Genomic DNA, 124,146 nt, shown 5'->3' with positions numbered 1-124,146 from the left:
TGCAAAAAAACGTTTATTCTGGATTTCTGCTGAACTTATTGCTTTAATAAAAAATTGATCCATTACAAAGGCGCTAGATATTTAGAAGAAAAACAAACCATACTAAAAGCCAGAAAAACAAATCTTGTAAATGAGAAGTTATTTAGAATAACGATAGAATGCAAGTAAAAACCGGTTCTTACCTGCACAGGTGGCACAAGTAGAGTGGCATTTTTCACACACCCATCTGTGCCCATTGTAACAGGTGCCAATATTTTGATTGATTGATTATGTACAATTATTCAAGAAACCTTGAGATAATAAGTGACAAAATTAAACAACATTTTTTGTTCTGCATCTTTTGTGCATTTCCGAGCAACACACATCAGGTATTTTCCTATTGATTCGATAAAAAAAGCAATGAAACAAATTAAGTCACCGAATGTTTCGTTTTATTTCAACAACACAGACTTCAATTTATATTGAGTTTTTACCTTTTTTATGTTTAGTTATTACAATTTTGTGCAGGTAAAAATTCTAACATGTTAAAGTAGGTGGCTGATAAAACATGGAGCATAAAACATCCTCACCCAAGTTACTTCTATTATTATTTTATTATGACTTTTGAGTGTTTTGTGGATCTTTTGAATTCATTTTGGGAGTGCTGGTCTTGGTCTCGACTCGACCTGCCTTGGTCTTGACACCCTCTGGGTCTTGGTCTCAGTTTTTAATACCTGTTGCTCATTTGTATGCTTTTGGTATGAAACGTAATCCCCTGATGAGCACTTTTGATGTCAGGTGGGTCTCCCTGTTATTAATGCAATGATTCAAATCAGAGGTCACAACGATGCTCTCGAATGGCAAGATTATATGCAAGCATCTAAATACACTATACTGTACATTACGGTTATTTGGGTGCATCACAGGAAGGCTGTTGGCTTTGGCCGTATATTAGCATATGTGTTGACGGGAGTTTATCCATCATGCCACATTCTAGAGCACTTAGTTCACTTAAAAACACACCAGTGTGCTCATTTATGTTCAACCATGCCATGTGTTAATAAAAGAACTCACAACAATCTGCTTCTGAAACTGGAGTGAAGCTTTGTACATTGGTCTCAGACTTAGTGGTCTCTGGATTTTATTTCAAGACCCATCAAAACCACAACTGTGGGAATTACACTAAATTGCCGGTGTATTGTCTGATTTATGTGCTATTATCATTCATGCGTTAGGATGTAAAACTTCTGGATTTAAAAGTATTCACCACTTGTTCTTTATTTGATTCTTCTGTAACTTTTGTTACTCTTACTAATAGTAAGAGAAGAATGGGGGATTCTCAAAAAAACCTGTCAACAAAATAAATACACACAAAGGCCCACAAAATCTGAAATGTGATTGCAAAAAAACTTTTATTCTGGATGCGATTAATCATTGAACATCCTTAAGTCAACTTAGCAAAAATGTTCATTTTCCGCTGAACTTATTGCTTTAATAAAAAATTGATCCATTACAAAGGCGCTAGATATTTAGAAGAAAAACAAACCATACTAAAAGCCAGAAAAACAAATCTTGTAAATGAGAAGTTATTTAGAATAACGATAGAATGCAAGTAAAAACCGGTTCTTACCTGTACAGGTGGCACAAGTAGAGTGGCATTTTTCACACATCCATCTGTGGCCATTGTAACAGGTGCCAATATTTTGATTGATTGATTATGTACAATTATTCAAGAAACCTTGAGATAATAAGTGACAAAATTAAACAACATTTTTTGTTCTGCATCTTTTGTGCATTTCCGAGCAACACACATTAGGAATTTTCCTATTGATTAGATAAAAAAAGCAATGAAACAAATTAAGTCACCGAATGTTTTGTTTTATTTCAACAACACAGACTTCAATTTATCTTGAGTATTTGCCTTTTTTATGTTTAGTTATTACAATTTTGTGCAGGTAAAAATTCTAACATGTTAAAGTAGGTGGCTGATAAAACATGGAGCATAAAACATCCTCACCCAAGTTACTTCTATTATTATTTTATTATGACTTTTGAGTGTTTTGTGGATCTTTTGAATTCATTTTGGGAGTGCTGGTCTTGGTCTCGACTCGACCTGCCTTGGTCTTGACACCCTCTGGGTCTTGGTCTCAGTTTTTAATACCTGTTGCTCATTTGTATGCTTTTGGTATGAAACGTAATCCCCTGATGAGCACTTTTGATGTCAGGTGGGTCTCCCTGTTATTAATGCAATGATTCAAATCAGAGGTCACAACGATGCTCTCGAATGGCAAGATTATATGCAAGCATCTAAATACACTATACTGTACATTACGGTTATTTGGGTGCATCACAGGAAGGCTGTTGGCTTTGGCCGTATATTAGCATATGTGTTGACAGGAGTTTATCCATCATGCCACATTCTAGAGCACTTAGTTCACTTAAAAACACACCAGTGTGCTCATTTATGTTCAACCATGCCATGTGTTAATAAAAGAACTCACAACAATCTGCTTCTGAAACTGGAGTGAAGCTTTGTACATTGGTCTCAGACTTAGTGGTCTCTGGATTTTATTTCAAGACCGGTCAAGACCACAACTGTGGGAATTACACTAAATTGCCGGTGTATTGTCTGATTTATGTGCTATTATCATTCATGCGTTAGGATGTAAAACTTCTGGATTTAAAAGTATTCACCACTTGTTCTTTATTTGATTCTTCTGTAACTTTTGTTACTCTTACTAATAGTAAGAGAAGAATGGGGGATTCTCAAAAAAACCTGTCAACAAAATAAATACACACAAAGGCCCACAAAATCTGAAATGTGATTGCAAAAAAACTTTTATTCTGGATGCGATTAATCATTGAACATCCTTAAGTCAACTTAGCAAAAATGTTCATTTTCCGCTGAACTTATTGCTTTAATAAAAAATTGATCCATTACAAAGGCGCTAGATATTTAGAAGAAAAACAAACCATACTAAAAGCCAGAAAAACAAATCTTGTAAATGAGAAGTTATTTAGAATAACGATAGAATGCAAGTAAAAACCGGTTCTTACCTGTACAGGTGGCACAAGTAGAGTGGCATTTTTCACACATCCATCTGTGCCCATTGTAACAGGTGCCAATATTTTGATTGATTGATTATGTACAATTATTCAAGAAACCTTGAGATAATAAGTGACAAAATTAAACAACATTTTTTGTTCTGCATCTTTTGTGCATTTCCGAGCAACACACATTAGGTATTTTCCTATTGATTAGATAAAAAAAGCAATGAAACAAATTAAGTCCCCGAATGTTTTGTTTTATTTCAACAACACAGACTTCAATTTATCTTGAGTATTTGCCTTTTTTATGTTTAGTTATTACAATTTTGTGCAGGTAAAAATTCTAACATGTTAAAGTAGGTGGCTGATAAAACATGGAGCATAAAACATCCTCACCCAAGTTACTTCTATTATTATTTTATTATGACTTTTGAGTGTTTTGTGGATCTTTTGAATTCATTTTGGGAGTGCTGGTCTTGGTCTCGACTCGACCTGCCTTGGTCTTGACACCCTCTGGGTCTTGGTCTCAGTTTTTAATACCTGTTGCTCATTTGTATGCTTTTGGTATGAAACGTAATCCCCTGATGAGCACTTTTGAGGTCAGGTGGGTCTCCCTGTTATTAATGCAATGATTCAAATCAGAGGTCACAACGATGCTCTCGAATGGCAAGATTATATGCAAGCATCTAAATACACTATACTGTACATTACGGTTATTTGGGTGCATCACAGGAAGGCTGTTGGCTTTGGCCGTATATTAGCATATGTGTTGACGGGAGTTTATCCATCATGCCACATTCTAGAGCACTTAGTTCACTTAAAAACACACCAGTGTGCTCATTTATGTTCAACCATGCCATGTGTTAATAAAAGAACTCACAACAATCTGCTTCTGAAACTGGAGTGAAGCTTTGTACATTGGTCTCAGACTTAGTGGTCTCTGGATTTTATTTCAAGACCGGTCAAGACCACAACTGTGGGAATTACACTAAATTGCCGGTGTATTGTCTGATTTATGTGCTATTATCATTCATGCGTTAGGATGTAAAACTTCTGGATTTAAAAGTATTCACCACTTGTTCTTTATTTGATTCTTCTGTAACTTTTGTTACTCTTACTAATAGTAAGAGAAGAATGGGGGATTCTCAAAAAAACCTGTCAACAAAATAAATACACACAAAGGCCCACAAAATCTGAAATGTGATTGCAAAAAAACGTTTATTCTGGATGCGATTAATCATTGAACATCCTTAAGTCAACTTAGCAAAAATGTTCATTTTCCGCTGAACTTATTGCTTTAATAAAAAATTGATCCATTACAAAGGCGCTAGATATTTAGAAGAAAAACAAACCATACTAAAAGCCAGAAAAACAAATCTTGTAAATGAGAAGTTATTTAGAATAACGATAGAATGCAAGTAAAAACCGGTTCTTACCTGCACAGGTGGCACAAGTAGAGTGGCATTTTTCACACATCCATCTGTGCCCATTGTAACAGGTGCCAATATTTTGATTGATTGATTATGTACAATTATTCAAGAAACCTTGAGATAATAAGTGACAAAATTAAACAACATTTTTTGTTCTGCATCTTTTGTGCATTTCTGAGCAACACACATTAGGTATTTTCCTATTGATTAGATAAAAAAAGCAATGAAACAAATTAAGTCACCGAATGTTTTGTTTTATTTCAACAACACAGACTTCAATTTATCTTGAGTATTTGCCTTTTTTATGTTTAGTTATTACAATTTTGTGCAGGTAAAAATTCTAACATGTTAAAGTAGGTGGCTGATAAAACATGGAGCATAAAACATCCTCACCCAAGTTACTTCTATTATTATTTTATTATGACTTTTGAGTGTTTTGTGGATCTTTTGAATTCATTTTGGGAGTGCTGGTCTTGGTCTCGACTCGACCTGCCTTGGTCTTGACACCCTCTGGGTCTTGGTCTCAGTTTTTAATACCTGTTGCTCATTTGTATGCTTTTGGTATGAAACGTAATCCCCTGATGAGCACTTTTGAGGTCAGGTGGGTCTCCCTGTTATTAATGCAATGATTCAAATCAGAGGTCACAACGATGCTCTCGAATGGCAAGATTATATGCAAGCATCTAAATACACTATACTGTACATTACGGTTATTTGGGTGCATCACAGGAAGGCTGTTGGCTTTGGCCGTATATTAGCATATGTGTTGACGGGAGTTTATCCATCATGCCACATTCTAGAGCACTTAGTTCACTTAAAAACACACCAGTGTGCTCATTTATGTTCAACCATGCCATGTGTTAATAAAAGAACTCACAACAATCTGCTTCTGAAACTGGAGTGAAGCTTTGTACATTGGTCTCAGACTTAGTGGTCTCTGGATTTTATTTCAAGACCGGTCAAGACCACAACTGTGGGAATTACACTAAATTGCCGGTGTATTGTCTGATTTATGTGCTATTATCATTCATGCGTTAGGATGTAAAACTTCTGGATTTAAAAGTATTCACCACTTGTTCTTTATTTGATTCTTCTGTAACTTTTGTTACTCTTACTAATAGTAAGAGAAGAATGGGGGATTCTCAAAAAAACCTGTCAACAAAATAAATACACACAAAGGCCCACAAAATCTGAAATGTGATTGCAAAAAAACGTTTATTCTGGATGCGATTAATCATTGAACATCCTTAAGTCAACTTAGCAAAAATGTTCATTTTCCGCTGAACTTATTGCTTTAATAAAAAATTTATCCATTACAAAGGCGCTAGATATTTAGAAGAAAAACAAACCATACTAAAAGCCAGAAAAACAAATCTTGTAAATGAGAAGTTATTTAGAATAACGATAGAATGCAAGTAAAGACCGGTTCTTACCTGTACAGGTGGCACAAGTAGAGTGGCATTTTTCACACATCCATCTGTGCCCATTGTAACAGGTGCCAATATTTTGATTGATTGATTGATTATGTACAATTATTCAAGAAACCTTGAGATAATAAGTAACAAAATTAAACAACATTTTTTGTTCTGCATCTTTTGTGCATTTCCGAGCAACACACATTAGGTATTTTCCAATTGATTAGATAAAAAAAGCAATGAAACAAATTAAGACACCGAATGTTTTGTTTTATTTCAACAACACAGACTTCAATTTATCTTGAGTATTTACCTTTTTTATGTTTAGTTATTACAATTTTGTGCAGGTAAAAATTCTAACATGTTAAAGTAGGTGGCTGCTAAAACATGGAGCATAAAACATCCTCACCCAAGTTACTTCTATTATTATTTTATTATGACTTTTGAGTGTTTTGTGGATCTTTTGAATTCATTTTGGGAGTGCTGGTCTTGGTCTCGACTCGACCTGCCTTGGTCTTGACACCCTCTGGGTCTTGGTCTCAGTTTTGGGGGTCTCAACTACAACACTAGTATATACTACAATATTCATACAATTCTCTTCATAAATTTCCATATACCTTGAAGGATATGCAAACTGTTATTTACAAATATATATATATATATATATATATATATCAATATACAAATTGCATATTATTTACAAAGTAGTTTTGCAATATGGATGTTTCCATATAGTCCACAGCACACAATAATAATACATTTCAAAACTAAATACCATTGATTCTAAATGCATATCCGAGCGTTTCCATGACTGATGTATGATGTTAAAATTCATCTTTTCACACCGACGGCACGTGAAGACCCGTGCAACTGAACTATTACAAACGAAAAAACCTCTGCGGATGCTTAAAGGCAGAAACAAGGCTATTATGTGTCAGGTAAACATTTGAACAGAATGGTCGTTGTGAATTATACCTGTTTTGTTTAAAGATGCGATGTACTCATTTTCACGAAGACAACATAACAATTGACACCCCCCACCCCTTATTGCTTCATAAATGTATTATAACATTTCCGTTTGCCCCATGTCTGTAAAACTTTATGTCTCCATGATTGAACATTTGCGTGCTCACACAAACATATTGCGGGAAGTAAAAGCATGCATAAAATGCAAGAGTACGTTTACATTTTTGTGTAGGAGTTTGGGTGTGTGTGTGTGTGTGTGTGTGCGTGCGTGCGTATCGATTGCTCAACCGACCGTCGGAAACTTTGACGCTTCATCTCTTTACAGTAGCTCGTGTACAGGGCGGAGCTTCTCGTGTCGTGCAGTATAACACTGACAGCGCAACTAGTTGAGTGCACAGTCTGACACTGCTGCAGCAACCCAAAGGCACAGATCTCGACGCCGGGTCAAGTCAGCTTACGACCAAGAGAGGAGACCCCCCTCTCCAGCACTGACCCCGAATGTGAATGTTTCCTCGGGAGACTGACGGAGATGCGAGCGGCGCGCATGTGCTTCATGTCTTCAGGAGGGGCTCGACTTTACTCTTCGTGTCTTTGAGACGTCTGTTATTCCTCCATTAAAGACCTGCGAGCGGGATTCCCCTTCAGAATAGACTTTTCTCGGACTAACCTTCTTGCCATGGAGACGCACACGAACGTCTTGCTGGTCACCGCGAACGTCGGCTCGCTGTTTGACCAGGTAAGTTTAAAGCCCTCGTATCCTGCGAGAAAGCGTTGTAAATGAGTAACGCGGCGCGTACACACCTTTCATCGTTTACAGCAACTGCGCGCGGTTGAAAAGTAACCTGTCGACCCGTGTTTAAGGTCATTTATGATGCACATAGGCAGGCCGAACCCCGCTTTTGAACGTATCAATGCCCTCAATGTTACAATGAATAACATAACGTGTAACTAACAACTAGACCGTCTGTGTTATTACAGAGGAAACTGTTGTTACACTGTAACGTGACGTTTCGTTTCATGCAGCGCCGCGTCAAACGCAACAGCGCGCGCGCGGTCCATTGCTGCAGGTTCTTGCCGGGGGGTTTCTTCTCTCCAGTGGGCCTTTCTCGCACCCACGTCCCCAGTCTAGAGTAACATCCTCTTCCATTTACAGCGAGCTGCGTGACAGCACCTCCCCACGGGTCGGGCGACCTATCATCACCGGCCTTTGCGCGTATTCAAATAAAACAGGAAACCGACAGACATTTAAACGGGCTGCCGCGAAACTGAGGCGCTGCAGGAGCTTCACACGGCGGCAAACACCTTCTGCGGTTATGAGTGGCAGGAGAAACACAACACAGGACGGAAGAGAAAGGCATTAATGCGGTGTTACAGCAGACGGTATATCGCGATACCGGGTTCACGATATTTTGAACAACGTTTTTAAGAATGAAACTGATATTCAATGAACTATTCTGAAATGTATCATTGCAGCATTGAAAGTTTAATTTGAAGCTTCTGTGTGTAAATGAATCAATTATTACATCGGTCTGTCGCTACAGCGAACTAAATTTTAACTGAAAAGTATGAAAGGAAACTAAAAGACCAAACCCTAAGAGAGAACTTGTTAACCCTCACATTGCTCGCTGCACGATATATATTTTGCACCCTTACTGTATGTTATTTTGACCGTGTGCTCATTCGACTGAAATGCTGACGAAACTGTAAAGTGCAACAGATTGTCCACAGATATTGTCACGTAGGTTTTTTGGTGAAAGCGGTACACAATCCATGCACCCGTTGACGTCTTGCTGTGAAACGGCGGTAGTGTGCAGACATTTTGAATCCAAAACAGATGCCAAAATCTGAAATAAATACTGTACCAAGTGGCTGTTTATAAGATGATTTTGTTTATAAGGTTTATTGTTTTTAGGTTACAAAGATTTTTCGTGCATTTGTTTTATTACACGTAAATCACGAGTTGGATAATAATAAACCTGCACTTTCCACAACATGCACCGGGTGGTATGGATACATTACACTGATGTTGTTTTTCTCATTCATTTCTCATGTTATAGTTATAGTCACTATTTGGGATGAAGTCGAGTGTTGACATCCTTGGGTGTTCCTTTAAATGTTTTAAACGTCTCTATTTGTTGGGATAATTTTAACGCGACAAGGCTTCGTCTTGCCTACATTGCAGATATAACACATAATGCACTGGAAAACATTAAGATATGCCAGCATGATGCAAAAAAGACGTTGAGAACTTAGTTCTGAGTAGCTTGTCTTTTATGATGCAAAAAACCCTAACAAATCAAGTTCAGTAAACAACAAATTGCATGCTATTTAGTTTTTCGTTTTCAACATATGTTCCTAAGCTGAAAAAAGCTAATAAAACCATAGTTCACTTTCGGAGCAACACTGAAGCAATCTACAAAACAAAGTCAATCTACTGTATGAAACGGAGCTCAAATATTGAATAATCTTCACCTAAGGGGGTCATTCAGTTTACCCAATTGACCATATTAAGCAACCAGAATGTCAAAGAGGGTAGTGTTGCTCTCTTTCTGGACCAAAACGTCCTAGGAACTGTGTAGCACATTTTAAAACCCATTTTATCTTCCTTTCTTCGTTTATATTCAGTCCAGATTGTCCTGGGTTTAAAGTGCATTTGTTAAAGCATTGGCTTCATTATGCATATGGCCACGCAAGTGGAAATTTGGCCTTGCACCCAGTTCCCCCAGGCCATGTTTGGCAGAGAAAAAACACATGTCACACTCCATTGTGACTGTAAACAGATGGATATTGTTTCCCAAAGGACTTTACCCTATCAGCGCCTCGTTTTTCAATAGGTCGATATGAATGTTTTTCCTCAAAGGGTTTTCCAGACCTCTGACGTTTCGCAAGATCCTGAAGTTTGGTGTATTCAACTGTAATCCATGATTTTCAATGCTGACGAAAATGATTGTTATTTATCGAATGTGTTTTTTGTATCCGCTTTTCATGTACGTTTTGACATTTTGCCTGCACGCGAGGAACAAATCATATGCAGTTATACTGTCTGAGCTCCGTGGCTCCAATATTTCATCATAGTTGGCTGTGAAATATAACACTCTTTTCTGAAACAGTGTTCGCTTTAGACAATTCATGCAAGTGCATTTACAGTAAACACTTTTAAAGTCACTGAACTTAGTTCTTCTATGCTATTTTAAGATAAATGATAGTACGGACTGTAGCCAGGCATCAGGAAATAATGCATTGCGAATTTGGGAAATCCTCTTGAGAGCGGAGATGAAGGAAGTCTGCATTGGTCTCCCCACCCAACAATTTCAGTGGATAGAACGAAACTAGAACGTCCACAAGAAGATCAAAGTAACATGGGGGCAGTACAGGCTGCTGGCCGTATGGATTATTATACAGTATGCTGTTTTGTATAAACATCAAATTAAGTGCAAATCAACCTGTCCCTTCTATCACATGTTCTGCAAAATGTCAAAATGTCATGACCTGTTTTCACTGCAGGCTTGACAGGTTATGACAGGGAGGGGTCTGGATACTGTATGAACAGGCAGGCATGGAATCCGATTTCCCCAGAAATGGAACAAAATATTCTAGACACGCCCCTCTGTGTTTTTGTAACATTTTCAAGTGCCAATGAGACTGTTGTACTGTCAGGAAAAATGTGATGTGCGGTAGAGTTGTCACGATTCCACATTTTTAACTTCAATAGAATACCCAAGAAAAGTATATCGATACCAATACTAAATCGATACTATGCAAGAAGGAAACACAGGAAGTTATTAAATAAAAAATGAAAATTCTGTCATGATTTACTGACCATCTTATCATTTTAAACCTGTATGACTTTCTTTCTTCTGCAGAACACAGTAGAAGATATGTTAAAGAAAGTTGGTAACTAAAGAGCACTGTCCCCAATTCACTTCTATGGTATGGACGCAAAACCAATGCAAGGGAATGGGGGCCAGTTAACAACATTCTTTAAAATATATTTTGTGTTCTGTGGAAGAGAGAAAGTCATATAGGTTTAAAATGACAAGAGGGTGAGTAAATGAAGACAGAATATTCAGTTTTGGGTGAACTATCACTAATGCAGTTTTTGTTCTTTATTGTCTTTAGGCACATTTGTGTATGTCTTTTTTACCATCTTTTAGCTCCTTATATAGTGTGGTTTGAAGTTTGAAACCGATATATATATATTATATTTTGACTTTTTATTGATATTATTGCATATAGCTGCTTTCCTTCGGAAACCTTGTATCTGCATATTTAGTGATTTTTGTTGTTGTTGCCATAAATTATTATTATTATTAATCACCTTTTATGTGTGTCACTGGGTTTTGCAAATATCTAACCAATAAAACGTACTAAAAAGGGCTTGTCAACTTTGACAACACATTATTTGATCATTTAAGAAAAGAACAATGTTTTTCCATTTCCTGAAAAGCGTTGAATTTGGACATCCAAGGTTTTGGAAGGACAGCAATGCTATGTCAAGTTATTGTTGGTTGTCTACTGAAAAAGACACACCTGCCCTGCCTAATAATCAAAAGCAACCATGTGAATGATATATAGCCAATATTCCAATCCAGAATCCAATTGTTAAATGCTTTGAAATAAAGGAAACCAAACGGCACACTGCAAGTCAAAACTCGTTGTTAACACTAAGCTGAGGTTAAAACTGACTGATCTTGAAAAGATCCCTTAACAGGGAAATCTGTTTTTTGCTTCAGGTGGGTGACATTGAAAAATACTGGCTGCAAGAGTTCTCGGTAAGTTACATGTCTTTTATATTCACAAGCATTTCCTTGTCAAAGCGCTCCATCTGGTCAAACTGCAAAAGATACCACAAACATACCTTTGGCATCATCTATAACTTTACCCTGTTAAACCTGAAAAAGTGTTTGTCACATTTATGTCACAGACTATTTGCTCCTGAAAAAAAAACAATATTTAAATGCAAATACCTTAAGACATGACATATTAAAACCACAAAATATTAATATCTGAGCAAAAACATGTTTTCATGGTGTTTCAATTTCAACCCCCACTGATAAATGAATGAATTCTGTGTTTTAAGACGGTGTACAAGTACAATCCTCGCTTCATTGCCCTGCACTTTCAAGAAGTCGGTGGAAAGAACTATAGGGAAAACATGAAACACGCCGAGTTATTTTTCCGGTATGATCTGTCACATTTGGAATTTGAATAATATATATTTTTAAAAGAAATTGTATATTTACACAACCATGGTATTTACACAGTGTATAAAAAACATGCCGCTTCAATGTTACACCTTTTAAAAATTAAATAAAAGGTTTGTTTGTTTTATATCTACTCATAATTTATTATCTTTTCATTCTTGGTTTCATGTTTATTTATGTCTTTTGATAATAGGACCATAGAGAACCTCCCTGAGATGGCAGATTTTAACAGAGCATGTGTCTATATAGACAGTGATTATATCTCAGACAATTTCACGGTGAGTAATAAGACCATTGCAATATATCTCAAGATTTAATTTGTAATGTCACGCAATCATGCATATTTTTACAGCACCTTCAGTACTGTAGTTGCTTTGTATATCCACTAGATGGCGCTCTGAAACCATTTTGAGATTGCTCAATTTGTGGTGGTTATTCCAGTCCTTTTGTCACTGCAGGACTTCAGTGTTAGATGCGAAACATCAAGATCGTTTTAACGTATAATGAAAAAGACTAAATCTAAAATGCATTATCCTTGAATAGATATTCGTACAAAAAACATAAATCAACAAAAAAACAAATAGTACGTAGTATTGTCATACAAACTTGTTTGCAAGTAATGTTTTGAATTTGATGAACAAGTCATATTGGACCTTAATCTGTGCATATGTTTTATTGTCTATTGACCCACATTGATTTTATCATGCGTATGTGACTATTTAGACACAACACTGTTCTGTTCAATGTCTTTCATTGCCAATTCGTGCACATCTTTTATATGTTTGAAATACTGATGCTAGCTGTCATGAAGCTCAGTGGTTAGAGCCTCATGGGTTCGATCCCAGGGATTGCACATACTTGGAAACAAATTTATAGTAATGCAATGCAAGTCGCTTTGGATAAAAGCTTTTGACAAATGCATACATGTTAATGTCCATCTAAAGATTCCCAGTATAGATTTGGCAAATACCAGCAGATGATATCTGGTCCCTGCTAACCAGCCATACCTTAATGTGAACCTCTTGCCAGTGCCTGTCCAACAACAGTAGGCGTCCCTTTCATTTGTCAAGTAACCCAGTGTAAATGCGTGAAAATCCAGTTAGACGAGAAGTTGCTGGTGTTTGTGAAAGTGGCAGGATTATTAACCCCTTAGCCCACCCAGGTGAGGGGTGCTGCGTGTGTGGTTATACATTTTAGGTGTTTGGTGTGTACTTTGATGGACTGGGTTAATGTGCAGGAGTGGCCAGCCAGCGGACCGAGTCAATACGTTTAACTCCAGATTAAAACTATTGATTAAGCCCTTCACATCTGAACATGATAAATAAACTGCAGGTTTATGTGTCTAAGAGTGATGGTGAGCGAGGGTGTATTTGTGGTGTTGTTGTTGGAGGGTCATGGAGTGTTTCTGATCGCGGACCCATTGCCATCCCCACACCATTTCATTTGACTTTTTATGAACAGGTTCGGCTTGAAATATAAAAATACATATTTTTATCAAACATATTTTTCATTTGCCTCACCACAGGAGCCGGTTTCACGTACACACACTTAAACCGAGATCAACACACACTCAGCCTCACACCTATCTTCATCAATCAGGCTAGTGCAGCGTTTAATAAAAAATTATTGACTTAAAAGTGATTTTTTTATCAAAACACCATTTGTACAGCGAGTGTGCCAGACGATCTCTGCTTCACGCGCACACACTCTCGCCAGCAAAAGCGATGATTCGCAGCCCTCGGAAAACTAATTACAAATCAATACAGATGATGTGAGAGAAATGAGAATGAAGATGGGTGTTAACACAGCCGATGTGTGTGTGGTAGAGAGAAAGAGAGAGAGCGAGCATGTGCATTTAAGGACCTTCACCCTGAAAAGATGCAAAATTGTCTGAAGATTGTAAGAAGAAATACATTAAATTCTTATACAATGTGTTTAATGATCAACTACTGCAATATTAATTTTAATACGATATTAATACGAAGGTGTTTAAATATATGAAATTACTTTTTGTAGACAAAAATACAATATTTTTGAAACGAATGACTTTGATCAAATAACGAGAAAGAAAAACCAGCCAATTTTCTCCAATATTGTTTAAAATGCATCTGTCATCACAGGGTGAGAACTCAAGAAGCTGGCTGATAAAATGTCAAAAGCACAATTGTCCCGCATGCTGAAATATCCAGATTTATATTGAACCCTTTTCTAAATGTTTTGTCATAACATCATTTTTGTAGTTACAATTATTATAAATTATTATAGAATACAGTTATTCTTTAGTCTTGATAAGTTTACTGTTATTCTTAAATATGAAAAATAAATGATTAAGCGCTTCAGATGGGTTGTGAACATGTAGAGGAGAATTGCAAAATAAAGGCCTTCCTAATGTTAAGCTCCAGGTGCTTGAAATGCGTTGAGGGTTGGTGCTCACGCTTTGGATGCGGGTTCGATGTTCATGTTCTGAATCTCAGTAATTTCTTCACGTCCCTGTGCTCATTTCCAGTCTCTAAAGACTGATAAGATAGAATCCTCTGTCTTCTCAAACAAGCATAATTTTCCTTAAAAGATTTATATCCTTCTCCTGGGATATTTTCAATTCTAAGGATAAGTGTGTGTAAAAGCATGAGTGTGATGTTTACTTCTTGTCAAACCTCCCAGAACGGCAGGTGATTTTTCTCTGACCTGCGATGGGACTGGTGGTGGGCCAACAGCGGGCTCTTGTGTTTAATCTCTGTGTGATTGTTTTAATTTTCTGTCTGTATTGATCTCCGTGGGGCTGGATTGATGAGCGCTCAGCGGAGCAAACAGCCAGTACATTAAATCCATTCACAGTGCTGCCAGAAAACACACGGGCAATGTGGTCCTTTATAGAATAGGATTCATTCTCCAAATGCTTTTCTTGTGTTTAGCTGTGTCTGTATGTTGGGTTTACGTTTGGGATCCAAAACTGTGGCTACGTCTGTGATCGGACGATTTTGTCTCACAGGCAAAAGGATATTGACTGTGGCAGATTGTTAAAGGTGGAGGTTTAATGATTATGATGTGAGTACATCATCATTGAAAATGATAGCGGATATCTTCATTAACCTCTGCATGTGTGTGACTTTTAAGATGGCGGGTCATTATGATCAGGGCTTCCATCAAAACCTTGAACTTATGCTTGTTTAAGAAGATCCTCACTTGTTTGTTTGTTGTTTGACTGATTGATTTATTTGATTTTAGGCTCTGGGAAGCATGTACTACATCCACAATTCACTGAAAAATATCCAACAATATGACTTCAATGGTAAGAAATTAAAGTGTATTTATAGTACATTATAAACGGTTTCAACGGCAACAACATATACATTATGTGGCCAAATCAATTACTGTCGAGTAGTTTTAATACAATTTAAAACAATTATTATACAAAAAAATATTCATTTAAATTATATATAAAATGAATTGGTATAACCAAACATTGATCGGAAATGAACTTCAGGCCAGGCGCGTACATCCGATGAAACCGTCTATAATTATTTTTATGAAATTCATGAAGATCTGGGTCACATTTGAGAATTAAAAGAAAGGCAGAAAAATTGTTTGCTTAAAGACCATTAAATGTGTTTACTAAAGTAACAGTTTACCCCAAAATACAAATTCTGTCAATTACTCAACCCCGAAGTTTTCTTGTTCTGATGACAAATATATTTGTACGCATGCTTGTAACCAAACCCCATTGACTACCATAGTATGAAAAATGACAATGGATGTCAAAAGTGTCCCAGAACTGTTTCCTTCTTCAAAATATCTTCCTTTGTGTTCAACAAAGAAATGTACCAAGCCATTTTATGGTAGTCAATGGTGGCCAAGAACTGTCTGGTTAAGCATTCTTCCAAATTTCTTTCTCTGTGTTCATCAGAACAAATATATTTATACAGATTTGAGACAACTTGAGTGTGAGTAATTGATGACAGAATTTTTAGGTGAACTGTCCCTTTAAATTCTGAACTGCTCATCATGGTCGTGTTTTTGTACAGTAACTCTCTGATATGTTGTAATATTTATAGAATATAAATACTCTCATATAGTGCTGAGAATTTAATAAACACCTAATAAATAGAATTAAATTAATCAAAAAACTCAAAATACAATTTCTTTTTCTATTTTAGTTTTTGGTGTACATTAAGATTTACAAATATAAAAAAGGCCATATATATATATATTCTGCCATGACAATATTCACAATGCCTCATTTCTTTTAAGTTTAATTCTACAAAAATATGAATATGATTAAAACATTAATATGAACTTTTTTAAACAAATGAAGTGCCATCCATTAGCTGCAGTCTCTGACATATAAAGTAAACAGTAACATACGGTGTTCTCATTTACAGAAACACAATATCTAGATGAGCAGGTGTTTCACAGCAAAGATGTTATTTTTGGTCTGGAACATTGCATTGATTAATCCACATCCAGATTAGAACAGAAACTGTGTATTTTATAAAAAAATGTCACGTACAGCTACATATGAAGAGTTGGTTTCCAAAATGAAATGACTCCGTTTTTCAAAGTTTTTTAACATGTTTTTTATGATGTTATCTTGTTAGTTAGCGGTATTTTTTGAGTTATTATGTCTTAAATCAAAACAAACCAATTGAAGTTTGATTGATATTACTTGGAAGGCACAAAAATCTTTTTTGTAAAACTGAGTTGGAAATAAACTCCTCATATACATGCGATGTTGTTGTATGCAATATCTGAACGTTCACCTTGACCCCCGAGATAAAGCGCTATGACAGCTACTATATATCCCCACCTTAGTAAAGCAAACAGCTGTAAATATGAATGATATTTTCTTTATACCTTTATCATTGAGCCAACATGAACCAGCACAATGTATTGTAGGGTGTAGGAGCTGTTAATACAGATGTTTATCGTGTTATTACATTGTTTTGTGTTTTAATCATCACGCTTAATGAAAGGGATGACTGTAATCATTGAATTCCTATTTGGCCATTATAATTATTTCCATTATCTGCCAAATTGACATAAAGGTCAAAGGATATTTTAAAACTATATCACAGCGAGCGATTTTTATTTAAAGAAGCCGTGAATTTCATTAAAATACAATCTCACGGTTCAAGAAAACGTCACATTAGCCAAGAGATAGATTTCCAACGCAACACAAACAAATGTTCTCCTTTGGCATGACACAAGCGACTCATGTGGTTAGTGTCTCTGATAGAACAGGATTTAACCCGATGAGCGTTTTTCACTAGTCTTTATCTATTCTAGTCACAGCACCTCATGAATAAGCTCTCTAGAAGAGCACTAATAGAAGAGCCATTAAGATCAGTGGACCAATGCATTTGGTGCCCCATCAAATCAGTGTTCCATAGATCCTCCTCTCAGAGCTTACAGCGACGGGACAAGCCCAACATTAGTATATTGATTTTGCATTTGCATGTTTTTCTTTCAATGTGTCTTAGTTGTTTATTCCTCCTCCTGTAGTGAAGGAGTTTAAAGCCATCACGGGCTACAACAAACACGTGGGCTCACTCGAAGCATTGACAACGTTGGAAAAAGAGAAATTCTCAAAGAACTTCTGGCCTGATGTGAGTGTGTGTGATGCATCTCTACTGTTTAAAACGTTTCTAGTGAATTTCCCGGACTTTATATGACACGTCTGTTTTACCAATATACTGTATGAGATGCTTTAAAAGGTTCCTGCACAACAATCATTGCATTTTTACGGCATATGTAGGTTGGTTTTGAAGTTAAATTAGACTTTTTTACTTTCGTGCTTTTTCCTAAAACCCCAAATACATGTAATTTACTATTTGGCTGGTATTCACACGTACTTATTTGAGTATGTTTAGAACAACTTTACTCAATATTGCCGTCATTACCTTAACACCAAGAATTTAGATAAATAATCATTATTTTTACAAAGAGTTTTATTTATTCCCATTATTTTCCCAAAGTTTTTGTAATTTATACAATTCTAATTTTTTATTTATGTTACATTTAAAAACAGGAAGATGTTTACTTTCTGTGTTCTCACATACACACGCCCCCAATACACAGTTGTTAAATAAACAAACAGCTAAAATGCATGAAAATATTTTTGTACAGACGGGTGATTCTCACGAATTTTACTGTTACAACATAGTGTACAGTATAATGCACTCGGGGAGCATTCCGGTAATGAGATTTTCAGCAGAAAAAGCTATAAAATACATAAATAATTCACTCCTATGTTTTGTGCAAGGTAGAGAACACAAATATGTTTATTATGATCATGTTTGTGTTAGCGAATGATATGTTTAATTATTAAAACATTAAATTTTAGACGCAAACATGCTCTTATCTGAGAGTTCTACAACTTTATTGCTGTAATGTTTTAACAAACAATTCATATATTGTAAGTTTAATAGTACTTGACGGCTAGCTAACACTAGAAGTGTCATTTCCATCACACATCATTACCAACACAATAAAAACGGCACAATGTTTCACGTTATTATACCAAAATCCACACAAAGTTTAACCAGGGTATTTATTCATCACGGACATACAGTAATTGCTTTTCATTCATTTTTCATTTCATTTTCTAAAAATTTTGGATTAAACACAACCATAGGAATTATCTATAGAGCGTAAATGACCTCAATGTAATGTGCAATGTGTGTTTGTGTGTTTTGATTACAGTTCAAGTGGTCTAGAAAAGGCTACATGAGGACACGGTGGCTCATTGACGACCAGTATGTTCACACACACACACACACACACACACACACACACACACACACACACACACACACACACACACACACACACACACACTTCAATAAGCACAAGTCTTGTCAGGTGTTTCTTACAATTTCCTTTACAGTCTGGCATGTGTCTATGTGTATGTATGTTTTGGCCTCAGCTCAAGGCAAACGTTGTGTTAGCCGTGTTGGTGGAACAGTGTGTGAGCGACTCATCAGAAGCACATTAATAGCTGGCGTGTGGCAGCTGTACAATAGAGCAGTACTGGAACCTGATGGCTGAGTGATAAATGAATGGAGCCTGTGAAAGAGTTCAGGTTTAGCGGAGCTGCACTTGCTCCTATCAGCTAATGTCCCACATCAGTCAGAGAGACTGACAGCACTGATAGACCTACACACACACACACACACACACACACACACACACAAATGGAAGATATCGCAAAGTAAATAAAATCAATACGCACTCTCGCAGAAACGCATATTCACGGTGCACCAAGTGATGCAGGCTTACAGATTTTATATAAAAATGCGTGGTCTATAACACCAGGAGACTTTTCAAAAATAAAAATAATTCAATTATTTACTCACTAACCTATGCCTGTTTTCATGGCTTGTATGGAAATATTGTATAGAAATTGTATGCGAACAATTTAAGTGAACACCAAAACTACTTTTCTGAAGAACACAAAGAGATTTTGAAGAATGTCTGTAACACAACAGCGGCGGTACCCATGGACATGCATTGGTTTTGTATCCATACAATAGAAGTGAATGGCTACCGGCATTGTTTGGTTACAAAGATTCTTTGAAATATCTTTTGTGTTCAACAGAACACAGGAAGTCACACAGGTTCGAATTGACAAAAGGGGGAGTAAATAAAGACAGAGTCTCCAATTTTTGCAGTTTTTTTGCGAGGTGAACTGCCACTTCAAGGCAAAGTGTCAAATGTGAGCTTTTTTGGCATACAACAAACATTCGTAACTCTGTGACAGATTTTTATAGCACATGCATGTTGCATGCTTATTGTCAATACAGGAGAATTGCGACACCCCTAATTCAGGTCAATTTTATTAATAGGGTATATGCACAGGGGACGATGCCGTACTTCCGTTAAAATCTCAGCCAGCTAGGTCACTTCCGCTCTTATAGCACTAAGGGGATTTTCACCAAGTGATAATGACGTGTTTAGTAAGAAAACGTTCCAATTTCGTCCAACCGACAGCACTACAGGTGAGCATTGTTAGGTGCCTCTGTGATCATGCAGAAGTTCACAGATTTATTGATGTACCTTGAAACGGACAGCCTGAAGTGCTTCTCCTTTTTGGTTGTCAACGTTTAGCGAAGCGTTTGAATAATTAGATCGTAATTCCTATGTGTATCCTGACCGAAACGGCCTTGTTCCCTATGGCGCCTGGCTGAGTTTTTGCAAAATCACGTCACGCATATACACCATTGAATGACTGAATCTGACTGTAAAAGCGTTATACCTGTTCATTGTCATTCAGTAACCATCATTTCATATGTTGTATTACAGGTGAATAAGAAAGTCATACAAGTATACAGATACGAAATCGGCTGCAAACACACATTAATATCGAAATTGAAAATATTACGAAAGGATAAGGATACGAAAATAACTTTTCCCACGAGTAATAAAGAGTGTGGAAGGCGGTTGTTCGCGTTTGGTGTTAACCCAGCACAAGACAGACTGACTAGCCAGTAGTTATGTGGTTTAGTTCAACATTATTATAGCTCATAATTAATAAAAGCAAACTGTGTTTACATTAAGAAGAATGAATGCAGCAGGCAAGTAAGTACCATAACACAAGTGTGTACTCTGTGTGTGTTTGTGTGCAGGGCTTTGGATCTTGTGAACATTCACCTGTTTCACGACGCTTCCAACATCATAGCCTACAATTCCAGTCCGTCTGTGTATTCGTTGAACCGCAAGAGAGCTCTCAAATACGTCATGAGCAGGTATGTCTCTGTTGTTTTTTGAATATTTCACGTCGTATATTCTTTACATTTAAATGATGAATAAGTGGTCAATCAAACTTTGTGCATGTCTTGCAGAATATCGGATAGCAGAGACAGTCATGTCCCCTTCTTTCTGTTTGGTGACTTCAATTTCCGTCTTGACACGCTCAGTTTAGTACAGGTACATTTGACTGCTGCAGACAGTACATTGCGGTCCAATGTACACACATAAGTCATATCGATACATGAATGTCTGTTCTTGTTTGTGTACAGAATCTCTGTCTCCCTGATATGCATATGGTAAATAAGGTAAAAAAAAAAAACAGTAGCAGCGAGGTGGAACTAATCACTTTCAAGGAGATAGACCACGACCACCAGGTGATTATTTATTGTTGGAGCTGTCTTATTCCTATTCTGCTTGATCCATGTAAATATGATGAGATTTATGTCTTCAGCCATCTCCTGATACCTGTGTTCTTCTCAGTTCCTTCAATTACAAGATCTATAATCTGGCTTTATAGTCTTATAATGTCCATGGACACCTGCAGAATTACAGAGCAAATCTACCGTAACCATTTCTGCACTTAGATGTTAAAGGTTCTGACTCTTGCACCAGTAGATGATGAATTTTTTCTTTTTGTGTGCACTCAGACATATCCAGTACACTGTCCAGCCAGATTTATGGTTCTTGGAGGGTTGATATTGACTTTTTGCCAGCCCTGAAAATGCGAGCTTGCATTTAGATCGTTCCTGCCGACGTGCGATTCATTTTTTTTTGCCGGCCAAGTTGGAGTTTCCCCTTTGTTGTTTGTTAGTTTTTATTCGCCCCGCATTAACCTCTGTCTCTCCCCACCTGTCGTCTTTTTACTCTTTGTCTTTCCTGTGTTTCTTTCCTCTTTGTTTCCCCTTCAATACTTGATTTTTTCTTTTTGTCCTTCTGGTTATCATTAGATCCTCCAGATAGAGACCAAGGTATTCGATTACTTGGACAAGGCCTTGTTCAGTAAAAACAACGTAAAAGAGGTCTGAACTTCATTTCATAAATAGTGTTACATTTTTAGGACAGTGTCTTATTGACATCTGAATCGGAATGTACATGTCTATTCATAACATGCTGATTTCATGTCTCAATGTGTTTTCTGAATAAAAGCTTAGCCAGAGAAACTCTAATTCAGTAAGCTTCAAAAATATCAATATCAAAAGTTTAACTGTGTTTTTGTGCTGTAGCTCCTGAAGTTTGATAAGGAGATCTCTGCATTTAGTGAAACCATCACAGAGGAGGATATACAGTTTCCTCCTAGGTAAGCAACTTCATAAACACTGAAAGTCAACTACAAACAAAACATTATTCTACATTTAAGGGGCAATTCACATTTCGCATCTTGAACCTGCGAACTCCAGCAGTGCTGCTTTCTCTAGTCAAATGACCTCTCAGAGTGCGTGTGCGGCACTCTGAGAGGTTGAACTATTTACTATTTACATGTGCCAGGTCGCTCCCTTTTTGCATGCGCCTGCCGCGTGTCTACATTTAAAATAATGAACTTGCGCACGCAAAAGACGCGCAATGTGAATCGCCCCTAATGCGTGATGAATCACTGTGTATTTTCTAATGGAAAAATCGAAGTAAAGACCTTTTCGCAAGATGTACACTCTGTTCCAGAAGCACATCCGGTTTCTAATTGTATTTTTCTAATATAACATACACTAAAGAAATCCCATAAACTGTACATGAACTAAAAATAATTGTTTTCCCAGTTTTTCTTGTACATTCTGTCTTTTTCTGTAATTTTATGTTTTTATTTAAAAGAATACATGAAAATCTGTATTAAAACAGTAAAATTGCTTACAAATGTGGATAACATGTAAATAAAAGAAAACCATTGTGTGAAATATATATTTTTTGATAATTGAATCTTAAAAATATTCGTTGAACATTTTGATTTGGTTATAAATTAAGCAGGAAATTCTTCTGGACCAGTTTTGTTTGCATATAATAAAATAATACAAATTCTATTAAATCTTGAGTAAGTCCCACCCTTCATTGATTCCACTAAATATTCAATTTAACTCCCATGACATTTAAGGACTTAAATGCATTGTAAACTGCAATTGTCCATCTGCCTTAGTTAGCTTTAAACAAATATTGTTTTTCAGCTACCCGTACAGTGAAGAAAACACTAAACCTGAAGAATACATGAAGACACGGTGCCCGGCATGGTGCGACCGCATCCTGATGTCCCAGGATATGAGAGACATCATCCATCGGGTGGGTTTATACACAGAAATATGAACAAATGTGCTTTCATTTAATACATGCTCATACAAGAATAACTTGTGTTTAAGAATGAGTTTGTTTTGTCTCCAGCAAGAAAATAATGAGAGTAATGTTGTTTATAACACACTGGGTCCCAAAGTCTGCATGGGGGACCACAAGGTGATTAGATCGCTCTCAAATATCACATCTCCTGTCCTTTCATTTAATACACTTCCGTAAATAATAAAACCTGAAGGACATATAATTGGTTGTCTTTTTCTATATTTTTCCAGCCTGTTTTTCTCTGTTTTACACTGAAGACGATTGCATATTAACAAAGGACTGTCGGAAGGTGAGACATTTTATTTATTTATTTATTTTAATGCTCGCTTTGGCTTAGAAACTACTTTGGTTTACAGATCTTTCAAAATAGAGATGAGCAGTTTGCTTTTATTGAAACAATAAATGAAACCGGCTAATACTATTTCATCCAAATAGCAATATTGATAGATAATTATAACATATTATCATTATCCGATTTAGGTCTGTATTTACAAATGATTAGTCATGAATTTACAAATACAATAAATTATTATTATTATTTATACTACTACTTCTAAAAATCACAAATAAATAGGTAATGAAATGTAATAAATATTTTCCACATTCATTTCACTATGTACCAAGTACCTAGTCCATTTTTACAATATATGATAAGTCACTTGAAAATGGTTTCATCAGGAAGACAGCAGTAAATAAAGAGAGCATTTATTTATAACATATCTATTGGTCAAGGCTTTACTTTATCCGCGTATGACATGCTATACCACATCTGATCAAAAGTTAATAGCAAAAAAATCTAAAACTGGTTGGCTTAAAAAATGTCACCCTAAAAAGTCTATTGTACTTGTGTACCGGAGCACAAATCTCCCCCTCTGTACGCATACGGAGTTTGTCACTAAATGCTGTTCAGTTGCATTTCCCTAAAGGGTCATTAGCAGCTTCTCTGCCTTCATTAACTGTGTGATAAAGAACAGATCCCTCGCCTGATCTATGTCTGCTGGATCCTCTGTCTCCTTCAGCCGGTGCCAGCGATACGATCGGCATCACGCCGTTAAAGCACCGGTGTTCATTAATTACAGACACACAGAACACAAATCCTACATTGTTGTCTCTTATTGACATTTTTAGGGCCGTAATTTTGCTTTGCTGCCAGTTTTATGTATGTTCTATGGGTAATGCTTGTCTAGGGGTTGATGGGTTTACGACTGCTGTCGGTATGTCATTGTGTTTTTAGTCACTGTGCAATTAGGCTTCAATTGCAGACAAGAGGTTTGGCTAAAGAAAAATTAGGTAATAATTTCATTGCATTTCATTTGACTTTTAAGTTTTACCGCGTGTCATTAAATGCCACGCGGTGTAGGATTTCATATATTTGATATCATATAAAATCTTGTCAGGAATTACAGGCGTAGTTCACCTAAAATCATTTACTCATTTGTGCGACTTTCTTTCTTCTGCAAAACACAAAAGAAGATATTTTGAAGAACGTCTGTAATTCACATCTATTGTACAGATACAAAACCTATGCAGGTCAATGGGGACCAGCGGTTTTCAGATTTCACATTTCTTTCGTGTTCCGTAGAAGAAAGAAAGTCATACTGCTTTGAAAGAGGGCGTGTAAATAATGACATAACTTTCATTTTTAACTTCGCTGGTATTATTAACAAGGTGATAATCTTTATTCCTCCAAGCAGTTGACATGTGCATGATGTACTGTACGTTTTTATAAACGTTTTATCGTCATCTTTCTCTGTTTTTAGGTTTTGCTGTTAGCATGGACCCAGAGATTATTCCATGGACAGATATACCCCTCACAAACAGTCACGAAAAGATGCAACCTATTCAGATGCAACAGAGCATCCACACGGGACCACTGTAAAACACAAGAACCTCTTAGATCCTCTTAGAACCTCTTAACCTCTTTTCTGAACGCTGTTTTCTGATTATAATTTCAATAGGACTTCAGAAATAGTAAGAAATGAACAGAACCAAGAAAACCGGACAGAAGGTTTTCATGGCACCTCTCAAAGCTTGGACTTTTAATACGGAAATAAGCTTCGGACTGCGTAGCGCATGTTAACTGTGATTTGCTTTTCCTCGCTGTTTTTGTAATAATGTGTGTACAGGTATGCAGAGAATATTGCAACATATCCAAATGCAGGCTGCGGTGACGCACAAGCTTTTGATTGTAGATGTTTTTATTGGGTGGGTGGGTGGGTGGGTGGTTGCGGTGGGTTGATGCTCTTGTCCTGAACAGGGAACGTTCTTGAAGAACACTCTTCAGCAGCTTTTTGGTTCTTAAACTTTGTTTTTGCATTTACACTCACCTCAGCAGTTATGGCTGTCAACCTCCCTTGAGCTTCAGTCATTGTGTCTGCGGGGTTGTTAGTCAGACTCGGATCGATAGAATATGTACAGGACAGCAAGGGACGAGTTAAAAAGCCATTAGCGCTTGTGAATTATGGAAATCCCGCACAGACTGCTCTGGCCTGGAAGCCCCTCAGACTTTTAATTAGAGAAGATGTGCGATGGAGAATGTTAATGCCCTCTCACGTGTTTTTGTTTTTAGTAGCGATGAATCTGTGTTCTATTCGTTTAGTTCGATTTTTTGTTTTGGAATTGAGTTGGGTTGGGTTGCTCAGAGACGATACGATGTGAAGCGGTACAATTCTTTCTAAGGACCCCATGAAATCAATTCAGGAGCTCCATCTCTGGAAGGTTAGAGACCATCTATATGCTAGTGTACTCCAACAGGTTGATTAAATGACCTTTTAGTTGATAGATACAGTCTTTAGTTTCTGGGAAAATCACCAATATTATTGACTCATTGGGAATATAAAGAACTGTTCACCCCAAAATGAAAATTCTCTTATAATTCTCAATTGGGTTCTTCTTGAGACAGCAAGATTTGAGGCATTCGTGTGTTGTTTTGAATTTCATTAAAAAACTCAAAATATTGTTTTCAATACAAAAATAAAACTGTGGTTTTGTTTCGGAAGACATTTTGTCACCTTGGAATTAGAAACATTTTGTCAAAAGTTTGGTATTCACATTTTCTGTGAAAGCTCATTTACATTATGGTTTAAACAAAAACATAATTTTATGGTTTTACCTAAAGTCAAAAACTAAAAAGAAGCTTGTTATCTCAAATCTGCTCAGAACATTATAATTCCAAGGCGATGATTTGTAAACCCACTTACTTTATTTGGGAACCTATTGGGACACATCTGAATGATTCTTCTGACATCCTAGTTTCTACAGAGGTTTTTTAAATACTTGCCTCAACAAATTAAATACTTGCCTCAACAAATACTTGCCTAAACAAACTTTCTTTCAACCAATACCTGAAAGAAAGTCCTTTACGGATGCCATCAGTACATTTTGAGAGAATTATCATTTTTGGGTGAACAAGATACAGTGTATAGATTTGTGTCTAAAAAATTTTTTTGGATTTACTAATTCCATCTTTTTTGACTACCAATAGAAAGTAACAAACCTTGGTTCATACGTTTTTGTTTCTGATAGACGATTCACTGAAATCAAATCACACTAGCGATCAGGTATGACAATTCTGTCATTTCTCACCTCAACAAGAATTTATTGATGAAATCCATACATTCAGAACCCCCGTGCATAATTTACGGGTAAGGGTTAAATCGTACAGCCCAGCTGTCAATAATAGACTTGTTGTAGTTGATTCATGGTATGGTCGACATCATTTACTGTGCTCTAGGGCATCACCTCAAGTTGCACTTCAGTAGAAGGCTGTGGAGCTGGTACAGAAACAGCATTGATGTCGTTTAGCTTTGGCTTTTTACGAACAGAAACACTACAATTTTTTGACATGTCATTTTTTGTGTTATTTTGTGTACTTTAGCATGCTGGGGAAAATTTGTTTGTATCCATATATGTTTGCACTGGTGGGGAATTATTTTACTTTTTTATGATATGTAGAACATAAAACAAAGTTTTGTTCAATAGAATTTGTGAGAAAGCAGTCTCAGTGCTTATTTTAATGTTATCATTTTCGGATGTTTCTCTTTGGGTTCTTTTATTCCAAATCATATAAACAAAGCATTGTCGCAAGATAAGACCAGAACCAATAGAAGAGGGAGTAGTAATAGTGTCTATTCATGTGAGATTATGCAGTGGTGTGGAGTGAAATTTGAAGATTACTGCTTAATATTGGACTAAGGGGAATGTTGTGTGTGGAATTTTGCATTAGGAAATTGTCTTGTTGTAAAATAATGAAATTTTGACCAGTAATATCCATAACTCAGAATTGGAACAGGATCCATACATAGCTTGAAAAAATGTGGGGTAACTATAGTTCTTGCCCCACCCTTGGTTCTGATTTACAATATGTAACAATGTTCTGTTTCTGTACTATTTCATGTAGCCCAGCAGGAAAAAAATCCTAAATTGTGGACATAAGATACTGTGCCAACCCCCCCCCCTCAATTTTCTTATTTTATGGTTTTGGGATGCAGTAAGAACTACTGCATTTTTCATTCTAAAAAAACTCCCTTACTGTACTTTCTTCAACATTAATGAATGTTTTTTTTTGTTTCTTAAATATGATGCTGTGTTTTGTTTCCTAAAAACTTTTATAAAATACATATATTCATTAACAAACATGCACTTGATATATTTCACCTCATTTTGATACACGATATGGACAAAAGTATTGTGACGCTCCCTTTTTAATACACATATTTATCTATTTCAGTAAATCCATTCAAAACAAACCCTACTGTATATCATGAAAAGTCATTGATGGGTTTGGGTGATGAGCATTTGACTCAGCTGGTGTTCAGCTGGGTTCAGCGCTTTATACAGAGCAGTCAAGTTCTTCCACTAGACTGAATCTTGCTGTATGCAAAGGGACACTGTCATATCCTGTCACCCAAACTGTTGCCATAAAAGTACAAGCATACCATTCTAGAAAATTTTATTATATGCTGTAGCATTAATATTTGTGCTCACAGAAATGACTCGAGAAGTCAAAACTGCTCCAATTCTTTTGTCCATAGTGTATTTGGCATATGGACCAAAATGATAATACAACAGTATTTGTGAAATGAAACTTTACATGAAACTTATTATAATAAAATGTACTCATACACTGAAAAATCAAACATGGATTTACATAATTTTATTTTTATAATTAAGAGATTTTTCACATATTTTTGATACACGATCAGAAATCATCAAAGTACAAAACAAGACTGGAAATTTTCAAGAAAAACATGGGCAAAAATATGTGATTTATGTAAATGTATATTTATGGCGCCCCAACTGCCGAAAGGTTTCTGTAATTTCTTGCTGGATTTTTTAAAAATGTCTATTTTTGTAATACGGTCAAAAACCGTCAAATTACAGAAAAAGATCTCAAATGTTCTACTTCAGATAATATAGATATTCTAAGACAGAGAAGCCTGAAATGTTTCTAACAGCTATAGAGGTTTACAATGGACAGGGATTGATTCACAATGAACCATATATGGTTATAACTATGGTTAGTTTTATGTTAAAATGATATAGTTGGTTTTAGGTCCTATGATCTGAACTTTATCTGAACCAATGTTGCTCATGAGCTTGAAACCAAAATATTTAACATTCAAACATTTTGTCTCACACATATGCACCTGGACCGAAATTCACTGGTAATATTATTTATTATGACTGAAACTACTTGGCTATCAAGATCCTTAAAGTAACAGGTTAACATTTCACAGACAAGGCTTAAGGCAAGTCCCAGGAATGTTGGAGCTGTCTCAACTGAAAACGACTTGTCCTAAAGCATTTTTATAAAAGTGACTCAAATATTTTAATCCAACAAAGGCCCGGTTTAAGATAAGCATTGTCTGTGAAACCGGGCCTTGGCCTTATCGCAATAATTCTGCCTTGTTATTCAACACGGCTTTCTGTTTGCAGTGAATAAGGCTTTGCAGTGATGAATGTGTGTTTACATACTGTTTATTATAATAGCTTCTAGCCAAACACATCCTTAGGCTACTCGGATAGCTTTATGCTAGCTTATCACCAAGTGCGTTTGTAAGACTTGTTCAAAATATTGAAAGCACTGATCCCATGCAAATGTTAAAATTAGCATTACTAAGTATTTGTTGTAATAAAGTCATTATCGAATATGTGTTTGGTCTCTTTTATTGATTTGTGCTGTTATGACTTCCATAACAAACACAGCTGTTAAACAAACCATTGCATCACACGTACCCCTCCCACCACCTGGTCTCTCATTTAGATTAAAAGCGCTTGAGATCAGACGAATGTGTCCCTGTAGACCAGTGGTCTCAACGGAGCCATTAGTTAAATCAGATTCATCAAACTGACATTGGCCACTTCATATTGAGCGCATGCTGATTTGCTTTCGAATGATAAGAGTGGGTTTTACATTCGTTTGCAGTTTGACAGGCTTTCCCGTAATGGTTCCTTCAACAGGTTAGACTCGGGGGGACCAGCTTAAAATGTGTCTTAAAACGGAATCAAAGCATGCAGAAAAGTGCACCCGTTGTGATGATGTTGGAAAGAGAGCATATTTTTCAACATAACAGGACACACTCGACATTCAATAGGGTCCTTTATTATGCACTTCCATCATGATATTTCACAGGTCATACGCATCGGATGATATGCATTTTAGATGTTAACATTTCAGTGTAATTTTGTTCTTTAATGATTTGTTTTGGGAGGATATGAATGTCAAAATAAACCCACAAATTAACTTTAAACTTCAGTGCTTTGAAGGTCTTTCTAAATATCTCTTTACGTGACATAACGCAACACGTTGCTATTGTGAATTACTTAAATAATAAAGAATATAAAACTACATTGACTTGAACCGTATTTTCTTTAGTGGAGGGTTGCGGTTGCTTGTTTGTTGTCTCTTATCTCAACCCGTTATCAATTGAAACCGTTTTTATGAGCATTTACATCTAAATAGGTGTCTGAGCAACATTTCATATTTAAAGAGCCTTTATAGCTATGCAACAATGTTTTAAATGCAATATCATCTATTTACAGTGCCTCGCAGGATGTGTAACCTACATTATATTCATTTATTTGTGGGAACACAACTCATACACCTTTCAAATAAATGTAGGATTATATTGTAAAAAATCCATACACCTCAAAGTGATACAGAGAACTTTCTGTGCGCATGTTGTGCATATATTTTCGGAATATTCCGTATTTGTTTCGTAAAATGAGTTTTTTTCATGAGTGGTGGTGATTTGGTGAGTTTTAAAGGATCGTCAGACTTGATGGGGTCCCAGTCGTAGCACCGAAAAAGCTCTGCGGTGTTTGCGCAGCAGCTGGCGGATCTTCTCGTCGTCCGTGTCGGGGTCCAGTGGTTTGTTGTATTCCTCGTCCTCCACCTCGTTTTCCGACACGTCTCCTGCGCTCTCGCCCCGCGAGGTCTGCGTGGAGCTGGGCTCTGACGCGCTCTTCTTGCGCCACTTCGTGCGCCTGTTCTGGAACCACACCTAGAATAAACCGTAATGTTTGAAATGAAAGAGTGTACGATAAATGGATCACACCAAAATTGTGTGTACATTTAAATACAGTTTAAAGTTTAATTTAATGGAGATGGTTTTGTGTGCTAAGATGTACACGTTTTCAAACATTATGTACCCTGTTGAAAAAATACAACTATGGTTTCCACTATAACTATTATGAATCATCAGCTGTATACCATTAAAACCTTCACAAAATCCCTTGTTTTTCTAGTTATTAATTTAAATCAATTGGTTTTTTATATCCATAATATGAAACAAACAAGACATTAGAGAACCACACAGCGGTCAATTTAATCCAATGCAGTTCCCATCAAAACCATTAAATCCGATTAGGTTTTATTAGGTTAGGTTTTCTTTCAGCAGGGTAATGTCCAATATTCCTAAAGCAAGCAAGTTCTTCACTTTGAAAACGAATATAACTATTAAAGAACTGTAGACATTTACTTTGACTTGCGACTCGGTCATCCCAAGCGAGTATGCCAGTCTTGCCCTCTCTGGTCCCGCCAGGTACTTGGTCTGCTCGAACGTTTTCTCCAAGGCGAAGATCTGGTGCCCACTGAAGGTGGGTCTCGTGTGCTTCTTTTTCCCTGTAGCTTCTGTGTTATGGAAGTCTGAAGGGCAAGGTAATATTGTCAAATTGAACATCTGCTGGCACGCTTATGCAATATCATTTAAAATGAATGGAACTAAATAAGTCAAAGCATTAAACGAATGAAATGGTAAGTTAAAATAAAATAAGTGATTATAATAAGCAGTGAGCATTACTGTGGTCCAAAGCATGATCATATAACTATATTCAAATTCAGGTGTAGTATTTATAAAATAACAATTTTAGAAGTTCTATAAATATTTTTTATAAATCCTCTAAACGTTTTTTTAAGGTTTTAGTTATGCAACTTTCATAGTAAACAAGTACAAATATTCGTGTATTATTAATACTTACATTGTATTTAGTATATCTAATATAATATTGAAAACGTATAGAAATATGCTGAAAATATGTTTTTGCTTCTGTTAACACTGTCCATTTTGCTCTATATATTTTCATTTTCAAAAGTTCACATAGGTTTACCAAATAGTATTTTTAAAGCTAAATAAGTCACACATACTACTTACAAACATTATGACTTGAAATCATTAACGATAAACAAATACAGAATAAACTTACTGTTGCCACACTGCTGTCTTGTTCCTCTCCACTCGTACCCTCCTTCCACCCAGCAGCTGCCTCCTTTACTTTTTATACTTGGACATTCTACACTTGGTTTAGGGAAACTGCCGAGTCCTGAAGGGCCATAATCCCGGTTATAATACATCCCTGGACTAGGCACAGTTGCCCCAAAGCCGTTCATGGCGGGGTACCCTGATAACAACGCTGGGGTTCCCGGGCCACCGACCATGGTTCGACTCAGGATGTCGCTGATGCCATGCGGTGTGCCAGCCTGCAGTTGAGCGTTGATGCTGGCGGGGCTGAGCTTGTAGAAGGAGTTGGGTATGGAGTACTGGCACATAGGGGCCTTGATGTCTGAGGGGAACTGGTTCAAGCTGTTGTTGTATAGAAAGGACCCTGAAATATTGGACTCCATGGACACCGATGAGCACGCCTCTTCTGTTTCCAAAGATGATGAATTAAGAGTGATTTATTAGCAAGATTCTGACATCAAGTACTCCAAATGGTTTAGTCCTGTACTTATCCGAGTTCAAAACTCTGGTATTTTTAAGCTTTTGTGAATGTTAAGGTTTCCTAAAGGGCGTCAGTTCCTGCTTTGGTCCTCACATCACCCCAAGTTAGAAAGAAATGTCTCAAACGACAGTTAAAAGTCTATTCTTTGTACTTCCTCTTAACTATTCCATAATGGGCGCTGGAGCTCCAAAGTCAACACCAGCTATCAAGTCAACGTTATCCCAGTGCCACTCTCAGTCTTACAAATAAATGTCCCACGTCTGCTTCTCTGTTTGTCGGTCATAAATATGAGCTACCTTACACTGGTGTGGCACTTTCGTGATAATTCTGATGGGTAGAATTTGAATGCTTTGCCTTGACTGGCTGAGCATTCAACGTGCCTGACCTCCTCATTGGTCTGTTTTCTCGGGAGGACAGTCTGGGATTGGTTGACAACAGATTAATAGTTTTTTAAAAAGTCTTGGGTGAGGAGTTGATTTTTGATGGGGTGTCGGGCTTGGCTGCAGAGGAGCAGCTAGAGAGCATAACACAACAGAGAAGGATTTTGTCATCTTTCTTGGCCATTTGGAATGTCTTGCATCGCTTTTCTTTATGTTGATTGTAGAATTGTGAAAGAGCTTAAGATTTCCAATGCTGGAAATGGCAGATTCACTGGGGAACCATTCTTATATTTTCTAATATGAAATGTCACTTTATGAAATGTGCACATTGTTTGGTAGCTATTCATGGAGAAAACATGGAAATCAATTTTAGAAATTTTTGAAATTCACTCCCTGGCCTCTGCATCCCACATCCCTTCCATTTCCAGCCCTAAGGATTTCATATCTAAAAATATATGCATACTCCTCAAAATGTGCAAGGAATAAGCTTTCAGGACTGGATTGATATTGTATCTGATATTTGAAGGATGGAAAATATCCAATTGCTAAATATTTGTTGGCATTAAGGAAAGCTCTTTGAGCTGTAATTTTTAAGTTGTTTGACTTATGTGAAACACCATCTTTGGTTCTGCTTTTTGTCAAAATAAATAAAAGGTAACAGACAATACTAAAGGAATGATTTCTAAATCTTTTTGGATAAAAATAAATAAAACAATTTGATTAGAATAAAACATTTCCATTTGACAACATGTAACTCTAAACTCTTAAAAACGAAGTTGCTTAAAAGGTTATTCACATAGAAGAACCATTTTTGGTTCCATAAAAAAACATTTAGTCAAAGGTTCAGGAAGCACCTTTATTTTATATAATATAACGTCATTATAATAACTAGAACTGTAACTAGAACTAATATATCAGGGAGAACTGAAGTACAGAATTAGTCATTGATATACATAGTTAAAACCTGCAAGCTACAGGTGTGTCTGATATTTTGTCCACCTGTGAGCATTCAACCTGCCTGTTTGTTTGGCAAGGTATATTAAAATCACATATATTCAATTCACAGCAGAACAGTCTGATGTCTCTAAAGAAAAACAAGTGTGGGAGCAAATGCTTTTGTTCTGTAACTGCTGACCTGAGAAAACGGTTTGATATTCTGTCCAGTGACTGTTACTGGTGCTCAATTCCCTACCTGTGTTTTTCGGACTGCATTGCGTGATTTTCTCTGTAGAGGGCGACATATGATAGTATCAGAGATCTACATCCTTCAGAATGAAGAGACAAGAGCATCGTATGTGTGCTAAAACACAAACAACAACAACAAACCTGCAACTGAGCAAGCCCTTTAAATGCTTAAAGGGCTTAAATATGTCTACTTTAATTTCATGTTATGCTTAAGTGTTTATTCTTTGGCTATATACGAGCGCCCAATACTGTATATGGGCTACACATGACTCGGAGTCACATAGGAGTCTTGTTTGCATGTGACAGCACATTGTATCTGATGCTACTGTAAAACTATATCCCATGCAGGACTTCCTCTTTCTCTGGTCAATATGCACAGTCAATATGCTATTTTTGTGTATTGCACTGATTATACACTATTACAAACTATTTGATGGCTGAAAACCAAAAGTGGTCACACATATCATGGTTTCATTTCATTTATTGCCATTTTGTATTGTTTTTTCCAACCCGAGCTCATCTGCGAGACTCATCCTTCCATTGTGTGCCTTTGTTTACTTGTGCAGTTGCTTCAAATTTTATCACTGCTTTATCAGACCACAATCTTTTCTAGATTTTTAAATGGTTTTAGTTTTTTTAGTTGTATCTTTCAATACTTTATTGTTTTTATTACTACGTTATAACATGACAGGGGAGTGTATTAAATGCTTAATAGGTCAATAAAATCAGAGAAGATGTCTTTGAATCATTTATTCCACGGAGACCTTTGAGATCATCAGAGTTCGGGTTTTGGTTTCCTTATGACAGTAGCTTTATACACACATGTCTGGACAGAAATGTACCCTGCAATAATATGCCCCAAAATTAGTGATTTCGTAACGTGTAAAACATCCCTGGTTTTTCCAAATACCATTCTCAACAACAGAATGATCGTTCTCATTGGAAACGTTAACAATCTTAGAAACTGAGCATAAATAACTTCTTATAATCTGTAAAAATTCTTCATGTCAGATAAGAGGGTATTGTGTTTGTTTTCGTCAAAACTGGAAATGGAACGTTTCACAGCATGCCTCGTTTTACCAGTATTCAATGAACCAATGTTACCTTTCACCGCCTTTATAGCCTAGATTTAGATTTAGAACGTGACATTACATTGTTTCTTATGAGCACATGACAGCACTTGTTGTGCACAAGCAGCCATTTACAATATATCAACAGAGAAATGTTCTCACTGAAACATTTTGATCACATTTGCTATGTGAAAGATCATAAATACATTATACTTATTTTATAATATAATATATCATATATATAATATATCAATGAAATGACAAATTTCACAGTTCTGTTTTAATATATCCAATTCATATTTACAATTCCAATAAATAAAGAAAATGTGGAAATGCACTATTCGAAAATTGTGATATATTGAATGTGTCCGATTACATTTCAATGTACACACATTCATGATATACACTGTGATTTTAAGTTTCATTATGCTTCCAGGTACTTTCCAGCCATATAGACAAAAGCAGCCAGGTTTTCTTTTAAAGGGTGGATGTTTTGACAGAGCAGAACTAGAGATTAAGAGATGTTTTGAAGTACAATGTGGAACAAACAATAGAAATTGTTTCAGAACCTTCTTCAAAGTTTACAAATCACCCATTCGCGACTTTGATGTGTCTGCACTGTTTGTGACGTGATCTTTTATGGTTTAATGTATCTTTATATTGCACATATTTATTTATTTGTTATTCATCTTATTATAATTGACAAAAGTTAAAACTAGGCTAACTACTAAATAGATAACTACTGTAAATCTGTCTAATCTGAAACATCCTCTAGGGTATGTCTAATTTTGTCGAGAAATTCTTCCTGAAGAGACTCAATGACATATGGAAAGGTGCGTGCTTTCCACTTTAAATGCATCGGCTGTATACTGTAATTCCCTTTCCAGAGTGCACAAAGCCATTAGGAATTTCCATCGTTGGACTCCACCTGCATTAGCCCATCCCATTGGTTGCTTTCTCAAGCAGCAAGTGAAACTAGTGAAACTAGTGAAACAGGCTTTTGTGTTTTATGAGAATCAGAAACTCTTAAAAACACAGTAAACGCAGGAGTCACGGGTAGTTTTCAGTACTCTATATTACAAGGATTTTCACAACCATATGCACGAGGCAAAGGATACGCAACAATGAGTGAGTACAAGTAGTCTAAACCTTTTAGTCAACAGGCTTATTAGTGTTGCTTCATTTAACATAGTTTTTTTTCTTCTATGAATTGTAGCAGAACACGATCGCATATGTGGCAGCCGATGTCTGGGTCCAATGACCTTCCATACGGAAATGACGGGCGAATATGTGACCATCAGCCAAGGAGGTCGACTTGCATCCAGAGATGCCTCGTCCTTCATGAACGGTTTGGCTTTTCTAAGCCGCGCCATCAAGGTCGACGAAAAGATGTGTATACAAATCAAGAGTTGCTCCTCTAGGTGGGACGGGGCTCTCCGTGTAGGATTCACCAACATCAGGCCAAACAAAAACAGAATTCCCCCTTCCTCTATCCCAGAGCTGAGGGATACACCCGGCTATTGTGTCCTGCCGGTGCCTGTGGACTTGTGCGTGAACAATGCGGAGATTCACTTCTGGATGAACTATGCTGGCATGGTTCTCATTGAGGGGATAACAAGAGAGAGATATTACATCAAATCAAAGGGACTTAACCTGAACAAATCACTTTGGGTTTTCATTGATCTGTACGGGAGCACAAGCACCGTTCGCCTTTTGGGTAAGTGTGCAACCTTTGGATCGTTTAAAATTAAGAACTGAATTAGTCTTAAAGAATGTTTGTGTAATGTGCACAGGCTCGAGAAGAGGCAGTAGGACATCGTGCCCAGACATTGCATCTGGCATCAACTTGCTAGTTGGTGAGAATCAAGTTTCAGATGAAAAGCCTGACAATACTGTTCATGATTTCTCTAGAATTACACACAAAGCAAGTAAGAATGGAGGTTTTTGTCATAGTTGTTTAAAAGAATCTTTCATCAAAATCCTTCTTAATTATTTTCTTTCATTCATAGAAACCAGAAGCGCACAGAAGACATTATGGTCACCGAGTCTCTTCCTCCTACGGCACGCCGATCAAAAGACTGTTCCCAGCTCCACCGAATGTTCTGAACTCACACAAGCGGGCTTGGGTACATTTCACAGTTACTTCCAGCTATAAAATACAATACAGCAATTGAAGACAGATGTGGGATCTGACAATATGTGCTACTTTTTAGGAATACCTGATCATGAATCGGAGAGAGTGGTAGATGTAAACTGGACCTGGAGAGAGTTGCATCACTTCATTTGCTCCAGGTATCCATCGGTCAGGCTAGATTGGATCGGTTTCAATGCTTTCAAGGCTGACAAAAAAGGAAGGCTTTGCCGAATCAATGCCAAAACGATGAAGAATCTGAAAAAAGAGCTGGGCGACAGCATACTTTATTTAATTCCTAATGAAGACATCGTTTTAAATGAGGTATGGTCGTAATTCAGTTTTTCATATGTAAACCTTCAAGGAATTACGTCTCCCGTCCTATCAAATCAAGAGCAAACCCTATAAATAGATAAATCGCATTTCCTCCTTCACTCTACATTTTTGTAGCATCCCCCCTCCACCCCGATTCCTCACTTTCTAACCCTCCTTCTAACTGGAGGGGGGGAGAGCGCTCCGGCAAAACACCGAGATCGGAGCCCCCGCACCGGACAAGGGAGAGTGCTCTGGGTTCGGGAAAGTATAAACGACCCCAGAGACCTCTCCCTGGACATCACGCCAAATACGCATATACATTATCTGCTTAACTAAACTACCGCCTATTTAATTATTTGCTAAGGCGAACCCGTGAAGTAAGCATTGCTGTTATTTGGTTTGGTTGGTTGATGCTTTAAATAGTTCATCCAAAATTAAAATAGTTTCATCACAACCTCTTGTCATTTCAAACGCATCCATTTCTTTTTTTCCTCCAGAACAGAACATACATATTTTGGTGCCCCATCAACATTGGGTCCCCTCTGACTTTCATTTTATGAACACAAAACACTGACAGATTTCCCAAAATATCTTCTTTCGTGTTTCACAGAAAAAAGTCACAAACAGGTCTTGAGAAAAGGGGGAATGAATTATGACAAAATGATAATTTTTGGATGAACTAAGGTATATTAAATTACACGAGCAACATATGACACTGGCTGGCTTTTTCTCCTCAGATGACCACACACACATTATCATCAGTCAATAATAGAAATGCTTCATCACCGTCGGGCTCTGCTCCATCTGTTCCTGCTCAACGCATACAGCGGCTGACTAGTTGTATGTCTTATTCAAGCCCAAACTCTTCAATGGTAATACTCTTTCAACTTCTTTGCATGGTAATTTTAAAAAGTCGACTGTGAGGGTTTTTTTGTACTTGAGGCAATGTTTGCTTCTTTCTAACAGGAGGTCATCGATGTCGAATCTTTGCTCAGAGAGTTTCAGCAAAACCATATTTCCACCAGTCAGCAGGTGTCAATATTAGTCAATCGAAAGACGTTGTTGCAGAGTGCTAAAGATACCGTCTCCAACTGCAATTTCTCCTGGACCAAAATCCCTCTTGTGAAATTTGTGGGTGAGGAGGCTATTGACTGCGGAGGTCCGAGGAGAGAGTTTCTCAGGTACACCACTAATTGTTTTAATATATGAACGGTTAAAGCAAACTTCGAAACAGTATCAAAAAGGTGAATTGCTCTTTAAAAAAAGAAAATTAACCCAAAAGTGAATATTCTGTCATAATTTACCCTCTTGTCAATTCAAACCTGTATGACTTTCTTTGAGAAGAAGTTGGTGACCGAACAGCACTGGAGCCCATTCACTTCTATTGTATGGACACAAAACCAATGCAAGTGAATGGGTGCCATATCTTCTTTTGTGTTCTGCGGAAGAAAGACAGTCAAACAGTTTTAAAATGACAGAATATACATTTTGGGCTGAACTATCACTGACCTGTGGTTCTTTCACAGCATCCACATCTTTAGATTTAGGATTTGTACGTAATATTTTTCTATGAATGGCTTGTCTCTTTGATGCCATTCAAAATGATACTGTACATTCCAACCAACAGATTCATGCGCTGTACATTGAACGTATTGTGACATAAACATGAAACCTTTGTTTGACATGTATTTGAACTTCTCCAGACTTCTAATGATGGAGGTGCAAAGCTCTCTGGGTATCTTTGAGGGGACACCTGGACATTTGTTCTTCACCTATGACCAGATAGCCTTAGAGCAGCACAAGTATGAGTTAGCTGGGAAGCTGATCGCGTGGTCTGTGGCTCACGGTGGACCCGGGTTCAAAGCTCTCGACCCCTGTCTCTACCAGTTGATGTGCATTCAGGAATGTCCACTGGCCGACTTCAACTGGCGCCTAATACCAGATGCTGACATTCAGAAAAAACTGCAAAAGGCATCTATGCACTTCTCCATTTGTTCAATAATCTTTCTTCTGTGATCTAATAAGATTTTGATTATTATTCCTTTTAAAAGTCATTTTTAAACTATTTCTTTTAGATTTTGTCATGTAAAAGAACAACAGATCTCCATAGGCTGCAGAGAGAGGAGGGAGACTGGATTTGTGAGTGTGGTGTTCCAGCGATTTACAAGCCTAACATTTCCATTCAAGATATACCACAGATTTACTCCTACGCCATTCAGCACTACATATATCTCAGGTATGTAGATGTTCTTGTTCTTACTTTGGATGCACTGACAAACAAATGTAACATAGTGTTACTGGATAAAAACAACTGAAGACACACCTATTCCATGTTAAATGTTCTTTAACACTGTTAACTATATTATTAAAAAATGTAATAATAGAAAAACGGCTGTTGACCTCAATTTGGACTTTTTATTTTGTTTTAGTTTATAACTGTTTTCACAAAATATTACTTTGACATGATCACCTATAACTTTTATTTGTAATGTAGAAACATGCATTATCTGTAAAGCTGCTTTGATGATAAATATGGAGAAAAGTATTGCGAAAACCACTATACAAAATGTGAACTATCCATGAACAAAAATCATCTGGATAAAATCATATGTTAAATAAATAATGTAAAAAAAAATTAATTCTTCTTACGGTATGCCATTCATTCATTTATATTTTAATATTATTATCTATATTATTATACATTTATTATTATTAACGCAGTAGTTTTTCATACGACAAGCCTTTGCCCCTTTTTAAAAAATACAGGAGTATTATCCTACAAACTAAATAAATTGTACCGTAACAATTTTTGAAATGCGGAAAAGATATCAAATTACAGAAATAAACTGTATATTTAACAGTTGTGTGTAAAATAACATGAAAAACAAAACAATATTTACATTTATTTGGTGCCCCATCTGCTGACAAATATTACAGTTTATGGGTATTTTACACCTTTGTTTTCAACAGAAAATGAACACTGTCATAAATTGACAAACTATCAATGTGTTGAATTCTTTAAAGGAATTGTTTAACTAAATGAAAATAATGAAAGTATCAGATTTACATGTATTTGTCTATTATAGTTCAGTTGTCAACACTTTAGCAGTTTAATTCATATACCAAGAGTTTTTCTCATATTTTACCCGAAGAAGTTAAGATTATACTTATCATAAGACATACAGTACATGCTTTCCTATGTCTAACAAACTGTGTTGACTTTCGCAGAACCTCTAAAATGATCCATCAGTTCACAGAGGGACTGAACGCTTATGGACAGTTCTGGGATATGGTTAAATCTAACTGGGCTGAGTTCCTGCCCATTTTTACCAACACGCACAAGCCCATATCAAGAAGGTCCTTCAGAACCCTGTTCCAAATCCACTGGACTACAGCAAAGGAGAGGGAGGCCGAGGATGAGACTATACGTTACTGGAACTTGGTACTTAAGATGATTGAAGGTTAGTTTACTGTTGTTATCATAACATCATTTGACTGCATTTGAACATTATACATTCATAAATGCACAATAAGAATGCCATCATTTAAAAGAAAGACAGAATGAGAGAAAGTCAGCTAGAGCACATTGCTATTATATTTTGGGAATTTACCGTATCATATTTTTTCCTAGACAAAAAAACTGAGTTAAGCTTTGAGGAGCTTTTGGTTTTCATAACTGGAGCAGATCAAGTGCCGCCACTGGGGTTTCTCCAAAAGCCCAGCATTCACTTCTACCAGCCAGAGAAGCGTGGATGTCGTTTACCGTATGCGAACACATGCATGATGAAACTGTTTCTTCCCAGAGGTGTAGAAAGTGAAACGGAGCTTCACCGAATCCTCTTGAGAGCAATAAGAGACTCTGCTGATTTCGGGAGAACATAAAAGTATATGCAAGAAACATCTTCATTCAAAATATCATTATTTTCAGCATTTTTAAGCTTCATAAGCTTGTTTATTGATTCTCTACTTAACCATACAGTGAGTTGTTTGTGTTTAATGTATTTTATTGTAAAAAAGTAATAGTATACAGGTGTAGCAGAGGAATAATGTGGTGACGAAATCATAAACAACCATCTTAACCTTGCATTGCAATTGAAAACGGTTCAGTTCTTGCTGTGCTTTCTTTTTGTCAGTCAGAAATAATATTATTTATAAGGTTAAATAAAGTTTATATATTAAAACACTAAAGTAGACGGATGACATTTGTATATGTATAATCCGTATAACAGTTTTTATAAGCTATTGTTTCATTGTTTACTTCCAATAATGTACTGTCAGTAACTTGTATATGCTATATATATATATTATGAGAGATTCGTTTTTTTATCTGCCATCATTTTGGAGTAATAAATCTGTATTTTTGAAAATACTTTCTGTTCAAAATGCCTGTTGGAATTTTCTTACAAATATCCCAATGAACTGAAAATGAAACTACTGGGCAATTCCAGTTATGGATGTGACGTATCAACTCTCAGAGAATTTGTTACCAATATATTGAAGCATCTGTTTATATTTTATATTTCATATAACTGCTGAGGGTAGATACAGGAAAAATATCAGATCACATTTTTATGTGCCCATTTATGAGGAATATGTGGAATGGAACGATGCTGAAAATTGGGCTTTACAAAAATGCTTTAAAAACTTTAAGCGAAACCTTACATTTAACATAATGTTGACATTGGTGCTAGTCTTTGGTAAAAACTTTCATAAGGTTAATATTCGTATGGAATTGTCCTAGCCTACTCCACATTCTTACTGCTTTCAAGTGTGCTATCAGTGTTTTATGTCTTTATTGCATCATTGTGTGATTTCCTGCAATAGAAGCACAGAAACATTCTGGTTCATTTACTGGTTCAGTGCAATCTGATGACACACTTAAAAAAGGATGTTATTGACTCACTAGCACGTGACTTGAATCGTAGATGTTATTTTCCACTTAAAGGACCGGTCAGTGAAATCTAGCGGCAGGGTTTCGAATTGCAACCAACCGCGCCCTCCACCCCTCCCCTCCCTTTCGAAACACTTTGATATCAGACAATGATTTATTATCATACCTGTTTATTTCTCAACGCAATGATAACAAAGGCTACGACAAATAATAGAAAGCCTAATCTTGACTCAAACCGAAAGTAAAAGCATGTTTGGAGTGTTTAGTCTGCCGAAAAAACCCGTGATAACAAAATCACAACACCGTCCATCATGACCTTGCACGTGTAAGAACCCCATTCAAATAAGTTTGACTCATTTCGCAGGTGCATAAATGTATATATTTACATGTGAACATAAAATGCATTTATCGCATACAAACGTTTCCATCAGTAAAAAACACTTAAGTTAAGATAACTTTCCCGAGGTAATTTCCCACAGCTCCGCCTCCGTCCTCCTCGTCCAATGAGGAGTAGGCCTACTGTTTAGCTATAAACCCAACACGTTTATTTATTATAAAGCAGCAAGTTGTCTTCAACCTTAATACAGAATCTTAAGATACTACTGCATGGCTGGACAAATAGGATGACAGAGAAAAGGAAAGAGACGAAGATGCAAATCACAAGAAATGGTAACTTTTTTTAAACGGAAAATGTTAATAGGCTACTTTTGTTTATAAAGCAGCAACTGTAATACTTTAGGAGAAGAGTTTAAAGAACCTAGTTAAGTTTTCACCTTGAATGTAGTTAGCAGGTGTGAGATAGAAAAACCTCTATAGAGGTATTTGATTTAGCCTACTTTATGAACTGCTCAATTCATGGATAGATCACATGGTAGAGCACTAGATCATTTTAACAAAACCTATTAATGTTGTTATAAATAGTCAAACGATTTACAACATGTTATACCATTTAATATTCTGTTTGAAATATTATAGAATATATTATGTTACTAATGTGTAATTAAAGAGAGAAAAGCTAGAAAATCTGAGATTTGTGGGACTCGGTGTCCGATGCCCTTACAATCGGACACAATGGCGTCATCTGCTGGCTAAGAAGCGCTTAAACTAATGAAAATTGCGAACGTACATTAAAGATTATATATATATATATATATATATATATATATATATATATAACATAACATAACAGAAACTCATTATTCTCATCATCTCTGCATTCTTCTCTATCTTCCAGAGTCACCGCACCAATGCGTGTGCCACAAGCGCAGAAGTCTGGGTGCGCTTTCCTTCCATTCACACGTTAAAGGCCATCTGATAACTCTGGGTGAAGGTGGTCGACGGGCGACCAGAGACGAGTCGTCGTTTCGTCACGGTCTGGTGTTTAGCGAGAGACCGGTACAGACACGGGAGAAGGTGCGCCTGCGAATCGAGCGCTCCTCGTCGAGTTGGCACGGCTCCCTGCGGGTCGGGTTTGCCAATGTTTCACCCGAGAAAACATCTGTGCCCCCTCTGGCGATACCGGACTTGACTGACTGCGAACTGTATGCGGCGACGACACTTCCCGATAGCGCCTGCGAGCCCGGATCAGAGATTGAGTTCTGGATCGACAGGCTCGGCTGTCTGTGCACGCGAAGTTCGGACGGGACGACGTCGCGTCAGTCGACCACTCTGAATATTCACTGGCCCACCTGGGCGATGATTGACGTCTACGGACAGACGACTGCAGTGGTGTTGCTCGGTGAGGGCTTTTCATGAGAGTACACAAAAATGCACCACCATAGACTTTGCTGTTTTTACCATGTTATCCATTATGGCACCTTTAATATATCCATCGTATCCAATGCATGCAGTTTAAGAAATAATGAATGAATGCATTTACAGTATGGCATACATTCTGTCTATAATGTTTGTGGTTTATATTTGTGTTGCAGGTTCCAAAAAGAAGGGTCTGATACGCACCTACACGTCCTGTCCTGCGCTCACACACAACACACACGAAAATGATGACGGTGGCTTTAGGCACATGAGCAAAGAAATTCTGAATAGTATGAGTCTGCAGGAACAGAGAAACCATCCTCCCAAAAACACAGGTAATAATCGCACACGTCTGATGTGAATCTACATAAGAATATATCCCATTCAATGTTTTACAGGCGTGGAGTGTTAAATGCAAATATTAAATGATGTCATTATCGAATTTGTGACCATTCTTACTGATGAGCATCCAACATTTTGTTTTGTTTTCCCCAGGTCTTGAAACTTTCAACTGTGAAGACTGTGTAGTGTGTTGCAGTAACGTCTCAGACACTCTTCTGAGTTGTGGTCATAGATGTGTTTGTGGCCCGTGTGCCATAAGAGTTTATGATAAGTTCGGAACCTGTCCCCTGTGTCGTCAGTGCATACGCCTCGTCCAGTTTAACTAGTGGTCGAGATAGTTTGTTGTTGGTCTTCGTACATTTCAGAAGTGCTGTGGCTATATGAATTTACTCTCCAGCTGTAAATATAACAATTATGAATACGTGATACACACAAATTGTGTAAATATGTAAAGTGTTTCTCTCTTTGTTTGGATCTGTGTTTATGTAAAGTTCATTAATATGTATTGTGATAATGTAAATATGTTTTGTACATACACTTTTTTGGAAGTATGCGTGAGTTTATTCTCATCGATTTCTTAAGCTGTTCTGGCAGTACACAAAGTGTCCTCATGGGTGCTTCATGAATAGTATTTTTAAGGTTTTACTTGGTATTTATCTTTAAAAAGTTTATGTAATCAAACAATTTCTATGTCACCAATATTTAGACTTTCTCGATTTCTCTTAAACATTTACAAATTAAATATAACTCTTAGAACACAAATTTGATTTGTGTATACATAACGTACTCCACAAGATAGAGCAGAGGAGGTTTCCACTAAAATTGCACTCGCTCTGTCCACATTCAGAATGCATATGCATGCACAAAACATGATTCTGCTGTACAGACTTAATTTGTTTAAAGCAGTAAAAAGGTAATACAGGTTTTAAGCAATACCGTATGGCACAAAAAACAATATTGATTAATAGACAATGCAAATAATAAATAGCAATAAATAGAAAGAAATGTAAGGTACTGAATACTAATGTACACAGCAGGGGCGATTCTAGGATTTTCATTTTAGGGGGGCTCAGCCCCCAATAAGGGTATGATTAAAAAAATATTATTTGACTATTAGGGTATATAGGTTTGTATACTACTAACCTTATTGCTATCCACTATTTCATTGTATTGAGAAGTGTATGTATAAGAATATAGACAAAACATGTATTAATGTAATTGTCTATTGGAAATATGTTTAATCTGTTCTATATTTACTTCTATTTATTAAAAATAACAACATGAATTATCAATTCCACTTCTATAAATCAATTACTTAAAATAAAACACAAATCCCTTTACTCTACTCTTACTCAAATGTATCATGATACACTAATGATTCATTATTACTTAATACAAAAAAATATATAATATTACAAAACAAAATAACTCCACATGATGTTTCTCTCTCTGTGCCATTTGTTGCTTTCAGACAATGATGTGTGTATTTAACCATTTCTGGGCATGGCTGCACAATGTAATGCCGAGATACACAATAATATGTTTTAAATTTTAAAAAGTAAATTAAAATAAATCATGATCGTTTTCTAAAGTATGTTTTCATAGGTGTTAATCGCTTCATTTTTGTTGGAAGAAAAAACAACTACCACACTGTAGCGAAGACGTACTGGTATTGGATGAGAAACCGAACCAGTATTGGTCCAGTAACATTATGTAAACTGCAATTACAAGAACTGCACCGATGCAGATGTCATATCATAGCAATCTATCAATAAATACACACACACATACACACGCATACGGGTATATGTGTATTACAAGGACACTTCAGCCCAAACCAGTTTTTTGCTGTAATAGAGGGACACACCTTTCCACTTGCACTAGAGAGTTGATATGTACATCAAAAATTTTTATTTGAGTCACACATCACAGATCTCACTTTAGAATTTATTTAAACACAACACAAGTGATAATATGACAATCTGACAAAATACACAATTATGAGGACATATTATAATTACATGCAATCCCCGCCTATGACAAAAACGTTTTTATAAGGACAGTAGCTATAAAACACACACACATGTCGTTAAAGTGTATTAATGGGACACACATGAATTAATAGGACATAGCTTCACATACACAAAATGATGGCATTGTGTATTAAAAGGACATTGCTGAACCATGAGGAAAACTGAGTAAAGCATTAAATTGCTTATCACTCTTATCAGACTTCTGTCTGTCAATCCTTGTGGTCACAAATTTCTGGTCTGTTAATAATCCTATGAATATCAAATATCAAAATCCTCTAAAGGTAGTAGATAGTTTTCTTACTAAGCTCATACTTAGAAACAGCCTCCCCAGCCCTGTTTAGGATTCAGACAGACTCCATCCGTTTAAGTCTACAAACTCATCTCATTAACCAAGCATACACCTAATTCAATGCCCAAACTATTTTATGCTGCAATAATAAGCTTAATCAGAATCAAACACACAGATTAATGTATATAGAAGTGTGAATGGCCTCTACCCTAATACCTGCTTTTTGTCTCTAAATGTCTCATCTCTGGACTAACATGGATATATGGGGCCCACAGAGCAGTTCCAACCATGCCATATATTTTTCAATGAACACCTATAAAACACCTGATGCCAACAGACTTCGCTAAAGTGAATGTTAATGAAAACTTAAAAACACAAACACAGAAGTGTAAAAGTAGTGTATTATAAGGACATAAGTGATCTATGAGGACAAACACTTTAACACAAACACAGAAGTGTAAAAGTAGTGTATTATAAGGACATAAGTGATCTATGAGGACAAACACTTTAACACAAACACAGAAGTGTAAAAGTAGTGTATTATAAGGACATAAGTGATCTATGAGGACAAACGGTTTAACACAAACACAGAAGTGTAAAAGTAGTGTATTATAAGGACATAAGTGATCTATGAGGACAAACACTTTAACACAAACACAGAAGTGTAAAAGTAGTGTATTATAAGGACATAAGTGATCTATGAGGACAAACACTTTAACACAAACACAGAAGTGTAAAAGTAGTGTATTATAAGGACATAAGTGATCTATGAGGACAAACACTTTAACACAAACACAGAAGTGTAAAAGTAGTGTATTATAAGGACATAAGTGATCTATGAGGACAAACACTTTAACACAAACACAGAAGTGTAAAAGTAGTGTATTATAAGGACATAAGTGATCTATGAGGACAAACACTTTAACACAAACACAGAAGTGTAAAAGTAGTGTATTATAAGGACATAAGTGATCTATGAGGACAAACACTTTAACACAAACACAGAAGTGTAAAAGTAGTGTATTATAAGGACATAAGTGATCTATGAGGACAAACACTTTAACACAAACACAGAAGTGTAAAAGTAGTGTATTATAAGGACATAAGTGATCTATGAGGACAAACACTTTAACACAAACACAGAAGTGTAAAAGTAGTGTATTATAAGGACATAAGTGATCTATGAGGACAAACACTTTAACACAAACACAGAAGTGTAAAAGTAGTGTATTATAAGGACATAAGTGATCTATGAGGACAAACGGTTTAACACAAACACAGAAGTGTAAAAGTAGTGTATTATAAGGACATAAGTGATCTATGAGGACAAACACTTTAACACAAACACAGAAGTGTAAAAGTAGTGTATTATAAGGACATAAGTGATCTATGAGGACAAACGGTTTAACACAAACACAGAAGTGTAAAAGTAGTGTATTATAAGGACATAAGTGATCTATGAGGACAAACACTTTAACACAAACACAGAAGTGTAAAAGTAGTGTATTATAAGGACATAAGTGATCTATGAGGACAAACACTTTAACACAAACACAGAAGTGTAAAAGTAGTGTATTATAAGGACATAAGTGATCTATGAGGACAAACGGTTTAACACAAACACAGAAGTGTAAAAGTAGTGTATTATAAGGACATAAGTGATCTATGAGGACAAACACTTTAACACAAACACAGAAGTGTAAAAGTAGTGTATTATAAGGACATAAGTGATCTATGAGGACAAACACTTTAACACAAACACAGAAGTGTAAAAGTAGTGTATTATAAGGACATAAGTGATCTATGAGGACAAACGGTTTAACACAAACACAGAAGTGTAAAAGTAGTGTATTATAAGGACATAAGTGATCTATGAGGACAAACACTTTAACACAAACACAGAAGTGTAAAAGTAGTGTATTATAAGGACATAAGTGATCTATGAGGACAAACACTTTAACACAAACACAGAAGTGTAAAAGTAGTGTATTATAAGGACATAAGTGATCTATGAGGACAAACGGTTTAACACAAACACAGAAGTGTAAAAGTAGTGTATTATAAGGACATAAGTGATCTATGAGGACAAACACTTTAACACAAACACAGAAGTGTAAAAGTAGTGTATTATAAGGACATAAGTGATCTATGAGGACAAACGGTTTAACACAAACACAGAAGTGTAAAAGTAGTGTATTATAAGGACATAAGTGATCTATGAGGACAAACGGTTTAACACAAACACAGAAGTGTAAAAGTAGTGTATTATAAGGACATAAGTGATCTATGAGGACAAACACTTTAACACAAACACAGAAGTGTAAAAGTAGTGTATTATAAGGACATAAGTGATCTATGAGGACAAACACTTTAACACAAACACAGAAGTGTAAAAGTAGTGTATTATAAGGACATAAGTGATCTATGAGGACAAACGGTTTAACACAAACACAGAAGTGTAAAAGTAGTGTATTATAAGGACATAAGTGATCTATGAGGACAAACACTTTAACACAAACACAGAAGTGTAAAAGTAGTGTATTATAAGGACATAAGTGATCTATGAGGACAAACACTTTAACACAAACACAGAAGTGTAAAAGTAGTGTATTATAAGGACATAAGTGATCTATGAGGACAAACACTTTAACACAAACACAGAAGTGTAAAAGTAGTGTATTATAAGGACATAAGTGATCTATGAGGACAAACACTTTAACACAAACACAGAAGTGTAAAAGTAGTGTATTATAAGGACATAAGTGATCTATGAGGACAAACACTTTAACACAAACACAGAAGTGTAAAAGTAGTGTATTATAAGGACATAAGTGATCTATGAGGACAAACACTTTAACACAAACACAGAAGTGTAAAAGTAGTGTATTATAAGGACATAAGTGATCTATGAGGACAAACACTTTAACACAAACACAGAAGTGTAAAAGTAGTGTATTATAAGGACATAAGTGATCTATGAGGACAAACACTTTAACACAAACACAGAAGTGTAAAAGTAGTGTATTATAAGGACATAAGTGATCTATGAGGACAAACACTTTAACACAAACACAGAAGTGTAAAAGTAGTGTATTATAAGGACATAAGTGATCTATGAGGACAAACGGTTTAACACAAACACAGAAGTGTAAAAGTAGTGTATTATAAGGACATAAGTGATCTATGAGGACAAACACTTTAACACAAACACAGAAGTGTAAAAGTAGTGTATTATAAGGACATAAGTGATCTATGAGGACAAACACTTTAACACAAACACAGAAGTGTAAAAGTAGTGTATTATAAGGACATAAGTGATCTATGAGGACAAACACTTTAACACAAACACAGAAGTGTAAAAGTAGTGTATTATAAGGACATAAGTGATCTATGAGGACAAACACTTTAACACAAACACAGAAGTGTAAAAGTAGTGTATTATAAGGACATAAGTGATCTATGAGGACAAACACTTTAACACAAACACAGAAGTGTAAAAGTAGTGTATTATAAGGACATAAGTGATCTATGAGGACAAACACTTTAACACAAACACAGAAGTGTAAAAGTAGTGTATTATAAGGACATAAGTGATCTATGAGGACAAACGGTTTAACACAAACACAGAAGTGTAAAAGTAGTGTATTATAAGGACATAAGTGATCTATGAGGACAAACACTTTAACACAAACACAGAAGTGTAAAAGTAGTGTATTATAAGGACATAAGTGATCTATGAGGACAAACACTTTAACACAAACACAGAAGTGTAAAAGTAGTGTATTATAAGGACATAAGTGATCTATGAGGACAAACACTTTAACACAAACACAGAAGTGTAAAAGTAGTGTATTATAAGGACATAAGTGATCTATGAGGACAAACACTTTAACACAAACACAGAAGTGTAAAAGTAGTGTATTATAAGGACATAAGTGATCTATGAGGACAAACGGTTTAACACAAACACAGAAGTGTAAAAGTAGTGTATTATAAGGACATAAGTGATCTATGAGGACAAACACTTTAACACAAACACAGAAGTGTAAAAGTAGTGTATTATAAGGACATAAGTGATCTATGAGGACAAACACTTTAACACAAACACAGAAGTGTAAAAGTAGTGTATTATAAGGACATAAGTGATCTATGAGGACAAACACTTTAACACAAACACAGAAGTGTAAAAGTAGTGTATTATAAGGACATAAGTGATCTATGAGGACAAACACTTTAACACAAACACAGAAGTGTAAAAGTAGTGTATTATAAGGACATAAGTGATCTATGAGGACAAACACTTTAACACAAACACAGAAGTGTAAAAGTAGTGTATTATAAGGACATAAGTGATCTATGAGGACAAACGGTTTAACACAAACACAGAAGTGTAAAAGTAGTGTATTATAAGGACATAAGTGATCTATGAGGACAAACGGTTTAACACAAACACAGAAGTGTAAAAGTAGTGTATTATAAGGACATAAGTGATCTATGAGGACAAACACTTTAACACAAACACAGAAGTGTAAAAGTAGTGTATTATAAGGACATAAGTGATCTATGAGGACAAACACTTTAACACAAACACAGAAGTGTAAAAGTAGTGTATTATAAGGACATAAGTGATCTATGAGGACAAACGGTTTAACACAAACACAGAAGTGTAAAAGTAGTGTATTATAAGGACATAAGTGATCTATGAGGACAAACACTTTAACACAAACACAGAAGTGTAAAAGTAGTGTATTATAAGGACATAAGTGATCTATGAGGACAAACACTTTAACACAAACACAGAAGTGTAAAAGTAGTGTATTATAAGGACATAAGTGATCTATGAGGACAAACACTTTAACACAAACACAGAAGTGTAAAAGTAGTGTATTATAAGGACATAAGTGATCTATGAGGACAAACACTTTAACACAAACACAGAAGTGTAAAAGTAGTGTATTATAAGGACATAAGTGATCTATGAGGACAAACACTTTAACACAAACACAGAAGTGTAAAAGTAGTGTATTATAAGGACATAAGTGATCTATGAGGACAAACACTTTAACACAAACACAGAAGTGTAAAAGTAGTGTATTATAAGGACATAAGTGATCTATGAGGACAAACACTTTAACACAAACACAGAAGTGTAAAAGTAGTGTATTATAAGGACATAAGTGATCTATGAGGACAAACACTTTAACACAAACACAGAAGTGTAAAAGTAGTGTATTATAAGGACATAAGTGATCTATGAGGACAAACACTTTAACACAAACACAGAAGTGTAAAAGTAGTGTATTATAAGGACATAAGTGATCTATGAGGACAAACACTTTAACACAAACACAGAAGTGTAAAAGTAGTGTATTATAAGGACATAAGTGATCTATGAGGACAAACACTTTAACACAAACACAGAAGTGTAAAAGTAGTGTATTATAAGGACATAAGTGATCTATGAGGACAAACACTTTAACACAAACACAGAAGTGTAAAAGTAGTGTATTATAAGGACATAAGTGATCTATGAGGACAAACACTTTAACACAAACACAGAAGTGTAAAAGTAGTGTATTATAAGGACATAAGTGATCTATGAGGACAAACACTTTAACACAAACACAGAAGTGTAAAAGTAGTGTATTATAAGGACATAAGTGATCTATGAGGACAAACACTTTAACACAAACACAGAAGTGTAAAAGTAGTGTATTATAAGGACATAAGTGATCTATGAGGACAAACGGTTTAACACAAACACAGAAGTGTAAAAGTAGTGTATTATAAGGACATAAGTGATCTATGAGGACAAACACTTTAACACAAACACAGAAGTGTAAAAGTAGTGTATTATAAGGACATAAGTGATCTATGAGGACAAACACTTTAACACAAACACAGAAGTGTAAAAGTAGTGTATTATAAGGACATAAGTGATCTATGAGGACAAACACTTTAACACAAACACAGAAGTGTAAAAGTAGTGTATTATAAGGACATAAGTGATCTATGAGGACAAACACTTTAACACAAACACAGAAGTGTAAAAGTAGTGTATTATAAGGACATAAGTGATCTATGAGGACAAACGGTTTAACACAAACACAGAAGTGTAAAAGTAGTGTATTATAAGGACATAAGTGATCTATGAGGACAAACACTTTAACACAAACACAGAAGTGTAAAAGTAGTGTATTATAAGGACATAAGTGATCTATGAGGACAAATGGTTAACATAAAGACATGTAAGGTTCAACAAACTGAAGGCAACATCCTTAGGTCTGCTGAAACTGTTAACACAAGGCTTATCCCGGTAAAGTGAGACACTTTGACTGGTGCAATTTATTATAATATTACTTTAATATATGTTATCAAAATAATGACGTTTATGAAATTACTTTTACATGTTAGTAACTTCCAAACTTATTTTTCTTCTTGGAGTTTAAATCTATACTAAGCAGGATAATGGTACATCCAGCCAGTTGAAATCACAAAATACACTTCTCCAGGATGAAACAAGAGTCCTCTTGTTCTGTTTGCATCCTGATCACACTGACAAAATTGATTTTGTAATAACAACCAGCTGTCTGTACATTTGACCTCATATAGCAATGCAATAAAGCATACAACCTTTCATAGAGTGTAAACAAGGACTTGGTTTTTCTATGATATGACTTTATCAACATGCCATTTGTTACATAAAGATATGAAAACATAAAACAGTACACCAAGTTTGGGAATGAGAAGCAAAGTTTAATGTGTGCTTTTTCAAAAATAAAATACAACACTCAAATGAATTGAGTTAAAGTAATATAAAATGTACCTTTGATAAACTAAATAATATATTAAAGAACAAAGCATAATATATTAGTAAACAGAAGTTTATAACCTTCGCACATATAAAACAAAACAAAATGACCAAAACACATTAAGTATTTTGTGCCTGCCTCTTTCTTATTGTCAAACCCCTATTCCTGACAAAATCTCTTATGTTTTGTAAAGAGCGATTAGACAAAGCTGGGTGCTCAGAACTTTTGCACTGCTGGCAATCAATTTTAGTGGCAAGTTTTCCCTGTGTAATGTGGCTTTTAAAATGTCTCATCACTGCTGCGATTTCAGTCGGAGACCATGGCTGTTTTTGTTTCCTTCTGGCATCCTTTTCAGCAGGATTTTCAAGAACGACTACAAAAAAGAAAAACAGATTCCTATAGTAAACACCATGATGTCTCGATCTCATCTCCTTAATCTCCCAACTAGGCTAATAGTTATCTTTATTCTAGCCTTGTTGAATCATTGCTAGTCTCGACTGAAGTGTTGAGCGGCTGTTTTGGCCTATTTATAATTATTAGGAAAGCAGATAAGAAGGTAGTTTATACAATTCTTGTAAGAATTAGCTTTCCCATCTTGATGTTACATTTCATTGCATAATGTCAAATTGCAAATGAACACAATGAAATAAAAAGTCTGACTCTGATTCCTTCATACAATGTCTCAGCCTAATCTAGACTGTTTTAACCGTTAATGTTATTAACTGTTTTCAACTTAGATTTTTGATCAAAAAGATTGTCTAATCAAGTATTCGTTGTGTGTTTTACCAGCTTGTTCATGTTGTTTCCTACTCCTGCAATCAATCTTTTTCCTGCTTTTCTCACTTATAGCTTAAAACAAAACAGAAACACATTCAGCAGTGTACGTATAAATCACATTAATATCAAGAAAAAGTAAGATTGATCCAGATCGCATTTCAAAATTCTAAAATCTAGATTATTTTATGTCACTGATTTGAGCTGTTACTAACATTTATATAGCCTTTAAACGAATAAGTAGATCAAAACTTCCTTCTTGACTTACCTGGAGATGGATCTTCAAAAGCAGTCTCAACATCTATGAAAGGAATAATACAATACTGTCACATATAGTAGGCACTGCTTGGTCTACATGAAATGAATCAAACCTTGTTGGACATGCTAGTTAAATGAGATAGATGCCCATACCATTTGAGGTGCCTGGAGAATCCTCAACAGGTCGCCTAACTCTCTTCAGTCCTGTGGTATGAATGATATAGTTTACAATTAAGGTTTTGGTGTCACATGGTCATTTCTATACAAGAAAAGACTAGAGTTAACACAATGATGTCTCGATCTCATCTCCTTAATCTCCCAACTAGGCTAATAGTTATCTTTATTCTAGCCTTGTTGAATCATTGCTAGTCTCGACTGAAGTGTTGAGCGGCTGTTTTGGCCTATTTATAATTATTAGGAAAGCAGATAAGAAGGTAGTTTATACAATTCTTGTAAGAATTAGCTTTCCCATCTTGATGTTACATTTCATTGCATAATGTCAAATTGCAAATGAACACAATGAAATTGATTGATTGATTGATTTTGTTTAAAATACGATACATCTTTGCATCATACATTAAAAGAAACAAAACAAAGTCAGGATAACACAATAAAGCCTTAGGGCTTATTTCCATTGAGGTCCTGAGGAAGGGGGGACATAGCAAGTGGCAACTAATCAAGTATCAATCATCACATCCATATAAATATAAAATGAAAGCGTCAAGAAAGAACTGTAAAATACTAAGATCGGCATCTGAGCCATTTTTTCAGTGCCAGCTTAAAACCCACTAAACGTCTGGTCATTTTTAGATTTCCTGGCAACCTGTTCCTCAGGCTTGTTGCTACAAACAAGTAGGACTCTTTACCTAAATTACTCTTAACTCTTGGAGGTACAAAATCAGTAGAGCTGCCTCAATAGAGTGAGAGATGTTCACAGCTACTCCCCCAAAGATAATTAATGAAATATTTGGGGACAACTCCATGTACAGTCCTATGTACCATGCACAGGTGAATCTGAGAGACTCGATCATCTACTTTCAACCACCCAATATTCTCAAAATGAGAAATATCAAACCTTGTTGGACATGCTAGTTAAATGAGATAGATGCCCATACCATTTGAGGTGCCTGGAGAATCCTCAACAGGTCGCCTAACTCTCTTCAGTCCTGTGGTATGAATGATATAGTTTACAATTAAGGTTTTGGTGTCACATGGTCATTTCTATACAAGAAAAGACTAGAGTTAACACCATGATGTCTCGATCTCATCTCCTTAATCTCCCAACTAGGCTAATAGTTATCTTTATTCTAGCCTTGTTGAATCATTGCTAGTCTCGACTGAAGTGTTGAGCGGCTGTTTTGGCCTATTTATAATTATTAGGAAAGCAGATAAGAAGGTAGTTTATACAATTCTTGTAAGAATTAGCTTTCCCATCTTGATGTTACATTTCATTGCATAATGTCAAATTGCAAATGAACACAATGAAATAAAAAGTCTGACTCTGATTCCTTCATACAATGTCTCAGCCTAATCTAGACTGTTTTAACCGTTAATGTTATTAACTGTTTTCAACTTAGATTTTTGATCAAAAAGATTGTCTAATCAAGTATTCGTTGTGTGTTTTACCAGCTTGTTCATGTTGTTTCCTACTCCTGCAATCAATCTTTTTCCTGCTTTTCTCACTTATAGCTTAAAACAAAACAGAAACACATTCAGCAGTGTACGTATAAATCACATTAATATCAAGAAAAAGTAAGATTGATCCAGATCGCATTTCAAAATTCTAAAATCTAGATTATTTTATGTCACTGATTTGAGCTGTTACTAACATTTATATAGCCTTTAAACGAATAAGTAGATCAAAACTTCCTTCTTGACTTACCTGGAGATGGATCTTCAAAAGCAGTCTCAACATCTATGAAAGGAATAATACAATACTGTCACATATAGTAGGCACTGCTTGGTCTACATGAAATGAATCAAACCTTGTTGGACATGCTAGTTAAATGAGATAGATGCCCATACCATTTGAGGTGCCTGGAGAATCCTCAACAGGTCGCCTAACTCTCTTCAGTCCTGTGGTATGAATGATATAGTTTACAATTAAGGTTTTGGTGTCACATGGTCATTTCTATACAAGAAAAGACTAGAGTTAACACAATGATGTCTCGATCTCATCTCCTTAATCTCCCAACTAGGCTAATAGTTATCTTTATTCTAGCCTTGTTGAATCATTGCTAGTCTCGACTGAAGTGTTGAGCGGCTGTTTTGGCCTATTTATAATTATTAGGAAAGCAGATAAGAAGGTAGTTTATACAATTCTTGTAAGAATTAGCTTTCCCATCTTGATGTTACATTTCATTGCATAATGTCAAATTGCAAATGAACACAATGAAATTGATTGATTGATTGATTTTGTTTAAAATACGATACATCTTTGCATCATACATTAAAAGAAACAAAACAAAGTCAGGATAACACAATAAAGCCTTAGGGCTTATTTCCATTGAGGTCCTGAGGAAGGGGGGACATAGCAAGTGGCAACTAATCAAGTATCAATCATCACATCCATATAAATATAAAATGAAAGCGTCAAGAAAGAACTGTAAAATACTAAGATCGGCATCTGAGCCATTTTTTCAGTGCCAGCTTAAAACCCACTAAACGTCTGGTCATTTTTAGATTTCCTGGCAACCTGTTCCTCAGGCTTGTTGCTACAAACAAGTAGGACTCTTTACCTAAATTACTCTTAACTCTTGGAGGTACAAAATCAGTAGAGCTGCCTCAATAGAGTGAGAGATGTTCACAGCTACTCCCCCAAAGATAATTAATGAAATATTTGGGGACAACTCCATGTACAGTCCTATGTACCATGCACAGGTGAATCTGAGAGACTCGATCATCTACTTTCAACCACCCAATATTCTCAAAATGAGAAATATCAAACCTTGTTGGACATGCTAGTTAAATGAGATAGATGCCCATACCATTTGAGGTGCCTGGAGAATCCTCAACAGGTCGCCTAACTCTCTTCAGTCCTGTGGTATGAATGATATAGTTTACAATTAAGGTTTTGGTGTCACATGGTCATTTCTATACAAGAAAAGACTAGAGTTAACACAATGATGTCTCGATCTCATCTCCTTAATCTCCCAACTAGGCTAATAGTTATCTTCTGTTGACATTCCGTTTAAAACAATTTTTTTTATTGAGCTCATGTAATATTCAAATTTTCTTAAACACTGAATTTTGAGTTTTCATTATCTATAAGCCATAATCATCAAAACTTCAAGAAATAACGGCTTGAAATATTTGACTATGTTGAATGAACCCTGGGTTTCACTTTATGAAATGAGTGTCAAAAATATTGACCTATATATATATATATATATATATATATATATATATATATATAAAGAATTTGGTTCCAAAATGTAATAACTCAGTTTTTAAACTTTTTCAAAAGTTTGATTTATAGTAATTGAAATGCACGGTTTGTTTATTTCGACTGAAGCCTTAACTCAAAAAATACAGCTAAATAACACAATAAAAACATGTTACCATACATGAACATGAATTTTGAAAAAGTTTAAAAACAGAGTTATCTCATTTTGGAACCAAACTCTTTCTATATATATATATATATATATATATATATACATATACATATACAGCTTGTGATGCATCATATGGATAACTTGACTTTAGGTTGACTTTAATGATTTGCCAAATGTATGTTTATGCACTTTTACCAATTTCACTTTGTGTCAGTGGATCTGTCTCCCCAGCATCACTGTCATCACTTGAATTTGAGTCAGTTAAGTCTATGTTTTCTAAAAATAAAAAAAGCATAGCAAATGTTAGAAGCAAATAAAATGAACACAGAATGACAATTCTGAAATCTGATAAGGATTATTTCGGTAAAGATATACACTCTGTGTGAAACTTAGCTTAGGAACACTAAAATATACTGTAAACCATACACTAATGTAAAATCTAATTTGTAACAACTTCAATAGACTTACCTTCAATGTCAATCTCTTCTAGTGTTTTGCCTTGAAGACTTGTAAGAGAACCTTTCTCCATGGCAAGCAGAAGCTTAGATATTTTGGCCAGCTGGGTTGTAGCCTCTGGAAGTCTGTAATATTCTCTGTGGACACGAATATCATGGCCTAAGAAGTCCGCGACTTGATCCAACTCATGGTTTTTGAGGTTAAGGACCTGCGACAATGTTGCAACATGCTTGCGTAATTGTGTTGACCGAAGGAGTTCCGGATTTTGAGCACCACACTGATCTGCGTAAATCCTCAGACAGTCTTGTCCACGATACGGAGTCAAACACTTTGGTCTTGCAAAAAGAAATGCATTGTCATTCGGAACTCCACACTCTTGTCTTCTGCTGATGAGGAGTCTTAAAGCTTCCACCACATCAGGGCATAGCAGCACTGCTACCTTACGCCCTTTTTTACCCCTAATTTCCACTCGACTAAAATGGGCACAAAGTTTCTGCTCAAATTTTGTGAGCCCAACCGCGACATCTTTGTGAAGAGGAGTTGTGTCCCTCTCCAGGAAACTTTTAAGCTGCATCCTTGCAACTTCTCCTCCACGCCTTCGATTGAAGATTATAATTTTGGCAAGAGTTGATCTGCACAGTTCTCCATATACTTGTGGTGATGCGGTCGTCTTCAAGTTCCCAGAAGCTAATTCAGCGACTGTTTCAAGATGTTGATGAAGACGCTGAACATCTTCAGTAAACGGCAGGGTGGATGGTTTATTAAAATGTCCTTCGTGTAAAGTGGTTAAGGCTCCATGAGACACAAGTTCCGGCCACTTAGAATTACACAACTTTTTGAAAGTCTGGGTTGACTTAATCCTTGCATCGTCTTCAGCCATTAACGCTCTACAGTGTATGATGTCACATATCTTGTTCAAAGAGTGACCCAGCTTAAGAGCAAGGCTTGGAGTGCGATAAGTGTGTTTTGCTGCATCATACCCAGATACTGTTTTGACAGCCTGTATAACCATCCCAAAATTTGCAGGCTTAACAGCATCCTCAATCGTATGCAATGAAGATTGCTTTCGCATGATCAAAAGAAGTCTTCCAACCTCTCTGAGCTTCTGTCTAATGTAATCATATTTAGACGGATCTTGACCATGTTTATTTAAAAATGACTGTGCCAGCTGTAGGATAGAGAAATCACTTCTCACTGCAGCAGAGATGTCATCATCTTTCATTGGTGTTAGGAGTTTCCAAACATCCTGTGACATCTGCTGACAGAGAACTGAATCAGACATTGTTGCTAAAGCCAGTACCCTATTTCTTCCTGGTTGTTCCTGATCCGCTGGCTTAGAAGGACAGTTTCGTACATGTCTCCATAGATCTCTGCGTAGGAGCATTGAATGGCAATATACACAACTCACATAATCAGTTGGATTGTAATTTTTCTTCGGTTTGCGTTTGATTTTTAATTGCCCAGATCCACCAGCTAAAACACTTGCATTGTGTTCATAATTTCCCTTATTTCTTAGGTTCTCCAGTAGTTTTTTACGTTGCTTGGAATGTTTTGGCAAAGCCAAAGCCCTAGCAACTTCCGCATTTGTTTTTTCGTGAACTTTTAGGTGTCTTGTGAATTTTGATTGGGGTTTTTCACAAATGAAACAGAAATTCTTTTTTATTGAAGTTGATATGTCTGTGGACGGTACAGATTGACCTTCCCCACATTCTGTAGTATCCTCAGCCACTTCCTCAAATTCCGTAGTATCCTCAGCCCCTTTAAGTACAAATGTTTCTTGGCTGTCTATGATGGAGATTGGTTTAGCCTGTTGTTTAGCGGAATCTGAAGAGAACCTTTCAGATTCTGAATCATTTGAAATACCACTGGGAATATAGTCCTCATCAGAGTTATCACTAAATAATTCATCAGAATTCTGTAATAGAAAAAATATATATAAAGAATATATCAAATATAGACATTTCCAAAATGTTAAATATACTTTTTTTAATTATTAGTGAACTATTCTATACCATTCTTTATAATATATAATATAATTTCATAGAAAACACTTACTGATTTTTCTGAGTCGGGGTTGGGCGTTTCAGTCTGGTTGTAGCAGGATTTATGCCAGAAACATGAACAGACTAGACACAATAATAAATTTAGGTTGGTTACTGAGATTTGCTCTGAATTTAATGGTTTCTACCAAAATTTTGATTTTTTTTAGAAATGAAGAAATTAATAGATACTGGTAACACATTGGCATACAAATTGCAGTACCATTTACGAGTCAAAACATATTACTTACTCTTACACTTCACACCAATCCACTTAAAAGAAGAATAGGGCCCAGTACAGCGGGCACATTTATTCAAACTTGACACGACGGAAGAAATTATTTCATGTTTGCAAATCTGCAACAAAAATAAATATAGGTAAATTTATATAATAAAAAATTAAATACAAAATAATCTTATCATCCCATCTAAAATAGATGTTAGGAGTTTAACTGCAGGGTTGGGGGTTAAATTAATTAAATATAATAATATCAAGATAAAAATGTATGTATAAAATGTTTGTATTACCAGCGGTGAAATTAGGATTTGTTATGTGGTGGGGCTCTCTAGTGGATTTTTAAAGGGGTGAGTATACAAAGCTTTTAGATAATCAGCCTATGTGCCGGGGCTCCGAACCTGAAGACACCAGCCCAATTTAACCACTGTGTATTACTAAAGAATTGCACTTTAAGGCATGAAAGAAAAATTGTTGGAAAACTTTTCATGCATCTACAATGTGGATCTTATCAAAAACATTATGCAATATAGACCAGTAAATAGTAATGGCCCAGTCTGACTTCAACCTACACCGCACAACACGACATTAACAGTAAAAATAAGGAAACACAACACAACCCAAAGCCCAATCTGACTGTAGAAACAGAAACATGGATCTTCACCCCACCCCCCACAACACGACATCAACAGTAAATATGAGGACACACAACACAACCCAAAGCCCAATCTGACTGTAGAAACAGAAACATGGATCTTCACCCCACCCCCCACAACACGACATCAACAGTAAATATGAGGACACACAACACAACCCAAAGCCCAATCTGACTGTAGAAACAGAAACATCGATCTTCACCCCACCCCCCACAACACGACATCAACAGTAAATATGAGGACACACAACACAACCCAAAGCCCAATCTGACTGTAGTAACAGAAACATGGATCTTCACCCACCCCCCACAACACAACATCAACAGTAAATATGAGGACACACAACACAACCCAAAGCCCAATCTGACTGTAGAAACAGAAACATGGATCTTCACCCCACCCCCCACAACACAACATCAACAGTAAATATGAGGAGACACAACACAACCCAAAGCCCAATCTGACTGTAGTAACAGAAACATGGATCTTCACCCCACCCCCCACAACACGACATCAACAGTAAATATGAGGAGACACAACACAACCCAAAGCCCAATCTGACTGTAGTAACAGAAACATGGATCTTCACCCCACCCCCCACAACACGACATCAACAGTAAATATGAGGAGACACAACACAACCCAAAGCCCAATCTGACTGTAGAAACAGAAACATGGATCTTCACCCCACCCCCCACAACACGACATCAACAGTAAATATGAGGACACACAACACAACCCAAAGCCCAATCTGACTGTAGAAACAGAAACATGGATCTTCACCCCACCCCCCACAACACGACATCAACAGTAAATATGAGGAGACACAACACAACCCAAAGCCCAATCTGACTGTAGAAACAGAAACATGGATCTTCACCCCACCCCCACAACACAACATCAACAGTAAATATGAGGACACACAACACAACCCAAAGCCCAATCTGACTGTAGAAACAGAAACATGGATCTTCACCCCACCCCCCACAACACGACATCAACAGTAAATATGAGGACACACAACACAACCCAAAGCCCAATCTGACTGTAGAAACAGAAACATGGATCTTCACCCCACCCCCACAACACAACATCAACAGTAAATATGAGGACACACAACACAACCCAAAGCCCAATCTGACTGTAGTAACAGAAACATGGATCTTCACCCCACCCCCCACAACACGACATCAACAGTAAATATGAGGACACACAACACAACCCAAAGCCCAATCTGACTGTAGAAACAGAAACATGGATCTTCACCCCACCCCCACAACACAACATCAACAGTAAATATGAGGACACACAACACAACCCAAAGCCCAATCTGACTGTAGAAACAGAAACATGGATCTTCACCCCACCCCCACAACACAACATCAACAGTAAATATGAGGAGACACAACACAACCCAAAGCCCAATCTGACTGTAGAAACAGAAACATGGATCTTCACCCCACCCCCACAACACAACATCAACAGTAAATATGAGGACACACAACACAACCCAAAGCCCAATCTGACTGTAGAAACAGAAACATGGATCTTCACCCCACCCCCCACAACACAACATCAACAGTAAATATGAGGACACACAACACAACCCAAAGCCCAATCTGACTGTAGAAACAGAAACATGGATCTTCACCCCACCCCCACAACACAACATCAACAGTAAATATGAGGACACACAACACAACCCAAAGCCCAATCTGACTGTAGAAACAGAAACATGGATCTTCACCCCACCCCCCACAACACGACATCAACAGTAAATATGAGGACACACAACACAACCCAAAGCCCAATCTGACTGTAGAAACAGAAACATGGATCTTCACCCCACCCCCCACAACACGACATCAACAGTAAATATGAGGACACACAACACAACCCAAAGCCCAATCTGACTGTAGAAACAGAAACATGGATCTTCACCCCACCCCCCACAACACGACATCAACAGTAAATATGAGGAGACACAACACAACCCAAAGCCCAATCTGACTGTAGAAACAGAAACATGGATCTTCACCCACCCCCCACAACACAACATCAACAGTAAATATGAGGAGACACAACACAACCCAAAGCCCAATCTGACTGTAGAAACAGAAACATGGATCTTCACCCCACCCCCCACAACACGACATCAACAGTAAAAATGAGGACACACAACACAACCCAAATAAAACCATTAGACACAGCATTCATTTACTTCACAAAATACTTACCGTCTGTGTTTTATCCCCATCTCCACAGACGAGTGAGGCAGGTTTAACAGTCTCTGAAGTTACCTGTGTAGATTAAAAATAAAGTATTGGCACATTAACATCTCTATATGACTGACCAACAGTTTTAACAGAAACCTTTGTGAACGAACAAGTACAAATGGAATAAAACCATTAGACACAGCATTCATTTACTTCACAAAATACTTACCGTCTGTGTTTTATCCCCATCTCCACAGACGAGTGAGGCAGGTTTTACAGTCTCTGAAGTTACCTGTGTAGATTAAAAATAAAGTATTGGCACATTAACATCTCTATATGACTGACCAACAGTTTTAACAGAAACCTTTGTGAACGAACAAGTACAAATGGAATAAAACCATAAGACACAGCATTCATTCACTTCACAAAATACTTACCGTCTGTGTTTTATCCCCATCTCCACAGACGAGTGAGGCAGGTTTTACAGTCTCTGAAGTTACCTGTGTAGATTAAAAATAAAGTATTGGCACATTAACATCTCTATATGACTGACCAACAGTTTTAACAGAAACCTTTGTGAACGAACAAGTACAAATGGAATAAAACCATTAGACACAGCATTCATTTACTTCACAAAATACTTACCGTCTGTGTTTTATCCCCATCTCCACAGACGAGTGAGGCAGGTTTTACAGTCTCTGAAGTTACCTGTGTAGATTAAAAATAAAGTATTGGCACATTAACATCTCTATATGACTGACCAACAGTTTTAACAGAAACCTTTGTGAACGAACAAGTACAAATGGAATAAAACCATAAGACACAGCATTCATTCACTTCACAAAATACTTACCGTCTGTGTTTTATCCCCATCTCCACAGACGAGTGAGGCAGGTTTAACAGTCTCTGAAGTTACCTGTGTAGATTAAAAATAAAGTATTGGCACATTAACATCTCTATATGACTGTCCAGTTTTAACAGAAACCTTTGTGAACGAACAAGTACAAATGGAATAAAACCATTAGACACAGCATTCATTTACTTCACAAAATACTTACCGTCTGTGTTTTATCCCCATCTCCACAGACGAGTGAGGCAGGTTTTACAGTCTCTGAAGTTACCTGTGTAGATTAAAAATAAAGTATTGGCACATTAACATCTCTATATGACTGACCAACAGTTTTAACAGAAACCTTTGTGAACGAACAAGTACAAATGGAATAAAACCATTAGACACAGCATTCATTCACTTCACAAAATACTTACCGTCTGTGTTTTATCCCCATCTCCACAGACGAGTGAGGCAGGTTTTACAGTCTCTGAAGTTACCTGTGTAGATTAAAAATAAAGTATTGGCACATTAACATCTCTATATGACTGACCAACAGTTTTAACAGAAACCTTTGTGAACGAACAAGTACAAATGGAATAAAACCATAAGACACAGCATTCATTCACTTCACAAAATACTTACCGTCTGTGTTTTATCCCCATCTCCACAGACGAGTGAGGCAGGTTTTACAGTCTCTGAAGTTACCTGTGTAGATTAAAAATAAAGTATTGGCACATTAACATCTCTATATGACTGACCAACAGTTTTAACAGAAACCTTTGTGAACGAACAAGTACAAATGGAATAAAACCATAAGACACAGCATTCATTCACTTCACAAAATACTTACCGTCTGTGTTTTATCCCCATCTCCACAGACGAGTGAGGCAGGTTTAACAGTCTCTGAAGTTACCTGTGTAGATTAAAAATAAAGTATTGGCACATTAACATCTCTATATGACTGACCAACAGTTTTAACAGAAACCTTTGTGAACGAACAAGTACAAATGGAATAAAACCATTAGACACAGCATTCATTTACTTCACAAAATACTTACCGTCTGTGTTTTATCCCCATCTCCACAGACGAGTGAGGCAGGTTTTACAGTCTCTGAAGTTACCTGTGTAGATTAAAAATAAAGTATTGGCACATTAACATCTCTATATGACTGACCAACAGTTTTAACAGAAACCTTTGTGAACGAACAAGTACAAATGGAATAAAACCATAAGACACAGCATTCATTCACTTCACAAAATACTTACCGTCTGTGTTTTATCCCCATCTCCACAGACGAGTGAGGCAGGTTTAACAGTCTCTGAAGTTACCTGTGTAGATTAAAAATAAAGTATTGGCACATTAACATCTCTATATGACTGTCCAGTTTTAACAGAAACCTTTGTGAACGAACAAGTACAAATGGAATAAAACCATTAGACACAGCATTCATTTACTTCACAAAATACTTACCGTCTGTGTTTTATCCCCATCTCCACAGACGAGTGAGGCAGGTTTAACAGTCTCTGAAGTTACCTGTGTAGATTAAAAATAAAGTATTGGCACATTAACATCTCTATATGACTGACCAACAGTTTTAACAGAAACCTTTGTGAACGAACAAGTACAAATGGAATAAAACCATTAGACACAGCATTCATTCACTTCACAAAATACTTACCGTCTGTGTTTTATCCCCATCTCCACAGACGAGTGAGGCAGGTTTTACAGTCTCTGAAGTTACCTGTGTAGATTAAAAATAAAGTATTGGCACATTAACATCTCTATATGACTGTCCAGTTTTAACAGAAACCTTTGTGAACGAACAAGTACAAATGGAATAAAACCATTAGACACAGCATTCATTCACTTCACAAAATACTTACCGTCTGTGTTTTATCCCCATCTCCACAGACGAGTGAGGCAGGTTTAACAGTCTCTGAAGTTACCTGTGTAGATTAAAAATAAAGTATTGGCACATTAACATCTCTATATGACTGTCCAGTTTTAACAGAAACCTTTGTGAACGAACAAGTACAAATGGAATAAAACCATTAGACACAGCATTCATTCACTTCACAAAATACTTACCGTCTGTGTTTTATCCCCATCTCCACAGACGAGTGAGGCAGGTTTAACAGTCTCTGAAGTTACCTGTGTAGATTAAAAATAAAGTATTGGCACATTAACATCTCTATATGACTGTCCAGTTTTAACAGAAACCTTTGTGAACGAACAAGTACAAATGGAATAAAACCATTAGACACAGCATTCATTCACTTCACAAAATACTTACCGTCTGTGTTTTATCCCCATCTCCACAGACGAGTGAGGCAGGTTTAACAGTCTCTGAAGTTACCTGTGTAGATTAAAAATAAAGTATTGGCACATTAACATCTCTATATGACTGACCAACAGTTTTAACAGAAACCTTTGTGAACGAACAAGTACAAATGGAATAAAACCATAAGACACAGCATTCATTTAATTCACAAAATACTTACCGTCTGTGTTTTATCCCCATCTCCACAGACGAGTGAGGCAGGTTTTACAGTCTCTGAAGTTACCTGTGTAGATTAAAAATAAAGTATTGGCACATTAACATCTCTATATGACTGTCCAGTTTTAACAGAAACCTTTGTGAACGAACAAGTACAAATGGAATAAAACCATTAGACACAGCATTCATTTACTTCACAAAATACTTACCGTCTGTGTTTTATCCCCATCTCCACAGACGAGTGAGGCAGGTTTAACAGTCTCTGAAGTTACCTGTGTAGATTAAAAATAAAGTATTGGCACATTAACATCTCTATATGACTGACCAACAGTTTTAACAGAAACCTTTGTGAACGAACAAGTACAAATGGAATAAAACCATTAGACACAGCATTCATTCACTTCACAAAATACTTACCGTCTGTGTTTTATCCCCATCTCCACAGACGAGTGAGGCAGGTTTAACAGTCTCTGAAGTTACCTGTGTAGATTAAAAATAAAGTATTGGCACATTAACATCTCTATATGACTGACCAACAGTTTTAACAGAAACCTTTGTGAACGAACAAGTACAAATGGAATAAAACCATAAGACACAGCATTCATTCACTTCACAAAATACTTACCGTCTGTGTTTTATCCCCATCTCCACAGACGAGTGAGGCAGGTTTTACAGTCTCTGAAGTTACCTGTGTAGATTAAAAATAAAGTATTGGCACATTAACATCTCTATATGACTGACCAACAGTTTTAACAGAAACCTTTGTGAACGAACAAGTACAAATGGAATAAAACCATTAGACACAGCATTCATTTACTTCACAAAATACTTACCGTCTGTGTTTTATCCCCATCTCCACAGACGAGTGAGGCAGGTTTTACAGTCTCTGAAGTTACCTGTGTAGATTAAAAATAAAGTATTGGCACATTAACATCTCTATATGACTGACCAACAGTTTTAACAGAAACCTTTGTGAACGAACAAGTACAAATGGAATAAAACCATTAGACACAGCATTCATTTACTTCACAAAATACTTACCGTCTGTGTTTTATCCCCATCTCCACAGACGAGTGAGGCAGGTTTAACAGTCTCTGAAGTTACCTGTGTAGATTAAAAATAAAGTATTGGCACATTAACATCTCTATATGACTGACCAACAGTTTTAACAGAAACCTTTGTGAACGAACAAGTACAAATGGAATAAAACCATTAGACACAGCATTCATTTACTTCACAAAATACTTACCGTCTGTGTTTTATCCCCATCTCCACAGACGAGTGAGGCAGGTTTTACAGTCTCTGAAGTTACCTGTGTAGATTAAAAATAAAGTATTGGCACATTAACATCTCTATATGACTGACCAACAGTTTTAACAGAAACCTTTGTGAACGAACAAGTACAAATGGAATAAAACCATTAGACACAGCATTCATTCACTTCACAAAATACTTACCGTCTGTGTTTTATCCCCATCTCCACAGACGAGTGAGGCAGGTTTAACAGTCTCTGAAGTTACCTGTGTAGATTAAAAATAAAGTATTGGCACATTAACATCTCTATATGACTGTCCAGTTTTAACAGAAACCTTTGTGAACGAACAAGTACAAATGGAATAAAACCATTAGACACAGCATTCATTCACTTCACAAAATACTTACCGTCTGTGTTTTATCCCCATCTCCACAGACGAGTGAGGCAGGTTTAACAGTCTCTGAAGTTACCTGTGTAGATTAAAAATAAAGTATTGGCACATTAACATCTCTATATGACTGACCAACAGTTTTAACAGAAACCTTTGTGAACGAACAAGTACAAATGGAATAAAACCATTAGACACAGCATTCATTTACTTCACAAAATACTTACCGTCTGTGTTTTATCCCCATCTCCACAGACGAGTGAGGCAGGTTCAACAGTCTCTGAAGTTACCTGTGTAGTATTAGCATGTTAATTTCTCTACATAATTGAAACTTTGTTTGAATAATTAGCAAAATAAAATTTAAGAAATATGTATCTGTTAAAATTATGTGTAAATACTTGGTGTCTCCATGGCCAATCAGAATCCCCATAGTTATATCGTATTTCCTCCCCAGGACTAATGTCCTTTATAGCAAATAGACACAAATGGGGCTTTTTGTCCACGGTTATGATTTTCATTTTGCTGTTGGGGTTCAGGTGGTCATCATTAACAAGACGCCCTAAAGAGTCATCTTCTTTGGCAGCATCAACCCTGAAACAGCAAAAAGATAATGCTACTGTACCTTAGGGTGTTATAAAGCAATAACCCTGTGACGCAGTGGGTTACAGTGCATTTTATAACAGTTAAGGGTCATTAAAACTGTAGCTATTATAAAATGCACTTGTATCCCACTTTCTTCATGGGCTTAAGAAGGGATTCGAACTCGGCTCAACCAATCAGGACCAGAACTTCATAGTAACACAATAAGTACATAGAAGTCACTAGTTTCTGATTGACTTACATCTTTGTTCATTTGCAATATTTACATTAGGAATCGAATAAATCCATATACATACCATAGTTGTTTTCCATTAAAACGGAACTCAAATATAAACACTTCGAGTGAATTGTCATAAAGTTGAAGTCTTCTTTCATTTTCTTCTTTATTTATGACCTCTCCTCGATATTCAATAAGAAAATCGCCTTTGTTGAAGTGAGAAGAGGTAAACACTCCCCGACCTAACGGAGAATTAGTCTGATTAGAGAAAAGTTCCAAAAAAAGGTGTTGGAGATCCCTGACTTAAACATAGGTCTTAGTTACTTACCTTTGAATGAATTTATGTATTTTGCAACAAATCCACCCTTATCTTTACAGATTGATGCATAAAAGACGGCCTCGTCTTCTGGTTTTTTTTTAGCTCTCTTGGGCCTTATTCCTGACATTTTCTGCAAAGGTCCAGAAAAAACACAGCAAATCGTTTTTTTGTGATTTACTGTTTTCTACATAAATCCTACGTAATATATTTAACATTCTGTTGAAACAGGTCCTTTATATCTTCAATACTGAGTAATACTGAACTAAATGATTTGAAAGACATCGTTACGTATGATTATTAAGCTGAAATATCTGCAGAAACCTTAAGAAACATTCATCTATAAGAGCTATAATGTGGTCTAAGTAAAATTACAACATTTCAGTTACAGTTACAAAATCTTTTGCCTTTCTACAATGTTGCATAAAGAATTGTTACAGTTGTATGCAGATTAGATTCATCTTCATGTAACAGCTAAAGCAGTGACGCACTATTACAACATTTTGCAAAATAATGTAATCTCAAACCGACAATAACGTGATGAGTTACTTTATAGGCCAGAAGTACTTTTTTTCACCCGAAATACTCTAGCACACCACAACTGTTTAATTAGTATGTATCTTTTTCGGACTTGTAGGAATAAAGCTGACGATTTGTTGAACAGTTTATTAAAGACTAAAAATAATTATCAGACCTCCTGCTATGTTACACCGAAGCTTACTTGATTAACTGTTCATACTCTTTGATTTTACAATCGTCTTATTAACAATAGTAGTTTAAAATGTAGCGCTTATCTTCTGTCTTACCTTGTCGGCGATGATGAGTGATAAGCGTGTAGTCGTCGAGACATCCACAGCAGGAACGGCTTGGGTCACATGCACAGTGTTTTTTATTTATAACTTGGTGAATGTAGCAGATAATGGCTATTATTCTGTATCTAAAACTTTATCTTTTTCAATATCTTTCAATACTCGTTGTCAACGCGGTGATTTGACGAATCCCGAAATTATGAGGACATCTAGCGGTAAACCAATCAGAAGCCGCGATTTCATACACAGGCATTAATAATTAATGAGGTGGCGCGATACCGAGTCCGGCCTACAGGGGAGCACTTCCGATACACACGTCATACACAAATTCAGGTCAATGTGAATTATAAAGACATTTGGAGAAATTTTGGATTTAAGCTCCCCCTAGCTGTAGGATCACTTCTACATTGCCCGAATTATGAGGACACCGGCCATGTCCTCATAATACCAAATGTCCTCATAATGTGGCGTGTATTCATATGAAATGTCCTGCTAAATCACAAATACCAACACACACACACACGCACGCACACACACCTTGTACTCTTTGATGTTCTCTCTGCTCGGCGCCCCTGAGGATTGAAAAACGCACTGAATCCATGCAGACTCAGATCAGGGGAGGAGCCGAAACTTGACACAGCGCGCCGCCGTTACAAATTAGTTTTTAAAGGGGACTGAAGCGATCACAAATTAATTAATCAAATAATTTTTAGGGGGGCTGGGCAGAAGTTTAGGGGGTAAAAAAGCCCCCCTAAAAAGGGCCTAGTGACGCCCCTGGTACACTGTAAACATTTCTGCAGTAGTTATGCAGCTAGTTGCCAGAAACTTACAGATTTACATTTATCTAATTTATTGGCGACAGTTTGTTCAAAGATAAATTAACATTAAACGTCTTTATCGTTACAGAAGAAAATTTTAAAATGACAGCCTCATACAAAGCATTCTGGGAAACAGAAATCCACATAAACCATTTTCTGTGTCTTTCTCATTTTGGTGTGCTGTCATTGTTTTTTCTTTAGCGAGCCTTTTATTTCCTCGCTTGCTTTTATCACTAAAGTTCAGTGGCTTGTATATGCTATATTTGTTATTACGACAAAGATTTTTAGTTCATTTGCCAGAATTTGTATACTAAATGTGCATGTTTGTATGTTTTGTTGTTAAAATTTGAAGAAATGTTCGCAGAAAACGAAAGTACTTCTAATTTAGATTTTTGTTATGCGTGCTGTCATTGCTTTATGTCTTTATTGGTATCATAATATTATTTTTCTAATGATTATACTTCCTTCTTATAGGAAAAGTAATGGATTACTGGGATGAACATGATGAATTTACAGGCATGTGATTTCCTGTAAACCATGTATTATCTGAGAGATGAATGAAGTACATATGTGTTTAATCCATAACACGTTTCTATGATATGATGTCAATTCACTTTCATACTCAAATATGCATTTTCTAACTTTTGAAGATGTTTCTATATTTATCTTATTTCATATTGTTTTTGTTATTTTACAAGCTGTTTGTCAAGTCTTCATAAATGGGTCTCCATTGGTCTCTATCACAAGGCAAAATAACATAATGACATAATCTTGTGAAGCAGACATTTTACATTGTCTTGGTATAACCCTTTCTACTGGCTTGGTATAATAACATATTTTGAATCTGTTTCTGGTCAGATGAAGTCAGAATGAACATTAAAAAAACATCCATAAATAAAATAATCAATGCACTTCCTAAAAAAGCCTTTTTTACAGTGAGTGCACCCTGGTGACAGAAGGACATTTCTCTTTCTTCAAGCTTATCACATAATAAACCTAAACAAATGGAACTGATAAAAGGAATGACATCTGCCTTTGGGACTTCCTGATGGTTATCTTGGTTGTAAACAGTATAAATGAAATTGGATATCGAGATATTTTGTTCGTTTCAGAAAGTCAGAACGACAGCAGGGTTATGCTACATTTATTATACATTTTATGATTTCTTATGAGTGCCTAATAGTTTTAGTCTAGCAACCAAAGAAAAAAATATATATATATTAATCGTTGGACAAGTAGTGTGTGGGCATTGGTATGTGTTTCCCCTGCTCTTCTGTGATTTGACAGTGACGACACCAAAATAATATTTCAATTGTTAAAGAAATGTCTTTAAGATTCAAGAAGTAAGATTTAAAAAACACTGATAACAAACAAATAAAAGGAAACCAGAAGTACTTCTGTTTACAAAGACGTCTATACTTTCAGCCATCGGAAAAAAACACCAAGAGCTCAGTAAAGCCTTTTAAAAAGACGTCCATTGCAAACAATAAAAAAACACACTTTGATTGCCGAACTGACTTTATTTATTTTGTATTTCATGATAAAAACATGTCTATAAAACCTGATAAAGTGTAATGGCATGAGATAACAATCATTATGATGTGTTTCTATTATCAAATGTAATAAGAACTTAGTAATATTGTCTCAAACTGAAACATGCTGCACTATTTGATGGATGATGGCCGATGGATGGTTTATAGTCTCATAAAATTTCCTCACTGATAACAATTATTACACAATCATATTCACCATAACATGACCTTGTTTGCACGTGTAAAATGTTCATTCAAATAACTAAAAACTCATTCTGCAGTTGCTTGAATCTCAGTCAGAATTCATGACTACAATTTTTGCCTTCTTTTTGTATGCATGAAAAGAACGCATTATAAAAATCCCACTGTTGTCAGTCTGAAAATGTGAATTAATTTGAAAGATAATTTTCAACTACCCTGCCTCTTTTATCCATAAACCACGTGCATGTACAATAAAGAAGCAGGTTTTCTTCCACATAAATAAGAAAACTGGAGACACCTGTAACGGCACAAAAAGTTGTAATATGTAAGTCTTAAATAGGTTAGGAAAGATAAGATGCAAATAAAAAGAGACTCTTTAAAGCAATGTAGTAAAAGAGAATAAGAAATGTTATTGTCTTGAAAGTAAAGCTTTTTTATGAAGTAATACTTTGTTAGCGAGAGTATTTCATCAAATTCTTCTCAGTTCATGGGTTTCATGAAGACCACATAAAATGATAACTAAATTAATTTATTCTAACAAAACTGTTTTTATATTATTTTATAAATACATACGTTACTCAAATAGTTTTGACCCAAATACCACACTTCGACCCGTCTGGAATATCTGGTATTGCTGAAAGTAAAAGGACCCTGATGAAAAATGCTCACTTAAACGAACAAATTTCTGAACTTCTCATATATAAGTAATGTATAAGCACAATACAAAATGTCTCTACCGATAGCGTTTCTTAAAGGGGTGGTGCAACAGTGTGTCTTGCATTTTAACTTCATAACAGTATTAAACATGCTGTCTTCTCATGCTTAACACGGTCAACCAAAAAACGAGTCGGACGTATTACGTAGAATTTCTGTGCTAAATACTGTCATGATCCTGTTCTTGTCAGTAGTTTCCGAGCTCTGTGAAAGTTCAGGGTCGTAACAGTATCATGCCTTTTGTGTTTATTATGTTTTGTGTGGAGACACATGCCCTTGGTTTTGACTTTTTGCCAGGCATCCTCCGGTGTTGCGTCCTTCGATCCGCCTCCTTGTTTTTCCGTTCGTCCCATTAGTGTTTATTTCCCTTCACCTGGCCGCCACCCTCCCTATGTGATCATCCCTAGTTAGCGTTTCCCTTTATATTGTCTTAGTGCCCCTTTGTCCCTTGTCGGTTCATTGTATGTACTCACCATAGTCTGTCTTGCCTCACAGAGCCGCTCTCCCGGTCGGAGATGCAGATGCTGAAGTCCCTGGCCTTCATGGATCTCGTTAGCTAGACTGAGAATCGGGATGGCCCAAGGCCTCAGCACGCCACCGCCTCACCCGCAGTCTCCGTGGACGGCATGGACAGAGGGAGTCGTGGGACACCCAGTCCGACTCCTCCAGCCCGGAGCTAGTCGGGTCCCCCACCGCTTCTCTGCAGTCGGCCACACGTCCCTTTGGCCGTTCAAAGAAAAAGAAAGCCAAGGAGGGGGTCACTGCCTAGTCCTGTCCAGCAGCCAGTGATCCTGCCAGCAGCCCTGCCGGTGATCCAGATGGTCCCCTACCTCGTCCATCAGGCGTCCCAGCCGGTACCCAGTCCTGCCCAGCAGCCAGCGCTCAGCCCTATCCTGCCGGTATCCCAGCCTGTGCCCAGCCCTGTCCAGCCGACAGCCCAGTCGGAATTGCCCCGGCCTTGCCCTATCATATCCGTCCCAGCCTCTCCCACTCTAGGAAAGGACCCCATACCTCACCTAGCTCTTCCTGCCCTACCCCTCCGCACCGCTCTAGGAAGCAGATTCCCATATATCCTAAGTCCCCACCTCCTGTCCCTCCCAAGGGTAATTTTCCCATGTTTGTCCCGCCCATTCCAGTGGAAATAACGCTGGATTTGGAGATCGTTTAAAACTGATTGATGGAGCGGCGGTACCAGCGCTAAGGTTCTGGACCTGAACCGCACACGGTAGGTGAAACTGATGTCTGTGTTTTGTTGGCAATGTGTGCACAAGCTTTAGTTCCGCCCTCCCCGTCGCCCACACGTCGCATGTTTTGGGAAATAATCGTACAGCTGTATCTGTCTTTTATAAATGTGATCAGACTAAAGACTCTGTGGATAATTGAAGGCTGCGATACTATTCTGTAAGTACTCGAGATATACATGAGAAATACAGAAACTGTCTAATTTAGGGCCGCTTTTACATTTTCTGTACACACAGCACAAGTTCATTGCATTTTCCTTTCCTCTTTTGATCGACAGGATAAATCTGCCTTGATCATCGGCTTTTTAAACTATCGGACCATTTGTGATAGTGTGAAATTGCTTTTATCAACCGATACAGATTATTGTCATAAATAGATAATTCATAACCCCCAATTGATCAGAAAACTATACTCGCAAATATCTATTCAAATATCTGAATATGATCAAATCTAAAACGACTAAAACAATAAAGCAATAAATAAACTGCGCTGGCCACTGTATCACGGGTCAACGTCGCTGCCATATTGAGGACGGCAAAACTTGACAAAGATGAGTTTATGATAATAATTTTCTAAGTCTGCCTCAGGATTATAAGTAAAATCAATTAGTCTAGTTTTGTACTCCACATTGATCTTAAACAGAGGTGGAGGTTATGCTGGGCTGAAATTTGTGGGCGGAAGAAAGTAATTCCCCAGTTCCTTTAAAAACCGGAGGAATGTTATTTCTGATTTATATACACACGTGTCCAACTGTTGTATAAATGCAACATCGCTCCTGTGTCACAGTGCTATCAGCGACTGTGTCCATGCTGATATAGAGACCCGTCACACTCCTACTGGAGCGATATTAACACTTATAGCACACGTAAATATAGTGTATGTCTATGGGTGTCTCTACAAGGGTTCTTAACCAGGAAACCACCTCTGATGTATCATTTGAAAGAAAATACTTACAGATAAAATAGCCCTACTGGTCCACCCCCACATACTAGACCAGCATAGGTTGTACCAGTATGCAAGATAATGCGGGTCCAAGCCTAAATGTGTAAATAAAGTGTTATAAAAAGGAAGGGACACCAAGGGAGACCATTTTACAGCCGATTATGTTACATAGGCTATGTACTTACTTTCATACTTATGCTTCACAGTAGCTGAGTAACAGCCTTTTAGATGAATGAAAAACAGCTGTCTTGTCCCCCACAACAATATGACACCAATGTCTATCTGAACACACAATCATCAAAAAACATGAATGCGTCTAGACATTTATTGTAAGGGCAGAAATAAAAGCAAATAACATTAAACAATACCCTATGGCCAATATAATCAATCGATAAAAGCCTTTAGCATGACTCTAAAACAGAAATGTGTCTGTCATACACAAATACATTCAATCATAACCCAACATCACTTTTTAAGAAGTCGTTGTTGCACCAATCAAACACTAGATGGCAGTAGAGTAGTTGGTTATATTACCAAAGTTGTATTATGGGATCCTTCATTGCAGACCCAGCCTAAAGCTTTTATCCAATACATTTGCAAGAAAGCAGAATTGTCACCTTTGTTCCATAGTATAGCTGTTTTCAGAAAAAAATATACAAAGCCAGACATTTTTTAACCAACCAAATAAATTTCTGCCACAACTATTCCACAATTCTTTGAAGAAAAGCATCTTGGATGTGAGGTCAGGGTGAGAGATAGTAAGATCGACTATCGCAGACAATGGGAAACCTTTGTGAGGGGTCATACATGTGAGAAAGCACACAAGAGGTGGCATGGCTTCATTGGGGAGAATGTTTAAAGCTATTAACTATTAAATGCGAGTAAATGTGCATTTGCATAACTTACAGTTCATTTATATTTGTGTATATTTCAAAATTGCAATATTGCATTATATTATTATATTTGACAAACATGTTTTTAAACTGTGTACTTCAGAATCCTCCTAAATTCCTATATGCAGTGTAAATTAAATAAAACTATAAAATTCAATGGTCGGTTCCTGCCATTATTCCCTCTCTCTTCTTTTGTGTTCAGTTGACCAATACAATGTATAAAGGTTTGAAACAACTTAAGGCTAATAACTATGATAACTGAATTTTCCTTTCTGGGTGAAGTATCTTCAATATAGAACAATATAATAAAAAAAACTATATTTGAGATGTATTGAAATCACAACAAAAGTCTAATAGTTACATTTTCATTATTCCATAGTGTTGATGAGTTTATTCATCATTCTGAAATGTAGAAAAATGTCTTATTTAAACAATTTTGCACAAATTAAGACGGGGATTCAGAGCGGGGATGTGGAACAGGGCTTTGGGAATTCACTGTAGGGATGGTATTGGCCAGGTGATGAGCGGTGCCTGGTTTCCTCCGGACATGACCCTAGCCATTTAGGGCCAAAGAGTTCAATCTTTGTTTCATCAGACCAGAGAATTTTGTTTCTCATGGTCCGAGAGTCCTTCAGGTGCCTTTTGGTAATTCCAGGCGGGCTGTCATGTGCCTTTTACTGAGGAGTACTGGCCACTCTGCCATACAGGCCTGATGGTGGAGTGCTGCAAAGATGGTTGTTCTTCTAAAAGGTTGTCCTCTCTCCACAGAGACATACTGGAGCTCTGTCAGATTGACCATCGGGTTCTTGGTCACCTCCCTGACTGAGACCCTTCTCCCCCGATTGCTCAGTTTGGCCGGGCGTCCAGCTCTAGGAAAAGTCCTGTCTCAGCGGTCTACAGACAATTCGTTGGACTTCATGGGTTGGTTTGTGCTCTGACATGCACTGTTAACTGTGGGATCTTCTATAGACAGGTGTGTGCCTTTCCTAATCATGTCCGATCAACTGAATTTACCACACGTGGACTACAATCAAGTTGTAGAAACATCTCAAGGAAGATCAGTGGAAACAGGAGGCACCTGAGCTCAATTTTGAGTGTCATGGCAAAGGCTGTGAATAATTGTACATGTGCTTTTTTTGTTTTTTATTTTAAATAAATTTGTAAAGATTCCTAACAAACTTTATACACGTTGTTATTATGGGGTATTGGTTGTAGAATTTTGAAGAAAATAATGATTTGAATCCATTTTGAAATAAGGCTGTAACCTGACAAAATGTGGAAGAAGTGAAGCCCTGTGAATACTTTCCGGATGCACTGTAGCGCCGCATACTCGCCCACACCATCAGATTGGCGTCATCGGAAAAGGAAAGTCATTTTAGAGGAAGAGCAGGTTATTACATTTTGATTAAAGATTACAAAAACAAACATTTCTCCAGGCACCCATGAATTGTTCACAATAAGAAAAGAAAAGTGCATTACAAAGTGACTGCCCTAAAATTAGATTTTATGTTGTCTTTAATGTCACGCCCATAGCTTGACATGCAGTACTTAAACGTTTTCAACAGGTAATTGTTTCAGGGAGGCGTGTGCATGTTTTGGTCAACTGATGAAGAAACTGCTGTAATCATTTAGGCAATAGTTTTATATGAATGTACACACAAAAACATCATAAAAAACTTATAGGAAAGCTCAAACAAATATCTAACATCGACAGCAGAATAAATAAAGCATTCATGAAACATCGATAAAGTGACCAACGCTGTGATGTTCAAAGCCCTTCACATCTCAATGACAATGTTCAAAATTCACAAACCTTTAAGGCTAGTTTGGACAAAATGAGATCTGTTGTAGATTCAAAGTAGTTTACAATTCACACAATAATACTGATTTCAGACATTTGCATTCAAATGTAGTCACAGCTGTGAGATATTTCAAAGCAACATTAAATCCTTTAATTCATGTGACAGGATCATCGTGGAGTAGATATGCAAATGCAGGTGCTCTGCATACTGAAGCAACACCGATCTTACCCAGCTCACTGGGGAAATATATCAGAGAAATAAAACACACACTGGTAACACATCTGGATCCCATCTGCTTGTTGGACACAGTCAGGGGTTAAATACCGAAGCAGGCAGCTTCCTAGTCTCTTAGTTAAAGCTGTAAATATGCACACTCTCTTACAGAGTTGTGAATGATTTCCACAGGCGAGACCCTAAACCTGATTTCAAATCACTTTTGTGTCTTATAGGAATGCAAGAACAGATTAGTGGTTTTGTTTGTTGGAAGGACATTAGGATGTAGAACATACATATAGTGCAATGTGTTTGCATAAAATACACACGACAATTTAAGCATATCAAATATTAAAACACAACTCATGAAAAATTTAACATTTGCCCTTGGTACAAAATAGCAGGAAGACGAAAACTCTCATTTTGTTTTCGCTAGATTCACAAACTTTTGACTGCCCAAATTTTTGAAAAACAAAAGATCACAACTAGGAAAATGTATTAAAGTTTATCAATAATTACAAACAAATATTTAGTTCCAAAATAGCCAGCCTTGACTGAATCACAGTCGCTTACTGGCTTCATTGGAAACATTGTTCCTCCTTTTTTTCTTCATCAAAAAATATGTCTATATAATTTACTTGTTTTCTGTGGTCATTCCTAGAATAAAGAAAACACACATTTACGTAAATAAAATCTGACTTCAACTGTGCAAACTGAAACAAAGCATCAGCGTTGCCTTTGGTAGATTGTTGTTTGAAAGCAGACTATTTTAAATAACCTCAGGAAATGACTTCCTTAACATATAACAAAGCTGAACAATTTGTGGTTTCTTTTCCCAATAAGAATGAAAACATTGAATGCAATGCAATTTTCAACTGTGCGCGAACTGAATGAATACTTTTCTCTTTTTTCCCCCTTGCGCTTTTTGACTTTCATTCTCTTTGAAAGAAGTATGTTTTGTTTCTTTTTGTTCGTTTTGGCATTAAATAGCTTTTTAAAGAGCTGCCCTTTGTTAACTTTTCCTGAGCAGTAAGGTGGTACCACTCAAATCCAGATCTCTTAGTGCAATTGCTAATGGGACGGAAGGTGTAACACTAAACATTCAAACAGAAATACTATGAAATGAATAATGCAATAAAACTCTCAATTTGTCTCTTTCTTGCATTCATTCTTCCCAGATCAGATCAGGCTGGTTTGCCTTTACCATGTGCATCGAGCCTTGGGCGCCCATGACCCTGACGCCAGTTTACCGGTTTTCCCTCATTATACGGCTTTGGCAGGTACTAACCACTGCATACTGGGAACAACCCACAAGACTTGCAGTTTTGGAAATGCTCCATCCCACTCATCTACAGTAGCCATCTTTCAAAGTCACATAGATCGTATCATAATGCTTGCTCATTTTTAATGAATTAAAACCTTGACAGGCTTTACTGTACATAATTGTTGTTATTGTCACTATATAAGTAAATAAACAAATATATATATAAAAATAAAAAGTAAATAAACAAATAAATAAAATTGCTTTTATTATACAGAATTGATGTACAAAAGCTATTGATGCTGATGTTTTGCTTTGATAAAATGCAGGGTTGAAAAAGTGTCATTGATGAAGAAACTGCTGTTATAATAATAATTTAGGCAGTAGTTTTAAAGGAATGTACACACAAAAAATGTCATTAAATTAATCGGAGATCTAAAAACACAACAAATAATGATCATTGACAACAGAATAAATAAAGCATTAAGAAAACAGAGCAAACAGTGAAATATGCTGTGATGTTCAAAGCTGGAAAGCCCTTAACAACTCAAGGACATTGTTCGAAATTCACAAATCTTTTAGGCTAGTTTGGAAAAATGTAGAATTAATGTAGATCTAGACTATGGGAATCAGTTCCGATCAGTGAGGATAAGAGGCAGAGAGGAAGTAGAGATGTGTAAACTTCCTGTGAATGTGCCCTTCTCCTCTCAAGTGCTCACTTGAGGTTTATTCATGATTCACATGCGTTTGTTTGGCTCAATGGGAAGTGAATAAGTAAAGGTGGGTCATTTCTACCAGTGCATTGGTTTTGTATATTAATATATTAATGTTTCATTACGTTGTAAAAAATCATAAACACTATAAACATTAAATATCAGTTTACGTTTTAAATAGATGAAATATTTGTCTTTCCTGGTAGTTTTTTTTCAATACGAAAGGATTATTGGTTACATTTAGTGACACTCTTAAAAATAGAGGTGCTTAAAAGTTTCTTCACATTGATGCCATTGTTTTTTCATTTTAATTATAGAGTATAATTTCAGGCCACTGGACTTCAAGGATGGTTTCATGCTGTGCTATGGCTAAAGTTGCAGTGATCATTTTGAACATGTTCCAGATGGAAATAGTTCCTCCCCAATTCCTGTTCCAAGTGTTGAGTGGGCCAGGCACAGAGAAGATATTTATGTTAGACTGCCAAATGAAGGCAAATCATTTGCTCAGAAAATCTAAATAAATATAAAACAGGGAAATTGCGTTTAAAGTCAATTATGTCCACAGGGGATGGAAAAATGACAAAAAGTGAGGGATTACATTTCTTTGAAACTGAGGCAGTACTTGATAAACATAATAAGTGATTTGAAATGATCTGCATAAACTGGCAATCAAATTCCCGTGTCTTGAGTTCATGAATGACCCTAAAAAGTATTTATGTATAAGTCTAAATATGTATTTGAATATTTTCTGTATAGAGCTTTTAAAATGTGCAGTGATAAAAAGCAGCTTTGCAGAACCCCATGTGTGTTGAAGTATAGACTTATATATAACTTATATTATGTATAGACCATCAGACACACGCACCTAGACAGAAGATAACTTCCGGTCTTTGTTTGTTTATCGATCTGGCAAGTGGCTTATACTTTAACTATTTGTATTTAACTTGTATTAATATGTGTCACGGTAGCCACAGACACGGTGCAGGTCCGAATGCAATAATTTAATATAAAATAAGTGCAAATAGCAACACTGGTAACGCTCAGGATAGTATGACGGAGACAAGACAACCATACGGCGAACAGAGAGAGTCTATATAGTGTCTGGGTGATGAAGGGATGGTTGCCAGGTGCAGGGATTGCAAATGCAGGACAGGTGAGGGAGCGTGGAGGATGATGGGAAATGAAGTCCAATGTGAAATTCACATTTACATTTAGTCATTTAGCAGACGCTTTTATCCAAAGCGACTTACAGATGAGGAAACATTGGAAGCAATTATAACAATATAGGCAACAAAATACATACGTGCATCAAACTAGTCCATTAAAGCCTAGCACAGTATACAAAGCTAAGAATAGTGAGGTTAGTAAGTTTTATTTTTTTATTTTTTTATTATAAAGAAGGAAAGGGAAGAGAATTTGGAAAAATCAATCAGCGAAGTGTTGACGGAAGAGATGCGTTTTTAGGCGTTTTTTAAAGATGGCAACCGAGTCTGCTGATCTTGTAGCAGCAGGTAGATCATTCCACCAATGTGGAACAGATCCAGAGAAGGTACGGGAGAGTGACTTTTTTCCTTTTTGGGATGGTACCACTAGTCGTTGTTCCTTTGAAGACCGCAGTGATCTGGCAGGAACATAGATCTGCATTAGCGAGTGGAGATACGATGGTGCAGATCCGGTGTTGGTCTTGTAGGCCAGGAGCATAGCTTTGAACTTTATGCGGGCGGCAACAGGGAGCCAGTGTAACCTGATGAAGAGCGGAGTTACATGCGCTCTCTTCGGTTCATTGAAGACCACTCTTGCCGCCGCATTCTTGATCATCTGGAGAGGTTTGATTGTGCAAGCAGGAAGTCCAGCCAGAAGCGCATTGCAATAATCCAGTTTGGACAGGACAGAGCCTGGACTAGGACTTGGGTAGAGTGCTCCGATAGGAAAGGTCTAATTTTCCTAATGCTGTAGAGGATGAATCTACAGGACCGGGTGGTGCTGGCAACATGACTTGTGAGGTTAAGCCGATCATCGATTACCACTCCCAGGTTTCTGGCTGTGCTGGACGGTGTAATCGTTGATGAGCCTAGTTGAATGGCGAGGTTGTGGTGAATCTTTGGGTTGGCTGAGATCACAAGCAGTTCCGTTTTTGCAAGGTTTAGCTGCAGGTGATGATCCTTCATCCAAAGCGAGATGTCACTCAGGCATGCCGCGATGCGAGCAGCGACCGTCGGATCGTCCGGTTGAAATGACAAGTAGAGTTGTGTGTCGTCGGAATAGCAGGGATAGGAGAAGCCATAATTCCGAATGACCGAGCCTAGGGATGTCATGTAAATGGAGAATCCAAGCACTGAGCCCTGTGGCACCCCCCTGTTGAGCTGTTGGGACGCGGAGACCTCATCTCTCCAGGATACTCTGAATGACCTACCCGAGAGGTAGGACTCAAACCATTGCAACGCCATTCCAGAGACACCCATAGCACTGAGAGAAGCCAGGAGAATGTGATGATTGACAGTGTCAAAGGCAGCAGACAGATCCAGTAGGATGAGCACAGATGACATGGATGATGCTTTTGCCAGTCTCAGGGCTTCGGTGACTGAGAGCAGTGCAGTCTCTGTGGAATGACCGGTCTTGAACCCAGACTGATTGCTGTCTAGGAGGTTGTTTTGCATGAGAAAGGAGGAGAGCTGGTTGAACACAACTCGCTCCAGGGCTTTGGCGATGAAGGGAAGAAGGGAGACAGGCCTGTAGTTTTCTAGCAGTGTAGGGTCCAGGGTGGGTTTCTTTAGAAGCGGTGTGATGCGGGCCTCTTTGAACGCTGTGGGAAATGTCCCAGTGGTGAGCGAAGAGTTGATGATGTGGGTCAGAGCAGGCACAACCGTTGGAGAGATGGCCTGGAGGAGATGGGTGGGGATGGGATCCAGTGGGCAGGTGGTAGGGTGGTTGGAGCCAATGACCTTGGAGACATCAGCTTCAGACAGAGGAGAAAAGGTGGGGAGCACACACGTGTCAGGGATGTGGGTGGGTTCGACAGGTGGTGGCGTCGAGAACTGGCTGCTGATGGCAGTAGTTTTCTTTACGAAGAACGATGCAAAATCAGCAGCTGTTAACTCCGATGAAGGTGCGGGAGCAGGTGGACAGAGGAGAGCAGAGAAGGTTTTGAAGAGCGTTCGAGAGTCCGGAGAGTTGCTGATACTCGAGTGGTAGTAATCTGTTTTTGCAGAGGTGACATCTACAGAGAAAGAAAAAAGAAGAGACTGGTAGAGAGAGAGGTCTGCAGGGTCTTTTGACTTGAGCCATTTTCTCTCAGCTGACCGGAGGCTGGCGCGATGCTCACGCAGTACATCCGATAACCAGGGAACGGATGGGGATGCACGGACTGGTCCAGATGCAAGAGCGCATAGGTTGTCCAAGCAGGATGAAAGCGTGGAACACATAGTGTCTGTGGCATTGTCTGTATTCAAAAGAGAGAGCTCATCAGAGGACGGGATTGCAGAGAAGACAGCAGAGGAAAAACAGGAGGGAGGGAGAGATCGCAGGTTGCGCCGGAAGGTGACCATTGGTAAGACATCTGCGATATCCGGAGCAGTAAGGTCGTCACCCTCGAAAATGGGGAAAACAGGCAGAAGGGACGGTTACAATATTAATTTATATACTGCAAAAAAAAATTACATTCTTACTAAGCATTTTTGTCTTGTTTTTAGTAAAAATACTTAAAACTTCTTAAATCAATATACAATTAATTGACAAGAAAAGTCAAATAATCAAATAATGAAACTTCTACCGATATATCATATGTTCAGAACTCAACCATGCTCCCTCCGTATTTGACGGGTCTGAACATAAACGTTCCTCAACTGCTGGTTACTGCCACTATGCATTACATAAACCAGCTGCAGCTTCCATTCAATAAACAACTGGAGGACATCCAAAAAGAAACAAAAGGGCAGACGTTATTTATCACGTAACTACAACGTGAACAAAACATAACTCAAAATCCCTATGAGGTGGAAACCAAGAACAAAAACCTTTAACACAACATAACAAAACTTGACTTAACATAACTTAGAGACCAGGGGCAACAGGACAAGACAGGGATGCAGACAAACGAATCAACACAGGACAGCAAGCACAAGGGCATTAAATAGGTGTTCCGCTCTTAGTCACAACTCGAAGGTCAAGGTTCTTTTCACAGATGTTTAATACACTTAAGACGTCAACACCAACTTCTCTTGGACGTCAACGGCAATATCCATACCAACACCGTAGAACTAAGTGGACAATACACACAGAAAAAAACATTCATCTAAATAGAATGACATTAATTTTATACATAAACAGAAAATAAATCTAAATACCACTTTGCCTGCTTGTGAGTTAAGAGTGGATTATAATCTTTTTATGTCTTCATAAACCGTTATACACTTTGAAAGAAACATCGTATCTTCTTCTCTCGGAAATGGTAAAACCCGGAAGTGACATGTACCATAAGGCATCATGGGAATGCCAAAAAATTAAATAAATGCAAACCCTTTAATAAAGGAATCGATTGTACAAAATGAGCGATAATGTTCTGTATGTGTCCAATAACCATCATAAAATAGTTGAAATATAAAAATAAAAAAGTTAAACTTAACAATAAATAAACAAAGTAAATAAGCATGGACGCACAAAAGCGCCACCCAGTGGACGTAAAAAATCAAGTCCCAGTGTCAACGGACACAATAGGAGCGGAACAAAAGAGGCATAGCGAGGGCAACAGGTGAAGGGCGTAAACTCATGACAGAGGGTTCCCCTTCAGTCGGTCTCTTGATGTTGTGTTGAGAGACAGACTGGGGTCTTGAGAACCTATCATCTCCGAGAGGAAATTTAAAACGCCAATGAACTTGGCGAATGGCACACGCAAGCCAGTCCCCTCCCCGTGCATATGGGTATAAAAGGGAGGTGGCGGCAGCCATTCATTCATCTTTTGTTCTCCAGAACCTTACGTGACACTTGTATGTGAAGCTCTTTATTCTCTGAGAATCTCTTCCTGCTGGATTGAGGATGCATGCAGTGGAGTTCCCTCTTTTCACAAGCAGTCCCGTGAGCGTTTCGGCAGCGAGTCGCAGATATTTCTAAAAAAGCAAATCTCCTCTGCGCTGTCTCGCAGCTGTGTTCTTGGCTATGACAGACTCATCCCGGACTCATGATGGAGGTCCTTCTTTGCAGGGGAAGGACATGGTGCGGCACCCCAGGCTAGACCTCTGGAATCTCCACGTGTGACCCCTGGATGGGATGAGAAGACCATGAGTGGCCTGCCGCCGGAGGTTGGGGAGACCGTCCTTTAAGTGGCACCTCTTAGTCAGTGTTGACTGTGGTGAGCAGAGTAACGACACATACACGAGATCCTGCTAGCCACGGCAGAAGCGTCCTGGATTCTGGACCTTGGAGTGGGAGGTTTGTTACGCTGGTCGTTATGTGCGGCAGTGTCCTGCCGAACGGTCAGTCGTCTGAACCTTTATAAAACACACAGAAGACATACGGGTTAGACTTGTGCGTGTGGAGAGCTTGCTCACCGTGTCTTCTGTGGCAAGGGGTGACTCGTCACATGACCTTCCTACAAGAGAGACTCAAGAGCAACCTATCCCTGTCCATGCTGAAAGTGTATGTAGCCGCTATTGCCACTCATCATAATCTCGTGGAGGGCAAGTCCCTCGGCCACCACGACCTGGTACACAGGTTCCTTAGGGTCGTGAGAAGGGTGAATCCACCTCGACCATGCTCTGAATACTCTTGGGACCTTAGTGTGGTCCTACAAGGCCTTCGTACGGCCCCTTTCAAGCCCCTGGGAGGCACCAGTCTTACTCTTTTAACGTTAAAAAGACGGTGCTGTTAGTGGCGCTCACCTCCATCAGATAGATGGAGCGGCGTTCCCAGCCCTAAACGATGCCGGACATGACACATTTTTGTCTTCACTGGGATTGGAGTTGAATCGGGTTACAGCGCCTACATTTTGCTCATTTTTGTGTGGGTTTACGAAATGTAACAAAATAAATTCAATTTCTCATCCTCCCAAGACACCCGGAATTAGTGTAACAAGTAGTCAAGTCAAGTCAAGTCAGCTTTATTTATATAGCGCTTTTTACAATTTTCATTGTTACAAAGCAGCTGTACAAGAAAAAAATGACTATAAGTAAAACATAAAAGGTTATGGAATTCAAAACACAGGTCAAATATCAGACACACAATAAATTCCTATATGCAGTGTTAATTAAATAAGACTACCAAATTCTAGCAGCCCCCCCGGCCAGGCAAAACAGTGCAAAACAGTATGCAATGGGTGGCGAGGAACCCAAAACTCCATTGGAGGAGAAAAAAAACCTCGGAGGGAAACCAGGCCTAACCAGGGGATTCCAGTTCCCCTCTGGCAAAAACTGCTGCCTCTGCACAAGCTCAACAGTGCTTGCACAACAAGGCAAAATAAAAAAAATTAGATTTAAAATTATCATTAATAATCTAATAGTGGCTGAAGTTTTGTAGGGACGTCACTTCCTTCGTCCAGCATTTGTCAGGTCTAGGAATGGATTGCGCCCTGCCCGCTCCGCTCTTGTAACCTTGGAACAATGAGACAAGGCTGGCTGAGAGTAGAGTACCCCAGGCACATCATTTTATAATTTTATTTGCATAAACACCATAAAACCGACGAGAGATTTGGATCTCACAATGTTTCTCTATGGCGCTGAAAAAAGTTTCAGAGTTCTGGCCCCTGTGCAACTCATTTTCCACCGCCATTGGCTCATCTGCCTCTGAGGGGAGGGGCTTACCGATAGTTAAATTGTGATGAATCATCTTTAATGTACCATATCGCATCGGCCTCTGCTTCCCATACTGCTCCCAATGTTGTAAATGTCCCCAAACAGCTGTTTCAGGGATATCCATCTTGTTGCACATGCCCTTTGAACTTCCAGTGGATCTTCATCATCATAAATGACACCATATACAGTACAACTTTTTATGTGATTTGCCTTGAGTCAATAGGAGTAAACCAATAATACGTCCCGCTGACTTACTGACAAAGACTTGACTGTGACACAGACTATGACGCATCACACTAAAACCAAATGGGATTTTTCTTGTCTCAAAACAGTAATGCATTATCGGTGTCTAACTTTGACATCTTTATGTCTAGGCCCAGACAGGACAGGACTTAAGTGAGCCCAATGTAAATGCAATTCCCACTGCTGTATGGAATAGTTTCTCACTTTACAACTGCGTGGTTATCGGTAATTAGTTTGGGGACAGATTCAAGTAGCGATTTGTAGGTTTGTCATTTTCTGACGCCCAAACGTCATGTGTGTCTGAGAGACATTTTATATTTATGTGTGAACTATTCATTTAAATGTGGACGAGAGTTCAAATTCAATATTACTTTTAAAAATTAATGTGATTTAACTATATTGTTGATGTTATGTCGGATTTATGTCAGTATGTTCTCGGTTGACTAATTCAATTACAAATTTTAGTCTTTAAAGCAGCAATGAATACTAAATGCAAAAGTGCATTTAAGGTATACGTTTATTATTATACTGTATATGTTAAATGCAAAAGCTGCCAACTTATTTGTTACAGCCCCATAACCAGTGCCGCACTTTGTCATTTCTGTATAGGATTTTTATTTGAAATGCTGTTACGTGTACTTTATTTTTCACACAAAAACTCATTTTTTAACGATATGATATACATTAAACAGAGAGATTTACTGTTACAAAAGTCATAACACCAGGATCCCATTCCAAAGTATGATGATAAACAAACTTAATTTTGGCTATTTATTATTTCAAGAAGAGGACCATTCACATCAGTCTAAATGTACGTTAGAAATTATGAATCTTCCACTGTCTCAGTTGCGTTTGGACTCAAGCCATGAGCGTCTGGTTAGCGCATGAGCAAATTGTTCTGGGCAGAAGTTGAGGGTGCTTCGACATCCAGCTTTCCTCGCCCAAGTCCAGATCACAGCAATTTGTGAAGAACTGAAAAATAAAGTATAGCTTTTAACAAAATTCAAGTGTGCCATCATGCCCTGAATCTTTCTTTTTCTATACATCTTGCTTAGCTTTGGTAAACATACCCATAACGCACCTGGCCATAATACCTGACTGCCAACCCATGTGAGTAAAAGACGGTCACCAAAAAAGCATACAGTAAACTTTCTGTGCCATTTCAAAAACATGGTCTCCGTGAACTATTAACAGCCAAAGCCAGAATAGAATATTACAGAGAAATAAAGAACAGAAGACTAGAGCATCGCACCCAAATTCAAAAATCTGTATCGTAAACAGAGATTGTTTTCATTTTGCACAAGTGTTTCTTTCCTTTTCCCCAACTCATTAGTCAACTTAAGAAATATTTCCACTGCCGGTGTTTTTCTAATTCAGAAGTATTTATCAATTGCATGTAAACCAACTGCTTAAAAATATAACCGGAAGCAAAAAGTTTTTCCACATTTAGCAGATTAAATGGTAAATGTTTTAACAGGTTTAACAATGTTTTTGCTATATTATTACAAAATTCTTCATTTTGGAAGCGAACATTTCCAGCTTGATCTCACAGGAATTCAAAACAATTTTATGATTTTGCATTAATTTGTACAATGTGAGTAATAAAACACTAAAGCTCCGTCCATAACCCTGGCCCTAAACGTAACCATCACTGGGGCAAAATCATAATGTCTTAAAATGCATGAAAGAGAATTAGTCACATCGTGTTACAAATTGGCGTGAGTTTGACAGTTCTGCTATAAAACAGACAACTATTTTTTGTAAATAATGAATTAAAAAGTAAAAAATATGCTATTATTTTTATTGTGATTAATTGTATAAATGTTGGTTAAACATTTTGAAAAATCAATCAGTCACATAAACATTAGGTCCCGAAAACCCCACAAGGGTTAAGAATATTTCTTCTTGGTTAAAATTCGGTCCGGACACATATTAAACCTAAAAGGAAACAACTTGTATTATTTTTGCACAAACATAATTTTGTACATAAATGTCATGCTGGTGAATGACTTAGTAATCCCTGCAGGCTATTTTTATACTTTTTAAGGGACTAAGAACTTTCCAGTTGTGGGTTTCTGCATGCCTGAAAGGACTGAATAGTGGCACATTGTGCCTGTACCTCGCACAACAGCTTTGGACATATTATATGCACAAGTGTTGCCATGTATACAAACTCCATTAGTAGCCAGATGGAAAGCATCAGCAGAGGCTTTCTTCTCCCAGCTCAACTAGACCCTCAGGAGATGACCAGAAGGATGCTTCTCTCTGTCCATCGATGACAGAGGCATTCACAAAGATGGTCAGCGTCACATTTTGCAGCTGTGTGTTTTTTATTGCAAACCAGGGAAGTTTAGTGGTGAAGACTGATACAGCTGACCCAGAGAAAACAAATGCCTAATGATATAACTGCAAATAATGCAGGTCAAACTATCTGGAAATAATTTGTGGATGATCAAAAACACGACCAAGTTCTCATGGTAATTGTCATCACAAGTTAAATATTATTTATATACTGTACTGTCCATAGAAAGACAAGCAAATCTTATCTAATCTTTTCAGCTGACACTGAATTTGGCATGTTTCTCTGAGCGTACGCATGGAAACATATCTGAGCCAATCTCAGAGTCGTCTTTCAAAGGATTGAAGAGACTGCGTGTGGCAGTTGCTTGGCTGAAGATTTTGTCATATTATGCCAAGTAATTTACTTAAATCTCAGGTCCAAATTTAGATGCGTTCACTAGTACGAGGTCATGGAAACAGCAAAGTATGTTAGTTTTGTGTAGACTCAAAAATCCAACACAGTCTCACAAGAATTTGTGACATTTCATCACTGTAATCTATTAATTAGTTTTCATGGACATTAATTTCCCCCCTAACCTGCGTAAGGACCCATTCGAGCCCCTGGAGAACCCGATCTTTCTCTAATGTTGAAGATGCTTCTCCTGTCGGCGCTCCATCAGGAGGGTAGGGCATCAGCACGCACTCTCCGTGTCCAGCGGCTGCCTAGAGTTGGGGTACCCCAGGTGGGCTAGACCTCAACCTGGCCACATGTCCAGAGGCCCCACCACTCCTGCCGTGGACTAGGTGGTGGGGAACCTGCAGCTGCTCCCCTGGGAGGAAGTACCAACCCTTTCCCTGTCGTGTCCAGTATGCACCCTGCGCCTCTACTCGGACCGAACACAGAGCTCTCTCTCTGAGCAGCGCTTTGTCTGTGTCAGGGGACAGCAGGGAAGCTGCCTCCAAACAGACACCGGCGCACTGGATCGTGGACTCCATCCCTTGGCTTACTGATCTCAGGCCCTTGCCCACTATAGTGACGCTCACTCCGCCGGGGTGCAGCCTCCTCGTGGGCACTGGCTCAGAGCGCCTTTCTGGCAGACATCTGCAGAGCTGGGGGTTGGGCTGCATCCAGCCTCTTTTGCACAGGCGTCGAAAATGTGTCGGACCGGGTCTTGAGTCAGACCAACGGCGGCTGGGCGTACGCCTGTAAAGCGCCTTCTCCCCTTTTCAGGTGAGTGAGTGAGAGACTGTTTCAGCCTCCCGACTTCCTCCACTCGACAAAATATAGGCATTCCCTTCTTTACGGAGTCGGGCGGCCTACTCGCCTCCAGAGTAGCAAGGCCACCGCCTGTACAGCCAATAGTAAGAACCATATCGTCGTGGTCACACGAATTGATGTCTTACTACACCACTGAATGGTTAAGATTAGCGAGGACGCTCATTCGTGACTCGCCTAGGCCGGTCAGTGTCGTTCCGCTGGAAATCGTGTTTCCTCCAACAGGGAAACGAGGTTACATACGTAACCGAGACGTTTCACACGAGTGCTTTGTTTGAACATGCACACACTTTAGAAATGTTACAGGCGAGATGACTATTAGCTTATTCACACCAATTGAGAAGTACTGTAACAATTACCTTTTCCTATACAAAAAACATCTAAACATAATAGTGATAACATAATGACCATCTGAAAGTAGTGAAACTCGGTTTCCATGTAATTATTGAAAATTGGGAAAAGCTTTTTTGACAAAGCACATCAGGCAAGAGGAATTATGCATTCGCCTCAAGAGTTAAAACATATACATGTGCTTTACAAACAGTCCACAGAAAAAAATGCTGTTTTAGGGAAAAGATTACAAACAGGGTGGGACACAGATTGCAGACAGATTACTTTATGGCTCTCATGATCTCACTGTCAGTTGGTTACACATAAAAAATTCAATCCAACCACAAGGCTTCTTCACACATCATACACAGAAGACAGCAGCGATGTACCATACGCATTGGAATTTACTTGCATCCCAAAACCACAGGGACAAAATTATTTTGTGAACTTATTTATTGAAATGAAAACGATTGGATCACCGCAAACAATAAAGTAATGTGTCGATGTTCTGTAAGAGAAATAATAAAATGTAAAGTAATAATAAAAATAATTTTAAAGCACTGGCTTGAAGTTTAAAGTATCAGTTAAAATGACTTTTAGATAACCATATTACGCATAATAACAATCACAATGACAAAATATGATGTCAGTTTTTACAAAACCCAATATTTACGTTGTGAGAGACTGACTGGGGTTTGATCTTGAGAACCTACCTTCTCCGAGATAATTAATTATAAAACGCCAATGGGCTTGGCGAATGGCACGCGCACGCCAGTCTCCGCCCCGTACATACGGGTATAAAGGAAGATGGCGGCAGTCATTCACTTATCCTTTGTTCTTCGGAACCTGTATGTTGTTATGCGACACGCTTTACTCGACTTTGAGAAACTTATAAAACCTGCTGGATTTACGACGCGGAGCAGCGGACTTCTCCTTTTGTTCTCCGTTTCGGCCGAAGGCTACAGACCTTAAGAGGTAAGTCCCTCCGGCTAGGAGCATGTCTCGTAGCTGTGTCTTCGTATGCGGCAGACTCGTCCCGGAGTCTGACGCCCATGAGACCTGCGTCACTTGCTTGAGGCTCAAGCATGCTGAGGCGGGTTTCACTGATTCGGCATGTCCCGTGTGTGCGGACATGGCAATCAGGGTGTTGCGGTCACGGTTGGCTACATTTTTCACGAGCGCGGCCACCACCCCGTCTCCAGCCGCTGCTGAGACTTCCCTGGATGGTGGAGTGGCTAGAGACTACGTTGACGTCCCCCAGGTGGAGTGTGCAGTCGCGGGCCACTTATGCCCGCAGACAGCTGCCACTTGGAGGGGTCGACCTAGACTCCCGTCCAGAGCATGTAAGCTCTCCAGTGCTGCTGGACGAGCCGCTTCTGCTCTCCACGCCATGGCGGTCCTTCAGGTCTTTCAGGCAAAAGTCCTGAAGGATTTGGACGGCGGGAAGTCCGACCCAACTCGCATGAGTGAGTTGCGCACTGCCACAGACCTCACGCTACGGGCGACGAAGGCCACGGCACGCCCTGGGTCGGTCAATGTCCACAATGGTGGTCCAGGAAAGGCATCTGTGGCTTAATCTTGCGTAGATGAGTGACTCCCAGAAGGCCCGCCTTCTGGACATGCCCATCTCGCAAGCCGGGCTGTTTGGTGATACCGTGGAGGACATAGCTCAGCAGTTCTCTGCGGTTCAGAAGCAGACCGAGGCGATCAAACAGATCCTGCCGCGCCGTGACCACCAGCAGGTCGTCACGTTCCCGGCCGCAGTCTGCTTCCCAGCAACCCCGCCCTCCCGCGGTGGCACCTCCGGTTCCAGGACCCTCCCACAGGACGTTTGGCAGCGCACCAGCCCGTCACACTGGATAGAGAGGACAGTCCGTCTCGGTTACTCGATCCAATTCGCCAGGCGCCCCCCCCCCAAGTTTCAGTGCATTCTGTACACCTCGGTGCGAGGAGAGAATGCTTCTGTACTTCGGCAGGAGGTCGCCGCACTTCGGTACGTCACCAGGATTGGTTCGTGGCAATAGACCTGAAGGATGCGTACTTTCACGTCTCTATTCTCCCCCGACACCGGCCATTCCTATGGTTCGCGTTCGAGAGAAGGGCGTATCAGTACAGGGTCCTGCCATTCGGTCTGGCCCTGTCTATACAGGTTTTTTTCGGGGTTCCGCTGGGACAGGTTTCGAGGCGTGTCGTGATAACGACAGACGCCTCCCTGCAAGGGTGGGGTGCGGTGTGCAATGGGCACGCAGTATCGGGTCACTGAACGGGTCCCCGACTGCGGTGGCATATCAACTTCCTAGAGTTGCTAGAAGTCCATCTGGCACTGAGGAGGCTCCAGCCCCTCGTGCAGGACAAACACGTGCTATTCCGGTCGGACAGCACGACTGCCGTGGCCTACATCAATCACCAGGGCGGCATACGCTCACGGCAGTTGTCGCAACTCGCCCGACGCCTCCTCCTCTAGAGTCAGCAGGTGACCAAGTCCCTGCGGGCCACGTTTCTCCCGGGCTACCTGAACCAGACAGCCGATGCGCTCTCTCGTCAGGGCACTCCCCGCGCAGAGTGGCGACTCCATCCCCGCGCAGTCCAGCTCATATGGGAGCGGTTCGGCCAAGCACAGGTGGACCTGTTTGCCTGCCCGTACTCCACCCATTGCCCACTCTGGTACTCCCTGACCGAGGGTCCCCTTGGCACGGATGCCCTAGCACACAGCTGGCCGCGGGACAAGCGGAAGTACGCCTTCCCCCCAGTGAGCCTGTGCACAGGTCCTGTGCAAGGTCAGGGAAGAGGGGCATCAGGTTCTGGTAGTTGCGCCATACTGGCCCAACCAGACCTGGCTCTCGGATCTGGTAGATCTGACGACGGCCCCCCCCTGGCCAGTTCCCCTGACGAAGGACCTGTTGTCGCAGGGGAAGGGCACGGTTTGGCACCCCAACCCGAGTCTCTGGAATCTCCATGCCTGGCCCCTGGACGGGACGAGGAGACCCTAAGGGGCTTGTCGGTAGCGGTCCGGGAGACTGTTCTGCAGGCTAGAGCCCCTGCCACTAGGCGATTGTACGCTTATAAGTGGCGCCTCTTCTCGTCCTGGTGTTCTCCCCGGGAGGAGAACCCGCGGAGTTGCCCGATCGGGTCGGTACTGGCCTTTTTACAGCAGATACTTGAGAGTAATCTCTCCCCTTCCACGCTGAGAGTGTATATTGCTGCCATTGCCGCACATCACGATCTCGTCGAGGGTAAGTCTCTCGGTCAGCATGACTTGGTCACCAGGTTCCTCAAGGGCGCGAGAAGGGTGAATCCACCTCGACCGCGCTCTGTACCCTCTTGGGACCTTAACGTGGTCCTACAGGGCCTTGGTACGGCCCCGTTTGAGCCCCTCGGAGTTGCTAGTCTTCCTTATCTGTCGATGAAAGCTGCACTCCTGACGGCGCTCGCCTCCATCAAGAGGGTGGGGACCTACAGGCATTCTCCGTGTCCCAAGGGTGCCTAGAGTTCGGGCCCGGCGATTCTCACGTTGTCTTGAGACCCCGTCCTGGTCACATGCTCAAGGTTCCCACCACTCCCTTCCGGGACCAGGTGGTGAACCTGCAGGCGCTCCCCTCAGGGGAGGAAGGCTTCGAGCAGCTCTTTGTCTGTTACGGAGGACAGCACCCGGGGAGGGCTGTCTCCAAACAGAGATTGGCGCACTGGATTGTGGATGCCATCACGGTGGCATTCCAGTCCCAAGATCGCCGTGCCCACTAGCAGTGAGGGCTCACTCCACTCGGAGTGTGGTCTCCTCGTGGGCACTGGCACAGGGCGCCTCCCTGGCAGACATCTGTAGTGCTGCGGGTTGGGCTACGTCCAGCACCTTCGCAAGATTTTACAATCTCCGCGTGGAACCAGTTGCAGCCCATGTCCATGCCCCAGCGTGTAGGACGGACTCCTGGTTTGGACGTACGCCTGCGAAAGCGTCTGCTCCCCTCAACAGGTGAGACTAGTGCGCTATTTCAGCCTCCCTACTTTCCCCTATCGTGGCGAAGTATAGGCATTCCATCCATCACTAAGCATTTGCACTTGGTAACATACTGAGCGGAGCCGTCTGTTAGAACCAGGTCCGGTATAGGTAGAGTCACCCCTGCTCAGGCAGACCCCTGTACTAGGACTAGTGCCCCATACGTAGTGACTCCCCTCTGCGTCGTCCCGTGTGTTGAATTCCTCACTCATGATTTCCCGATTGGTGAATCTGTGACCTCCCCGCCGGTTGGTTTCCCAGCTGGATTGTCCCCCTTCTCGGGCTGACACCTTTTTTGCGCATGTTGTTCTCCCCGCCGGTAAGACCATGTTAGTGTCTCCACATGTAACCTCCCCTTCGGGTAGGATGTGGCCTCCGTAACACACTCTTCTAAGAGGAGAGCAGTGTTTCCCCAGTGTTCGGCTCCGGACAGCTCCTCGCTACTAGAGGCGTACCCCACTGTCCGTGATGCCGTCAGTACAGGCTTCGCAGTATGACCAATATTATGTGACTGGAAGATTACGTCTCGCAGTAGCACTCTTGTGACTCGCTTGCCTAGTCAGGGTCGCTCCGCTAGAGGTCGTGATATCGGTGCAAGCGCTGTGGCGTTTAAGATAGATCCCCAGTCAGTCTCTCACAACGTCGAGAGACCGACTGAAGGGGAACGTTTCGGTTACGTCTGTAACCTCCGTTCCCTGATGGAGGGAACGAGACGTTGTGACTTCATGCCACAACGCTGCACCGAATCACTGCAGTGAACGGCCTCTCAGGTTCCTCAGTACAAAGGGTAAGTGAATGACCGCCGCCATCTTCCTTTATACCCGTATGTACGGGGCGGAGTCTGGCGTGCGCGTGCCATTCGCCAAGCCCATTGGCGTTTTATAATTAATTATCTCAGAGAAGGTAGGTTCTTAAGATCAAACCCCAGTCAGTCTCTCACAACGTCTTGTTCCCTCCATCAGGGAACGGAGGTTACAGACGTAACCAAGACGTTCCATTCCACTGTCTCAATAACTCACAATGATTATGTTATGACACTACCTGCAGAATAAAACTGTCGTGAAAACCTTTTCCACATGGCTCTCTGTTGTTTTTTCTATTGCAGACATCTTACCGAATATGGATGTTCCTGGTGATTGCATTATTTAAGGATGTTATCGCATTTCTAAACGCATCGTTATCAGAAGCTACAGTACTAGGCCCTTCTGCATCACCAGAAAAAAGGATCGTGAACTGCTGTTCTCGTTCAAATCCTTTGAGGACAATACTCAGGATAATCATGGCTGTACAATTTATTATCTTTACTTTCCATTGTCATGAATCCACAGATGATGCAAATTGTCACATATTTTCCGAGTGATAAATTGTACTGTATGCACCAAAAGGAACGATAAAATAAATGAGATCTCTTAATATGTCAGTCGTTGCCTGGAGAGAGAGAGAGTGGGGGGGGGGAGGGGTAAACGGATTGCAAAAATAGATTTTCATTTTCCAATCTAGAATCAAGTAGAGATTTTCTTTTCAAATATTAATTTTCAGTTTTTTTAATCAAAATTGTTTTGTGCTTTTAATTTTGTCTGACATTTCTTTGTCTATTTGTATGACACAATACGACTTTTAAGAGAACCATCTGAACTGTTCTTTTTACCTCACTTGAAAAATGAGTCTCTTGAGCTATGAAAGAGAAACTTTCGCACAACACAATTTTCCTCTGGCCAGTTTCCTCTTTCTGACTACTAAACTGATGTTTCAACATCTCTAAATGGAAGTCTCTGTAGCTATAATGTTGTTCAAAGGAAAACGCAATCTTTATTAAAGTAAACCTTGGACAACATGGACCCACGTGGCAATAATTTGCCTGCTTTGTTCGATTTTTGGGGTCACTTTATTAATGGCTGGCCACAATGAGGAGGTTTGTGAAGTGGAGAGTATACCAAATTACCGCCACAATTCATCATGTGGATCAGAGGCTGTACTGGAAAAGGATTAATGAGGTATGAGGTTAGGCTCCAGCCTCCAACCAAGAGCCTTCCTGCCAGATCACTGAGGTTCAGTTTTCTGTTTTCATTTAGTACAACAGGAAGTAAACAGGAAAATGCCATTATGATGTCATTGTGCGTGGCTCGTATATGTCAGCAAATACATATGTGCATATGTTTATTTCTAATAAAGAGTTCAGATCTCAGTAGGTTTGATCCGAAACGTTTTCCAGGGTCCAAATTATTTGTTTGCTAAGCGAATGCTTTCCTGAAAAACACTGGTTTGTGGTTGATAATGTAATTATTCAAATATCTTTGACCGCGCTCTGACAGCAAGGGCATTTCTTAGATACCGAAAAATGCCCCGTCTGGTACTTTCTATGCCAGGACAGAACGTATAATGGTCCACTTGATTATATCCATTAGCGAGGGGAAAGCAGGAGCCCCTGGGAACCCAAAGCTGAGATGGCCACAGTGTAAAACATTTTCCCCCGAGATAATGCTTTTCGATTACAGTCTAAAATGCCTTATGTTATCTTTAGGGGGCAGGAGGTTCTTAGCTGTATACATGTCATGAGCAAGCAAAACAATTCTGGTCTTCAGGTACTAAAGACACATTTGGTGAGAGCAGTCCCACACCTGTGTGCTTGAGGAGGCTGAGATTGATGTAATGCTAGATCCTCCTAAGCACAGCTTCAATACTCCGGAGATCTTCTGTTATTACGGTCAGCATTTTGCTTCACAAGAAGCACGCCTCAACTTTTTCCTATCTAAGCTAGCCCAGCAGCACTCACATGCAATCTTTCTTTTGCGGATGATGGAGAACAGCCCAAGACCGCGGAGGCGCGAAGCGTGTTAAAATACTTTAATACAAAACAAGCTGTTACCATGTTGTTAAACTGCGTTGCATTTTCCTATGCCCTTGTTAAGAGGCAGTGAGAATTTCCAGAATGCATTGAATCACAACGGCTCTTTCTTTGCTTTGGAGTCTCTCTGTGTTTTGAAGGTATGGATTGCACAGTGTACAGACATTTTTTTATGGGAAATGTTTCCTATTGAATCTCTTTTGATTGTAAATCTGGCAAGTCAATTCATGCATCTGGAATTCAGTTTTATCCTAAACAACTTTCAGTGTATTCCTGGTGTCTCCATTATCAGTTTTGTATCTTTCTTGGGAATCAAAGCCATTACGCTGGAATTTCCAAGTTGCCAGGTACTACAGGAATAAGCCTCCGACAAAGTCCTTGAATGGAAATAACAAAGAGATCCATTTTTCTTTTCTGAGGGTTGGCTTTATACGGTCCATTGGAATACTTTGCCTATCATGGGTTTATCAACGTGCCCAATAAGTGCAACTGAGATTTTTATCAGGGATTCTTAAAGTGTCTGCTGGCACAAAACTGATGTTCAAGTTCAAGTGGCTTTTATTTTCATTTCAACAATATACAGTGCCGTACACAGTGAAACGAAACAACGCTCCCCCAGGACCAAAGACATTACCACGAAGACTACATAAAGTGCAATATCTGTGCAAGTACAACATATAGTGCAAAAGAAAAACGTGACACAAATAAATCACAGTACACAGCGTTCAACATCAGAGCGCAAACAAGTATTGAAACATTGTCCATGTCATCATACATGTAAATGTTCATTGAGGAACTTGCAGTAGTGTTGGTGGAAAAAGATGTAAGTAGGGCAGTTATTGGTGCAAATGTGCAAAAAGGGTGTTACAATGGTCAGGAAATCCTTCTGAATTGAGTCTGTAATGTGCAGTGCTAACTTTTTATATTCTCCCACACAGCCTATGGGGAACTCATGCGGTTTGTGGCTGAGGAAGTATAGCTATTACAACACAATGAGTGCGAATTATTTATAATTTCAAAGAAAAAAAGTTGGATGTGTATACTGTAAATGAGAGGCAGAAAGAGTAAAACATACTTTTTGTAACTGTTTGTAAATACATTGTGGAGTTTAACCCTAACCAGTCTTGGCACATAGTAGCCCAATAGACTAACAAATATCCTTGACTATAATTCTCGCTTTAACCAACAGGAAGCGTGTCCCTAAATCTGATCTGATTACATCTTTATGAAAACCTAAAAATCATTGTTCAAAGTTTCAAAGTGTTTAGTTTGGCCACTGGTTACTTTTAAAGCTACAATTTGTAAATCTGCCGCTAGATGGCGCACTATCAAAACAACAAAAAGGCCGTAGCTTGATGACGCTGTGAAGAATCTGGGGCCGTTTCAGAATGTAAACTCCGAGTTGATTTCCACCGAGATGGGAAAGTTTGAGTTTTGATTTGAGTTAGTTTTATCAACTCTGGGTATAGGCTAACTTTGAGTTAAGCGCGTGCACCACGAATACAACAAGCCATGATCAATAGAGCTCCGATATTATGATTCACGGTGGCAATGGCACCAAAGAAAGCGTCATGGCGCCAGAAAGCGCTTGAGAGCGAGACAAAGTTTAAGTTAATAAACAGATTAATGTACAAATAAACAAAGTAATTACTCAAATGAATCAGTAAATGAATGAAACAACAGAAATAAAACAATGTCTCATGTCCTTACCAGTGCTCTAGTGCTGATTTTCACACATCATGGACTTTCGTGTCAAAGTCAGACTGACCTGCTCGGAGCAGATCTGGGCAGGGATGGCTGCACATCTAAATCAATAGTTTTTTTACCTTTATCGCTTTATTTCTGAATTTATGTCTTTATTTATTAATTTCTATATTCGTGCACTTTATTTATACACTTAATTCAGTAATTTCTTATCCTCCATAGAAAACTACCATTTGAGAGAACATGCCACGATGGCTTGTTATTGATGTAAGGATGGATGAGATATATTTTGATATATCTAATTCACTGTAAAGAAAAACGATTCAAAATGCACATGAAAATGACAAAATTCCACTCGGGTGCTAAATTGCTCTCCTGAAATCAAAGTACATCCCTATGAATGAATGCAGCCTCTTCACATACAGGATCCTCTATAAAAGCACATATGACATTTTTGTCACTGAGGTGGTCTCTGTGTGATCAAAATATGTGCCATGAGTGACTGTTTTAATGAATGAATGAATGAGGTTTACCACTTGCGCTTTAAAAGGGGGAGGAGACTGACCAGGTTAGGTGCACAGAGTAAGTTACTATGGTTACTGACTCTGAGTATAAGTGACCTCTCCTTTAGAAACAGGCATGAGTTACCCCGCTTTCTCGGGTTTGACATACCTCACATTCTGAAACGGAACCCTGTTGTCTTCAACTCCACAGCTGATGGCCATCAAACAGACGGGAACGAGAAATCCTGTAATTAAAGTAATTAAAGTTTATACATTTTGCGTTTGATGTCATCATAATGAATTAGACCCGAGTAATGTAAGGTTTGAAACTGAATTGTTAGTCGATGCTACAGTATCCAATCTGATGGCGTGATAACACTGCACATTTTTAAGTGTTCAAATCAATCAGTAAAAGATCTTTTGAATATACCCACACTGTTGTCATGCGGTTTCCACGTCAGTTAAGGTGGTAACAAAGGGTAACACGGGCATGACACCATTGACAGGAGACTGCAAAGCCCTGTGTCACTGTTTAGAATGGCAATTTTCTCACGACAAGTAGTTGGAAACATCTGAGATATTGTAAGTACTTAGCTGAACAAAATATACAACACACTGGCCTAGTGGTTTTTGGATATTTTACTGCCAAATTGTTACAAACAGTACCTTTAACTAGAGATACACAGATACAAAATGTCTCTACTGAACAATCCACCTGATTAAGGTATCAGCCAATAATCAATACTGATTATTGGCTGATACATCGATGCTTCTCTACTTTTGACAAAGATAGTCTATTGTAGTGACCTCCCGTTGTTTATAAATGAACACCAAAACTGTCAAAAAAGGCAGTAAATATAACAGATGTATTGTTGAATAACTTAAACTCGGTGGACATAACAATGACAGGGTGGACCAAATACCAATACAGCAACAATTTCAAATATTTGGCGAATTTAAACATTTTTTTTTACACACTGAAGCACATATGGTATGTCATATATGTTCCTAATGATCATAAGATCTAAGTTTTTAAAAGGAACCTATGTGTGCTGTATTATCTGACAAGCAACTGAAATTCTACAGAAGTCAGAAGCCTTACTTGTAACGTTCATTTAAAATGCATAAAGTGTGAGGCAGAACCCAGGCAAAGGGTTAACAAAAATACTTTATTCAATATAAACCAAAATACACAATGCCGAAAACACGATAAACTAAAGCAAGAACACAAACAAAAACTTCCCACAAAGGGGACAAAACAAACAAGGTTCAAGACTTGATAAGTCCAAAACACGACTGGGGAACGGCAAACAGGAACAAGGTAAACAGGAACAAGGTAATCCTTAAGACGACACGAACGCAGGTACTCAAGTATACGAGTATACGAGGATTGCAATGAACCGACAAGGGACACTGAATACAAGGGGACTTATAAGGAAAGGAAACACTGAGGGGGAGATTACCGAGAAACGAGAGGGCAGGGCCAAGGACGCGATGAGAGAAGCACGTGGCGCAAAGTAAACACAATGGCCATGTGTCTTCCAAACATAACAAAACAGGCACAGAGACATGGTACTGTCACGACTCTGTCCACAGAACTAGAAAACTCATGACAAGGACAGAATCATGACAGCCAAATCCTATTTTTATACCATATATTTTATACCATATCTGAAGCTAAATCTGATTTAGTGACATTATGATTTAAGATGTTAACATAAAGATTAAAAAAGCACTGGCTCTTTTACCTGATAATCTGATATGCACATCTAAACACACTTATAATTTGGGGTAAATGGCAATTGCCAAAAAGAGATTCCGGACAGAGATATATTTTTTAGGAATAAGTTCAATCACATCCACTGAGAAATGCGGATATGACTGTATATATTTTCTTTTTTGTAAAATAGTTTAACTTCAATTGAAACATGCTCAGCTTCTGTATATTGCTCGTCATGAATTGACTTGCTTTATCTTCATCTCAGTTGCAGATGGCAAAAAGAGACTAAAATAGACAAAATACAGAAATAATTCCCAATAAATGCCTCACCGTCAGACTACAGTAACTTATTGTAGATTTAATTACTACTTAATACTTTCCTATAAACTTTACTTACACTTTACACTTTGACTTTTGACATTCTTCCTAAGCATTTTTGTTTATTTTCTAGTAAAAACATTTAATTATACATCTTAACGTACAAAACATTTACATAACAAGAAAAGTGACTTACGATTTTCAGTCTTGATTTATGAAAGAAAATATAAGAACCAGGTAAGTTTATGTTTAAAACAAAATAGTGAATAGAATCTACAGTTAGTTACTGGCAAACCTGCTGCAAAACTACAGCAAAGTTGAGCAGTGCTGTTATTTGTGATGTAAGGGCTAGATGGTAATATCTTTTGAGATATGCACCCTCTTGAGATAAGTGGGGAATGTATACGGAACAACAGTGGCGCCTGCAGCCATACGACTGTGCGTACTATGAGTTATAATTTAATTTGTATCCATCCATCCATTTTCTACCGCTTATCCGGGGCCGGGTCGCGGGGGCAGCAGTCTAAGCAGAGATGCCCAGACATCCCTCACCCTAGACACTTCCTCCAGCTCTTCCGGGGGGACACCGAGGCGTTCCCAGGCCAGCCGGGAGACATAGTCCCACCAGCGTGTCCTAGGTCTTCCCCGGGGTCTCCTCCCGGTCGTACGGGCCCGGAGCACCTTCCGGGGAAGGCGTCCAGTAGGCATCCGTAACAGATGCCCAAGCCACCTCAGCTGACCCCTCTCGATGTGGAGGAGCAGCAGCTCTACTCCGAGCTCCTCCCGGGTGACCGAGCTTCTCACCCTATCTCTAAGGGATCGCCCAGCCACCCTACGGAGGAAGCTCATTTCAGCCGCCTGTATCCGGGATCTTGTCCTTTCGGTCATGACCCAAAGCTCATGACCATAGGTGAGAGTAGGAACGTAGATTGACCGGTAAATTGAGCCACTTTCTTCACCACGACGGACCGGTACATCGACCGCATTACTGCAGAAGCTGCACCGATCCGTCTGTCAATCTCCCGTTCCATCCTTCCCTCACTCGTGAACAAGACAAGAGGGTCGTTCGCCCACTTCAGGTTGGTGGAGAGTTCCTTCCTCAAGTGGAGGAGTTTAAGTATCTCGGGGTCTTTAATTTGTATATATTTTTTTATTGATTATTAATCAATGTGTGCATGGCTTGCCGCTCTCACGAGCCATCCACTAAAGTAACTTGGTTGCCAGATCCATGAACAATATGATGATGATGATGATGATACTAACATTCTTTGGGCCTTTCAACCTCGTTCCTTGGTGTTTCAATAATATTCTGTCAATCATTTCTCTGTCAAAGTCCCCATATCTCCCTATCAAGGCTGAAATCACAAACATAATGAATGAATGAGTTAATAACTTTAGTCTCACAAGTACCACCCAAAGAAACACAATTGGTAGTTTTAATGTGAATGTGTAAAATGAGATTGTTCATGTTTTTATCCTTGGATGTGTTAAGGCTTTGCCATGAAGTCGTCACGGTCTAGCTGTCCACACCAGAAGTTAAAACTGTCAATTCTGGATCCGCAAGCCAATGGCGCCCCATTGCTTATAGCAAGTATGTGAGCTGAAATGAATTGACAAGATAAGAATTTAAGACATGTCAAAGCAGGCGTCAATATTATGACAGCGCAGGCTGTAAGTGCCAACCGCAAAGATGCTGAAAGATGAAGGCGTTCAAAACAACTCGTAATAACGGAAGAGAACTAGCGAATGTGTTCTTAACCGTTTTCACCGTTTGCATACTGTTTTGCACTGTTTTGCCTGGCCGGGGGGGCTGTTAGAATTTGTTAGTCTTATTTAATTAACACTGCATATAGGAATTTATTGTGTGTCTGATATTTGACCTGTGTTTTGAATTCCATAACCTTTTATGTTTTACTCATAGTCATTTTTTCTTGTACAGCTGCTTTGTAACAATGAAAATTGTAAAAAGCGCTATATAAATAAAGCTGACTTGACTTAAAGTGATGATGTATTAAAGCTAAAAATATGATTATTTCAAAAACATTTTAGCTTTACTTTCATTTTCGTCATTGAGAAGCTCTTCAGAGCGTGACAACAAAATGAGATTGGAATGCTGCACAGCAGACCACCACAACTAACCCCCAACTCAATAAATGTAAATGCACAGGATGAGCAAACAGACTTCCTTTCCTCCATTTTAAAAGAATACCTTTGGTCCATCGATATCAAGGCCTCCTTTCAGTCGGGGCAGGGTTCCCACAGCATGCCATTGGCTTGCTGCATGGGGTTTGAAGATAAATCATGTTGGCATGCAACATTCTGTTTCTTGCTCACAATGGCTTCATGCCCCACCTCACACTCCCTTTCTCATTGTCATTCTCCAGTAAAAACATTCCGTCACATCTCTCCCACCACTGATAACTGTTCTCGAGGCACTGCAGACTTGTTTGTTCAGCCATTATGAAACGATTTCACCAGTTAAGTCATTTCATTCTGACATAATCGCACACAGCTTCTTGTTACAAAGCTCCTTACGCATGAGAAAACAAGGAAAACTAATTGTCAGCTTTCAATTTTATCATCATTGGCAGTCAATGCATCACATCCATTAGCATATTGTAGATAGAGGAAGAGGGTGGTTTTGATGGTTGAGAGCATGTGTCGCTATTTAAAGTTGTGAGAAAAATGTTGTTATCCTTTTAAAAGTCTGGGTGACTACATGAATGATCCTGGATGATCTTTGTCCAAGTCGTTTTAAAATACACAATACAACACAATACAAATTGTCATTTCTTTAGTGAACTTGAACTTGAATCAATTGGAAACGTGTGTGCTCTAGAAGTGCAGTATGAAAATGCAACCTGACAAAAGATTCAAAACACGTAAGTATATCAACAACAGTGTGGCTCGGATTCTATATTTTGGAATGTTATGTTGGAGTCCGAACATGGACTTGATTTGAAGCAGACTAAAGCAAGACACCCAATACAAACACATCTAAAAATGAGCCATAATACCGAAAATCTGGCCTACAGTAACAGAAAGCAGTACATAGAGCCTATTGCCAGTAAAGGAGATTCACTACTTACAAAATAAACAGTCTCAGTATTAGTTAACACTGTTGAAAAAAGTGTGCCAAATTTAATGTAACAGTTTGCCACAAAACGTTCTTTCATGAAAAAACATGTAGCAGAACTTGTCCTCTATTTAATGAAAGTGAATTTTGTAAAAGTGGGTTATTCAACTCGCTCTCACTCCTGAATCGTCACTCTTAACGTCCAGGGAAACCCTCTGGCATCGTTTTTCGACAAGCAGTGTATTCCTGCAAAATATACTCAAAACAAGGAAACAAGGCCCCATAATAACTGGATTTTACATAGTGGGGTGCATTAGAGTAATTATACCATATAGGGCGACAGCATGCATTTACTATGTGCTTTACCATAATTCCGATAAATGAAGTCTTAGCAGCGGTGTAAATAACTAAAGATCATTTGACCTTCTGTTTTGAATGGAAGTTTGTCAGATGAAAACAAGCAGAATGACTAGCACACTGGCCATCAAGTCATGCCTTAAATACATATTGTTCCCATAAAATGTTCCCTTTTTTAAATTTGCACACCTAAAAAAGTAGTTTTATAATAACCCTGGAACACTTGGAATAATGTAAGCTTTGTATACAACAGTGTACGTTGTATAATTAAACTGGAAAGCTTTCCAAAACATCTCTCGTGACAGGGAAAAGTCTCAAGATATATACAGAATGTAATCTCTGTCTATCTTTTTGTGCATTCATTTTGTTGAAAGATTTGTCAGGCGGGGAAGAACCTAGATGCAGGCAGACTTTAATTAACGAATGCAAGGCAAGGCAAGGCAAGGCAAGGCAAGGCAAGGCAAGGCAAGGCAAGGCAAGGCAAGGCAAGGCAAGGCAAGGCAAGGCAAGGCAAGGCAAGGCAAGGCAAGGCAAGGCAAGGCAAGGTGAAACTAATCAGGGACGTGCACAGGAATTTTGAGGGGCAGTTGCTCTGACCTGAAAAAAGGGCAACCCCCCACCCCCCAAAAAAACCTCACAGGCTATATGAAGGACTGAGAATAACAGGGTCTTTATTAAAATATATATATAAAGAAGTAAAACACTGAAATCCAGCACTCAATCACCTTAACTAGTACTAATAATAACACAGAAAAACATAACTCCCTGAAATATCTCTCCTGAATCCACCTCTCTTCAGTGGGCATCTTGGCTTCAAACATTATCCAAAATAGTGAAAGGATTTAGGCATTTAACCATTTAGAATAAAATAAATAATGTGATGCATTGCTTCCATCATTCATTCTTCTTGCTAAAACGAAGTGTGAGAAACTAACTATCAGCAGACATGTAGCTTAGTTTTAACTAATGCCTACCTACCAAAAAAATAGTAGCAGGCTGCTTGTCTGCAAGCTATCTGTCTTATCATTTAGGCTAAACGTGGCAAACTCAGCCTGGATTTATGAAGATTTTAATTCATTTCACAAAACTTGATGATGATGATCGTTCGTTTGTTATACATCACAAACTCACCTTTTCTGACAACGTAATAGTGGCCATTTCCATAACACCAAAAAGGAGGACACTTTGCAGCATTAAGTGAGGCTTTTGTCCATTCCAGATTAAATGAGGTTTCAGCAAGTTACCGTTATGATGTGACGAAGCCAGCATGTGGACTCCACTTCCACGTCGTGGAGGCTTGTTTACGTTATTAACCAATGATATATCAGATATTTATTTGACACCTCCTTCAACAAATCGTCTCGGTTACGTATGTAACCTCTGTTCCCTGATGGAGGGAACAAGACGTTGTGTCGAAGCCGACAGATGGGGTTCGCCCTTGAGAACCAATCGTCTCTGACTATTTTGAAAAGGCCAATGAAAATTGGCGAATGAAATTTGCATGCCGGGCTCCGCCCCCGGAAATCCGGGTATAAAAGGGGAGCCGGCGTGCCCATTCATTCACCTCTTGTGCTGAGGAGCCTGAGAGCATCTCGTGACTGCTGCAGCGGACGGCTATTGTCGTGGCAAGGAGGACACAACGTCTTGTTCCCTCCATCAGGGAACAGAGGTTACATACGTAACCGAGACGTTCCCTTTCTGTCGGTCTCTCGACGTTGTGTCGAAGCCGACAGATGGGGTTCCTATGGAAAACGCCACGGCACTAGCCGCGTCACAATCTCTAGCGAAGCGACGTTGACCGGCCTGGGCGAGCCACACGTGAGCGCTATCGCGAAATTTGTAACCTTCCAGTGGGCAGGCAGGGGCTCCCAGAGCTTTTGGCAAAGATGAGTAGCCCCTGCCCTCTGCCAACTCAGACGGCCCCATTGGCAAGGGCCATCCAGTCGTAGGGCTACTGGGTAAGCGCTGTTCCTTCAATGAGGACGTGCGCTACGGAGACCACTTCCCACCCTAGGGGGGGGAATACAGTGGAGACACCAACATGGTCTCACCAAATAGGGGAGAACTCATGGGAGGTATGTGCGGAATGCCGCAAGGTGGATGTCCACCTGGGGGAGGTCATGGGTTGCCACGTGGGGAACCATCTCATGACGACATCTCAGACGGAACCACCCTAGTGGGGGGTTACTACGTGTGGGGCACTAGGTCCGGTTAGAGCTATATGTAATAACTCAGCTTGATACCCGGCCATAGGCGGCAGGGCTGCTCCGCCGAGCCCGCCGCCCTGAGTGCTTATTGATGGAAGGACGGACTGCCTATTCTTCACCCTTGGGGAAAGAAGGGAGGCAGCCCATAGCGCACTGATCCACCTAAGAAGGGGAAAGGCGCTATGCGCAGGCGTACGCCCCACGACTGCTGGTCTCACCTGTTGGCAAGACTCGAGCTGCCGACTCCCCACGGAGGTTTGCAAGCCTCTGCGAGGTATAGCGTAGCCCAACCCGCAACTCTACAGATGTCTGCCAGAGAGGCGCACTTAGCCGATGCCCACGAGGAGGCCACACCCCGAGCGGAGTGTACCGTCACTTAAATGGGCATGGGGCTAGGATCGGCACACCGTAGTGACGGCGTGTGCGATCCGGCGCGACAACTCTCCTCGGAGACAGCACTCCCGTTGCTGACCTCCAAAACAGACAAGAGCTGCTCAGGGCCTTGAAGCCCTCTGTGTGGTTCAAGTAGAGGCGCAATGCGCTTACTGGACACCCCACGTACAGGTTGGGTCTTTCTCCCGGTGTGGGAGCGCCTGCAAGTTCACCACCTAGTTCCCAAAAGGGGGGCGGCGGAACTTTGGGCACGTAAGTTGGCCGGGGTCTCAGGATCACGTGAGAGTCACCGGGCCTGAATTTTGGCAGTCGGTGGACACGGAATGCTTGCAGGTGCCTCACCCTCTGGATGGACTCGAGCCCCAGCAGGAGAGCCAACCCCCCTCGCAGAACGAGGAAGGGGCTCTCGGCAGGGCCCGAAAAAAGGGGACCCACAGGTCCACCTTAAGGTCCCAAGAGGGTACGGGGCGCGGACGAGGCGTTAGCCCCTCGCGCCCTAGAGGAACCTAATAATCAGGTCATGCCGCCCCAGAGGCTCACCAGCAACTGGTACGTGATAGCCGCGACAGCGGGTACCCACGTTCCAATGTGGAAGGGGAGATTACTCCCCAGCCTCTCCTGCAATAGGACAGCACGTTCCTGAGCGAGCAATTCCGCGGGTCTTCTCCTCGAGAAGAGCACCAGGACGAGAAGGGGCGCCACTTAAAGGCATCCAGCCTTGTGGGCATGGCCCTTGCCTGAGTGACAGTCTCCACCACTGAGGGGGGTAGGTCATCCAGGAACTCCTCGTCCCATCCAGGAGCCAGACCCAGAGGTCCGGCTCGAACGCCACAACGTGTCCATCCCCTGCGAGTAGCCCTTCGTCAGGGGATTTGGCCAGGGGGAGTTGTCGTCAGGAGTATCAGCTCCGAGGACCAAGTGTAGTTGGGCCCGTAAGGCGCAACTAGCAGCACTTGATACTCCCTTCCCAGACCTTGCACAGGACCTGCGCAATGAAGCTCACTGGGGGGAAGCGTAGTTCCGCTTGTCCCGCGGCCAGCTGCGCGCTAGGGCCTCCGTGTCGAGGGGGGAGCCTCGACCAGGGAGTGCCCAGCGGCACTGGGGGGTGTTCAGGGAGGCAACAGGTCCACCTGTGCCCGCCCAAACCACACCCAAGCCGGCCGCAGTGGTGGAGTCGTCACTTCGCACGAGGTGTCAACTGATGAGAGAGCGCTTGGCTGTCTGGTTCAGGACACCCGGTGGTTATGTGACCTGCAGGGGCTTTGCCACCTGCTGTCTCCACTGGAGGCTGCGCGCTAGGGCCTCCGTGTCGAGGGGGTCCTCGTCCAAGGAATGCCCAGCGGTACTGGGTGGTGTTCAGGGAGGCGACAGGTCCCCCTGTGCCCGCCCAAACCACACCCAGGCCAGCCCGCAGGGGTGGAGTCATCACTTCCCACGGGGTGTCAACTGACGAGAGAGCGCTTGGCTGTCTGGTTCAGGACACCCGGTGGGCCTGTGACCTGCAGGGGCTTTGCCACCTGCTGTATCCACGGGAGGAGGCGTTTTGGGCGAGTTGCGATGACTGCAGCGAGCGAGTGCCACCCTGAGGTTTAGTACGCTACGCCGGTCGTGCTGTCCGGGCCAGTATGCTGGCTCTGCACGAGAGGCCGGAGCCTCATCAGTGCAAGCAGGACAGCTAGCAACTTGAAGGCAGTGATCTGCCGACGCAGGCGGGGGCCCGTCCAGCGACCCGACACTGCGCGCCCATTGCACACCGCACCCGCACCCCGTAGGGAGGCGTCTGTCGTTCCACGACCGGCCTCAAGACCTGCTCGGGGTTAGGATGCGACGGCAGCAGGCGTAATGACGATACGCCTACTGCCAGTGCGCCACGCTCTCCAGGGAACTCATCTCTGTAGTCAGTGCTGTCGCGGTCCCATGTGCGTCAACCCGAGGGGGACAGGCCACCCCCGAGGACACCATGCCCAGGAGCCTCTGAAACTGATTTCAGGGGACCGCTGGCTGCTGCCTGAAAGTTCAAGCAGCTCAGCACTGACTGTGCGTGCTCGTGAGCGAGCACACCGTCATGGAGACAGTGTTGAGTTCTCTACCAGGAAAAGGGGGAGCTCCGCGCCAGGGAGAGCTGCTCTCTTTTTCCCGGCTGACCCGTTACTGACATGCCAGCCCCTCGACAGTGCCGAGGGAAACTGTACATGAGAGTATGCGGTCAGTTGTCATGAACCACTCCTGGCGTCTGACAGACACCAGGACGCGCTTCTGCGCCTCCCGAACGGCACCCTTGCAAGGTGCTGCTCAAGGTATGCAGCGACCCCTGGTTTTGGGGATGATGAAGTGCGGCTGTCGAAGCCACTGGACATCTCGGCCGAGGGGACGGTTCGATCGCCTTCGCCAGAGGGGTGGCAGCCCCGGCCTGGAGCACAGGAACATCCCTGCCTCTGCTGAGGTAAGAGGATGCCTGAAGTCCGGCGGAGGTCTGGCGAGCTGGATCGAATGCCGAGACGGACCACACTCCCAGCCACCGTGATGGTTTGAAATGCTAACCAAGCACCCAGAGACCTCACAGGGGGGGCTGCGATCTACTTCATCAACCCGCGGGGGTTGGTTCAATGACTAGCAGTGCTGTTCTCCCCGGGGGGAACGGCTCCGCTAAATCACCTGCCAGGCGATGGCGCAGCTCGACGCACCGTCGAAGCGAGAGTGCTGAGGGCTGCTTTATACTCGTCATTGCGTGCCGCCACGACGCAACGTCGAGTTGCCGAACACCATCTTTCAGAGGGTGAGAGCGGCTGCAAGTGGGACCCAGAGAGAGACCTCTCCTTGTGAGAAGGCGGGCACTAGGCCCCCGAAGGGGCCCAGAAGGTGTTTGGGACGCGGCAGGGACCGCCCCAGTCCGACCATCCAGCAACCCAGGCTGGGTCGGGCCCGATGGTTCAATCTCTCTAGGTGGTCCTCCTCTCAACGTCTTCCTCCGGGGGGCCACCTGCGGGGGCACCAGAACCGGAGTCGACGCTGGAGAAGGCCAGGGCTGCTGGGGGCAGACCACGTGCGAGACCTCGACGGCCGAAAGGCGGCCGGGTCACAGCAGGCCGGTCTGTTTCTACACTGTCAAAAGGCTGCTGGAGCAGTCCTTGACAGCGCCACCAATCAGCCGACCTTGCGAGAGGGGAGTCGGGAAAGTGGCCTTTCTCGACATCGCCCCCCTGCGCAAGATTGGGTCCGAGGCATCTTTCCGGGCCACTGATGTGGACATCGTCCGACCCAGCCTGCGCTGCCACCGCGGTCCCCGGAGGGCCAGTCGGCGGCGGCACTACTTGGGTCGGTCTTACCCCGTGGGGCTCTCTTTAGCGCCCTGGCCTGCAGGAAGGCCATGCGTAAGAGTGGAGGCAGCTTGGTCCACGGCACTGCCAGCCTCAACACCAGAGATGTTGAGACCTTACATGCCCTGGACGGTGAGTCTAGGTCAAGCCCCCCAGGTGGCCGCCGTCTGCGGATACCCGCGACTGCATGCTCCACCCAGGGTGCATTGACATAGTCCCTAGCTGCCTCCCCGCCCCGAGGGAAGAGAGGGCGATAGAGTCAGCTAGACGGAAGCGCGCCGAAAGGGACGCTCCAGGTCTTACTGAACTCCTTATGCAGCTCGGTAAAACTTGGCACTTGAGCCGGGCCCAATGTGCGAGTACCCAGCCGCGAGCACCAGGGCTGCACCGCAACCCGACGCTCACGGCGGTCCGAGCGAGCATGGCTGACATCTTGACGTCTGCTCTCACCTGTGCTCGACCTCCCGAGGGAGGGAGCTTCAGGGAATCGCCAGAGTCTGATGCCAGCAGGTCGCGCTCCGATGTTGCAAGAGACACCTCATCTCCACGGCTCGTGTCCGAGCGCGTGGCTGAGGAATAAGATGGCTTAGGACCATCCTTGGGGACCTGCTAAACAAGCGAGACGGGGCGCGAGCGGTCCGCGAGCCGACCGGCTGACGGATTAACGCTCACGATAATCCCCACATCACCCTCGCTGCTCGCCGCCGCTGACGGCAGGGCCGTAGCCGCTGCGGTCACAGAACGGGAAGCAAACGAGGTGGTGGCTTGCTCTTGACAGAACGTAGCCAACGTGACGCAACGTCTGAATAGCCGTCCGCCCGCAGTGACGCAACGTCTGACTAGCCATCCGCGCGCAGTGACGCAACGTCTGAATAGCCATCCGCGCGCCGTGCGGGCAGGACGAATCCACGAGGCTGCCACAGCGATCGGACCCCCGAACACTTGCGGCAACCACCGTGTCCGTCCCCGTCCTCGATGAGTGTACTGCACCCAAGAGATCAGCGGGCAATGCCACGCTGAGGAAATTGCTCTTTTAGAAAAATACCTCAGGAACTGCCAGGACGCCCAGGGGAATCTCCGCTGCACCGCGTCGTAGAAATCGGCAATTCGAAGAATGTCATCAGATGCGAAGGCTCCGAAGAACAAAAGGTGAATGAATGGGCACGCCGGCTCCCCTTTTATACCCGGATTTCCGGGGGCGGAGCCCGGCATGCAAATTTCATTCGCCAATTTTCATTGGCCTTTTCAAAATAGTCAGAGACGATTGGTTCTCAAGGGCGAACCCCATCTGTCGGCTTCGACACAACGTCGAGAGACCGACAGAAAGGGAACCTTTGTTTGACTGGAGATCTTACGGCGTCAGACGCAATGCTGCTGCGTCCCAATAAATGTTCTAAAGCGGGTTTTGTTTAGGCCGATTCAGCACAAAAGAAGGACAAATGAGTGTCCGGTTTGAGGCTGTCACGGACTCGGGGGCTTAAAATCCGGACTGTCCGGCCGAAATCCAGACGTGTGGCGTTGAGTCGTATCACCCGATAACCGCGACAATCTCCTTCTAGGGCCGCTCATGCTGGCTCAGCTCAGGTGCCGGTCACGTGCAGTGCTGAACCCATGTAAACAGAGTTTGCCCTTCCTCTTCTGACTTTCACTTTCGTTGCCCGAATACTGAGGTGAATGAGGCTTTTCGCGTTTTTTTATCTAGACTTGTGCATTCATTGTACATGATTTATTTATTTATTTTCCACCTCGGGAGGGCAACGTGAGTCGAGAAGGGCATATGGGCAGTTGCCCGGGCAACCTGAGCAACCCCCCTGTGCACGTCCCTGAAACTAATGAAACACTGAAGGGAAGCTAAAGGGGAAAACGAGAGGAACGGGGTCAAAGACGAGACCGGAGAGAGAGCACATCATGTCATGACCGACAATAATATGTTTCTCTCCAAACAAAGCACAAGGTTCTGTCATGATTCTGCCACTAGGTCAAGAAAAGCAATACAAGGTGAACAGAACAATGACATGATTTCCCCCATTCTTCTCTTACCAGCAGTAAGAGTAACACAATCAAATAAGAAACAAGTGGTGACTACTTTTAAAGCCAGAAGTTTTATATCCAAACGCATGAATGATGTTAACACATACACCAGACAATACACCAGCAATTTACTAAGTACTACAACACTTGGAGACACAATAATACACACATATTGCCACGCAGCCAGTGCTTTACCAGCTGTAGAGGAGGTGTGAACAATGTTTACTTTATTTGACATTAGCTCGACTCTCCTTCAAAGCATGTCTGCAAAACCGCCCAGAGTTTCCTCCAGGTAACCAGAGGCCCATTTCAATCATAAAAAGCACATGCACATCGTAATTGTCAATTCATCAATTCATTTGTTACACAGACTATAATGAATCAGTAATAGCTACTGCAAAGGGATGTGCTTTTCAGGGTCTGTGATGTTCCACTTCAGTCTGGAAGATCTCTATTACAAGCGTTTGAAAAGCAGCATCTGCTGTACATTTGCACACAGCATTAGGCTTGAAAAGTCCACCCACAGAGGCCGCGTCGCTTAACTCAGGCTCAACTCACTGAACAGGTCTAAGGAAGGATTTGATGACTCTATGAGATAAGTCCAGAGAGATAAGAAACAGATGAAAATGCTGATTTGCCCCTGAACAGATCAAGCCATCTGAAGAGTTCAATAACAGCATGATTTGTTGATTTACTGTCAGCGCTTAAGATGTTAAGGAGGAGTTAGAGACACTTAACTTAAAACAGTCCTGGTTCTGAGGTCAAATAAATAAATCAATAAAAAGGTTTCAAATTTTCAGAATTAAAAGGATATGGTCATTACAGTATGTACTGTAATGCATACATTAGTTGTTTATTTATTCAATAAAGGCCAACATTGGGTAAATTATATAACACAAGAAGCTGTAAATATTCTACATATAGCACAACTTCTTATGCTTTGTTGCTTTTGTAATTGTATAATTATGTAAGGGTTAAGGCAGGACAAAAGATAAATACACACATTTTCATTAAAGTACCTATGAAATCCAAAAAATATTTTGACAATTGAGACAAAACATTATGATGTAAAATGTTAAATCCACTCTGAATTGTAAGCCACTTTGAATAAAATATTTGCTAAATGAATAAATGTAATGCACAGTAAATGTACTTTAAATTCTCAAATCACTCGTGTTGAGGTAGACATTTCATCTGAAAGAAACAAAAATGTCTTTTTTTTCTCTTTCAAATCATGAAAAAAAAAGACTTCCGCTCCTGTGTAGCTATCCTTCTCTGATGGCTCGGGCAGAATAAATGTAAAAAAGTGCAGTACTTTTTTGGAGGATCTATTGACTTAATAATATACATACAGTTACTATGTCTTCAGAGGTGTATTAAGACATTTAAGACCTTACATAACGAAACATTACGTTTTTTAATCCGCAGTATGTGTTATTTCTAACTACATACACTGCAGGTTGCCTTACATGGAATTCGACATGTTGTTTCTACAGTAGCCCTAAACAGACAAACTGAGCGTGTTTTGTAAATACGCTATCTCCTTCGGCAAAGCGAAAACATGATGGCATCTTTGTCCTGTTAGAGCTGCCATAGTGCTTCGATAAGTTGCATTTTGTTCCTATATTTTATTTTGATAGCTACTTTGGATAGTTAGCGACAATAAAATCAGGTGGTAGTTCTGGTGCTAATAGAAGAACTCATTTAGAAAAAAATACTGACAAACCAAAGGTTTAAACTAGAAAGGGGTTGACGAACAAACCAAGGTTTCTTTGGATCCCTGAGTGTATCCATAGAAAATACATTTATGACCTCAAAAAATATATTTTTCCTTCAAGCCCAGTTTCTGTAACAAACTGAATTCTGACCTTGCAGTGTCATAAACTGGTGCTCATCTGGTAATCTTTTTCTAACACATTTTTTGAGTATGACTCGTTCAGTCTCCATCAAGCATCAGCTTGCCAGATTGCTGTTAAAAAATGAGAAACATGCTAAAGGTAGCAGACAGCCTGAGATAAGGAAGAGACAGTATATCCTAGGGTAGGTATGTGTCGCTGGTGTTACACTGACATTCGATAAAGTCTATGGAATGAAGGAATGATCTGAGGGCCTTTTGAAGTGTCTGTCTCTGTGTATCTAAAGTCTGAGTGATGAGAGTGAATTGAGTTATACTGCTGAGCAATGTGGTCTGACAGTGGCTACTGTGGCTCTTGCTACAGGTGATGAAATTGACTCAAGGGATCTATTAAATCAGGAAAGCAGTTGTGCGTGTACATCTACGTATATGTCAGGGTGAAGAAGTGACAGGAAAAATTGTAGACTGTAAATAGACAAATGTGTAAGAGCATTAGGCACAAAAGCACTATAAACTGAATTTCATCATCACACATATGTACTGTAAGTAAACTGAATCAAATCTTTATTTAGAATCTTGTGAGTAAATGTGGCTGTACACAGTTTGGATTTCAATTCTGTGTTTTAGATGTACAGAATATACAGTGGGTATGGAAAGTATTCAGACCCCCTTAAATTTTTCACTCTTTGTTATATTGCAGCCATTTGCTAAAATCATTTATGTTATTTTTGTTCTCATTAATGTACACACAGCACCCCATATTGACAGAAAAACACAGAATTGTTGACATTTTTGCAGATTTATTAAAAAGGAAAAAAGGAAATATCAATTGGTCCTAAGTATTCAGACCCTTTGCTCAGTATTTAGTAGAAGCACCCTTTTGATCTAATACAGCCATGAATCTTTTTGGGAAAGATGAAACAAGTTTGTCACACCTGGATTTGTGGATCCTCTGCCATTCCTCATTGCAGATCTTCTCCAGTTCTGTCAGGTGGGATGGTAAACGTTGGTGGACAGCCATTTTCAGGTCTCTCCAGAGATGCTCAATTGGGTTTAAGTCAGCATTCTGGCTGGGCCATTCAAGAACAGTCACGGAGTTGTGAAGCCACTCCTTCGTTATTTTAGCTGTGTTCTTAGGGTCATTGTCTTGTTGGAAGGTGAACACTCAGGAGAAGGTTTTTGTCCAGGATATCCCTGTACTTGGCCGCATTCATCTTTCCCTCGATTTGCAACAAGTGTGGAGAAAACCAGGCAACCTATACCTGCAGCTGAAAAACACCCCCACAGTATGATGCTGCCACCACCGCGCTTCACTGTTGGGACTGTATTGGACAGGTGATGAGCAGTTCCTGGTTTTCTCCACACATACCGCTTAGAATTAAGGCCAAAAATTATATCTTGGTCTCATCAGACCAGAGAATCTTATTTCTCACCATCTTGGAGTCCTTCAGGTGTTTATTAGCAAACTCAATGCAGGCTTTCCTGTGTCTTGCACTTAGGAGAGGCTTCCGTCGGGCCACTCTGCCATAAAGCCCCGACTGGTGGAGGGGTGCAGTGGTGGTTGACTTTCTGCAACTTTCTCCCATCTCCCGACTGCATCTCTATATGTGATATTTCAGTTTTACTTAAATTCTTTTAGCAAATGGCTGCAATATAATAATGAGTGAAACATTTAAGGGGGTCTGAATACTTTCCGTATCCACTGTAAATAAATCAAAATTGTCTTCATCTTTTTGTCATGAATTAGGACAGAACCCAAGTGCAGGCAGATGAAGGGTTTAAATAAAAACTTTTGTTACATAAAAAACCCACTATGGGGAAAACATTAACAAAACAGGAAAGCAAACAAAAACGTCCCACCAGGGAAACGAAACAAAACAAGGTTCTTTGAATAATAAAATAGAGAGTCCACAAACCTGAAAACAGGAAACGGCTGGGACCCTGGCTGGTACACTGGCTGGGCTGGGTTCCGTGCCCCCCTCCGTTGCCTCTTCTTCTTAAGCCGAGCCACCCGCCTGGTGGTCGTGCTGGAGAAAGGAGGTGAAGGGCACGGTTGGCTCTGGGTAGGATGCCCCCGAAGAGGACCCCCAGAACTCTCGGGGTGGGGAGGCTGCAGGTGGTGAGGTGGATGGTGTGGCGATGCCCACAACCCCGATCTGCAGGGCACGAGATGAGTAGCTGGGTTGGGCTGGACTCCGGTTGGGCGATGGCGTACTGCCACACGCGAAAGTCGGTTCCTCTGCGGCTTCCAGGAACCTGTCCAAATAGTTCTCCAGGTCTGTGTTCCCCACGGCGAATGCCGTAGGGGAACGCAGTCATCGCTGCCTGCTGGGTTCTCTTTGGTCGGTTCACTCTGTCATGAATTAAGACAGAACCCAAGTAGCGGCAGATGAAGGGTTTAATTTAAAACTTATATTAAATTAAATTGTTACGAATCAAAATTGCCAAAATATTTTTTCTAGCAACAATGTATTTTACCGTTTATCACCAAATAATAAATTTGTCACAACATGTCAACAACATGATTTTCTTCTAGCAAGTGTAGATGCCACAAGCATACAATGGTTTTGCATGCCATTGTGGAAATGCACACATAAAAGTGTCCGGCTTGTCATGTACAGGAAACTCCATTCCACACATCCATTCCTGTGAGGCAGCTCAGCTCCAAGTAAAATATAGAAGCTTTTATTAGGCAACTAATTATCAGGAGTTATCATCACATGTGTACATGATTTTAAACATCAAAAGTACTTTTAATTCTTTGTGGGTTGAACTGTTTTTCATGAGACTGAATATGCACCTCCGTGTATATGAGAACATGTGGTAGGAATAAACCCAAAAAGTCAAAATGTGTTATAATAATTATAATAACTTTATTTTATATAGCGCCTTTAAAAGTAGCATCTCAAAGCGCTTTACATAAGTAAAAATAGAGGGACAAAGTTAAACATATAATAGAAATCAATAACAACAAGATAAAAACAATCAGATTAAAACAAAAAGAGAAACAAGTAATTTACTAAACAAATTATACAAAGCAAATATAAATAAAAACACGGCACTCACATATCTCACATAAAAGCCACAATAAAAAAGTAAGTTTTAAGAGATTTCTTATCTCAGAGGGAAGAGTATTCCATAGTTTTAGTGTCGTGTTTATGGAAGAGGTGGCTATAAACGCGCTAGATTTACTTTGTTCCATTTACTTAAGTAAGCTTTTGAAAAAGATGAACTTTTAAAGTAAAATTAAAAGTGAGTACTTTTACTCTTACTTGAGTATATTTCTAATAGAAGTGATATTCCTTCGTTCGTTCCTTTTAAAATGTGTACTATAAAATGCTTTGCTTATTTCAAGGTTTTCGTTTACGTTCATTCCCGAGTGATTGATTATTTTAAATCGATTCTTTTGAAAGCATTAATTGAACAATGGGCAAAATTGTCTGAATAGGTTCACGAATCAGTTCAACTCAAAATATGGTCTATTATTTTAAATAAATTGTGTTGGCTACATTGAGATTGGGACTAGATTGAATTTACAGAAATGCTTGTCACTACTGTGTTTGTCTATTCTTTAGTAGCTGTGTGTATATTGCAAAGATATTATAATACGTATAATACAAATCTCAAAATAGTGGCGTTAATATTAGTTTTATGAACAATATATAATCAGATACAAAGTAACGTCTCGGTTACAAATGTAACCTCCATTCCCTGTCTGACCGGACCAGCACGTGTTCGTCCTGCACGAGGGGTTGGAACCTCCTCAGTGCAAACAGGACAGCCATCAGCTCTAGGCAGCTAATATGCCACCCACTGCCCCGATACTGCGTGCCCCTTGCACACGACACACCACCCCTGCAGGGAGGCGTCTGTCATAACCACGACGCGCCTCAAAACCTGCCCGAGCGGAACCCCCGCTGGGAGAAACGCCAGGTCTGACGCATGGGTGAGGGTGCGAAGGCACTGAGGCGTCACGGTAATGCGCCTGGTGCCAGTGTGCCACCTCCCCCCTCAAGGAATACGACTCTGAAGCCAGTGCTGAAGCGGTTGCATGTGCATCAACCCGAGCGGGATGACCCCTGTCGAGGACACCATGTGCCCCAGGAGCCTTTGAAAGTGTTTCAGCAGGACCACAGATGCTCGTCTGATGTGTGGACCTAGACATATTCCTTGAATGCCCCACCGTCCAGGGAAGTAACAGCTCCTGAGCCCGTCACACGAGAACGGCACATTCCACATCTTTGTGAGCTCCTCATGCACCTCCAGGTCCAGCCGCGATTGTTACCGTGGAGGGCGGGGCCACTGCAACCTGACGCTCACAGCTGCCTGGGCAAGCGCAGCTGTCATCTCTGCATTGACTCCGCTTGGGCTCGACCGCCTGGGGGCGGGAGCTCCAAGGGGTCTCTGCATCCGATGCCAGGAGGTAGCTGTCCAATGTACAGAAAGTTTGTCTTCCCGCTATGGGACAGTACACCGCCGCCCATCGGAGACAAGCCAGGTGAGCGTTCCGGGGCACGGATGGTCCGAGACCCGAAACTGGCAAAGTGAAATCCATGGGAATCCCTAATCACCCCCGCCGAAGCGGCAGTCGAACTCGGAAGCAGACGGGGTAACACCTTAACCGGAAAACAAAAAAATGAGTGAATGGCCGATACCATCTCCCTTTTATACCCGTATGCACGGGGCCAAGCCCAATAGCGTTTTAAAATTCCCCTCAGAGATGATAGGTTCCCAAAATCAAACTCCAGTCTGTCTCTCAACAAAACGCAGAGAGACCGATTGAAGGGGATCTAGTAACTAGCTACTTGAGTAGTTTTTTCACTGCATACTTTTTTACTTTTAATACTTTTAAAGTAATTTTTAAACTAGTGACTTTTACTTGAGTAACAATTTCTCTAATTACTTGTTATTTTTATTTGAGTATTTTTTTTGTAAAAATGCTGAAATTGCGACGGCACGGTTAAGGAGGTCTAGAATGTTTAAATGGTGTAAACATCATTGTCGTAAAGTCCCAATAAAACATGTTGTGTGTGTTTTTGTCAAGGTCAAGGTCTAGTGAATCTGTCCAGTGTTATATTTAAAGTGATGTGGCCCTGCCAACAAACGAAAAATTTACAAATTAAAATAACCTTTTTAAGACAAATTCTATTGAAGAGCACTTCTATCTGTCGCCATACGTGTGCGTTGGTGTGAACAGGTTTGGCTATACTGCACCGTATGACAATTAAATAAAAAAAGCTAATAAAGTGCAATATGTGAAAATCTTACATTTAAGGATATTTGAAGTCCTGCTGTTTGAAAGGCTCATGTCAACAGGTTTGAGGGTTAAACTATAATTTGGGTCATGTCAGTGTAAATATCATTATCTCAGAATGTCTAGAGGTCCTCTCTAATATAGCTTCAAAGGTCTGTGTGTGTTTTGTACACACTCTAGCGGGGTGACGTGTGTTTTAAGACCTTCATACTCACATGGGTGATACAAGTTTGAATCTGATTCAACATTTTTGTATCCCATTGGCCATTCTTTCCCCACACTTCCTTTCCTCTCTGCAGTATTTCATTAATAGTCAAATAAACTAAATAAAATAATAAGGTTTACAAACTAACAAACTATTTTAATTGCAGCACAAAAGGGGCATTTCAACTTGATAATTACATTTTTGTCAGGATCGCTATCATCAAAAATGATTGACAATTAGCATACAGTTTAGATCGGCGGTATGGTTCTGTTCTGGGCAAAACTCCCTTCCGATCCATGCAGCCAGTATGAAAAAGGAGCAGGGAGTGCAGGGTAAAGAGAACAGAACAAACATATGTCATTAACAAATTAGTTCTAAATTACATTAGAGTAACATAACTCTAACGGAAGAGGCATTTCAATAATAACAAAAAGTTGAGTCCTGATTGTAAACGTGAGGTGGAGTTGGGGATGGAGGAGGATGATTTGCTAATGAGCAACTCGATATGCTGCTGATAGCTGAATTAACTTAAACCCCCTTAATCCATAATATGCACTTTTAAATACTTTTAAATGTTGTTTGAACATATCTGTGTGTCAGAAGTGTGTGTACAGAACCACCCTAGAGTGGTAAAAATCCACCCATTCATTTCTTTTATTCCTAATAAACCTCAACTGTCCTCTTGAACGAGCGGTTGGCCTTCTCTCAGTAACCTGACATCACATTGATTGAGCCCTCCCTATGACTGCTGATGGACTCTGCTGTCTCCGCCCTCATCTAATTGTACACTGTCCACCAATATTTTCACACTGGACTATGTTTTGTAAGTGAACAAGGTGTTTTGTTGTCTGATGCAAGACTAAATATAAGTCTTCATTTACTCCCGATATCTAAGCCTCTGAAGACACTGTGGATTTGTTTTATTTCTCAACGGAATGTGCAGAAGATATCAGGTAAAGTCACTTTACACAGGCATGCTTCACAAACGAATGTTAGTAAAATGCTGGATTCAAAATGGGTCATGAATTCATTTTAAACGTTTGTAAACCAATGTGATCTTTGTAAAGACAACAACGTATTAATATAGATATGATGGGTTTATCATGTTAACATTCACTTATCAGAGGAAGTGCCAGATTTAAAGACACGTTTGTGCCTACATTAGAGGGCCTTTAAAATGGAACTTGTGATACCATCATATTTCTATAAGTAAATTTGGATAAAACTGATGTGAGCTTGACTTGCCAGAACTAACGCACTAGACCAGTGGTTTTCAAACTTTTTAAAGACCGACCCTAAAAAAATTATTATATTATATAATTACCTGTGCGCGCATTTCTTTATATGTATATACGTATACAGAAACGCGCCCACATGTAATAACTACACATTATCCTACGAAGCGAGACCAGGATAAATAATGAGTATGTGCGCGTGTCTATGTGTTTATAAAACGTACTTAATGAGAAGAGTGGGCCTGCTTGTTCTGCATAATCTGTTCCCAAACTGGTTCGCAAGACGAAAGGGCAACACGCATGTCCGGAGAAGCATCCAGTTTGTTTTGCTGTCTCATCTTCATTTTGGTCAAAACTGAAAATCCAGTTTCACACATATAGGTGGTTGTGAAGGGTAGTAGCAATAAAATGCTTGCTTTGCTCAGCATTGGATGCTCCGTGGAAAGGCCGATCCAGAACGAAGACAATTTTACTGTTTTGTGACGAGTCTTCAACGTGCTGTCACAAGTAAGATGAAGCATTTCTGATTCTTCTTCAGAGGTTAAATTCAGTTTAGCGATTGATTCTGTAGTTTCAAAGTCAAAGGGATTTTTCACCCACTCCTTGTCTTTTAATTCACAAAACGTCTCCTTGGGGAAGTAGCGACAGAAGCTCCCCATCAGTGCATCCAGATGTGACTGAATGAGACGTGTCAGACTAGCGACCGATTTCTTCCAAACATCATTTTCTTAAATGTGTCTCATCATTGTTGGAAACATATAGTAGCTTGCAGTTTTGAGTCGCAGCTGCCAGAGTTCGAGTGATTTTTGGAAAGCCTGAATTTGTTCGCAGTGTCTGAAAATGTTGTCCTCCCGTCCTTGCAAATTAAGGTTCAGTTCGTTTAGAACAGAAAATATGTCGGCAAAATAAGACAGTGTTAAAAGCCATTTCTCATCGCGGAATTTGTTTGCGAGAGCTGACAGCTTCTCAGTAAGAAAAGCACGTATTTCATCCTTCAACTCGTACACTCGGGTAATTGCCCTTCCCTTTGACAACATTCTCACATCTGTATGAAAGAGTAAATGTTTGTGCTCAGCTCCCATTTCAGTACACAAGGCCTCGAAAAGTCGGCTATTAAGGGCACTACCTTTAATAAAGTTCACAACTTTAATAATGTCTTTCATCACTACTTCAAGTTCCGGTGGGATTCCTTTTGATGCTAAAGCTTCGCGATGAATAAAACAATGATTCCAAACTATGTTCTGTCCTGCTGCATCCTCAAT

At 39.6% G+C, this 124,146-nt stretch overlaps 5 protein-coding genes across 5 annotated transcripts; 3 read left to right on the top strand and 2 right to left on the bottom strand.

Annotated features, from left to right (window-relative positions):
• The first annotated feature begins 7,183 nt into the window (after nucleotides 1-7,183).
• inpp5l (inositol polyphosphate-5-phosphatase L) lies at nucleotides 7,184-25,001 on the top strand. Its single transcript, XM_079468553.1, has 16 exons — nucleotides 7,184-7,574; nucleotides 11,572-11,610; nucleotides 11,919-12,019; nucleotides 12,236-12,320; nucleotides 15,268-15,331; nucleotides 17,542-17,645; nucleotides 18,742-18,794; nucleotides 20,664-20,783; nucleotides 20,880-20,964; nucleotides 21,057-21,161; nucleotides 21,735-21,806; nucleotides 22,011-22,084; nucleotides 22,938-23,049; nucleotides 23,149-23,217; nucleotides 23,331-23,389; nucleotides 24,861-25,001. Exons 1-15 carry the CDS (start codon nucleotides 7,515-7,517, stop codon nucleotides 23,370-23,372), a joined length of 1,185 nt encoding a protein of 394 aa, XP_079324679.1. The 5' UTR covers nucleotides 7,184-7,514; the 3' UTR covers nucleotides 23,373-23,389; nucleotides 24,861-25,001.
• A 5,373-nt stretch (nucleotides 25,002-30,374) lies between these two features.
• nkx6.3 (NK6 homeobox 3) lies at nucleotides 30,375-32,224 on the bottom strand (the record flags this gene model as incomplete). Its single annotated transcript, XM_079466693.1, has 3 exons — nucleotides 30,375-30,605; nucleotides 31,083-31,249; nucleotides 31,807-32,224. 3 exons carry the CDS (start codon nucleotides 32,222-32,224, stop codon nucleotides 30,375-30,377), a joined length of 816 nt encoding a protein of 271 aa, XP_079322819.1.
• A 3,719-nt stretch (nucleotides 32,225-35,943) lies between these two features.
• On the top strand, nucleotides 35,944-41,782 carry LOC306900189 (uncharacterized protein). Its single transcript, XM_079466951.1, has 11 exons — nucleotides 35,944-36,085; nucleotides 36,174-36,674; nucleotides 36,751-36,885; nucleotides 36,967-37,083; nucleotides 37,171-37,412; nucleotides 38,141-38,275; nucleotides 38,370-38,584; nucleotides 39,107-39,374; nucleotides 39,479-39,639; nucleotides 40,632-40,864; nucleotides 41,035-41,782. Exons 1-11 carry the CDS (start codon nucleotides 36,082-36,084, stop codon nucleotides 41,283-41,285), a joined length of 2,262 nt encoding a protein of 753 aa, XP_079323077.1. The 5' UTR covers nucleotides 35,944-36,081; the 3' UTR covers nucleotides 41,286-41,782.
• Nucleotides 41,783-42,834: 1,052 nt separating this feature from the next.
• LOC306900023 (E3 ubiquitin-protein ligase NEURL3-like) lies at nucleotides 42,835-45,983 on the top strand. The gene is made up of 4 exons (XM_079466690.1): nucleotides 42,835-42,963; nucleotides 43,529-44,032; nucleotides 44,226-44,384; nucleotides 44,545-45,983. The coding sequence occupies exons 1-4, from the start codon at nucleotides 42,918-42,920 to the stop codon at nucleotides 44,715-44,717; spliced, it is 882 nt and encodes a 293-aa protein (XP_079322816.1). The 5' UTR covers nucleotides 42,835-42,917; the 3' UTR covers nucleotides 44,718-45,983.
• An 11,538-nt stretch (nucleotides 45,984-57,521) lies between these two features.
• LOC306900297 (uncharacterized protein) lies at nucleotides 57,522-74,440 on the bottom strand (the record flags this gene model as incomplete). The annotated part of the gene is made up of 8 exons (XM_079467115.1): nucleotides 57,522-57,595; nucleotides 58,310-58,390; nucleotides 58,583-60,485; nucleotides 60,626-60,696; nucleotides 60,861-60,966; nucleotides 63,738-63,800; nucleotides 69,088-69,280; nucleotides 74,370-74,440. 8 exons carry the CDS (start codon nucleotides 74,438-74,440, stop codon nucleotides 57,522-57,524), a joined length of 2,562 nt encoding a protein of 853 aa, XP_079323241.1.
• Between the last annotated feature and the right edge of the window lie 49,706 nt (nucleotides 74,441-124,146).

The sequence above is a fragment of the Barbatula barbatula genome (genome assembly GCF_947034865.1).
Source record: "Barbatula barbatula genome assembly, chromosome: 11".
In the NCBI taxonomy this organism is placed as follows: Eukaryota; Metazoa; Chordata; class Actinopteri; order Cypriniformes; family Nemacheilidae; genus Barbatula; species Barbatula barbatula.
The sequence above is the reverse complement of the archived record's forward strand: the minus strand, read 5'-3'. Positions and strand labels throughout refer to the sequence as shown.

Bases quoted from the DNA above. Each gene is read 5' to 3' on its own strand.
- inpp5l (XM_079468553.1), top strand. From the start codon at position 7,515: ATGGAGACGCACACGAACGTCTTGCTGGTCACCGCGAACGTCGGCTCG. The intron at 20,965-21,056 runs GTACATTTGACT...GTTTGTGTACAG, and splicing joins ACACGCTCAGTTTAGTACAG to AATCTCTGTCTCCCTGATAT. The intron at 21,807-22,010 runs GTCTGAACTTCA...TTTGTGCTGTAG, and splicing joins GTAAAAACAACGTAAAAGAG to CTCCTGAAGTTTGATAAGGA.
- LOC306900189 (XM_079466951.1), top strand. The intron at 38,276-38,369 runs GTAATACTCTTT...TCTTTCTAACAG, and splicing joins CAAGCCCAAACTCTTCAATG to GAGGTCATCGATGTCGAATC. The intron at 39,640-40,631 runs GTATGTAGATGT...TGACTTTCGCAG, and splicing joins CAGCACTACATATATCTCAG to AACCTCTAAAATGATCCATC.
- LOC306900023 (XM_079466690.1), top strand. From the start codon at position 42,918: ATGACAGAGAAAAGGAAAGAGACGAAGATGCAAATCACAAGAAATG. The intron at 44,033-44,225 runs GTGAGGGCTTTT...TTTGTGTTGCAG, and splicing joins GACTGCAGTGGTGTTGCTCG to GTTCCAAAAAGAAGGGTCTG. The intron at 44,385-44,544 runs GTAATAATCGCA...TGTTTTCCCCAG, and splicing joins CCATCCTCCCAAAAACACAG to GTCTTGAAACTTTCAACTGT.